We start from the raw sequence: 133,410 nt of genomic DNA, 5'->3' as shown, positions 1-133,410 counted from the left end.
TAACAATAATGGTATTTGTTGAGCGCTTCCTATGTGCCAAGCACTGTTCTAAGCGCTGGGATAGATACAAGGTAATCAGGCTTTCCCACGTGGTGCTCCCAGTCTTCATCCCCATTTTACAGATGAGGTAACTGAGGCCCAGAGAAGTGAAGTGACTTGCCCAAAGTCACACAGGTGATAAGTGGCAGAGCTGGGATTAGAACCCACGACCTTTGACTCCCAAGCCCGGGCTCTTTCCACTAAGCCACGCTACTTCTCTGAGCCAGGAGGTTGCTGGAGAAGAAGGTAGTCAGTCAATCATATTTACTGAGCACTTACTGTGTGCAGAGCACGGTACTAAGTGCTTGGGAGAGTACAGTCTATCAAAAAACAAGTCACATTCCCTGCCAACAATGAGCTTTTAGTCAACTGCCAGCTGACCAGCTGGGGGGCCCAGCCCTCCTCTCTAGAAGGTAAGTCTGCTTCCCGTGCAGCCCCCCTCCAGGGAGCGGGGCCATCCAAGCCAGAAATAGGGGTTCACCTCCCCCCACCCCAGGGCAAACCCGATTGGTTCCAGCACCGAAGATCCCAGGCTGTCTTGCCCCATCTCGGTCTCTCTGGGCCCTTCAGACCAGGGCGGAGCAGAGGTTTGGGGTGGGGAGGGGGCTCGGTGGGGCAAGAGGGGCTAAACTCCTAGAACCCTTGAGCAGCAGGGTGGCTTAGCGGAGGGAGCACGGACCTGGGAGTCAGAAAGACGTCGGTTCTAATTCCGGCTCTGCCGCACGTCTCCTTCGTGACCTTGGGCAAGTCACTGAGAAGGGCCTCGGTTACCTCATCCATAGAACGAGGATAAGCGTGTGAGCTTCATGTGGGACGGAGGCCGCGCCCAACCTGATTAACTTGTATCAACCCCAGTCCTCAGTTCAGTGCTTGGCACAGAGTAAGTGCTTAACGAACACTATAATTCTTCATTATTATTATTATTATTAGAGCCTAGAGGGTCTCTGGGAAGGGCAGATAGGGGCCGGGATCTTGTGGTTCCCTGCAGACACCCCTTCTTGCCCCAACCACCTCTCATTCCTCCCTCCATGGACCCCTTTCCTCCCCCACATCATTGAAGGGAAGGATATCTCTCTTTCCTTCTCTCTTATCTTCCCTCTTTCCCTATCCTGCTCCTGCCTCTCCCTCCGATAATAACTATGGCAGTCGTTAAGTGCTGACTCTGTGCCAAGCACTGCACTAAGTCTTAGGGTAGATGTACGATAATCAGGTAATCCCCCCTCCTCCCTTCTTCAGCCCTCTCTTCATCCCACTTCCATTTCTCTGTTCAGAGTCCTGAAGGCCACCCCCACCCTCCCCACCCTCAAGGGGTAGTTCCCGGATTAGGGGGAGACTGGAAGTGGGAGATGGAAGGCGGAGGAAGCAGGAGAGAGAAAGCCTACAAACAGAAGAGAACCGGGTTCAATGCCTGTTGTCCCTCTTACTTAGACTGCGAACCCCATGCGGGACAGGGACTGTGTCCGGCCTGACGACTCAGTGCTTAGAACAGCGCTCGACACATAAGTGCTTAACAAATACAATAATAACATTAACGATGGCGATGATGATGAGCTACGGTGAAGCAGAGGCAGAAAGGCAGAAGCAATAAGAGCTACGCGACGAAGAAACTCTCTGATCCTACAATAACACCTGCCCCTAAGCCCCAGAACTGTGGAGTGAAGTGGGTTAGTACAGTCACTACATTACCTAGAGCAGTCCATGGCAGGTAGTAAACGCTTAGCAAATATTATTATCATTATCGTTAATTTCCTGCCACCGTGGGGATCTATCTCCCAACGGGGCTGGTCGTCGTGTCTTCCGTTGCTTAGCCCTGGCTAAGGGGAAGGGTCCTCCGACCCCAGCAGCAGCAGAAAAGTGCTACAATACAAGATCCAGTGGCCTGATGGAAAGGGCACGGGCCTGGGTGTCAGAGGACCTGGGTTCTAATCCCAGCTCCACCATATACGTGCTGTGTGACCTCGGGTAAGTCCCTTCACTTCTCTGCGCCTCAGTTTCCTCATCTGCAAAATGGGGATTCGATACCTGTCGTCCCGTCTACTTAGGCTGTGAGCCCCACGTGGGTCCTGATGATCTTGTATCTACCCCAGAACTTAGTACAGTGTTTGACACAGTAAGCGTTTTACAAATACCACAGTTACTATTATTAAAAGGTGGGCTCAACCCTAGCCTCTCATAATTCTGCCCTCACTCCCTACCCACCTAAAACAGTAAAGTTTCCAAACTGCAGCGGTCGCTCCGAAAGAAGGTCCCTCCCTAATCTCCCCTCATCCGGTGGCTTCTCACTTTTCCTACCTGGGTCTCTTCTCTGTCCCCCACTTTCCAGATTCTCTCACCTGGAACGTCTCTCTCCTTAGGCAGCACCATCATCTCCCAGAGCCTGGTCCTGACTGTCTTTAGGGACAGAAAAATAGAGGGATGGAAGGGGAGAGAGAGACACACACACAGAGCAAGACAGATGGGGTGAGGAACCAGAGGGACAGAGACAGAGAGGGAGAACGCCAGAGATGCAGAGAGGAAGAGATGAAGAGAAAGACAGAGGGAGAGGGCAGGTGGTGAGAGAGACCTAGGGGTGCTGGAATGGGAACGGGTGAATGAAGGGGAGTCAGAGGAGAAGAGGAGGGAGGAGGGAGGAGGAGAGGCAGGATTCGGACGGTCAGTTGATAAAAGTGATGGAAGATTCGTGGGAGAAGGGGGGGAGGGTGCAGGAGTGCAGAGTGTGTGGGAGGGGGAGGGGGAGAGAGGAAGGAAAGAGGGTGGGAGAGGGGGAGAAAGGAGGGAAGGGAAGGAGAGTGGGGTTGGGGTCTGGACCTGATCTGGGCCGGTCCTTGCTGGGGGACACTGGTGGTTGGTGCCCCGGGTTGGCCTGGAGAGAGGGAGGGAAAGGCAGAGACGAACCAACACAGAGAGACGGGGAGACAAGGCGAGGAGCCGGAGAGAGAAAAAGATCATCTCCCTTCCCTTGGCGGGCGTCCCGGCGATGGCTCCCTCCATCTACGGTCCGAGTGGACGCGGGGCGGGAAAGGGCCGGGGGTTGGCGCGGGGAGCCGAAGGGAAGCAGACTGGTGAAGGAGGGGGGCTTCTCAGAGGGATTAACCCCTTCTCATCCTCGCCCCTTCCCGAAGGGACCGCACTGGCGGATGGAGCACCTCCCCCCCGCAATCACACACCACACACACATGCACACACACTCCAAATGCCCCTGACCATCCCCCTCCTTCCCGCCATAGAGCTGTAAGATCATTGTAACCTGGGAATGTGTCTGTTTACTGTCATATTGTACTCCCCCAAGTGTTTAGTACAGTACTCTGCCCCCAAGAAGTGCTCAATAAATACAATTGAATGATTACCAGGCCTAACCCGGCCTGACCCTGAAGGACCAGGCCCGACCAAGCGTTGGAAGGCCGTGGCCCAAGGAAGCAGTGACGCGCTTGGCTACCATCCAGCCCCCCACCCCCTCCCCATATCACAGAGGCCCAGGGGGTCCGGAAAAGGGGGTCAGCTGCCCCCCAAAGAGGACCCCAGAGGGGAATCCCGGGGGAGCAGGAGCCGTCTGTATGACAGCTCCCCAAACTCAGGGGGCTGTCCCTAGCCCCCCCCACCCCCAGGCCAAGCTGTAAGAAGAGGGAGGGGCGCGAGAGGAGGGGACGCCTGGCTTTGTTCCCTGGACACAATGTCCACTTAGTCACAACAGAGGCCGACACCTGCGTCCCCCCGGCGAGGCGCCACATTCCGCGGGGGGAGGCAAAATCTCCCATGCATTGGGATGGGGGTAGGGGACAGACCGAAGGGCCCCCCCCAGGGATGGAGCCCCCTCCCCCCTACCTCCGGACGCCACCCGCCCCAACCTCCCGGGAATGCAGAGAGCATGGTCTTACCCGGGTTGCTACGGGGTGCTAATCCTCAATCCCGCCGGGCCCTGCCGACACCTGCACCCGCCAGCTGGGAGCCGAGAGAGCACCCTCCCACCCCCATCTCCCACCCCCCCGATTCTCCCTCCCTCGCAAGAGAGGGGCCTTGTCTGAGCGTTTCGCGGCGTCCGGGCTTGTGTGTGCAAATCGCCGGGTGAACGAGCGTCTCCCTGTGGGAGTGAAACAGGGGGTGGGCCTGTGAGCCTGTGCAACACAGTGTGCGTGCGTGTGTGTATGTGTGAGGAACACCGGAACAGTGGGTGTACGTGTGGAGGTCTCCCTATGGGAGTGTGACTGTGAACGTGAGTGTGACTGTGTGAAACACCATATGTATGTGGGTCTCCCTACGGGAGTGAATTAAGGACATGCCTGTGAGTGGGTGTAGCAGCGTGTGTGTGCATGTGTGTGTGAACACTGGGGGTGTATGTGGGTCTCCCTATGGGAATGAATCAAGGGGTGTGCCTATGAATGTGCGCGTGAAACACTGGGTGTGTATATGGATATCCCCATAGGAGTGAATCGGGGGCGTGAATGTGAGCGTGTGTGTAACAATGTGTGAAACACTGTGTTTGTGTGTGTGTTTGTGTGTGTCTCCTTATTCATTCAATTGTATTTATTGAGCGCTTACCGTGTGCAGAGCACCGTATTAAGCGGTTGGAAAGTACAATTTGGCAACAGATGGAGACAATCCCTACTCAACAACGGGCTGGGAGTGAATCAGGCGGTCTCCGAGTGGGTGTAACACTGAACGTGTGTGTGAAAAGCTCGGGGGAGGGGGTTCGTCTTCCTATGGGAGTGAATCAATGGGTGCGCCTGTGAACATGGGTTTAACACGGTGTATATGTGTGTATGTGTGTTTGTCCGTGAAAAATTAAATGTGCATACGTGTCTCCCTATGGGAGGGGATCAGTTGGTGTACCCGGGAGCATGTGTAACCCAGGGCATGCGTGTGTGTAAGTGTGTGGGGGTGGTCTGTGTAAGACAGCGTGGGTGTGAAATTTTGTATGTATGTATGTGTATCTCTCCATGGGAATGAATCAGTGGGTGCACCTGTGAGTGTGTGTAGCACAGTGTGTATGTGTTGGATTGTCTGTGATAATCAATTTCAGGGGCAGGAGAGGGGAAGGGTATTGTCCTGTGGTATTTGATCCTCTCCCTGCCAACCCTAATTCTCTCAAGTCCAGAATGATGGGTCAGCGCTGACCCCAAAAGTCCCCCCTCTCAGCCCCACGGACGCCACCAGGGCTCCTCTGATGAAGGGTCCCCCTCCCTTCCCCCCAACCCCGAAGCCGCAGGCAGAAAGTTGCAGGTGATAGAGGATAGGGGAAACTGATGCACAGAAGAAAAACAGGGACCCCCCCCCCACAACAAAGGATCCTGACTGCAGTCCCCCATCCTATACCAAGAGAGAGATGGGGTCACTGGCTACCCTCACCCCGAGTCTGGGCAGGGTGGGGACAAAGCCAGAGCTGTGAAGGGAGGTCTGGGGAGCTTGGGAGTTTAGGGGGAAGGATTAGGGGAGACTGAGCCGCAGAAGAAGGCTACATCCTCTGATCGTGCTCCATTCAATCTTTGGGTTAAAAATAGCCGGGGGCAGGGGGGAAGGGGCAGCGGGCAGTTGTGGAGGGGTGGGTGTTGAGAGACGGCTGCTGTCTTCCACTATCACTTCATCGGCCCCTTGGAGGGGAGGAATGCACCCAAGGCCTAAAAAAAGGCTCCAGAGCCCAGGGGGCTGGGGCTGGGCACCTTTCATGGGCAAATCTGGGGCCCCCCACTCCTGCCATCACCTCGAGGGCCTGAAGGGAGAGAGGGAGGAGCCTGAAGGGGGGGAGCAGGGTCGGGGGGTGACGAGAAGGGAGCTGGGCTCCTAATTTGGACAGGGAGCAGCCGGGATATAAAGAGCCCCGGGGAACTTCCCAGGGAAGACTTGATCCGCTGCAGGCTCACCTCCCCAGAGCCTAGGTAAGGGGATGGAGGGTGGCACGGCGGGGAGGGCATCAGGGGGCACCAGCCAGATGCCAGCAGGCCACCTCGGTCCCGTGGAAGAGCTGGGTGTCTAGGAGGTAGGGGGTCAGGCTGGTCGGGGCAAGGGAGGGAGCTCTAGGGGTGGAGGTGATGGGGCTCATTGCCCCATATGTGGGAAGGGGGTCTCCCTGCCCCCCCCCATGGGTTCTAATCCCAGTTTCACCATTTAACTGCTGTGTGACCTTGGGCAAGTCACTTTGCTTCTCTGAGTCTCAGTTACCTCACGTGTGAAATGGGGGTTAAGACTGTGAGCCCCATGTGCAACCCAATTTGCTTGTATTCACCCCAGCGCTTAGCACATAATAAGTGCTTAACAAGTACCACAGTTATCCCCATAAAGGCTCCAGCCCTTCCCAGGACTCCTCCTGCTCTGCCCTCCAAGATCCACCAAAATCCTGAGGGTTGGCAGGGGGCCTAAGGTGATGAGGGTGTCTGATTTGGGGAGAAATGGTTAGAGAATCATGGAAATAAATTAATTTTCTCCTTTGATGTCTCTCCATTTGCCTCTCTCCATCCTTGTCTCTTCTTATCCTTCTGCTCTTCCTCCATCTCTCCATCACATTGCTCACTATCCCTTCTGTTGGGTTTTTTTTTATCTCTCACTCTCTCTGTCTCCTTGTCTCCTCTTCTCTCCGACCCTATCTCTGGCACCACTTTCCTGCCATTAATTTTTCTGTCTCCCTATCTCTCACTGCCTCTCTGACTCTGGAATTTCTGTTTCTCCTCTCTTTCCACCTCTCCATCTCTCTCTTGTCTCTGTCTTGGTTTCCTTGCTTCTTTTCTCTTCCTCTGCTTCTCTCCATCGATTTTCCTGCCTCTCCCCACTTGGTCTCCACATGTCTCTCTGGGGCTATTCTGTGGTGCTCTCTCTCTCTCTTTCTTTTCCTCCTGTTCTCGCCAGCACAGGACCCTTTCAGACTTGTGTGAAGAATCAACCAGGTAAAATCGCTCCCTCTTTTTTCCCCCTTCCCCTCCTCAATCCCCCCACCCCCTCCCATCAATCCCCTTTTTTTCCTGCCCACTCTGAGGCCCTGCAGCCTGGTCCCCGAGCCTCACCCTTGGCTCACCCCCAGAAAAAGAGGTGTTCAGGGATTGGTGGGGTGCCATGAGGGAAGGGGGACGGTCCTATCAACCAATCAATCGTATTTATTGAGCACATACAGCGTGCAGAGCACTGGTCTAGGCGCTTACAAAAGAATAATTTAACATTCCTGCCCACGGTGAGCTGACGGTCTAGAAGGGGAGGCAATGAGGCTTTGAAGTTGGGGAGAGTCATTGTCCCACAGGAAATAAAAAGGAAGGAGATTCAGGACAGAGGCAGGGTGCCCTTCAGAAGCAGCAAGACCTAGTGGAAAGATCCTGGACCTGGGAGTCAGAGATCTGGGGTTCTAATGCCGGCTCGACCATTTGCCTGCCGTGTGACCTTGGCCAAGTCACTTAACGTCTCTGGACCTCAGTTTCCTCATCTGGAAAAAGGGGGACTCAATCCAATTTTCCCTCCTCCTCAGACTGAGAACCCCACAGGGGACAAGAGCTGTGCCCTACCTGAATAACCTATATTTTATCCTAGGGGTTAGTACAGTGCTTGGCACATAGTAAGTGCTGAACAAATTTCCCAATTGCTACTATTATTATTTTATTACTATTTTCCTACGTGAAAGGCCAGTGGAAAGTGGGGTAACACCAGAGGGGAACAGGGGTTGGCATCAATGGCGAGGTTGGGGTCCCCCCTGAAGGGATCGCCCTCCCCGCCCCCCACCTCCCAGCCCCATCCGCGTCCATGCCTACCGACTCACCGGCCGCACGGGCCCTCGGAGGTCAAGGTGTCTGCTCTCCACTCTGCCAGCTCGCCGCGAGGATGGGCGATTCGGCAATGGCGGAGTTTGGGGCGGCCGCCCCCTTCCTGCGCAAGTCGGACAAGGAGCGTCTGGAGGCCCAGACCCGGGCCTTCGACATCCGCACCCAGGTCTTCGTGCCCGATGACAAGGAGGAGTTCGTCAAGGCCAAGATCGTGTCCCGGGACGGGGGCAAGGTCACCGCCGAGACGGAGAACGGCAAGGTGGGTGATGGGGCCGGGAGGGAGAGGGCGAATGGGAGGGGGCAGCGGAGGAGGGGACGAAGGTCTCTGGTGGAGCCTGGCCAGTGTAAAAATGAGCCACAAGCAAACGATATGCAAATTTCAGGTGAGTGCTCCCCTCAACCGAAGTAGCGAGGGCTAGTGGAAAGACCATGGACCTGGGAGTCAAAGGCCCTAGGTTTTAATCCTCGCTCCACTATGTACCTGCTGATCGACCTTGGGCAAGTCATTTCGGTCAATCAATCAGTCAGTCATATTTACTTGGGAGAGTACAATTTAACAACATGGTGTGTGTGTGTGTGTGTGATACATTCCCTGCCCAAAATGAGCTTACAGTCTAGAGGGGAAGACAGACATTAATATAAATAAATTACAGCTATGCACGTCACTCCTCTGTGCCTCAGATACCTCATCCATAAAATGGGATTAAGACTGTGAGCCTCATGTGGGACACGGACTCTGTCCAGCCCGGTTATCTTCTATCTACCCCAGTGCTTAGTACACTGAGTGGCATATAGAAAGCACTTAACAAATACTATTTTTTAAAAACAGAACGTACGGTCTCGAGGCCTACAACACAATATGCCCTACATATAGTAAGTGCTTAACCAATACCATAAATTTAAAAAGAAAATAGAAATCGATTATTCAGGGGCAGAATGCCGGCTGAGGGTCGAAGGTCAGGGCAATGAGGCTGCAAGGGCTTCAGGGTCCCTGGAGGTCAATGAACCAGCCTCTGAAGGGTCCTCTGAGGAGCCACCCTCAGGGTCACTGCAGGCATAGAGAGCCAGTATCTAATGGTATCTAATAATAATAATGATAATAATTGTGGTTTTTGTAAAGCGCTTACTACGTGCCAAGCACTGTACTACATCAGTTCCCCCATGGTGCTCAGTAGGAGGGAGAACAGGAATTGAATCCCCATTTTGCAGATGGGGGAGCTGAGGCACAGAGAAGTCAAGCCCAAGGTCACACAGCAGACGTGGCCAGGATTAGTCAGTCAGTCGACTGTATTTATTGAACGCTTACAGTGTGCAGAGCACTGTACCGAGCGCTTGGGACAGGCCAATACAACAATAAACAGGCACATTCCCTAGAACCCAGGTCCTCTGGCTCCCGGGCTGGGGCTCTTTCCACTGGGCACAGTGGTCTGCACCGGGTGGTGGTCAATCAATACTACTGGCTGCTGGGCTGAAAGATGGCTCTCCCTCTCTCCCTCCAGACCGTGACAGTCAAGGAAGCTGATGTGCACCAGCAGAACCCGCCCAAGTTCGACAAGATCGAGGACATGGCCATGCTGACCTTCTTGCACGAACCCGCTGTGCTTTACAACCTCAAGGAGCGCTACGCTGCCTGGATGATTTACGTGAGTAATTGGGGGACCCCTCGCCAACGCCCCCCGCCCCAGTTATGACCCCATGCAAGAACATTATAGCACCTCTTGACTGGGTGCCCTAGAGGTGGACACATCGGAAAGACCTGAAGGGTCTGAGGAATTGGGGGGGGGCTCCCTGTCACATAACCAACACGAAGGAAAGGTGGGGAAATCCGAAGAGGCGGAGTGGGGAGGATTAGCTTGGCTCCTACACAATAATAGAAGTAATAATAACTGTGATATTTGTTAAGTGCTTACTGTGTGCTGGGCACTGTTCAAAGCACTGGGGTAGATGCAAGGTCATCTGGTTGGACACAATCCCTCTCCCACATAGGGCTCACAGTCTCGATCCCCATTTTACAGATGAGGGAACTGAGGCGCAGAGAAATGAAGCGACTTGACGAAGGTCACCCAGCAGACAAGTGGTAGAACCGGAAGGAGGGACCCTAGGCCCCACGCCCAGCCTAAGAGGAGTCAGTGACAGTTCCCTGAAGGATCTCCCTAGTTCATTCTGGTTGTAGATCTGTGGACAATGACTCTCCCCACCTTCAAAACCTTACTGAAGGCCCACCTCCTCCAAGAGGCCTTCCCTGACTAAGCCCTCATTTCCTCTTCTCCCACTCCCTTCTGCTTCACCCTTGCACTTAGATTTGCTCTTTTTTCACCCTCAACCCCCACAGCACTTGTCCATGGAAAGCGGCATGGCTCAGTGGAAAGACCCCGGGCTTGGGAGCCAGAGGTCATGGGTTCAAATCAGCTGTGTGTCTGTGGGCAAGTCACTTCACTTTTCAATGCCTCAGTTGCCTCATCTGTAAAATGGGGATTAAGACTGTGAGCCTCACGTGGGTCAACCTGATGACCCTGTATCTACCCCAGCACTTAGAACAGTGCTCTGCGCATAGTAAGCGCTTAACAAATACCAACATTATTATTATTATTATATCCGTAATTCATTCATTTATATCCATGACTGTCTCCCCCTCTAGACTGTCAGCTCCTTGCGGGCGGGGACGGTGTCTACCAACCTCTGTTTTATTGTACTGTCCTGAGGGCTTAATACAGTGCTCTGCACACAGTAAGCAGTCGATAAATATAATTAATCGGTTGGCTGATTAAGTATGATAATGTCTGCCCCCTTCCCATTGGAGTGAAACCTCCTTGGAGGCAGGGATTAGTACAATCCAAGGCATCCAGTGGATGCTCCGAAGATACCAGCGCTATCACCATCAGCAGTTAGAACAGTGCTTGACACAGAGTAAATGCCTAACAGATACTGTAATTATTATAACTATTATTAGGGAGGCCAACAAACACAGGACGAGGCGCAGATGTGATCCTATCCTCCTCCCAGAGCTTAACCCGTCTCCTTGTCAATCTCTCCCCTCCTCTGGCCGCCCCCTCTTCCTCGTGATGCTCATGCCCTCTCTCTCCGTGTCTCTCGGCGTCTCTCCACCTGCCTACCCGTCTCTCCCCGTTCCCTGGTTCCAGACCTACTCGGGCCTGTTCTGCGTCACCGTCAATCCCTACAAATGGCTGCCAGTGTATAACACCGAGGTGGTGAATGCCTACAGGGGCAAGAAGAGGAGTGAGGCTCCGCCCCACATTTTCTCCATCTCGGACAACGCTTATCAGTACATGCTGACAGGTGAGAGTCTCCCCTTCCCCACCTCCGGCCTGGTACCTGTGCCAGAAAAAGAGACTTCATCTGCCCCAGAGTCACGGCGGGAGCAGGGGGCTCTTCGGTAATCTGTGCTCTCCTCCTCTCTTCCAGACCGAGAGAATCAGTCTGTCCTTATCACGTGAGTCTCTTTCCTCTCCCCAGTTCTCCCACGCTCCCCTCTTCTCCTCTACAGCTCCCCCTCAGCTCCTCTTCAGCTCTCCCACAGCCCCTCCTTAGCTTTCCCACAGCCCTCCCAGGTCCCTCCCAGCTTTCCCCATAACGCCTTCACATATCTCTCACAGCAACCCCTCTGCTCCTCTACAGCTCCCCTTCAGTTCCCCCATACCTCTCCCCCAGCCCTTCCCTCATTTTCTCACAGTTCCCCCTCAGTTCCCCCCCAGCTTCCCCCACAGTCCGCCCACAAACTCCCCTCAGCTCCCCCACAGCTCTCCCACAGCCCCTCCTTAGCTTTCTCACAGCCCCCTCATAGTTCACCCACAACTCACCCCCAGCTCCCCACCCCCAGCTCCCTCACAGCTCTCCCACAGCTCTAACTCGGCTCCCACTTCTAATCCGGTTGAGGGAGGGAAGTGGGCGATGGGCCTAGGGAGAATGGTGGTCCCTCTGGGGGGGTCTGTGAGCATCGAGAACTGATTGGAGGTGGTGGAGGGACAGTTGAGCTCTAACTGGACAGAGAATGGTGGGTGATGGGCTCTGATCGGGAGGAATCTATAGGTGCTGAGCGCTGACCGGGGAGGTGTGGGGGGGATGCCAAGTTCCGATTGGCCTCTGGATCCCCAGCGGAGAATCCGGAGCAGGGAAGACGGTGAACACGAAACGTGTCATCCAGTACTTCGCCAGCATCGCTGCCATCGGGGACCGTGGCAAGAAGGAGGGTGCCAACGCCAACAAGGTGCCCGCAGGAGCACGGGGCCGAACCTGGCCTACCTCCCCATCTCTCCAGGAGCCCCCCAGGACTCAGGCCCTGTGGCTGGGGGGAGGGATGATCCCTGCCAAGAAAACTGCCCTGCAGGGACAAGCTGCAAATGGACCAAGAGAGAACTCAGGAGCCCTGCCCCACCCCTGGGCCTGCCCCACGCCCAGGTCTCGTCTCATGAAGCCCCCGGCCGTCCTTGTGTCTGGGCTGTCCATTTATTCATTCATTCATTCAGTCGTATTTATTGAGCGCTTACTGTGGCCAGAGCACTGTACTAAGCGCTTGGGAGAGTCCACTCTAACCATAAGCAGTCATATTCCTTGGCCACCACGAGTTTACAGTCCAGAGGGAGAGACAGACATGAATAGAAATAAATTACAGCTATGTACACAAGTGCTGTGGAGCTGGGAGGGGGGGATGAATAAAAGGAGCAGGTCAGGGCTACGCAGGAGGGGGTGGGAGAAGAGGAAAGGAGGGCTTAGTCAGGGAAGGCCTCTTGGAGGAGATGGGCGCTCAGTAAGGTTTTAAAAGAGTAACTGTCCCTCACCGCCCCTTCCCGCGGGCCCCGCCAGCCCAGATCAGTGGGCTGAGCCCCTGAGTCTGATTCCTCTGCATGTGTGCGTGTGTGGTGTGTGTGTATGTGTGTTTATCCCCGCCCATCCACAGGGGACCCTGGAGGACCAGATCATCCAGGCCAACCCCGCCCTGGAGGCCTTCGGCAACGCCAAGACCGTGCGCAATGACAACTCCTCCCGCTTCGTGAGTTCCCTTCGGTTCCCTCAGTTCACCAGTCGATGGTATTTATTGAGTGCTTGCTGGGTGCAGAGCACTGTACTCAGCTCTTGAGAGAGTGCAATACGTTCCCCGCCCACAACCAGCTTACAGTCTAGAGCGGGAGACTGACGTTAATATAAATGAATAATTTACGTATGTGAACGTAAGTGCTGCGGGGCTGAGGGTGGGACGGATACCGGATGGCCAAAGGTCACAGATCCCGGCGCACAGACAACGCGGAAGGGAGAGGGAGCCGGGAAAAGAGGGCCGAATCGGGGAAGGCCTCTTGAAGGAGATGTCACTTTAATAAGGCTTTAAGGGGAGAGTGGTGGTCTGGCATATATTTGACTGGGGTGAACGTTCCAGACCAGAAGGAAGATGTGGGAAAGGGGTCGGTGGTGAGACAGATGAGATCGGGGCACAGTGAGCAAGCAGGCGCTACAAGAACCAAGTGTACGGGCTGGGCTATAGTTGATCGGGAGATAAAGTAGGAGGGGGTGAGATGATTGAATGGTAAAAGTAGCATGGCTAAGTGGAAAGAGCCCAGGCTTGGGAGTCAGAGGTCATGGGTTCGAATCCGGGATCTGCCACTTGTCAGCTGTGTGACTGTGGGGCAGTCACATAACTTCTCTGTGCTTCAATTCCCTCATCTGTAAACTGGGGATGAAGACACTGAGCCTCACGAGGGACGATTAGACTGTAAGCCCGTCAAACGGCAGGGACCGTCTCTATCTGTTGCTGACTTGTTCATTCCAAGCGCTTAGTACAGTGCTCTGCACATAGTAAGCGCTCAATAAATACTATTGAATGAATGAATGAACAACCCTGTATCTACCCCAGCGCTTAGAACAGTGCTCGGCGCATAGTAAGAGCTTAACAAATACCAACATTATTATTATTATTAAAGCCCTCATTCCCAAGTACCCCTGGGTGGGAGGCTGGAGGAGGGTGTTTGATCCTCATTTTATAGGTGGAGATACCCAGGCTCAGAGAAGTTCCCAGACTCCCCTGGAAGTCTTGGTCGGTTTGCTTGTCCTCCTCCCCAACCCTGGGAGCCGGGGTAAGCAGGGGCAAGGCCTTCTACTGCCCTGCTACACCTGGGGCTGTGCCAACCCCTGAAGTAAATAGCGATATACACCGTGGGCCTGACCTGCTAGCCCGACCATCCATCAATCCAGAGCCCTGACTGAGCGCCCGCTGTATTAAGCGCTTGGGAGCATACAATAGAGGGGAAAAGACACAGTGTCTGTCCTCAGGGAGTTTACGATATAGTGGGGGGAGACCGACATAAAATGATTTGCAGAGAGGGAAGGGGAAAGGGATTGGAAAGATGGTGTGAATGAGGGAGTAAATCATCATATACCAGAGTGGTCTAGCTGCGGGAGGGAGGACTAGAACACGATAGTCCCGAATCTGGGGATTTTCTGGGTGGGCTCCCCTCCTTCTATCTTAATTAACCTCCTTCCCTCCGTCTCCCAGGGGAAATTCATCCGCATCCACTTCGGAGCGACGGGGAAGCTGGCATCCGCCGACATTGAGACCTGTGAGTGACCCAGGTGTCCGGGCTCAGCCTGAGCTCCATCCCGCTTTCCCCCGTCCGCCCTCGGTCCCTCCCAACGGGGTCTCTCGCTGTCTTTGTCTCTCAGCTCTGTCTTTTTTTGGATCTCTCCCAGGCTCTGTCTCTCAGTGATCTTCATCTCTGTCTGGTTCTCTCAGTCAGTCGATCATATTTATAAAGCACTTACCGTGTGCAGAGTACTGTACACTTAGAGTACAATATACCAAAGTTGGTAGATATGGTCCCTGCCCACAAATTATTTGCAGCATAAAGAGGAGTTTACAGTCTCTCACTGTCTCTGTCTCTCAGCCTCTTTGTCTCTGGTTGTCTCCCTGTCTCCATCTCTCAGCCATCTTGATCTCTGTCTGGATCTCTCCTGGTCTCTCTCTCTCACTGTCTTTGCCTCTGTCTGCATCTCTCCCTGTTCCTGACTCTCAAGCATCTTTGTCTCTGTCTCAATCATTCCCTGTCTCCATTTCTCAACCATCTTTGTTTCTGCCTGGATCTCTCCCTGTCTCTTTCTCTCAACTGCCGTTGTTTCTGGACCACTCCCTGCCTCTCTCTCTCTCAACCATCTTTGTCTGTGTCTGGATCTCTCACTGTCTCTTTCTCTCTCAGCCGTCTTCCCTTCCATCTTCATCTCTGTCTCCGTCCTCACCTCTCCGATTCCACTTCTGCCTCTCGGTGTTTCTGTCTCTTTGTCACTGTCTCTCTTCTATGCCCACTCCGCTCGATCTCTGTGTCTCGGTCTCTCCCGACCTCCATGCCCTCTCCCCAGCTCTAACCCCTGACCCCCGTCAGATCTCCTGGAGAAGTCGCGCGTGATCTGCCAGCTGAAGTCGGAGAGGAACTATCACATCTTCTACCAGATCATATCCAACAAGAAGCCAGAGCTGCTGGGTGAGTCAGGGCCACCACTAGCCTTAGCATTTGTAAACGGAGACCCAATTCCTCCAGAAGCTACACTCCCCCCTCCTCACCACTACTCTGTCCTGTCCCCAAATCACTCACTAACTTTTCTTTACTCCTCTTTCCCTCCCCACACTTCCCTTCCCTTCCTTTCCCCTATTTCTCCTTCTTTCATCATCTCCCTCTACCTGTTGCTCTCCACTGATTATTTCTTTCTCTTCTCACACTGTTCCTTCTTTCCTTCTCTCTCCTCTATTTTTCTACTCCTTTTTTCTTAACCTGAACCTGTCCCTTACTCCTACTCTCTCCTTTCCTTTGTCTTTTCCGCTGGCGTCTCCTCCTTCTCACTCCTCGACCCGCTCTTTTCCTCCTTCATCTTCTCTTAACTCCCGCAAACTTCAATTCTAATCCTGCCCCCTCCATCCCCCATCCTGTTCCCCCATTTCCTTCCATGTCCCTCCTCCCTTCCCGCATCTCCCTCGTCTCTCTTCCTTTATCTGTCTTTCTTTTCCTCATTCCCCCCTTCTCTTCCCCCTTCCCACTTCTTCTCCACCTCTCTTCTCGTTCCCCGTCTCTCTCGTCTTCTCGCCCCGTTCCTCGGCCTCCCCGCCTTTCTGTCCCCGGCTCTTCCCCTCTCCCTTTCCTCCCTTCCCGGAACAGACATGCTGCTGATCACCAACAACCCCTACGACTACTCCTTCGTGTCCCAGGGGGAGGTGACCGTGGCCTCCATCGACGACTCCGAGGAGCTCTTGGCCACCGACGTGAGTGTGGGGAGGCCCACCCAGGGGTTGGGGGGAGGGATGGGGGCAGGGAGCAGGCCCGTGGGACCCTCTCCCAGCACCATGGGGGTCCAGACCTGAAGCATCCGCTGTCTATCTGCCTGTCCGTCTGTAGAGCGCTTTTGACGTGCTGGGCTTCACCCCGGAGGAGAAGGCCGGGGTCTACAAGCTGACGGGTGCCATCATGCATTACGGGAACATGAAGTTCAAGCAGAAGCAGCGAGAGGAGCAGGCCGAGCCCGACGGCACTGAAGGTAAGGGAGAAGCCGACGAGGTCTGCAGGCTGCTTACAGGGAAGCAGCATGGCCTAGTAGTGGAAAGAGCCTGGACCTGGGAGTCAGAGGACCTGAGTTTTAATCCCAGCTCCGCCACAAGGTCTGCTTTGTGACCTTGAGCAAGTCACTTCACTTCTCCGTACCTCAGTTATCTCATCTGTAAAATGTGGATTGAGACTGTGAGCCCCAGGTGGGACCTGAATTGTGTCCAGCTTGACTATCTTGTATCTACCCCAGCGATTAGTACAGTGTCCAGCACAAAGTAAGCGCTGAACAAATACCATAAAAAAACCAAGAGCCAGAGGGGATGGAAAGAAGAGATAGAGCACTCTCTTCTTCACCCCCTCCTCTCCTCCAGAGGCTGACAAATCGGCCTACCTCATGGGGCTGAACTCGGCCGACCTGCTGAAGGGGCTGTGCCACCCGCGGGTGAAGGTCGGCAACGAGTACGTCACCAAGGGGCAGAGCGTCCAGCAGGTGTATTACTCCATCGGGGCCCTGGCCAAGTCCGTGTACGAGAAGATGTTCAACTGGATGGTGACGCGCATCAACGCCTCCCTGGAGACCAAGCAGCCGCGGCAGTATTTCATCGGCGTCCTGGACATCGCCGGCTTCGAGATCTTCGACGTGAGTCGGGGAGGCCCGGGCGGCGGGAGTCGGGGGGAGTCGGCCACCGCGATCCCTCCCTGGGGTCGGACCCTGCCGCCGGGAGTCCCGGGACCCGCGCCGGGCCGTTCCCGGTGGTCCCGCCCTTGTCCGTGACGGCCTCCCCCGCTCCAGTTCAACAGCTTCGAGCAGCTGTGCATCAACTTCACCAACGAGAAGCTGCAGCAGTTCTTCAACCACCACATGTTCGTGCTGGAGCAGGAGGAGTACAAGAAGGAGGGCATCGAGTGGGAGTTCATCGACTTCGGCATGGACCTGCAGGCCTGCATCGACCTCATCGAGAAGGTGCCGCAGCCCCCTCTCATCCTAGTGAGGGCCCTTCTTTAAAAGGATAGGTAGAATCAGCCCTGGGAGAAGGAGGAAGACAAGGACCCCTCTCCCTGGACAGAAGTTCCCCGAGGTCAGGGGTCACGTCTATTAACTCTCTTGCTCTCCCTGTGCTTAGAACAGTTTTCTTCCCTCTAGGCTCTCAATAGTTGCTATTGATTAATCGACTGATCGGTCCCTGAAGCGTGTCTGGGGAGCAGAAAGGGATCTCCCCAGAAAACCTCAGAGAGGGGATCCGCTCACATTCACAAGAGGACAGCAACACTGCCCACGTTGCACTGATTGATTTCTCTATCAGTAGCACAGACGAGGGCCGGAGATAAGCAACTGAATTAACTGAAAAATCAGACCTCGGCGTAGTCGCGTTCGTATTTATGAACACCCACGCGGTGCCCTGCACTGTACTCAGAACTTGGGAAGTTTTGTACTAAGCGCTTGGGAAGTACAAAAAAAAGAAGTGACATGTCCCCTGCCCTCAAGGAGTTACCACTTTAGGAGGGAGGACAGGGTCGATAGGATTCAGCCTGGAAAGAAGGCCGAGGGGGAAGCTGATCGCTGCTTTCACTCCTCGGTAAGGTCACTCCCATAAGAAGTTTGGCCCGCTGGTCAATTCCGTCGTTTGGCGAGAGAGGCAGCGTGGCCTAGTGGAAACAGCTTGGGCCTGGGAGTCAGAGGACCTGGGTTCCAATCCTGATTCTGCTACTCGTCTGCTGTGTGACCTTGGGCACGTCACTTAACTTCTCTGTGCCTCAGCAACCTCATCTGTAAAACGGGGATTAAGACCGTGAGACGTGGACCGTGTCCAACCCGACTATCTCGTATCTACCCTAGTGCTTAGTAGAGTGCCTGGCACATAATAAATGCTCAACAGATGCCATAAAAAAAAATTCAATCAATGATATTTATTGAGCACCGACTGTGCGCAGAGCACTGCATTAAGCGCTTGGAAAAGTACGATACAACAGAGTTGGTAGATCTGATCCGTATCCACAAGGAGTTTACAGTCTAATGAGGAAACGAAACTGAGCCGGAGGCAGCTGGGGAGACAGACGTTAAAATAGAATAGGGATAAGGGAAATAGTAAAGGAATAATAATACTATCATTATTATTATTATTACTAATTACAATAATAATAGCAATAGTAGAGTAGTGGTGTCAGTAGGCCAGACTTTCTATCCTCTCAGGATTGTGATAGAACACTGAAAAGGCTATTCGGCAATGTACACCTATTTAGTGTCCCCGGAGGGCTCGGAAACCTGCCTGCGGTGGGTCCAAGGCTTGGAGGCAGGGGGATGGACAAGTCGACCTCCCCGCGATTCTCTGAGCCCTTTGGAGCATGCTCGGTGACGTCTCCCTCTGCCTTCCCCAGCCCATGGGCATCATGTCCATCCTGGAGGAGGAGTGTATGTTCCCCAAGGCCAGCGACACGACCTTCAAGGCCAAACTGTACGACAACCACCTGGGCAAGTCCAACAACTTCGGGAAGCCACGCAACATCAAGGGGAAGCCGGAGGCCCACTTCTCCCTGGTGCACTACGCGGGCACGGTGGACTACAACATCCTGGGCTGGCTGGAGAAGAACAAGGACCCGCTCAACGAGACCGTGGTGGGCCTCTATCAGAAGTCCTCCCTCAAGCTCATGGCCACGCTCTTCTCCACCTACGCTGCCGCCGATGCAGGTGAGGTTGGGGTGGGTGACTCGGGGACATCAGCGTGTGCCGTTGCGGGGGAGGAGCAGGAGCTGATCCTCGGGACCGGAGATGGGGAGGAAGAAAACTCCAGAGTCAGATCGGGAAGAGGAGAAAGATGAAGGACCGTGGATCGGAGGGGAGGCGGAGGGAGGAGATGGAGGGAGGGATGGAGGGCGGAGGGGGGAGGGTCCCATCAGAAGAGGGGGCTCCAGCTGCCTCCGGCTCAGTTCATTTCCTCATTTCTCTGCCCGACAGGAGATGGCGGCAAGGGCAAAGGAGGAAAGAAGAAAGGCTCTTCCTTCCAGACCGTGTCGGCCCTGCACCGGGTGAGAGAGGGCTAGGCTCCTGGTGGTCTCCCTGGATACCCCAACCCCGCTTTCTCCCAGCCTGGCCCAACCCGGTCTGACAACGCAGACCTGGCGGAGACTTGGAGAAGAAAGGCGGGGACTTGGAGCTTGGAGATGTGCAAATGATTTGCAGATTAGTGGCCGGGAATTAGATCCTTAGGTGTGGGGCTCAGACGTGTCAGTCAATTCTGTTATATTGTACTCTCCCACGTGGTCAGTACAGGACTCTGCAAGGACTAAGCACTCAGTACATACCACTGACTGACTGTTTGGAAGAGGGTTGGTCCCTGATTCCCAAGGAGCCACAGATTCATCCTTCTTCTTCTGATCTTTCACCCCACCCAGGAGAACCTCAATAAACTCATGGCCAACCTGAAGACAACCCACCCCCACTTTGTGCGCTGTATCATCCCCAACGAGCGGAAGGCCCCTGGTGAGTGAAGGGGAGGCCGTTAAGGGGAGGGAACGTGCCCAGAGCCTGGGTCTCACGCGGCCCCTGCCCTCTCCGGCCCGCAGGGGTGATGGACAACCCGCTGGTCATGCACCAGCTGCGCTGTAACGGGGTCCTGGAGGGCATCCGGATCTGCAGGAAGGGCTTCCCCAACCGCATCCTCTACGGGGACTTCCGCCAGAGGTGGGTTTGGGCCCCATGGGGGAGTTTCATGGGGGCGAGGGCCGGGAGGAGTCGGGGATCACAATCTCTACTGCCCGCAGGTACCGCATCCTGAACCCGGCGGCCATCCCCGAGGGCCAGTTCATCGACAGCAGGAAGGGGGCGGAGAAGCTGCTGGGTTCCCTGGACATCGACCACAACCAGTACAAGTTTGGCCACACCAAGGTGAGGGGCGGGGGAAGGGGCACAGAGAACACAGGGGGTTCCCTCCCCGGCCCCCTCTGGTCTCCCCAGGACCCTCTCTCAGTCCGCCCTGCCTCTGCTCAGGCGGTGGCCGCCCCACCGCCCCCCACCCATCTACAGGTCTGATTCGTCCCCCAGGGATAGCTCAACCCAGAGCTCCCATCTCACCCCCACTTGTCCGCTCTCTCCAGGTGTTCTTCAAGGCCGGGCTGCTGGGGCTGCTGGAGGAGATGAGGGACGAGAGGCTGTCCCGCATCATCACCCGGATCCAGGCTCAATGCCGGGGCCAGCTCATGCGCATCGAGTTCAAGAAGATCGTGGAGCGCAGGTGAATGGATGGGGAGAGATGGGGAAGACGGTGAGAGAGAGGGAGTGAGGGGAGGGACTGAAGACGAAATGAGAAGGGATGAAGGAACCGGCTGACACTAGACATTCAGGTGTTCAAATCGGTACCAATGGGAAAGCTATGGTCAGTGCTGGTGGTGAAATTTGTTAAGCATTTACTCTGTGCCAGGCACTGTACTAAGCGCTGGAGTAGATACAGGCAAATCGGGTTGGACCCAGTCCTTGTCCCACCCGGGGCTCACGGTCTTAACCCTCATTTTACAGATGAGGTAACTGAGGCCCAGAGAAGTGAAGTGACTTGTCCAAGGTCACAAAGCAGATGAGTGACAGAGCTGGGTTTAGAACCCAGGTCCTTCTGACTCCCAAGCACGTGCTGTACCCGCTAGACCACACTGGAGCCTGGAACCGTCATACATGTTGGGGCATTTAGCATCATTGGAGTAATCAGACTTGGGACAGTCCTACGCTTTGGGGCAATCAAGACTTTTTGAACAGTAGGTCACAGGAACAGTTAGAGACATTAGAGAAGTCATAAAAGGGTGGCACAATCATTGGCATTAGGAAAGTCTGGATGTTGATGAGGGTTTTTCTCACTCAGCCAGGGACAGTGCTCGAGTGACAGATTGGTCTCAGTGCCCCCCATTAAGGGATGACGGCTGTCAACAATTGGGGCTTATTTATGGAGGTTTAGTGGCACAGTAGCTTTAGGTCTTGAAGCTAAATATCACCGGATGGTGTTCCTGACTTCCCCAGAGTTTTCCAGAATTCTTCCCAGGTGCAGTCCTGATGGGGTTGAATCACGTTGGTGGGTGAGACGGGGTAGAGACTGTGAGCCCCACGTGGGACAACCTGATTCCCCTATGTCTACCCCAGCGCTTAGAACAGTGCTCGGCACATAGTAAGCGCTTAACAAATACCAACATTATTATTAGAGGGGAGAGAGATTTGGGGTGGTTGATGTCCCTGGGAGAGATGGCACTTGCTTATCTTTGCTGACGTCCCCGACTCAGAGACGCCCTCCTGGTGATTCAGTGGAACATCCGGGCCTTCATGGGGGTCAAGAATTGGCCCTGGATGAAGCTCTACTTCAAGATCAAGCCGCTGCTGAAGAGCGCGGAGACGGAGAAGGAGATGGCCACCATGAAGGAGGAGTTTGGCAGGATCAAAGATGCGCTGGAGAAGTCAGAGGCCCGTCGCAAGGAGCTGGAGGAGAAGATGGTGTCCCTCCTACAGGAGAAGAATGACCTGCAGCTGCAAGTCCAGGCGGTGAGACCACCACCCCGCCCCCAACCATCATCACCCCACCCTGAAGCACCCTACCTCTTCCCGGGCTCCCTCCCCATTGCTCTGGCCCTGTTACTCTATTGCTGGATCAAACCTCTTTCTCCCTCTCTCCCCACACTGTCCTCCTCTCTCTCTGCTTCAATTTCCTTCCTTCCCCTTCCTTCCTCCTCATCCAGGAGCAAGACAACCTGGCAGACGCGGAGGAGCGCTGCGACCAGCTGATCAAGAACAAGATCCAGCTGGAGGCCAAGGTGAAGGAGCAGACGGAGCGGCTGGAGGACGAGGAAGAGATGAACGCCGAGCTCACGGCCAAGAAGCGCAAGCTGGAGGACGAGTGCTCGGAGCTCAAGAAGGACATCGACGACCTGGAGCTGACGCTGGCCAAGGTGGAGAAGGAGAAACACGCTACGGAGAACAAGGTGAGCATGGGAACTCCTCCTCCTCCGGGCCCCTGGCTTTTCTCCCCGGCTCCTTCGGGCTCTGCCCCTCGGTCAGGCCCAAGCGACAGGATGGTGATGGTCCCGGTGGCCTCAGCCTGGGATCGGACTCCACCTGAATTTCCCATCGACCCTTCTATGGGGTAGGGGCCCGATGACCTCTGTCCCCATCGGGGTTGGGGCTCTCGTTCGGCAGGTGAAGAACCTGACGGAAGAGATGGCTGGGCTGGACGAGATCATCGCCAAGCTGACCAAGGAGAAGAAGGCCCTGCAGGAGGCCCACCAGCAGGCCCTGGACGACCTCCAGGCCGAGGAAGACAAGGTCAACAGTCTGTCCAAGTCTAAGATCAAGCTGGAGCAGCAAGTGGACGATGTGAGTGACCTTGGCTCCGACCCCACCTTGCCCTGTAATTATGATATTCACTGAGTGTCTATTGAGTAAGAGCCATTGAATTAAGTGTTTGGGAGAGTTCAAGGGAAGGAAAATATGCATTCCCTTTCCACAAGGAGTTTACGATCTAATTAAAATAAGGACATTTATCTGGAATTTACTACGTGCCAAGCTCTGGAGTGGATAGAAATAAGATAATCAGGTCAGACACTGCCCCTATCTTACGCAGGGCTCACAGTCTAAGGGTTTGGGAGGACAGATGAGGCCTAGAGAAATTTAGTGACTTTCCAAGGTCACACGGCAGGAATAACCTGGGGCTTCTCCCAATCCCATACTCTTTCCACTAGGCCACACTCCCTCCAGTCAATTATATCCAGAAAACAAGAGCAGGCAAAGACAGAACCAATCCTGGATTTCCAAATCCCTTGTTTTAGAAAGTTTTCTTAGGCAACTGGACCTCTGGTTTCTCTGGGCTTAAAAACTTCACGTTTTCAAGAGTTCAGCAGAGTTTTATGCCTAAATCTTGGGCGTCCTCATCATAACTACCCATACGTGTACCCCAGATATGTAGGTCGTGGGGGGAGCCTCAACAGAGTGAGCCCTCGGTGGAATCTGAGATCCAGCAGATAGTTAAGGTTCCCAGGCAAGGCTGTCGGGGAGAGGATCTCTGCCCCTCACCCAGCCTGACTCTCTCACTCTGTCACTCCCGGGCAGCTGGAGGGATCCCTGGAGCAGGAGAAGAAGATCCGGATGGACCTGGAGCGGGCCAAGAGGAAGCTGGAGGGAGACCTGAAGCTGACCCAGGAGAGCATCATGGACCTGGAGAACGACAAGCAGCAGCTGGAAGAAAAACTCAAGAAGTAGGAGCTGGTCGGGTGGGAGGGAAAAAGGGACTTAGTCTATTGAGGGTGCCATCTCCCCTCCCCATCCCCGGAAGTCTGACCCTTCATGGGGCCACTGCTCCATGATGTTGATTTATCAGTGACATTTACTGAGCGCTTACTCTGTGCAGAGCACTGTATTAAGCGCTTGGGAGAGTACAATACAACGGAGTTGGCAGACACATTCCCTGTCCATAACTTATGGAGCTTACGTTCTAGAGATCCAGAACCTTCCCTGGACCTGAGGGAGCGACCAAGGGGATGTGTCTTCTTTTCCAGGAAGGAGTTTGACGTAAACCAGCAGACCAGCAAGATTGAAGATGAGCAGGCTCTAGCCCTGCAGCTGCAGAAGAAGCTGAAGGAAAACCAGGTGCTCCTTTTTCCCACCCAGACCAGGAGGACAGGGAAGCCTAGGGGAGGGGAAAAGAGAAGGCTGTGGAGAGTCCCACAGTGGGATGCCAGCCACCGAACCGGGGGTCTTCGTGATTGTCCGTCTCTGCCCCGGCTACGTCTCAGTCATCCGGGTTGCATTTCATTTCATTTATCAGGGCCTCATCTGTCCTTCCAAACCCTTAGACTGGTGAGCCCTGTGTGAGATAGGACCAGTGTCTGATCTGATTATCTTATTTCTCCCCACCCCAGAGCTTGGTACATAGTAAATGCCAGATAAATGTCATCATTTTAATTAGATCACAAGCCCCTTGTGGACAGGGAATGCATGTTTTCCTTCCCTTGCACACTTCCAAGGACCACTGCATCCTCTTGGAGTGAGCCCGAGATCATTTTGGCTCCCAGGAGCGATGAAGAATGAACCCTAGTCCTTGGAGCTCTAGATGTTGATGTTCTAGATCTTTTCTCCTTGCCTCAGATTGAGAAGTTGGAGTTCTCTGTGTTCCACCGGTCTAGAACTCTGGGTTCTAGATCAGGGTACGAAGTCTAATGGCTCTGAGCCCCTGATGTCTGATGGCTAGGATCTCACAGTCCTGTATTTTTTTTACTATATTTGTTAGGCTCTTATTATGTGCCAGGCACTGTACTAAATACTGGGGCAGATAGAAGCTAATCGGGTCGGACACAATCCGTGTCCCACATGGGGCTCACAGTCTTAATCCCCATTTTACAGATGAGGTAACTGAAGCACAGAGATGTGAAGTGACTTGCCCAAGGTCACCCAGCAGACAAGTGGCAAAGCCGGAATTAGAAGCCAGGTCCTTGTGACTCCCAGGCCCGTGTTCTATCCACTAAGTTATGCTCCTTCTCCCCATTTTGACACGCTGGGTCTAATGACTCTAGGCCCCTGTATTCTAATGGTCTAAAAATCGCAGTTCTGGATCGAGGCACGATGTGTAAAGGTGCTGGATCCCTGCATCGAGAAGCAGCATGGTCGGGTGGATAAGTACGGGCGTGAGAGCCAGAAGGACCTGGGTTCTACTCTCAGCTCCGCCACTTGACAGCTCTGTGACCTTGGGGAAGTCACTTAACTTCTCTGGCCCTCGTTACCTCCACCTATAAAATAGGGATGAAGGCTGTGAGCCCCATGTGGGCAGGGACTGTGTTCTATCCGATAAGGTTGTATCTAGAGCCTGGCACATAGTAAACGTCTCAGAAATACCATGAAATAAAATGGTCTAGATGTCACGGTTCTGGATCGAAGCATGAGGTCTAACGGTTCCGGATCCCGGCACCTTCCCAGGCTCGCATAGAAGAGCTGGAGGAGGAGCTGGAGGCAGAGAGGACGGCGCGGGCCAAGGTGGAGAAGCTGCGCTCGGACCTGTCCCGGGAGCTGGAGGAGATCAGCGAGCGGCTGGAGGAGGCGGGCGGGGCCACCTCGGTGCAGATCGAGATGAACAAGAAGCGGGAGGCCGAGTTCCAGAAGATGCGGCGGGATCTGGAAGAGGCCACGCTGCAGCACGAGGCCACGGCCGCCGCCCTGCGCAAGAAGCACGCGGACAGCGTGGCCGAGCTGGGCGAGCAGATCGACAACCTGCAGAGGGTGAAGCAGAAGCTGGAGAAGGAGAAGAGCGAGTTCAAGCTGGAACTGGACGACGTCACCTCCAACATGGAGCAGATCATCAAGGCCAAGGTGGGATCACTCTCCCTCCTCTCACTTCCCCACCGTCACCCATCTCCCTCCTCCCTTCTTTCATTCATCCATTCTATCGTATTTAGTGAGCACTCCTTGCGGGCAGAGCACTGTTCTAAGGGCTTCGGAGAATACAATATAATAATAAACAGATACATTCCTTGCCCACATTCTTCTCTTCCTCCTCTCCTCCTTTCCCACTGCCATCTTCCATTTGCCTCTAGACTGTAAGCTTGTTGTGGGCAGGGAACATATCTTCTACTGTTATACTGTACTCTCCCAAGTGCTTAATACAGTGCTCTGCACACAGTGTGTGCTCAGTCAATGCAATTGAATGAATTAATCTGACTCTTCCTTCATTCCCTTCCTTCATCTCCCTTTCACTCTCTTTCCATCCATCTCTGCTATCTCCCTCCATCCATCTCTCAATCTATCAATCAGTGGTATTTATTAAGTACTTACTGTGTGCAGAGCACTGTACTAAATGCTTGGGAAAGTAGAATTATAAAAGAGTTGGTAGACAAGATCTCTTGCCACAAGAAGTTCACAGGCTGGAGGATTACACTTTTAAGTATTGTCCATCCAGCCCAGGATTTGGTCTCCATGGAAACAGGATCCTTGGGGAGTTCTAGCGATTCTGGCCTCCTCGACATCCTTCCTCATTTTTTTTGTTTTTATTTTTAATGGTACTTGTTATGTGCAGACACTGTACTAAGCACTGGGGTAGATAAAAGATAATCAGGTTGGACGCAGTCCACGTCCTACACAGGCTCACAGTCTTAATCTCCAATTTACAGATGAAGGAACCAAGGCACAGAGAAGTGAAGTGGCTTGCCCAAAGTCACACGGCAGAAATGGTTTTATATCCCAGTCCTCCGACTCCCGGGCACTTGCTCTATCCGCCAGGCCACGTTGTTTCTCTCCTCATGCTTCGGGATGAACCGTCTAACGCCCCTGACTTTCCCTCTAGCAACCCATCATGACGCTCTCATCTATGAATTCCTCCAAACTCTTCTGGAACCTCCCCACACTTTCAGCTGACATAACTTTCTGCGGCAGTGAGTGTGAAGAAGTTTGGTTTGAGCTTACCTCCTTCAAGCTTCCGGAGGTGCCCCATCATCCTGTGATATGAGATTTGTCAGTCAGTCAGAAAACAGTGAGTGTTTACTGCGTGCAGAGCACTGTACTGTAAGCACTTGGGAGAGTACAATACAACAATAAACAGACACATTCCATGCCCACGAGCTGAGAAGAATAATTCAATTTTCCCTCCAGCCATGCCCTCCTCAACTTTAAAACCTTGGATCATATCTCTTCTCAGTGAATTTCTTTCCCAACCTGTGTAATCTTCTTGGTGGAGCTACATAAAGTAGCTACCCCATCCCCCAATCACCTTGGTCGTTCATCTCCAGCACCATTCTGTGCTTCTTGAGATGTGACAGGCAAGCAGGAGCCTTCTTTTTACTCTCTCCTCCTCTACCCTCACCATCTTCCGTTTCTGCATCTCCTTTCTCTCTCCCCACCTCCAACTCTACAGTCCTTTGGTGGACCCCCTGGCTGTCCCTCACTCCGGCTGTCTCTCTGCCTCCAGGTCAACTTGGAGAAGATGTCTCGGACCCTGGAAGACCAGACCAATGAGTACCGGATAAAGCTGGAGGAGACCCAGCGCTCTCTCAATGACTTTACTACACAGAGGGCCAAGCTGCAGACTGAAAATGGTGCGGTTCCCCTTCCGAGACCCCCTGCCTTTTTTCTTAATGGTATTTTGTTAAGCGCTTACTCTGTGCCGGGCACTGTATTAAGCTTTGGGATAGACACAGTCCACGTCCCAAATGGGGCTCACAGTCTTCATCCCCATTTTACAGATGAGGTAACTGAGGCACAGAGGAGTTAAGTGCTGGCATGTGGTCACACAGCAGACAAATGGCAAAGCCGGGATTAGAAAAATCCCAGGTCCTCTGACTCCTAGGCCCGTGCTCTTTTTACTAAGCCTTTTGTCACAAGGCTTCCAGATCCCTCCCCCAGAACTGCTCCTGCCCTAAGGGGAGAGAACACGATGGGGTACCAGACATCTACTGGCCTGGAGCCAATTAGGGGGTGCTCCGATGTGGGATGACTGGTCAATCCCAAAGAGTCACCTCCAATCTCCCGCCTGCCGCAAGGGATCCAGACTTACCCAGTCGCGGGAGGCCAGGGGTGATGGATTGACCTGACTGGGGTTCCCTGGGCTGGGAGTAGCCTGAAGGGAATCCAATGGGCCTCCTGGTCCTCCCTGCTCTTATCCAGGTGAACTATCCCGCCAACTGGAGGAGAAGGAGGCCCTGATCTCCCAGCTGACCCGGGGCAAACTGTCCTACACTCAGCAGATGGAAGACCTCAAGAGGCAACTGGAGGAGGAAGCCAAGGTGAGGTTGAGGCCAGGGAGCCTCCTCAGCGGCTCAGAAGGGAACCCTGGAAAAGTGAAGGCGGCATCTGAGGAGATGTCACTGGAGCCTGGACAGGGGAGGCAGAACTTGGGGACTGTGGGTGGAGCCTGGAAAGCTGTAGGCGGAGACTGATGGGCTGCCGGTGGAGCCTGGAGAGCTGGAGGTGGAGGGAGAGGCTGAAGGTGGTACCTGAAGCGTTGTGGGAGGAGTCCGGAGGGTTGGAGGAGGGCCATGGGAGTGAAGCTCTCCATGGAGACTGAATCTGGTACCTCGCACTTTTTTCAACCCCATCCACCCGGCAGGCGAAGAACGCACTGGCCCACGCGCTGCAGTCCGCCCGGCACGACTGCGACCTGCTGCGGGAGCAGTACGAGGAGGAGACGGAGGCCAAGGCCGAGCTGCAGCGCGTCCTGTCCAAGGCCAACTCCGAGGTGGCCCAGTGGAGGACCAAGTACGAGACGGACGCCATCCAGAGGACCGAGGAGCTGGAGGAGGCCAAGTGAGTCCAGAGCACCTCCTTCTCTTCTCCCTCCTCCTCCTCCCTGATCAACTGGGGCCCCAGACCCGGGGCCCTGAACCCCCTGGGGAAGTGGAGAGAGTGGGGTCCGCTGAAGAGATGCTCTGTGGGGGAAGACCAGTTTACTCCAGCCTCAGAGTCGGCAAGAAGAAAGGGCTGGGGTCGCCCTGACATGGGACATCGGGACCCAGGATGGAGACCAGAGGGAGCAAGAGACCCTGGGAGCACCCCTACACTGTAACTGCATTACTTAGGACCCTGACCCCCAGTAATCCCTACCCCCGACCCGAGCTGGCCCTGGACCACTTCCTGTGACAGACAAGCTTTTGGCCCAGATTATACCTGACATTCCCGTATAAGACGAGCAAAAAGCTTGTTGGTCAGAGGAGCCACCATCGACCCAGGTAAGTGCCTTGGGGAGGGGTTGGGCCTAGAAACCATTTCTGGCGAGAGACAGTATTAGATGGTCCTGCTTCTGGATCCCTCCAAAGAGGACCTGGAGGATCTTCAGCCAGGAATCTGTCTGAACTGGGATTCTGGATCATTTGGGCTCTGGATTTCTCTACGGGTTTGGAGTGCCTGTCTTCCATCACACTACGAGGCATTCTGGATTGCTCTAGAAAAAGATCTAGGTCACTCTTCAGCTCCCCGAAGAGGCCTCGCACTGCCCTCTCAGTTCCACTTCTTCCCCCCCCCCCCCCCCCGGCCCGGGCAGGAAGAAGCTGGCACAGAGGCTGCAGGACGCGGAAGAGGCCGTGGAGGCCGTGAATGCCAAGTGCTCGTCGCTGGAGAAGACCAAACACCGGCTGCAGAACGAGATCGAGGACCTGATGGTGGACGTGGAGCGCTCCAACGCCGCGGCCGCCGCCCTCGACAAGAAACAGAGGAACTTCGACAAGGTACGGGGCACAGGGGCCAGGGGACCCGGGCCCAAGGGAGAGCAGGGGGAGGGCAGATCTGGAAAGGAGGGAAATCTGGAGAGGAGGAGATTCTGGAGATGGGGCAGGAGGGAAGACTGGGAGAGAATCCATGATGGATGAAGAAGAACCAAGGGAGAACGAAGGAATAGGAGAAAAATTCCACCAGAGAGGGGAGCCGGGGGAGGGGCAACTGGAGAAAGCCAAGGAGGGGAATGAAGGGGGAAAGGGGGAAAGGTTGGGAGGAGTGAGGCTAGGGAGGGAGTGGGACTGGGGCATGGAGGGGTCCCAGACAGATGCAGAGCCCACCTGCCCCTCCCCAGATCCTGGCCGAGTGGAAGCAGAAGTTTGAGGAGTCTCAGTCGGAGCTGGAGGCCTCCCAGAAGGAGGCGCGCTCCCTCAGCACGGAGCTCTTCAAGCTGAAGAACGCCTACGAGGAGTCGCTGGAGCACCTGGAGACCTTCAAGAGGGAGAACAAGAATCTCCAGGGTGAGCTGGGGGCTAGACTCGAGGAGGGACCCTCACTGGGGCAGAAATCTGGAGATCAGAAAACGGAGATTGGAGAAGGAGGAGGAGGAGGAGGGAAGCTGACCCATCTCTGATGCTCCCCCTCACCTTGCCCCCACACAGAGGAGATCTCGGACCTGACGGAGCAGCTGGGAGAGGGAGGCAAGAACGCCCACGAGCTGGAGAAAGTCCGCAAGCAGCTGGAGGTCGAGAAGATGGAGCTGCAGTCCGCTCTGGAGGAGGCCGAGGTGAGGGCAGAGCCTGCCACCTAAAGCCTCTGGCTCCAGCTCTGCCCACCCAGTCCATCAACGCTGACTCTGTCACTGACACCCCTGGGGCTGCGTGGGAAACTGTTTCCCGGCTGCTAAAGTACATCTTACCTTTGGAGTCCAGCTCTTTCCTCCCCTTGGGTCATGGCCAGCTGCAACCAGCAATGGGGAAGGATTCACAAAGACGATGAAGATCTTTTCCTTTTCTTTTCTTCCTTCCCCAAGTCTCCCTCGGTCTTCCATGTCTCCCTGGGTCCTCCACGTTCCCTGAGTCCTCTATGGTTCCCTGGGTCCTCCATGACTCACCTACATTTTCCTGGATCCTCCACGTTTTCCTTTTCCAATCCCCTCTCTCCTCCTTCCTGGTCTCCAGCCCGTATTTTTTACTTCTATCTCCTCTCCCCCGGAGGCCCCCGAGTCCCCCTTTTCCCCCCTCAAGCCCAACTGTGCCTCCCTGCCCCCCAGGCCTCCCTGGAGCACGAGGAAGGGAAGATCCTCAGGGCCCAGCTGGAGTTCAACCAGATCAAGGCGGAGATCGAGCGGAAGCTGGCGGAGAAGGACGAGGAGATGGAGCAGGCCAAGCGCAACCATCTGCGGGTGGTGGAGTCCCTGCAGACCTCCCTGGAGGCCGAGACCCGCAGCCGCAACGAGGCCCTGCGGGTGAAGAAGAAGATGGAGGGCGATCTCAACGAGATGGAGATCCAGCTGAGCCAGGCCAACAGGACGTCAGCTGAGGCCCAGAAGCACCTGAAGATTGCTCAGGCCCAGTTCAAGGTAGCAGATGCTAATCCAGGAGGAGGGAGGTCCTGGTCCACCCACCCACCCACCCATCCATTCACTCCCACACCCATCCCAGCACTTAGAACGCTGCCTAGCAGACACATAGTAAGTGCTTAACAAATACCATAATTATTATTATTATCCATCCACCCATTCATCCATCCGCCCACCCATCCACCCACCTATCCAACTCCCCATCTATCCATCCACCCGACCACCCACCCATCCATCAATCCATCCATCCATCCATCCCATCCATCTTTCAATCAGTCACACTTTTGAGCATTTACTGTGTATGGAGCCCTGCATTAAGTGCTTGGAAGAATGCAATAGTCAACATAGCCGGCCCCTGCCCTTAACGTATCTTACAATCTCATTCAGGAGGCCCTAGCCCCTGTTCTCTCCCAGCCCCTGCTAGAGCCAGAATGGGAAGCCCGGGCTCAGATCCAGGTCGGGGTTCAAGCCGTACCCCGGGACTGTCTCCCCTCCAGGACACGCAGATCCAGCTGGACGACGCGGTGCGTGCCAATGACGACCTGAAGGAGAACATCGCCATAGTGGAGCGACGCAACACCCTGCTGCAGGCAGAGCTGGAGGAGCTGCGGGCGGTGGTGGAGCAGACGGAGAGGGCCCGGAAGCTGGTGGAACAGGAGCTGATCGAGACCAGCGAACGCGTCCAACTGCTCCACTCCCAGGTGAGGACCGGACCCGGGACGTGGGCCCGAAGCCGTGCTTCAACGGCCCCTTCCGAGATTGGCACGGAGTCTGTGGCCAGCAGTGGGTCGGGGGGAGGCCCGGCAGAGACCTAACACCCACCTCCCTCCTGACGCCAGGACCACAGTCCAGGACATTCCATGGGTCAGCCACGGGAGACCCCCACACAACCCAACCATGGTATCTGGGTGTCCAACCTCTTTGGCTCAAGACAGGGAGGGTTCCCCAAGGCCTTTGAAAAATCAGTGATGGAGCTGACCTCTCAGTCTTGGGACCCAACTCTGGGCTAGTACGATTTTAGCCTGATGCTATCCAGGGTCAGGCCCACTCTCCAAAATTAGGATGGACATCAAATCCTGCTAAGCTAAAAAAACCACTGCATTTGCTATTTCTTAAACCATAGCCTAAAACAGTTCTAGAGAGGAGTTTCCCGTGACCCAAATGTCTAATGGAGTTCTAGAGCCTCATTTCCTGGAGACGAAAACCAGGGACCTCTGGACAATTTTTCTAGTTGGTCTAGAACACTTTTACCTCAGGGCCAATTGATTATAATATGAACATCATAATATGTTTTTTGTTAAGCGGTTACTGTGTACCAACCACTGTACTAAGCGCTGGGGTAGATACATGCTAATTAGATTGGATCCGGTCCATGTCCCAAATAGGGTCCGAAGTCTTAATCCCCATTTAAAGATGAGGTAACTGACGCACAGAGAAGTTAAGTGACTTGCTCGAGATCACACAGCAAAGTGGCAGATCCAGGATCAGAACCCAGGTTCTTCTGAGTCCCAGACCCGAACTCTATTCCCTAGGCCATGCTGCTTCTCATATTTCTCTGTGTGTGTGTTGTTATTGTTGTTGGCCTTCATACAACCCACTCCCCACTGATTTTTGTCTGTGGAAAATGTAAAACCTTTTTCCTGAGCCTGGAGGAATCCAGGTGGGTGACAAAATGGTTTGAATCCCTTCTTCAGAACTGAGCCATGGTTACATCGTGGCCTAGAACTTGGCCAAGTTCTAGGCGAAAAAGCTTCCAGAATGTCCTAGAGCTTAAGTTAGGGCAGGCTCACTTGTGCCAGTGAGAGGCCTGAAACCTGACTTAGAGGAGACTCGGTTCCCTCCCTCGCTCCCATCATCTCCAATCTAGAACACCAGCCTCATCAACCAGAAGAAGAAGATGGAGGCCGACCTGTCCCAGCTTCAGACCGAGGTGGAGGAGGCCGTGCAGGAGTGCCGGAACGCCGAGGAGAAGGCCAAGAAAGCCATCACCGACGTGAGTCCCGCCCAGGAGCTCTGCGGGTTCCGGGGAAGACCCGCTCTGCCCAGGGAGCGGAGGAGCTCAAGGGACAGGGGTTCGAGTTACAGGTGCCTCGTCCCCCCGGGCAGCCACCTCCAGCCCCCTCCCGACGCGGGGGGATGAGGGGAACTCTGGGCCCCCCGCCTGGAACCGGACCTGACTGTCCCAACCTCCCTCCCTGCCCTCTTCTCTCCCCTCCTTCCGGCAACAGGCGGCCATGATGGCCGAGGAGCTGAAGAAGGAGCAGGACACGAGCGCCCACCTGGAGCGCATGAAGAAGAACATGGAGCAGACCATCAAGGACCTGCAGCACCGGCTGGATGAGGCCGAGCAGATCGCCCTGAAGGGCGGCAAGAAGCAGCTGCAGAAGCTGGAGGCCCGGGTGAGGGAGCTGGAGAACGAGCTGGAGGCCGAGCAGAAGCGGAACGTCGAGTCCGTGAAGGGCATGAGGAAGTGCGAGCGACGCATCAAGGAGCTCACGTACCAGGTGAGGGGCTGATGTTCTCCCCCTTCACAGAGACTCTTTTTATCATTATCATCATCCTGGTGCAGCATGGCCTCGTGGATAGAGCGCGGGCTTGGGTTCTAATCCCGGCTCTTCCACTCGTCGACTCTGTGACCCTGGGAAAGTCACTTAATTTACCTGGGCCTCAGTTACCTCATCTGTAAAATGGGGGTCAAGACTGTGAGCCCCATGGGGGGCAGGGACTGTGTCGAACCTGATTACCTTATGTCTAGCCTAGCACTTACATCAGTGCTGCACATATAATAAGTGCTTAACAAATACCATCACTATTATTATTATTATTATTATTATTCAAGCGCTGTCCTAAGCTCTGGGTAGATCAAAGCTAATCAGATCAGACCCAGTCCCTGTCCCACACGAGGCTAACAGTCTAAGAGAAAGAAAAAACAGCTCTCATATCCTCATTTTACAGATGAGGAGGCTAAGGCACAGAGAGGTTAAGGGACTTGCCCAAGGTCACACAGAAGGCCAGGAGCAGAGCAGGGACTAGAATTCAGGCCCCAGGACTCTCAGCTCTGTGTTCTATCATCTAGGACTCAAAATGATGTCTTTCTCCCCGCTTTGGTTTATCAAATCCACCAGCCTGCCTTTCCAAATCCCCTCACTTTCCCCCGACCCACTTCAAAAGATAAGTTGACATCTATGACCCCTCCATTCTCAAGGTTCCTCTCGCGACCCCTCACCCCCTCTCCGGGGGCTGTTACCACTGAGCTGAGGGCTGAGCGTAGGAGCGGGCAGACGGGGGGGGCAGTTGGAGGGACAGGGAACTAGCGCTTGGACCCAGAGCGGTGCATAATTGTGGTATTTGTTAAGCGCTTACTATGTACTAAGCGCTGGGGTTGATTGGGGTGGACACATGTGGGGCTCACGGTCTTAATCCCCATTTTCCAGATGAGGTAACTGAGGCACAGAGAAGCGAAGTGCCTCGCTCGAATTCACACATAATGCCACTGTCGTCTGCTTCCACAAGCCCCGGCCCCGGGAGAGAACTGAGGCAAAGGCAGGGGGTCGGGGATCATGGGAGAGATGGTTTCACCCAGAAAACCCCGGCAGAGCAAGACCCAGGTTTTTAATTCTTAACTAAAAGCTTGTTGTGAGCAGGAAACCCATCTACCAGTTGTACTTTTCCAAGCGCTTAGTACAGCGCTCTGCACACGGTAAGCCCTCAGTAAATACCACTGAACATTCCAACCCAACGTGAGGCTTGTCCCCCGGACCAGGGTGTTCACAGCTTCAGTGGATCTAAGGGACCTTTGAGGAGGCTGGAGAAGCAGTGTTGCCTAGTGGATAGAGTGCAGGCCTGGGAGTCAGAGGTGCGGGGTTCTAATCCTGGCTCCACCACATACCTGTTGTATGGCCTTGGGAAAGTCACTTGGCTTCTCTGTGCCTCACTTCCTTCATCTGCAAAGTGAAGATACCTGTTCTCCCTCCTACTTAGCCTTGGAGTGCCATGTGGGATCTGATTAGCTTGTAACTATCCCAGCCACATAGTAAGCCCTTAACAAATACTCCAATTACTAGTAGTATTATTAGAGGACAGAGAAATCGTGATGGGGTGTACTGAGCGCAGGACTCTGTACTGAGCACCTCAGCGACACAAGAAGCAGAGAGATTAAGGGGTCTTTTCCACCTGGAGCCACCAGCCACGGCAGAGTTCCGGGACCTCTATGACTCGTCATCTTCTAGACCCCTGGGATCGATTCCTTCCGTTCAGAACCTGCCCAGGGGAAACTAGCCGGGCCCTGGGGTCCCCTCACCTTGATTCTCGTCCGCGGGGTCTGGGAAGCGGAGGGTGGGCCGATGGAGGAGGACTGGAGGGAGGAGGGAGGGAAAGGGGACACGGTTCCCCTCTTCGAGTGCGGACACCCACCCCCGCACACTCCCCGCCCCCGGCAGACGGAGGAGGACCGGAAGAACCTGCTGCGGCTGCAGGACCTGGTGGACAAGCTCCAGCTGAAGGTCAAGGCCTACAAGCGGCAGGCGGAGGAGGCGGTGAGTGGCGGCAAATCCCCGGCCGGGGGAGCCCCGGGAGATGGGCGAGGGGGGCCGGCACGCGGGGGGAGGGGCCGCCCCGGGGCAGGGAGCCGGGACCGAGTCTCCGGGCAGGCTGAGGTGCCCCCCCCCCCCCACTTGACCCCCGGGCTGCCCCCTTCCCCAGGAGGAGCAGGCCAACACCAACCTTTCCAAGTTCCGGAAGGTCCAGCACGAACTGGACGAGGCCGAGGAGCGGGCGGACATCGCCGAGTCGCAGGTCAACAAGCTGCGGGCCAAGAGCCGTGACATCGGTGCCAAGGTGAGGCCGGGCACCAGCACCCCCTCCCCTTGTCCTTTCTCCACCCCACTCCGCTCCACCAATTCGGGGCTCACCCCATCAACCAATCAATATCATTTACTGAGAGCTGACCGTGTGCAGAGCACTGTACAGAGTACTTTGGGAGAGTACAATAGAGCTAGTAGACATGATCCCTGCCCTCTGGGAGTTTACAATCCACAGGGGGAGACGCCTCCCTTGGGTTTAGACCCCCCAACCCACGGTGCACCCATCCCCATCTCAGGGGCACCCACTTCCATACCCCACCTCTCCAACCCCCACCCTAATCAGCACCTCTGAAGCCCCCCAAACCCCAGACTCTTGCTCCAGTTAGCCACAGCATCCCAAGCCCCTGGCCCCTCAGACCCCACCTGGGTCCAGGAATTGAAGTTGCTCTGACACCTTAAGCCTTCCGGGGAGGGAGGGCTCGTTCCAATTTCAACTACCCCAACTCTCCACCCCTGGGCTCACCCCCTTTCCCCTTCTTGTTCTCAAACAGAAGCTCCATGACGAAGAGTGAGGATCCCAGTGATCCCCCCCATGCCAGCGCCACCCCCTTCCCCTCGATGACCCCACGTCCCCCGGCCTCCCCAAACTCTGCAAAATAAACAGCTGCAACGGATAAAGCGTCCAAGCCGACTCCGTCTGTCCCCCAGCGCAGGATCGTCCCACAACATTTTCCCAAGAAGGAGCTTCCTGTCTGGGGGACCCCCGGGCCCGCCTCCCCTCAGAGTAGATGGAGGCAGAGCGGGGCCTGTGTCCCCAAGATGAGTCAGGAGGACACCCCCTGCTACGGCACCCAAACCCTGGAATCGGAGGGAGACCCCCCACTCAATCAATGCTATTTATTGTTTACCGTATGCAGAGCACTGTACTAAGCGCTTGGGAGAGTCCAATATAGCAGAGTTGGAAGACTCATTACCTGCCCACGATGAGCTCCAGAGGGGGAGGGGGCTCTGAGCTGAGCAGAACTGCAGAGGGAAAGGTCAAGTGGACAGTAGGGGGTCGGTCAACCCTCCTGGGGCCCCTGGAGAGGGAGTCGGAGTGGGAGTGTGACGGGAAGAGCCGTGCGCCCTCCAGGAGGGTCATTTCTAGGGGTCGGGGACCAGACTGGGATGAACTGGGGAGCGAGGCTGGGCCGAAACTGGGTTAACGCCAGGCTAATTAGCTCCTTCCCCGGGCCCCCCCCCCCAAAATCCTTGGGACCCTGGAACCATTCATTCATTCAGTGGTATTTATTGAGCACTTACAGCGTGCAGAGCACTGGACTCCTCTGAGCCTGCAGGGAGTGCTCACCTGTCTCTGTTTGCCCACGGAGCACCCGACCGCAACTAAAGAGCATTTTACACAAGCGCGGGCAGAAATACACCCTCAGACACAGGTATACATAAGGACACACATACATGCACACAGATCCCTACACCTTACATGGATCCACCTTCACCTGAACTCTCTTTGCTGCACGGCAGGGTAGCCCGACTACCAAGGGGAAAAAACGCACGGCTAGATTTTGATTCCTTTAATGGTTTGTGACTGTCCCCGGGACCCCTTGGATACCCCTCTCCCCCCGACCCTGCTCCCCTGGTCATCTCCTTCAGCCTGCGGAAACCGGGGTCCTGGAGCCAATATTCCCGGGGATGGGGGGGAGGGTCTGGAAAGTAGCTAGTTTGCTGTATTGTCCACCTCATCCTCTTGCAGGCCCTGGGTGGGACTGGTCGGGAGGGCAGGGCGCTGGAGCCAAGGAAGAAGGGTGCTAGAGCCGGGGGGGAAGGGTGCTGAGCTGCAAGGTGGGGTGCAGGAGCCAGGAGAGCAGAGTTCTGGAGCCAGAGGAGACAAGGGGACCGTCCTCCCCTCGCTCCCCCTCGGACCCTGCGGCCTGTACCTCCCTGGAACCGGGGGTGGGTGAGGATTCGGGGAGGCGGGGACGATGCCCAGGTTGGAGTCAATCCCCATTGGTCCCTGAAAAACAAACAAACCCAGGGGGAGGCCTCAAGGTGGGTCTTCCCTGACACCCAGGCCCCGGACCCCACATTCGGAAGGCTTGGGAGTCGGGGGGAGAGAAGCGGGGCAGAACACGAGGTACTTACCCCGGGCACAGCCTGAGCCATGCATGTAGGTGGGGTCAGGCACCATCTCCGCCCGGTAGATCTTGAAGGCGTCATAGGCCAAGACGGTGACCAGGAGAAGGCCGAAGACCTTGGGTCAGAGGGCAGAGGAGCTGGGGTTAAAGCAGGGCCAGGATGGAGATCGGGTGAGCAGAGGGCAGGGCGCCTTCCTCAGGCCCCTAGGGTCAGTCGGACAGTCAGTCAATGGTATTAATTGAGCGCTCACTTCAATGGTATTAATTGAGCGCTTCCTATGTGCAGAGCACTATAGTAAGCGCTGGGGAGAGTACAATACAACAATAAACAGACAAATTATCTGGCCACAATGAATTTACAGTCTAGAACTTACAGGTCAGTGTCCTGGCATTGACTGGACGGGGGGGGATACCCAGCTCCCAGACCCCTCCCTGGAGATCGGGGGGTGTGCAGAGAAGATGGGGCTGGGGGTGGGATGTAGGGCCAGTTGGGGGGTGGGGAGACTAAGGACGGGGCCATGGGAGGGGCTTACGAAGGCAGCAATAGCAGCTCCATCCCGGACCGTGATGGCCGCAAAGGAGATGACCAGGAAAATGACGATGGCGCTGACACAGCGGAGGAAGTCCTGGTCCAAAAGAGAAGGTTGGCGGGAGGGGCAAAATGGAAACCCCTGAGGTTCAAAACTGGCACAGTCAAGTGGAACTGGGAGGTGGGAGGAGGATGGGAAAGGGGCTTGTGCCAGTTCCCATCGCTTAGTACAGTGCCTGGCACATAATAAGTGCTTAACGAATACCGTGAGAAACAAAAACAAAAAACAGCTCCTTCCCAATCTATGCCGGAATCCCCAGCCCCCAACCTGGGGGAGAGGGGGTTGAGGGGAGCCGGAGTCTTTGGGAGGGGCGGGGTTGGGGGCAAAGATTTCTCACCAGGCAGGGCCAATTGAGGCGCTCGAAGCGCTGGTAGTATTGGGTGGCAAAGAGGAAGAGGAAGGCCAGGGTGATGAAGAACTCCAGCAGGGCGGCCACCATGTAGGCTGAGATGGACGCCGTGAACAGGATGAAGATGATGAAGGTCAGAGCCTACGGACAGAGCCATCCTGAGCCATCTGGGGAGGGGGTGTCAGTGAGCCCCTTCCCCCCACCCTGCCACACGGGGTTCCAGGCAGCCACTCTGCTCCACCAGAGAGACCCCACAATCACCCTGCTCCTCCAGGGGGTCCCTACAAGCCACTGTGCTCCACCAGGGAGTCCCCCAAATCCAAGCTGCTCTTCCGCGGGGTGCCCTCATAGTCCGTTCCTGAGGGAGAGAGCTTCATCTCAGTTGCCTCAGACAGTACCTCCCCTTTCCCTAGCCCTTCCCAAGACTCCCACCACGCAGGAGAAACAGCCAAGAAGCCCCAAACTCCAGATCTCCCGCCTCCACATCCCACGGGCCAGGGTCCGCCAAAGTCATCAAATCCATTCCCCTGCGGGACGAAGCTGAGGCCTTCAGAAGTGAAAGAGTTTCCACAAACTCCCGCCCCCTCCTCTTCTTGAATCTCACACTCTTCAACATCGGCATCCTGAGTCTAACCTCAGTCCCCGTCGCTGCAAGTGTAACTGTGGGGAGGTGGGAGAGGAAGGGAGGGGAGAGCAGGTGGGGGAGGGAGAGAGATAGAGCCAAGGGGATGCAGGTTAGGGATGGAGGGGCTGGAGAGGGGGTGGGAAGCGGGGAGGAGGAGAACTGAGGAGGAGAAGCGATAAAGGGGGAGGGAGACGGAGGAAAAGAAGGGGGGGCGGGAGGGATGGGGCGTTACCAGCTCAGCCTCCAGCAGGAGGCCTTTGAGGGAGGTGAAGAAGGTCTTGTCGACGGCGAAGCCCCGCAGCCCCTCGGGTTCCCCCTCCGCCGGAGGCTTGTCCCGGGAGCCGAACATCGCTGCCGAGCTGGGCCCAAGTGGGCCAGAACCGGGCCAGACCGGGCCAGGGGCCCAGAGGGGCAGCCCGGCCGAGGGGGTCTCCCGACTCCGGGAAGGGAAACGGAAATCTGGGCCCGGGAGAGAGGGAGAAGGGGGGAAAAGGGAAGGGAGGGAAAAAAAAGGAGGGAAAGCGAAGGGGAGAGACGAGGTCGGGGCCAGGAGGACTGGGCGGAGGGCCAGGAGGGGCCCAGGCCGGCCCGGGCAGCTCTGGATCCGGGCTACCGGGCACCGTCCGCCCCCAGGACTCTGCCTCCAAGATGCCCTTGGCCGTGCCCCCCTTGCCGGGCTCCGAGAGGCGGGGGCTGCTGGGGAGGAGTGGCGGGGGGCGACCCCTCCCTATGCTGGAGACCCGGAGACACCCCAGAGACAGCACAGAGACACCACAGCCACAGAGAGACTCGGGGTGGGGGGACCCCAGGAAAGTTCGGAGCCCTGAGGGGTTTGTGTCTGATCCCCGAGAATGATGAGGGGGTGGTCTGTGGGGGGGAGAGGGAGGTCTTCCAACCCCTCCCTCTCTTTTCAGCTCCAAGTTCCCCTGCGACTTCCCTCCCTGTCCTTGCTCCAGGCTCGGTGGCGGGGGGGGGGGGGGTCCCAGGCTCCCCCCAGAGCAAGCAAGAGGACAAAGAGGGATTGTTGGGGGGCTGGGGAAGGCAGCCCGGCCGAACAAGGAGCCAGCTGTGAGAGAGGCCTGCTGGCTCAATGAGCCTCTGTCTCTGCCCCTCGGCCCCGCGGTGGACAGATCTACCCCCGGAGGAGGGGGTGGGCGGACCCCCAAGCTGGAGGAAGGGGGAGGGGAGAATGGAGGAGGGCAGGAAGCGAAATGGGGCCGAGGGGGCCCAGGGGTGGGGAGGAGAATTAAAGTACACATCTGTAAATTATACATTAGAAACTCCTTATTTCTACTTAGTAATGCCCGTCTTCCCCTCCAGACTCCCTCCTCTGCTTGTTATAATGATAAATAATGATGTTTGTTAGGCACTTACCTCGTGCCAGGCACTGTACTAAGCTCTGGGGTGGGTACAAGCAAATCGAGTTGGACCCAGTCCCTGTCCCACGTGCGGCTCACGGTTTCGAGCCCCGTTTTACAGATGAGGGAACTGAGGCACAGAGAAGTGAAGTGACTTGCCCAGAGCCATACAGCAGACACGTGGCGGAGCCCGGATTACGGGCAGGGAATGTGTCTGTTAATTCTCTTGTCCTCCCCCAAGCGCTCAGTACAGTGCTCTGTATAGAGTAAGCGCTCAATAAATACAATTGATTGATTGAGAGACAGGAGCTGGGAGACCAGGGGGCGAGGACAAGACAAGAGGGATCGGAGAAGGAGGGAAGTGGATCCGTCGCTCCAGGGGAGAGGGGCTGGGGGCAGAGAGAGGAGGGGGCTGGGTTGGGAGTGGGGAAAAGGGGCACGAGGGTCATCCAAGCCACTTTCACAACGAAAATATTTATTCTGACCCTGACCCCACAGCAGTGTCTTCCACCTCATCAGCATGATAATAAAACAGCAATAAGAGGAGACTTGTCATTCATTTGGAAGACAGGCACTGCCTCTGAGGCCACTTCCCTGAGAGACAGATGCTCAGAATAATCCAGAAAAGACTGACACCTCAGACAGGGTGTTTTACATGCACAGAAGGTCCAGGAAGAGGGGATTTGGGAGGCGATAATAATATCAGTTTTGCACTTACTATGGGCCAAGCAAAGTACTGAGCGCTGGAGTAGATAATCAGATCGGACACAGTCCCTGTCCCATGGGGGGCTCACAGTCTAAGTGAGAGGGAGAATAGGTATTGCATCCCCATTCTACAGATGTGGAAACTGAGGCATAGAGACGTTAAGGGAGCTGCCCAAGGTCACACAGCAGGCAAGTGGCAGACGAGGATCAGTAACCAGGTCCTCTGAATCCCAGGTCCGTGCTCTTTTCCCCTCCTATTCTCCATCTTCACCCACTCGCTTGGAAAACTCATTCGCCCCCATGGCTTTAATTATCATCTCTACGAGGATAACTCCCAAATCTATATCTCCAGCCCTGACCTCTCTCCTTCTCTGTACTCTAGTATTTCTTCCTACCTTCAGGATATCACTACTTGAAACCCCAAACTTAACATGTCCAAAGCAGAACTCCTTATTTTCCCACCCAAACCCTGCCCTCCCCGTCTTTCCCATCCCTGCAGGCAACACTACGATCCTCCCGATCTCACAAGGTGGCAACCTTGGCATTCACCTTGACTCATCTAACCCACAAATTCCATCTGTCACCAAATCCTGTCCGTTCTACCTTCACGGTATCACTAAGACGCGCCTTCCTCGCCACACGAACTGACGCTGATCCAAACGCTTATCCTATTCCACTTTGATTACTGCATCAGTCTCCTTGCTGATCACCCTGACTCTTGTCTCTCCCCTCTCCAGTCCTTACTTCATCTGCTTCCTGAATCATTTTTCTGAAAGACAGTTCAGTCCATGACTTTCCACTTCTCAAGAACTTCCAGTGGTTCTCTGTCCACCAATACATCAAACAGAAATGCCTTACCGTCGGTTCTAAGACACTCAATCATCTATCTTACCCTACTTGATTTCCTATTACAACCCAGCCAGCAAACTTCATACTCCCTGACGCCAACCTCCTCTCTGTACCTCGCCAACCTACTCACCCTACCTCCATCTCTTTCATCTCGGTCCCCGACCCCTCAGCCACATCTTCTTTCTGGCCTGGAACTCCCTCCCTTGCATATTACATGACACATCACCACTCCCCCCACCTTGAAAATCTCATTAAAACCCCATTTTCTCCCGGAGGCCTTCCCTGACTAAGCTCTTTATTTCCCCTATTCCCTCTCCCTTCTTCATCACATATGCACTTGGAGCTGTCCCTTTGAAGCACTTGATATTCACCCCACCCTCGGTCCCAAAGCACTTATGTAGTATCTGTAATTTATCTTAATGTCTGTCTTCCCTTTTAGACTCTAAACTCCTGGTGGGCTAGGACCAGGTCTACCGATACAACAGAATTGGTAGTCATAATAATATTGTTGGTATTTGTTAAGCGCTTACTATGTGCAGAGCACTGTTCTAAGCGCTGGGGTAGACACAGGGTAATCAAGTTGTCCCACGCGAGGCTCACAGTCTTGATCCCCATTTTACAGATGAGGGAACTGAGGCACAGAGAAGTGAAGTGCCCACAGTCACACAGCTGACAAATGGCAGAGCCGGGGTTCGAACCCATGACCTCTGACTCCCAAGTCGGGACTCTTTGGCTCATAATCCCTGCCCATGAGGGATTTACAGTCCAGAAGGGGAAACAGACATTAAAATAGATTAGGGAGAGGGGAAATAGTAAAGTGCAACTGTGTAGAGCATGACTCTTGCCCAGAGGTAGGTTCAACAGCAGGAAGGACTGAGGTTAGACAACAGGAAGAACTTTTTGACGAGTGTGGGACACTGGAAGCTAAGAGAGCTTTGGGACAGACGTTGGAAAGGTGACCAGAGAGGAATTTGAACAGTCAGGGTCCTCTCCAGGGTCTGGGGTGCCCAAGGCAGTGGGGGCCAATTCTCCAGGACTCAGCTTCCTCCCCAGGCTCCCCAGGGTCCTGGGAGGTGACCGGGAGCCACAGTGCTTGCGAATTAGGCTGATCCGATCTGATCTGATTAAGCCTTCAGGGTTGCACTGCTTGATTTGCAGTGCTGGATTCCCTTGGAGCCTTTCTGCGATTTGGAAAACTTCTCGTTTGTCACTCAGCGATCCGGTAGTATTTATTGAGTGCCCACAGTGTGTAGAGCACTGTGCTTGGGAGGGTAAAACACACAAGTCCTGCCCTGAAAGAGCTTACAGTCTGATGGGGGAGGCAAATAAAAAATATTTATAAATAGCGGGAGCGGGAGAAAGAACAGGGTTATAAACACTGGCCGCAGGAGGATGGGAGGATAAATAGCTAAATAAGTAAGTGGAAATTAACTTAAAACGATATATGCATTCGGGCTAGAGGTAGGTGTAGAAATATAAGTGCTAACGGTGGGTCTTGCTTTGACATGTCCTGGGATGGCGGAGTTGAATCGAGGAAGGGCTTTCTGGAAGGGGGAGAGGGGGCTTTGAAGATGAAGAGAGTTGCTATCTGCCCCCTTAGGTCCTTCTTCTGGCTTCTAGGGCCACTGTGAGGCAGGAGGGCGATGGGGAAGGGGCACAGTGAGGAAGCGGGGAGGGCCAGGTTCGAAATGGGAGCAGCTGTCTAATGACCACTCCCTTCGGGGACCCCGCACCTGTCGGTCTGTCCCCTAGTCCCATCCTGACCTCCTCCATGACCCCTGACCTCTTCCTCCACAGCTGCTGGGGTCTAAAAATAAGCCCAGTGGGAGGGTGGGGAGGGGGGCTGGCACATTCTTCGAGGAGGGTGAGCTCGGTGGGAGAGAGGAGGCCCCCACCAGGCCCTACCCTGGACTGAGGGACCCCAAAGGCTGCCCTCCTGGCTCCCGCCCGCCACCAGCAGGGGAATGAGGTGGATGGACAGGAGGGAGCTTCAGGCCAAGCGGAGGACAAGTCAGCAGGATAGGGACGACGGCAGCAGGGAAACTGAGGCCCAGGGAGAGGAGGCGGTCATCCGTCAGGAGCCCGGGGCAGGGCGGGGCTACGCGGCGGCCACCAACACCCGGGGCCGGACGCAGACGCAGGCGAAGGAGACGGGGTAGAAGCTGTGCTCCAGGTAGTAGCGGCCCGTCGGGCCCGGGCCGCCGCGGCAGGGGCGTCGGTAGAAGACGGTCTGGTTGTGCCACAGCAGCTCCGAGTTGCCCAACATGTTCATGCCGCTGCCCGTGCGCAGGCTGACGCAGTGTGGGCACAGGCAGCGGGCCTGGTACAGGTCCTGTGGGAGCCTATTCTCGTCCCGGTCCAGCCTGCTAAGAGAAGGGATGGTCACAGCCAAGGGTCCGGCCAGAGGCGGGGTCGGACCCGGGGCAGGAGAGAGAGGGGATGGGGCAAAGGGATCGGGGTTAGCAGCATGGCCTGCTAGAAAGAGGCTTGGGAATTAGAGGACCTGGGTTCTAATCCCAGCTTTGCTACTTGTCTGCTGAGCGGCCTTGGGTAAGTCACTTCACTTCTCTGTGCCTCAATTACCTCATCTATAAAATGGGAATTAAGATTGTGAGTCCCATGCGGAACCGGGGCCAACTCATTTATCTCGTAACTACCCCGGTACTCGGTACAGCGCCTGGCACATAATAAGTGCTTAGCCAACACTATTATTATTATCATTATTATTATTAGGCCAGGCCTCAGTTTCTCCATCCAAGACTGGGAGCCCCCTGTGGGACAGGCACTGGATCTGATTTGATTATTCCATCTACCCCAGTGTTTGGCTCAGTTCTTGGCACAGAGTACACTCTCAACAAATACCACAACCATAATTAATAGTAAACAGCAACAGGAGCAGTAGTAAAGGCGAGAGCAGATAGAGAGTGTAATTGTGAGAAATCACAGTGAGAGAGGACAGAGAGAGACACGGGTAGACGCAAAGACAGAGAAGCCATCACAGTTGACGGTGGCTCTCGCTCTTCCACCGCGGCTCTGGCTCGGACCCACAGTTTGGACCAGAGAACCTATCAGTCCTGGGCTAAGAAAGTCCAGGATCAGGACAATTCAGCCCAAACTATTCTCCCCTCCCCTTCGAACCCTACCCAGAAGGAGTCTCAATAAATAGGATCGATCGATTGACTGAGCCTGAGCTTCAGGGTCGTCCCGGTCAGGGACGCCCCCTCCCGCAGGGACCCGGAGCAGACTCTGCCCCTTCGGATGCCCCTAGGGCTAGGGCAGATTCGCCTGGGAGGTGCCAAAATTGAATGGCTGTGGGAAAAGGGGGAAGAAATGGGCACCTCCCTGCTCTCCTCGTACCGGGGGAGAGAAGGGAGGATGGGAGAGAGGGAGTGGGTGGGAAAGACAAGGGGCGGGGGGCACAGGGAGCAAGTGGGGAAGAGAGAGAGGAGAGAGAGGTCCCTGGACTCACATATAGGTCCAGGGGGAGATGGCTCTACTGTTGATGGGCCCATCTTGGCTGGCCCGGCAGTGGTGGGTGTCGGGGTCGCTGGGGACGGCCAGGGAAGCGGGAGGCACGCTGTTCCACTTCAGCCACTCCTCTTCATAAGGACCCTGTCCCTTCTCCAAACAGCAGTGGTGAGGGTGGGTGCAGAGCCAGGGGTGGGCTCTCAGGGGGAGAGCCCCCGCAGCCATGACCAAGAACGTGGCGATCTGGGAAGACAGAGGAGTGAGCTCCCCCGGCTCTGTTCCGGGACCCCCCGGCCTCGCCCCCTCCCCACCTGCTGCTGTCTCCCGTCCTTCCCACCTCCTCGGCTGCCCCAGAGCCCGGACGCAGGGTGAGAGGGGTTGGGGGAAACACCCAGCTCTGCTCCCTACAGGCTCCATTTCCCAGAATCTACCTGAGGGCAGTGGGGCTGCCTCTCACTCACCACAATCATGCTGGCGGCCGCCGCTGCTGCTGCTGCTGCTATACAGGTGTGGCTTGGAGGAAGCAAGGCAGGTTGGAGCTGGGAGCCGGGAGTCCCTGGCTTTAAACTCTCCATGATTTGCCTAAATGCGCTATTTAAATACCAATCTGATTTTCCAAGAATAAAGCATCCACACCTAGGAAAAGAAATGAAGGCCAAGCAACACCCTGGATTATTCACTGAATGCCAAGCTTCCATGGTAGTCAGGGAGGAAATGAACTTGGGGCAGAAAGGTGATTTGCAGCATCCCCCCCGCCCCCGCCCCTGCCACCACCATAGAAGCCTGTCCCTGCCGTGGACTCTCGATGCCCCGATCCACGGGGGGGGGGGGGGTTCAGCACCTGGAAGTAGGGGGAAGAGAGGTCATGACCTTAAAATCAATCAATCAATCATTGGTATGTATTGATTGATCGATTCTAGACCGTAAGCCCCGTCGGCAGGGAATGTGACTGTTTATTGCTGTAATGTACCTCCCAAGTGCTTAGTACAGTGCTGTGCACACTGTAAGTTTTCAATAAATGTGATTGACTGACTGAACAGGTAAGGGACCCCCCACCTCCTCACCTCAAGCCCAGCCAGGTTCCTACCTCTCCCCTCAGCCTTCCCATCCAGGGATCCAGCTCTGGTGCCCGCCCCTGGGATACCTCCCTCCTGGGTATCCTTCTGGAGGGTGGAGTCATGGAAAAGGCATGTGGAAGGGAAACCCGAGGTCAGGGGAATCTCCTGAAATGCAAGGAAGAGCTGTTAACCTGGTTCTGTGATTAGCTGGTAATTAATTCCAAGGATTACATCCGAGCTCCTGATAAGGGAGGACTGGCCCAAAACAACAAACGTGGGCTAAGTAAGACAATAAAGCCGCAGGATGACCGAAACCTTCCCATGCTCGTTTTCCACGGGGAAAAATGAGGTATTGGGTGATGGAGCAGGGCCTGGTATCAAGGGCTGGGCTCCAGGGGGAACCGGCACTGAACCCAGGGGTCCGGATCCTAATAATGATACTGTGGTACTTGTAAAGCACTTACTGAGTGCCGAGCACTGTTCTAACCGCTGGGGTAGATGCGAGTTAATTGGCCTGGGCTCAGGGTCTTAATCCCCATTTTCCAGATGAGGTAATCTGAGGCCCCGAGAAATAAAGTGACTTATCCAAGGTCACACAGCAGACATGTGGCAGAACTGGGGTTAGAAACCAGTTCCCTAGACTGTTCGAATGAATGAATGGATACAAGCTAATCAGGTTGGACACAGTCTCCCATGGGGCTCACAGTCTGAATCCCCATTTTACAGATGGAAGTTTAACTGAGGTCCGGAAAAGTGAAGTGACTTGTCCGAGGTCACACAGCAGACGAGTGGCAGAGCAGGGACTAGAACTCAGGTCCTCTGACTCCAGCGCACATGGAGGCTCCAATTCCATCCACTGGTCCTGAGAAAAAGGGAGAGGGGTCAGTGGTACTGATGGGACAGCCCAAGGGGCCCAGGATCAAGGGGCTGTGTAGCCTAATGAAAAGAGCATGGGGATGGGAGTCTGGAGACCCCAGCTCCTGGCCCGCCATTGGCCTCCCCCCCAGGGACTTGGGGCAAGTCACATCACCATTCTGGGCCCCTGATTCCCCATCTGTAAAATGGGTCAAAGATAGATGGTAAATCCTGTATGGAACAGGGTTTGTGTCCGATCGCATAATAATAAAAACTGAAATATTTAAACCCATTTATTACGTGCCAAACACTGGGGTAGACGCAAGATGTTTGTCACCCTGTGCTTAGCATGTAGTAACTGCTTAATAGATCAGTCAATTAATCCTTATTTACTGAGCACTTACTCTGTGCAGAGCACCGTACAAAGTGCTTGGGAGAGGATAATATAACAGAGTTGGTAGACATGTTCCCTGCGCACAAGGAGGGACCTTCATTACCCTATTTATTTTGTTAATGAGATGTACATCACCTTGATTCTATTTATTTGGTACTGTCTTAATGAGATGTTCATCTCCTTGAGTCTATTTACTGCTACTGTTCTTGTCTGTCTGTCTCCCCTGATTAGACTGTAAGCCCGTCATAGGGCAGGGACTATCTCTATCTGTTACCGATTTGTTCACTCCAAGCGCTTAGTACAGTGCTCTGCACATAGTAAATGCTCAATAAATACTATTGAATGAATGAAGGAGTTTATGGCCTAGGGGAGTAGACAGACCTTATAATAAATTACTGGTTTATTCTATAGTCCTCTAGACTCCGTAAGATCACTATGGGCAGGGAATGTGTCTATCAACGCTGTTATATTGAACTTTCCCCAGGGCTTAGTAAAGTGCTCTGCACACAGTAAGCGCTCAATAAATATGATTGATTGATTGATTGATTGATTGATTACAGATATGTCCAAAATTGAGGTGGGGGTGGGGATGGGGAAAATATCAAGTGATTTAAAGAGTACAAATCCAAGCACAAGGATGATGGAGAAAGGAGAGACGCTAGGGGATCGATCTGTCACTCAATCAATTAATCAATGGTTTTTACTGAGCACTTACTGTGTGCAGAGCACTGTAGTAAACGCTTTGAAGACTACAATATAACAAAGTCGATAGTTTCCTGCCCACAGTGAGCTGACAGTCTAGTTTCCAAAATTATGTCGAAGAATGGGCCCAGCCCATCCCCTACTTAACCCAAGGGGTTTGATTGGAACTGGAGCAGCATCTGCGGGGAAGCAAGAGACTGTCGATCAGCTAATGATAATAATAACAATAATTATTGGGGTATTTGTTAAGCACTTAATATGTGTACAGCAGATTTAAGGCAATCAGATCCAACACAGTCCCTGTCCCATATGGGGCTCACAGTCTGAAGGGGAGGGAGAACGGGAATGGAATCCCCATTTTACAGAGGAGGAAACTGAGGCCCAGAGAAGTTAACTGACTTGCCCAAGATCACACAGCAAGTAAGTGGCAGAGCTGGGATTAGAATCCTCTTGCCACTGTTTCTCAACTAAACTATACCTGTGTATATATCTGTAACTTATCTGTGTACTTATCTATTTATTTATATTAATGTCTGTCTCCCCCTCTAAACTGTGAGCTCGTTGTGGGCAGGAACGTATCTGTCTGTACTCTCCCAAGCGCTTAGTACGGTGCTTTACACCCAGTAAGCGCCCAATTAATAAGATTGAATGAATTAATGAGACCCTTAAGGTCAATCTACCAACAGTATACCATACTGAGCGCCTGAGAGGAAGACAATAAGAGTTGGAAGACAGGAATCCTGCCTCAAGGAATGTACAGAAGAGAACCAAACAGTGGGCATGTAGTGGAGAGAGTGATGAAACTGTAAGGGTGTAAGTGGCCCGGGAGGAAGAGGCTTCTCTCCTGGAAAGTGGGATTGGGAGGGGGGCCCTGGAAGGTGGGATTGGGAGGAGGGCCCCGGGCCGATCACCAGGACGACGTTTGTTTCTTAGTAAAATCCTGGGCCCAACCTTGCCGGGGCCCGGATTTGCATGGGAGACACGTCTGTTCACTACGGTAAATAAATACTGTGGTCTGGGGAGCACCCCCCAGCCCCGTAAGGGAGGAGGGTTTCCCTCCCCAACCCCCCTCTCTTGGGGCGGCCGGGAATTCCTGACTCATCAGCAACCCTTCCGTCTTCCAGGGAATCCTTAGCAAAGGGCATCCCGGGAGAAGCCTGGCAGCCGGACAGACAGACACGGGACCGTCTTCCCTTTTTTTATTTTTATGGTATCTGTTGCGTGTTCATGATGTGTCAGGACTGTTCTAAGCGCGGGGGTAGATACAACGTAATCAGGTAGGACACAGTCCAAGTCCCACATGGGCTCTTAATCCCCATTTTACAGATGAAGTAACTGAGGCACGGAGAAGCAGCGTGGCTCAGTGGAAAGAGCACGGGCTTGGGAACCAGAGGTCATGGGTCGAATCCCAGCTCTGCCACCTGTCAGCTGTGTGACTGTGGGCAAGTCACTTTACTTCTCTGTGCCTCAGTTCCCTCATCTGTAAAATGGGGATGAAGACTGGGAGCCTCAAGTGGGACAACCTGATTGCCCTGTATCTATCCCAGCGCTTAGAACAGTGCTCTGCACATAGTAAGCGCTTAACAAATACCAACATTATTAAGTGATTTGCCCAAGGTCATAGAGCAAGTGGCGGAGCTAGGATTGGAACCCGGGTCCTTCTGACTGCCGGACCCGTGCTCTATCCAGGCCATGCTGCATCTTCTAGACTATAAAGTTCGATGTGAGCGGGGATCGTGTCTACCAACTCTGTTACAATGTACTCTCCCAAGGGCTTAGTACAGTGCTCTGCGCGCAGTAAGCGCTCAACAAATACCTCCGATTGATTAGTTGATTCAGGGCTCCCATCCCACCTAAGTCCGGGGCCCATTCTTGAGGAGGAGGGGGTCTCCTTTCTCAGGGGCGATACCAGCTTCCAGGAAGGGGCTCCTGCTCACCCCCTCTCCCAAAGCTCCCTGTCCTTCCCGGGAGACCCAGCACAAGACCCCCACTCCTAGGTCCCTCTTAATAACCGACAGACAATGACTCTCCCCTCCTTCAAAGCCTTATTGAAGGCACACCTCCTCCAAGAGGCCTTCCCCGACTAAGCCCACCTTTCCCCTTCTCCCCCTCCCTTCTGCGTCACCCTGACTCGCTCTCTTTATTCATCCCCCCTCCCAGCCCAAAGCATTTATGTCCAGATCTTTCATTTTATGAATTTATATTAATGTCAGCCTCCCCCCTAGACTGTAGGCTCGGTGTGGGCAGGGAACGTGTCTGTTCTATTGTACTCTCTCGAGTGCTTAGTACAGTGCTCTGCACACAGTAAGCGCTCGATAAATACGATTGACCGACTGCCGGGCCCAGCTGGCAGGGCCTCACCCTCTAACCCTGCCAATCAGGCTGGAAGCCTTTCCAGGAAGGTGGGCACCTTCCCCCGGTGCTATATTTGGCACTGAACCCACCCTGTGCCCACAGACCAGTCACTTGTGCCAGCTCCCGGCCTCTCCCTTGTTCCCTCCCCACATCCATAACTACTTGGTGGGCACCCACGGCCTGGGCCGTGTGAATCGCACCAGGAGGGAGAAAAGTGTCACGGAGGTGGTGGGGACCACTGGAATAAGGAAGCAGGGGAGCCTAATGGATAGAGCCCGAGGCTGGGAATCTAATCCCACCTCCGCCACTTGTTTGCTGTGTGATCTTGGGGAAGTCCCTTCACTTCTCTGGGCCTCAGTTCTCTCCTCTGTAAAACGGGGATTAAGACTGTGAGCCCCATGTGGGACAGGGACTCTGTCCAACCCGATTTACTTGTAGCCGCCCCAGCACTGGCACGAAGAAAGTGCTTAACAAATACAATCATTATTATTATTGATCACAGGCCTAGGAGTCAGAAGGACCTGGATTCTAGTCCCACTTCTGCCACGTGTCTGATGTGTGACCTTGGACAAGTCACTATTTTTTAAATGGTATTTGTTAAATCTGCATTTCGCCTAATCCTCAGCCCCCACGCTCCGTTCCAGCTACCTTCACAAACCCCTCCACCTCTTCTCTGCTCTGTGACATTCCAAGCGCTTAGTGTAGTGCTCTGCACATACACATAGTAAGCGCTCAATAAATACTATTGAATGAATGAATGACTCTGGGCAAGTCGCTTCACTTCTCTGGACCTCATTTTCCTCATCTGTAAAATGGAGATTGAGACTGTGAGCCCCACATGGGACAGGAACTGTCTCCAACCCGATTTGCTTGTATCCACCTCAGTGCTTCGTACAGTGCCTGACACACAGTAAGTGCTTGACAGATGCCACATTATTATTATTTGTTAAGGAGAGTCAAGGTTGGCACCTTCAGTCATTCATTCATTCAATCGTATTTATTGAGAGCTTGCTGTGTGCAGAGCACTGAACTAAATAATACAATACATCTTCCCCATCTACGGCTGCCCCATCTACGGTCAAACCCCCTCTCCTCATTTCAGCATTTGGCCTGGCTGGATTTGGGACCCTGTGAATCCTTCCAGCCGCAGGGCCCCGGGCCCGCCACCCTGGGCCAAACAAAGCGCGGAGAGATGACCCGAATCTGGTGTAAGCGGGCGAGTTGGGCCGGCCACGACCCCGCGGGCAGGACGGGGCATCCTGGGCGGCCGGCATTAGCCCGCGTTAGCCACAAGAGGGCCGTTGGCCTGCCCCGTCCAATTCGCCCGGGATGGAATTTGGACCTGGAGAATCCTCTTTGCGAGCCGGGGATTGGACACACACACACCCGTTAGGACTCTTCGTGGACCGAAGCGATATGCTCTATCTGCTTCGACCCCCCGAAATGCCCAGGTCCTGGGTGAGGAGTTTCCTTGACTTTCACAGAGGCTGGGCCTCAGTTTCCCCAGCTGTCCTGGTTGGAGAGACCCACCCCGAGGAGCTGTGGGGTCAGGCCGCGGCTTTCCTCAGTGGCCTCTCCCCCAGATAAAGCCCACAGTCCCAGCCTGGTGGGGAAGTGGTCCCAGGGCTAATCCAACGAAAAAGGAGCAGAGGGGAAAAGTTGGAGAGAAGCAGGGATCCGGTTTCCTCTGTGACTGGGGTAGAACTGGATCTAGTTTAACAGCCCTTGAAAAAAATCTCACCCCAGCTCCCCTCACCAGAGAGCCCAGCGTGGCTCAGTGGAAAGAGCCCGGGCTTGGGAGTCAGAGGTCGTGGGTTCGAATCCGTACTCTGCACATAGGAAGCGCTCAATAAATACTATTGAATGAATGAATGTGCCAGGCACACAGACACTTGTCAGCTGTGTGACTGTGGGCAAGTCATTTAACTTCTCTGTGCCTCAGTGACCTCATCTGTAAAATGGGGATGAAGATTGCGAGCCTCACGTGGGACAACCTCATTACCCTGTATCTACCCCAGCGCTTAGAACAGTGGTCTGCACATAGCAAGCGCTTCACAAATACCAACAGTATTATTATTATTATTATTATTATTCTTAGTGGCCTTGGGCAAACCAGCTGGCCTTGGACAAACCCAAAGCTGTGGAGAATTCCCTGGCCTCTCCCAGCTGGGGCTCATCGGTTCCCAAGACCCTCCCAGGCCTCTTCCTTGGGACGGTGGATGGGCTGTTGTAGTAGCCGGGGGAACCTTTCGGCTTCAGTGGGAGATAGACCCGCCGGCAGGGAAAAATTGCCGGGGGGAGGGGAGGGGGTGGTGAGAGGAAGGGATCATGGAAGTAGAGCCCCTTTTTCTGTCAGGGTTTGCAGTGGGGTGGGGGAACATCTGCTGGAACAGATGCCAACTTTATTTTTTTATGACACTTAAGTGCTTATTATGCGCCAGGCACTGTACTAAGATTTGGAATAGATACAAGATAATCCGGTTGGACACAGTCCCCTATTTTACAGATGAGGTAACTGAGGCACAGATAAACTAAGCGACTTGTCCAAGGTCACACAGCAGACAAATGGCAGAATTTGGATTAGAACCCAGGTCCTTCTGACTTACAGGGCCATGCTCTATCCATTAGGCCCGCTGCTTCTCGTCCTGGGGGGTAAATGGGGACAGGTGTTCTAGGGTTGTACTTTCCCAGGCTCTTAGTAGTCCAGTGCTCTGCAGACAAGTAAGCGCTCAACAAATACGATTGAATGAATGAATAAGGGAGGATGGGTGCTGGTGGGAAAGCCTTCAAAGACAGGCAGGAAGCTCATTTTGGGGTCTTTGCCAGTCTGCCTGGAAGCTCTCAGAATTTATCAGAGACTCATTCATCTAACCGGATTTATGGGATGCTTTCTGTGTGCAGGGCTCTGTACTAAGCGCTTGAGGTCTGGCGTGAGTGAGACTAGGACCTTGGGCTCCCTCATTCTCATCACCTCCAGGAATGTGGCACCTAGGAGTTAGACTCAGAGCCTCCACCGCCCACCCCCCCAGGTTCGCAGTCCAGCCCCCAAATGCCCAGCCCACAAATGCCACCCATCCGACCGGCAAGGAAGGTGCCCGCTCCAGGCCCGTAGAGGGCATTGGGTGAGGAGAGGCAAGGAGAGGTAGAGGACAGGCCGGGACCAGCCCAGGAATTTAAAAAGCTGCAAAACCAGCCCGCCTGCTACTTTGAGGCAGGAGGCTGACCGCTCATCAACTCGCTGCAGTTGGGTCTCTGACAGCTTTCCCCTCCGCCCCCTTCCCCACCACCTCAGAGAGGGTTGGCAAAAGCCACTAGCGAAGGATTCCTTCTCCCCCCTACTCCAGTGTCTAGTGCCCAAGGGCAACGAGGGGTCCCAGAATCGGGGTCTTTGTTTTCACCAAGCAGACCCCGGGGGCTGGGGGAAAGAGAGACGAGGTCCCGGCTTGAGAGGGACAGTGAAACAGATCTCCCAAGCGCTTTGCACACAGTAAGCACTAAATAAATACGAATGAATGAATGAATGAATGAATGAATGAATGAATGAGATGGGGGCGGAGGAGGGGAGATTGAATCAGTCAGTGACATTTGCCGACTCGCTGTGTGCAGAGCACTGTAGTAGGGGAGCAGCCTAGCCTAGTGGAAAAAGCATGGACCTGGAGGTCACGGGACCTGGGTTCTAATCCCCACTCTGGGTTCTAATCCCACCTGGTGGTCTGCTGGGTGAGCTTGGGCAAATCACTTAGTTTCTCTATGCCTCAGGTTCCTCAACTGTAAAATGGGCATTCAATACCTGTTTTCCCTTCTACTTACACTGTGAGTCCCACGTGTCTCATCAGATTGACTTGTATCTACCCCAGCGCTTAGAATAATCATAATTATTATTATGGTATTTATTAAGCGCTATATACCAGGCACTGTTCTAAGCGTTGGGTTAGATACACGATAATTGGGTGGGTCACGGTCTTAATCCCCAATTTACAGGTGAGGGAATGGAGACGTAGAGAAGTGAAGTGACTTGCCAAAGGTCCCACAGCAGACAAGTGGCGGAGTCCGGATTCGAACCTAGGTCCTTCTGCCTCCCAGGCCCGTGATCTATCCACTAGGCCAAGCTGCTTCTGATCGGTGCCTGACATATAGTAAGCACTTAATGGGCACCATCGTAAGAATAAAACATGATGATAAGTGCTAGATTCCTTCCCCATCGCTCCCCAGACCGGGCAATCCCCTGGACAGAGCAGTTGTCAGGGAGGGGAAGGGAAAACGTGTGTGTTGGGAACGTGGGGGCGGTGGGAAAGCAAATGAAGAGAGAGTCAGGGGAGGAGAGGAAAGAGAGAAGTCCTCTTTCAGGCTAGAAGACCCGAAGGCCCCGGGGCAAGGGAGGGGGGAGGGAAAGGAGGAAGGAGGGAGAAAGGAGGGAGAAAGGAGGGAGGAGGGGAAAAAGAGGGAGGAGGGAGGGGCTGGGCAACAGCAGCGGCCGGAGGGGATCCCAAGCTGTAACTCAACACCCGCCTTTGGAGAGATCCGTCCTTTCTCCTCCCTCCCAGACTTCGGGACTGAGCCCAGAACCGCCGAGGAGGAGGAGGGAGAGGAGGAGGAGGAGGAGAGTAACTGGGAAAGAAGCTGGAGGAAAGAAGCCAGCGAGACGGAGAGAAAAAGGAGGGACCGGACCGAGGGGGACAGGGGGATTTCGTTGGGGAGCAATCTGGGGCCTGCGGGGCGCCAAGCGGAGAGTGGAGGAGAAAGCCGGCTGCGAGGGGGTGCGTGCGTGTGACTGGGTTTGTGCAAATTGGTGATTGTGTGTGTTTGTTTGTGTGTGTGGTGGGGGAGGGAGGACTGCGAGAAGTAGCGAGCTTTGGGCCCTAAAGTGAACGGGAGGAGGTGAGCGGTGTATTGTTGCGCTAAGCGTGTGTGAGAGCCATGTGTTTTTGTGAAGGCGAAAGGGGGCCGTGTTAGAGGGAGCGTGTGTCGGGGGCGGGGGGGGGGGCCTGCGTGGTGTGTGTGAGTTAGTGTGTGGCCACTGCGTGTCCTGGGGGAGGCCTGCCGGACCTGTGGATTCAGGGGTCAGTTGTTGGCGCCTCGAGACCCTTGGCTCCAGCCCTTCGACGATTTCGCCAACTGGCCCAGAGGTGAAGAGGCCTGAGGATCGCAGGGCCCCTCTCCGAAGCTCCCCCGCCCCCGGATCCCTGCACCCGGTGCCGCCTTTCTCCTCCGCCTAACTTCGCCCGACGGCCTCCTCTGCCCCTCCACATGGGACCTCAGCACCAAACCGCTGGGCCGGAGAGCCAGGGCCCCGGGGGTCCCGCGGGAGCGGCCTGAGCCCCGTGGATGAAGACCCTCCCCCCAACACACACACATACACCTCCCCGGCTCCGTCTGCCCACCCCCGGGGGGCTTCTCGAGCGCTCCGCTTCCCCCAGCCCCCCTGGGGGAGACCCCTAGACGTGGTGCTGAAACTTCCGCGGACTCCGCAGCCGAGTGCCGAGGAGGAGGAGGAAGAGTGAGGGGGGCACAGCCCCAAGGACGGGAATATGGCCGTGTCGGTAAGACCCCCACCCTGGGGGGGGAGAAGGGAGCGGCTGGGGAGCCTGTCAGGGGTCCGGGAGTCTCCAAACCGGTCTGATGCCTTTCACTTTTTTCCTTCATTTCTTTTCACTTCTCCCTCTGTTTCTTTCTGTTTCCCCCCTTTCCTCCCTCCAGCTCTCTCTCTCTTTCTTTGACTTTTCTTCCCGCCCCGCTGCTGCTGGGCCTGGGAGAAAGCCAAGAGCAGACCGGTTTTTAAGGCCCGGATGAGATTGGGTCGGGGTCGGGCTCCGGGGGCGACCTGCCACTCGAGAGACCGACGAGGGGAAAGGGAGCTTGGGCGAGCTGAAGGGGGATAGGGGGGAGCCGGAGCCGGGACCCCCGCGGGGGGAGGGAAGGGGAGAAGGAGAGAGAAAAGGAATATGGAGAGCAAGAGATGATGTCAGCCGGGCGTTAGGCCTCTCTGCAGGGGCAGGAGGTGGGGACAAAGGGAGGAGGCAGCTGCCAGGTCTTGGGCGGGGAGGGGGTTTGTGGGGACGGCCACGTGTCGGAGTCCAGTCCCCCCTCCCCCCGGGCCACTTCAGGACACTTGGCCCAGTGGAGGGGGGAAAGCCGGGTGAGAGCCCCTCGGGGGTCCCAACCCGCTGTCCCTAGTTCTAAAAAAGGGGTGGAAGGCCTCCCCGTCTCCACCCTGACCCATTTTAATGGTATTTTTGAAGTGCTTACGACGTGCCAGGCCCCATACTAAGCACTGGAGTTTATACAAGATACAGGTTGGGCAGAGTCTCTGTCCCACATGGGGCTCACAGACTTAATCACCGTTTTACACAGGAGGTACGGTCCTCAGAGCGTACCCTCCCAAACTGATTCGGTGCTCAATAAATAGGACTGAGCGTGCTCTGGATACCCCAAGTGACTTGCCCCAGTGACAAGTGGCGGAGTTGGGATTAGAAACAGTCCTCTGACTCCCGGCCTTGCTCTTTCTAGGCCAAGCTGCTTCTCGAATTCTAATCTCCATTTCAAAACTCAGTGCCTCAGTTTCCCGCTCTGTATAGTGGGGAGAAGAACCCAGGGCCGTAGGGTCCTTCTACTGTGCCTGAGACTCTGGAGGCCAAACACCCTCTCTTCCCCAGGCCCAGCTGGCCCGGGCGCTGTATGACAACACTGCCGAGTCTCCAGAGGAACTGTCCTTCCGCCGGGGGGACGTGCTGCGGGTGCTCCAGGGAGAGGGCGCCGGCGGACTGCGAGGCTGGTGCCTCTGTTCCCTGCATGGCCAGCAGGGCATCGTGCCTGCCAACAGGGTGCGGCTTCTGCCCTCCAGCCCCACCCCGGATCCCGGCCTCTACCGGGTGCCTCCCGCCCGCCCCGAGCCCTCCAACCCGTGCCCGGGGGCTGGCGAAACTGAGCAAGAGGTGGGCGCCTACACGCACACACATCCCACCCCCACCCCACACCCCCCGACCATCCCTATTCATCTTCCTCCCCCCCCCCGCCATACAGCTGTAGGTTCATTGTGGGCAGGGAATGTGTCTGTTTATTGTCATATTGTACTCTCCCAAGTGCTTAGTCCAGTGCTCTGCACACATTAAGCACTCAGTAAATACAACTGACTGACTGACACCATCCCCTCCGCATCCTCCACACACCCTCAACTATCTCAGATCCATCCCCCTCCTCCCCGCCATACAGCCGTAAGCTCACTGTGGGCAGGGAATGTCTCTGTTTATTATCATATTGTCCTCTCCCAAGTGTACAGTTCAGTGCTCTGTACACAGTAAGCGCCCGATACATCCGACCGACTGACCGAGTCCTCCTCCCCGAGCTTCCCGCCTCTCCGGCCTCCACTTCTCTGACTTGTCTGTCTACTTGTCCACTTGTCTGTCTTGGTCCCCCCAGGTGTATGTCGTTCCCCCACCCGCCCGGCCCTGCTCCGCTTTGGGACCCCCGCCTGGACCCTGCCCACCCTCCCCCGAAACCATCTACAAGGTCCCCAGGGACCCGGCCGGAGACGCGACCCTAGAGGTGAGGGACGAGGAGGCAGCCTGACCCGTTGCCCTAAGGAAATTGGGCCTGGAGCGGGGAGGGACGGTCCCCCCCCCTCGGGCAGGGGGCAGGAGATGGGCCCGGACGACCCTGCTCCCCACCTCCTCCAGGTGTACGACATCCCTCCGTCGGCACTGCGGGGGCCCGCCAGCGGCCCCTACGACGCCCCCGCGCCCTTCTCCCGGCCCCTGGCCCGCGTGGCCCCCCAGACCCCTTCGGGGGAGGACGCCCCCTACGACGTGCCCCCTGCTCTGAAGCCACCTCCCGAGCCGGACCTGGAGCTGGAGGGAGGCCGGGAGCCAGGACCCCCCGTCTACGCCTCCCCCTCCAACCTGAAGCGGGCATCGGCCCTGCTCAACCTCTACGAGGCCCCCGAGGAGCTGCTGGGCGAGGCCACGGGCAGTGAGGACGGCATCTACGACGTGCCCGTGCTGGGCCCCGAGGAGCCCCCGGCCCCCGCTCTCCCTCCGCCCCCCTCCCCCAGTGACCTGGAGACTCTAACTCTACTCCTGGCCCGGAGTCCGCCCCCACCGCCCAGGCCCCGGCTGCCCTCCGCCGAGAGCCTGTCCCGGCGCCCGCTGCCCGCTCTACCGGTCTCTGAGCCCGCCGCCCCCTCCCCGGCTCCCTCGCCCGCCTCTGGCCGCAAGGGGAGCATCCAGGACCGGCCTCTCCCCCCGCCCCCGCCCCGCCTGCCCAGCTACGGGGGCCCCAAGGCGGATGGAGACGGGGAGAGGAGGGAGGGCGAGGGCGGGGCGGGAGCCGCCGCGTCCAACGAATACGAGGGCATCCAGCTGGGCGAGGAATACGACTATGTCCACCTCAAGGTGAGCTGCCCTGTGACCCCCGACCTGTGGCTCCACCCAGAGGAATCCAGACCCCCAGCCTTGCCCTTTTTCCCCAGGGAGCGACCCAAACTCCACTTCCCGGTCCCAGCCTGTGGACCCCAGCCTCTCTGCCCCTGACCCCCCAGGGAGTTTCCCTTGAACCTGGGAGCTTTTGGGAAAACCTGTGAGTCAGATGGTGGGGGGAATCCGGAGAGGGGCTTAACCGTTCTCCCCATCCCCCAGCCCCTCACAGGGGGCCCTGGTTCCTCTCCAGCAGGGAGTCAGTAAGGATCAAGGGCTTGCTGAGCTTGCGGAAGTTTCCCTCCCCGAGGAATCTGAACTGCTGCTGCCCGAGAGCCTGTTGCAGAAGGAGCAGGTAAATCCTGGGCCCCACTCGGTATTGGGGTCTCCCCGGGGGCATTGGAGGGAGAGATTACAATTCTTAGCCTGAGAGGTAAGAAATATTACGGAAGCAATGTGGCCTGATGGAAAGAGCATGGGTCTGGGAGTCGGAGGACCTAGGTTTTAATCCCAGCTCTGCCAGTTAATCAATCAGTGGTATTTATCTCCTCCACTTAACCGATGGTATTTTTCGAGCGCTGACTGTACACAACACTGTACTAAGCGCTTGGGAGAGTGCAATATAATACAGCAGTGCAATACAACAGAACTCGTGGACACCTTCCCTGCCCCAATTGAGTTGACGGTCTAGAGGGGACACTTGCCTGCTGCGTGACCTCGGGCAAATCACTCAACTTCTCTGTACCTCAGTTACCTTCTCCGTAAAATGGGGATTAAGACCGATTGGACATGGATCTGATTACCTTGTATGGTCCGCAGCGTTTAATCCAAGTGTCTGGCAGACAGTAAGCGCTTAACGGATACGATAAAAGAAAATTTAGGGGAAGGGATCAGCATTCTTGGGGGCAGGCTTAACCCCACCGCTGCCGGAGGGGGGCTTGCAGAGGGGTGGTGAACTCCCGTCCAGAGTGGTGGGAACGACTGCAGCCCCCTCCTCTGTCCCTGCTTTTCCCCCCTCTGCAGGAAGCATTCTCCCCCGGGGAGCCCCTGGCCCTGCCTGCGGGGGACCTCCAGCTGCTGCATTTCTACGCGGGGCAGTGCCGGGGCCACTACGCCGCGCTCCGGGCGGCCGTGGCGGCCCTGCTGGCCAGCGCCCACGCCAACCAGCCCCCGCGCCTCTTCGTGCCGCACGGCAAGCGGGTGGTGGTGGCCGCTCACCGCCTGGTGTTCGTGGGGGACACGCTGGGCCGACTGGCGGCCTCGGCCCTCTGCGGGCCCGGGTCGGGGCCGCGGGGGCGGCGCTGGGCCAGGCGCTGCGGGCCACCGTGCTGGCGGTCAAGGGGGCGGCCCTGGGCTACCCCTCCGGCCCCGCCGCCCGGGAGCTGGCCCAGTGCGTGGCCGAGCTGGCGGACCGGGCCCGGCACTTCACCGGCCTGCTCGGCGGCCTGGCCGGCTGAGGACTGACCCCGGCCTTCTGGACCACCACCGCTCCCTGCTCCTCAGGGGGCCTGGACCCCCGAGGGGCTCTCCCTCCCTGGGGTCTCCCTGATCTCTCTGCCCTGCAAGGAGGGGGAGGGGCCCTTCTCATTCCCTGTCAATCATCTCCTTATGGACTCTCCCCCTCCCCACCAGCAGCTTTTTGTACAAGCCGTTTTGTATAAATTATTTATATTTAATATTATTCCAGTTGTCCAGAGGAAGGCCCTGCGAGCCCTATTTTAGGAGGAAGAGTGACCTCCCCTCCCCATCCCCGAAACCCAGCCCCGTCCTGTGAGCTGTGGAATCAATGAGGGCCCTCTTCCCCCCCGGGGAAGTTTGGGGTCCCTTGGTCCACGGAGCCTCTGCGCACAGCGCCCCCCAAAGCGGAGGGGGGAGAACCAGAGAGGCTGAGGATGGATGGGGTTGGGTGGGGGGGGGGTCGAGGGAAGGGGTCTCCCGGCCCTCCAATAAAGCTGTTTTCTGGACTCTCTGTCTGAGTTTTGGAGAGGACACGTGGACCCATCCATCCCCCACCGGCTTCCACGTCGCTTGCCCCCACCGATCCCGCCAATTCCTGGCTTCCCCCCAGCCGGGGGTGGGATGGGGTGGGCCGGGGGTTACAAATCCAATCTCAAAATCTAAACCTCTCATCGAGGGGGCGGGAGAGTCTCGGGCTGGGAGAGCCGGCGGCGGGGGAGGGAGGAGAAGGGGGCGGCGGCCTGTTCTCCGGACTGTTCGTCCGGGGCTCTTGGGTCCTTTCTTTCCCGGGAGCTCCGGGCTCCGTCTGTCTCTGTCTCCCCGCCCTCCCGGGGGTGGGGGGAGCTCGCCGGGCCGGGAGAGGGAGAAGGGAAGGGGAGGAGAGACGAGAGGAAGGGGAGGAGAGACCCGGGGAACTGGAGGAGGAGGAGGGAGCGCGCTGCAGCCGGGGTCCAGAGGAGCCTCCCCGGGCATCCCCCGGGCATCCCCCGAGGTGAGTGGCCGCGCCCCCATCCCTTCCTCCGGGCTTGGATGGAGCCGGGGGAAGGGGAGGGCCCGGGGGGCAGCCTGGCACCGCCGCCCCCCCGCCGGCGCCCCCAATTTCGAGGCCCTGCTGGCGCAGGCGGGGGTCTCGGGGAAGGCCCAGTGGGGTCAGCTGGCGCTGAGCTGCCTGCCGGTCCTGCTGGTGGCCCTGGGGCTGGCGTCCGACCCGGTCCTCACCCTGGCCCCCCCGCTGCGCTGCCGCCCGGGCCCTCCCGCCCCCAACACCTCGAGCCCCTGGGACCCCCCCCAGCAACGCCAGCGCCGCCGCCTGCTCCTCGCCCCTGCTCAACGGGACCCGCTGCCCCCACGGCTGGGATTACGGCGGCCTCCCCGCCCTGGCCGGCAACCTGGTCACCGAGGTAGGGCCCTGGCGGGGCGCGGGGGGCCGGGGGGCGGGGGCGACCCCGACCGCCGTCCGACCCCCCCCCCCCCCCCGCCTTCCGCCCTCAGTGGGACCTGGTGTGCGAGCGGGCCTGGGAAGTGACCCTCGAGCAGACCCTCTTCCTGCTGGGCTTTGCGTGTGGCTACCTGGGCCTGGGCCAGGCCGCGGACAGGTGTGTGTCTGGGTGTGCGTTTGGGGGGAGGAGGGGGTGCCTGTGGCAAGGGAGTGGGCATGAGGCTAGCTCTCGATGGGCAGAGAAGGGTCGGCTCATTCTGCTGTAGTGTACTCTCCCGAGCGCTTAGTACAGTGCTCTGCACAGAGCTCAATAGATACTGATTGACAGCGGGCAGTGAGGAGGGAGGCGCTGGGAATTTGGGGAATTTTGCAGCCCCCGGGCCTCCCCCACCCGGACCCCAATGTCCCCCCTCTGCCCCCAAGGCCCACCTCCTCCAAGAAGCCTTCCCCGGCTAAGCCCTCCATTCCTCCTCTCCCACTCCCTTCTGCGTCACCCTCATTTGCTCCCTCTATTCGTCCCTCCCTCAGCCACACGGCGCTTAGATACCTATCCACAATATATCTCTAATAATAATTGCGGTGCTCGTTAAGCACCGTATTTATACTCGTGTGTGGCTCCCCCAAAGGGCCCCGAACTGAGACTCGGTCACTCACCCGGCGCGGCTAGAGGTGACGGTCTTCTCCTCTGCCCCTCTCCTCAGCGTAGGGCGGCGCGGAGTGGTGTTGCTGGCGCTGGGGTTGGCGGGGCCCTGTGGGGTTGCGGGGGCGGCGGCCGGCTCCCCCCCAGGCCTCACTGCCCTGCGCTTCCTCCTGGGCTTCCTGCTGGCCGGAGCCAATCTCGGGCTCTACCTCATCCGTGAGTACCTGAAGGCGGCTTCCAGACTCCTCTCCTCTGCTTTCCCAACTCTGCCCCGCTTTCCTGTACCCTTACCCCCCGGCTGACCGACCCACCCGTCCGTCCGGCCCCTCGTCTTACCCTTCCCCACTTCGAAGCCTAAACGAAGGCCCGCCTCCTCCGAGAAAGCTTCCTCTGCTGCCGTCCTTTCCCCTTCTCCCACTCCCTTCTGCGTCACCCTGAGTTGTTGCCTTTATTCACCCCTCCCCTCGGCCTCACAGCGGATGTAATATAACATAATATACAGTATAATATATTTATAGTCCTGTCTGTCTCCCCCATCCGCTCCACGTGTCTACCAACTGTGTTATATTGTACTCTCCCAAGCTTAGCACAGTGCTTTGCACACGGTAAGTGCTCAATAAATACTCCCCCACAACCTCTTGCGGGCAGCTTGACCAGACCCCCTGACCTTGCCCTTCCCAGTCCCCGCCCCCCAGTCACTTTCTCTTGGCCTCAGACCCGTCCTCGCCCTCCCTCACGGCTTTCTCCCCAGGCCTGGAGCTTTGTGAGCCCTCCCAGCGGCTGCGGGCGACCATGGCAGGGGAGCTGGTGGGCGTCGGGGGGCAGTTCCTGCTCTTGGGCCTGGCCCTGGCCTGTAAAGAATGGCGGCTGCTGCAGCGGCTCATCACCGCTCCCTGTGCCCTCTTCCTGCTGTACGGGTGAGGGCCGCCCCTCACCCCCACACCCGCTCTGCCGCGGCCCCCCCACGTGGGGATGGGGGTCCCCCGTCTCCGCCGTCGGCCCACGAGCCCCGAGGTGCCTACGGGGGGGGGGGGGGGGTCTGGGGTCCGCAGAGCTGGGGATGGGAGCCCGGTCCACCCCCCACAGCTGGCCGGATGCCTTCCTGGAGTCTGCGCGATGGCTGCTGGTGGCCCGCCGGCCCGCGGAGGCCCAGGCCGTGCTCAGGGTGCTGGCCCGGCGGAACCGGCCAAGGGCCGAGGCTTTGGGGGACGAGGCCGAGGAGGCCCTGAGGGGTAAGGGCCCGCGGGCCAGCGGCCACCGGCCAGGGAGCGGGGACTGCTGGCTTCTCCGAGGCTGGGGGGTGGGGGCGGCGGGAGGGCGATAGGACTGAGCTAACGGTCTCGTTGGGAATTTGGCCAGAGGAGCGTGGGAAGCAGCGTGCCTTAGTAGAAAGGGCCCGGGAGTCAGCGGACCTGGGGTTTTTTTGATTTTGTTGTAATGGTTAAGCGCTTACTATGTGCCGGGCACTATACTAAGCACTGGGGTAGATACGATCTTAATCCCCATTTTATAGATGGGGTAAGTGAGACACAGAGACGTTAAGTGGCGTTAGAGGTCACACACGGCGGACACACGGCAGAGTCGGGATTAGAACTGACGTTGAGAAGCAGTCTGGTCTAGTGGATAGAGCTCGGGCCTGGGAATCAGAAGGGCCTGGGTTCTAATTTCAGCTCCGTCAATTGTCTTCTGGGTGAATTTGAGGAAGTCGCTTCATTCCTCTATGCCTCAGTTACCTCGACTGTGAAATGGGGATTCAATCCCACTCCCTCCTACGGTGAGCCCCTTGTGGGGCGGGGTCTTCGTCCGACCCGATTAACTTGTATCTGCCCAGTATGAAGCAGCGTGGCTTAGTGGAAAGAGCCCGGGCTTGGGAGGCAGAGGTCGGGGGTTCTAATCCCCACTCTGCCACTTGTCTGCTGTGTGACCTTGGGCAAGCCACTTAACTTCTCTGTGCCTCAGTTCCCTCATCTGTAAAAATGGGGATTAAAAAACTGTGAGCCCTACGTGGGACAATCTGATTACCCTGTCTCTACCCCAAGCGCTTTAGAACGGTGCTCTGCATATAGTAAGCGCTTAACAAATACCAACATTATTATTATAAAGTGCCATTATAAAGGAGCCCTGCCACAGTGGGGGGAGCTGCCTCCCAGACCCCCCAAGAAGGGCGTCCTCTCCCACCCCCTTCTTTCCCCCAGACCTGGAAAATACGTGCCCCCTGCCCGCCGCGGCCCAGATCTCCCTCTCCGCGCTGCTCAGCTGCCGGAACACCTGGAAAAACCTGCTCATCTTGGGCTTCACCACGTGAGCACGTGGGGGGACGGGGGCTGGGGAGGGGTCCCTCCGCCCGGTCGTGCGGGGTCCAGTGGGCCCCCCCTCCCCTCCCCCAGCCTCTTCCTCCTCCTCTCCCCGCCAGGTTCATCGCCCACGGGCTCCGGCACTGCTACCAGCCGGCGGGGGCGGCCGGGCGAGGGGCCCAGGCGGACTTTTACCTGCGTTCCCTGCTCGGGGCCGGCACGGCGGCCCAGGCCTGCGTCTTCCTGGGGGTGACCGTTGACCGCTACGGCCGCCGCGGCGTCCTGCTGCTCACCATGACCCTCGCGGGCATCGCCTCCCTCGTCCTGTTGGGGCTGCGGGACTGTGAGCATCACCCCGCCCCCTCCCCTCTCACCCCCGGCGTGTGCGCATACACATAATAATAATGATGATGTTGATGGTATTTGTTAAGCGCTCGCTATGTGCCAAGCACTGTTCTAAGAGCTGGGGTAGATACAGGGTCATCGCGGTCTTCATTCCCCTTTCACAGATGAGGGAACTGAGGCCCAGTGAAGTGACTGGCCCAAAGTCACACAGCTGATAAGTGACAGAGCCGGAATTAGAACCCGCGACCTCTGACTCCCAAACCCGGGCTCTTTCCGCTACATCACGCTGCTTCCCATACGCATACATTCATTCGTTCAATAGTATTTATTGAGCACTCACTATGTGCAGAGCATTGGACTAAGCGGTTGGATTGGACAATTGGGCAACAGAGAGAGACAATTCCTGCCCAACGACGGGATCCCAGTCTAAACGGGGACAAACAAAACACGCCATCGCTGGCCTGGGACAGGCACCCGCACCCCCCCACCCCGGGACGCATCACAGAAACACACACATGGAGCCGGCACTGTCCTGGTCTGGGAAACTCCCCCCCTCCCCATGCAGGCGCGTACACCATACGAAAACACACATTGCTCTGGCCAAGGGACACACCCCTTCCCCCTGGACACTTGCATACACGCAAAAACAGCCATCCTCTGCCCTAGCCCAGGACATACACCCTTTCTCTCTCACACACAGCTCCCACCTCCCCCCGTCTCTTCGCAGCCCCGACTTGGAACACACTTTCTCTGCCATGGGGCCCCACACGCTGCAACACAACCCCTGAACCCCCGAACCCACCTCCCTCAAGAAGGCACCATCCTCTGTGCCCTCCCGCCTTCCTGTCCGGGTCAACCTCGGTCCCCCGGGGCACGGTGGGGATGGAGCCGGGCAACCGGCCACGCTTGGCCCCCCGCAGACCTGAACGACGCAGCCGTCACCGGCCTTCGCCGTCCTGCGGCCTCTTCTCCTCCTACGCGGCGCCGTCCTTAGCGTCCTCCTCGCTGCTGAGGTCATCCCGACCAGCGTCCGGTGAGTGCCGGGCCGAGGGCGGGCGAGGGTGGCGGGGGGTGCAAGGAAGAAGCAGGGGAGCCTAGTGGAGAGGACCCGGGGCCCGGGAGTCAGAGGACCTGGGTTTCTAATCCCCTCTCCGCCCGCTCATCTGCTGGGTGACCTCAGGCAAGTCACTTCGCTTCTCTGGGCCTCGGTTACCTCATCTGTAAAATGGGGATTAAGAGTGGGACAGGGACTGTGTCTACCATGATTCTACCCCAGCGCTCTGTGTCTGGCACAGAGTAAGCGCTTATCTGATACTTTTTTTTTTTTAAGGTGGGTGGGGATGTCAATCAGTGGGATTTATTGAGTGCCTGCTGTGGGCAAGTCACTCAGCTGCTCTGTGCCTCGGCTTACCCATCTGTCAAACGGGAACCGATGTCCCCACCTTGTGTCTACCCCAGGGCTCGGTCCAGGGCCGGGTCCACAGTCCACGCTTAAATACCTCAGTTGTTATCCCCTCCCGCGAGGAGCTTCTGGTCTAAAGAGACCTGAATGAGAGAGCGGAGGTCCTGAGGGCGGCCTTTCTCTCTCGCAGGGGGCGGGGGCTGGGGCTGATCGCGGCGCTGGGCGCTCTGGGCGGGCTGAGCGCACCCCTGCAGCGGCTGCACTCCGGCCACGGCGCCTTCCTGCAGCACGTGGTACTGGCGGCCTGTGCCCTCCTGTGCATCCTCAGCATCATGCTGCTGCCCGAGAGCAAGCGCAAGCCCCTGCCCGAGGCCCTGCGGGACGGGGAGCTGTGCCGCCGGCCCTCCCTGCTCAGGCCCCAGGCCCCCGGCCGCTGCGACCACGTCCCGCTGCTCGCCACCCCCACCCCCGCCCTCTGAGCGCCACGGAGGGCACCCGCGGGACGAGACGGAAGGGACCCCCCCCCGGCCCCAGGCTGGGCGGCGGAGGAGGCCGGGCCGGGCCCCCCCCGGGCCTACCGGGACCGGGCCGCCACGGACAGGAGAGATCGGAGCGGGCCCCGCTCCGAAGAGGGAAGAGGCGGGACCCACGGAGGCCCAGGGAGGCGTGTGGAGAAGACGCAGGGTGACGCCCCGGGGTCTCCGTGCTGTCGGTCAGCTTGGCTGCCTGGCGCCTGGGCGGGAGATCTGGCTTTCCCGGGCGGGGCCCTCCATTTTGGTGGTCTGGGGCCCAACAGCTGCCAGAGGGGCCACACCCTGGGGTGGGAGCCCCCCGGCCCCACTGACTTCTAATGCAATTAAAAATTACAAAATGACAAGAGCACGGAGGACTCGACTTGTCTCCTACCCCGGCGCTCCAGCGGATCCGAGGGAGGGTTCCCCGACACGACGCTGAGTTGGTCGGAGGTGTGGGGAGGGATCGAGGAGCCGGAACGTGTGGGAGCAGAACCCGGAAAGCCCCTTCCCTTCAACGCTTGGCTTAGACACACACAAGCCCTCAACAAACAAGCGAGCAGCAGCCTGGCCTAGTTGAAAAAGCCCGGGCCTGGCCGGGCCCAGAGAAGACCTGGGTTCTAATCCCAGCTCCTCCACCTGTATGCTTGTGTGACCTTGGACAAGTCACTTCACTTCTCTGTGCCTGTTACCTCCTCTATAAAATGGGGATTGAGATCGTGCGCCCCACGAGGGAGAAGGGACCGTGCCCCCATGTGTCTGTATCCGCCTCGGCGCTTATACGGTGCCTTGGCGTAAAATGGGGATTAAGACTGAGCCCCACGTGGGACGGCGTCCGACCCGATAACCTTGTCTCTCCCCCAGCACCCGGCACGTACTGAGCGCTTAACAAATACCATCATCAGTCAACAAATACCATCAACCTGGGGGCCAAGGACTGTTGTACTTTCCAGCTGGTCTGGCTCATCTCCAGAACCAACCTTGGCACGTCGGTTTAGCACCATCACAGGGCACAGAGGAGCAGGCCCGTTTCTGGGGCAACCAGAAAGCCCTCGCCCAGGTTGGGCCGGGACCACCCTGCAGATGAGGGGGCAGCTACCGGGCACAGGTCGTGTTACCAGGACGGTGTCCCTCACACGTGCACAGCGTGACGTAGTCGGCTCTTTTCCGGTCTTGCTTCCGTACAGCCCTATCCAATGCCCGGCCTGGCCCCATCCGACACCCCGCCTGCCACTCCACCTCTCCCCGCCCCGTCCCGTCCTCAAGTGACGGCTCCCGCGGTCCTACTTTCAAAAAACATTTTATTTATTCATAACATGTTTAAAAAAAAAAATCCTCCCTCCCCCTGGAAATACCTAAAAAAATAAACAAAATCCACACCCCCCACCCTGCCCCAGCCCCACCTCTCCCACCCTCTCCGAATCCAAAAGGAAAAAGGAAAAGAAATATTAAAAGAAAAAGAGGGGGAAAAAAATAATAATAACCCAAACCCCCCGAACAAGGCGGTGCACTCCCCCAGAGAGGGGGGGAGTTTACACTGGAGCCGCTGGGAGCGGAACGAGGACCTTCCGGCTACAGAAACCTGCAAAGAAAGACACTCGAAACAGAAACAGAAACACAAAACGGAAACAAAATCGATCACCAAGGAATCTTTGGGCGTGGGGCAGGGAGCCGCGGGTGGAACAGACGAGAGGGGGGCCTGGCCGGGGGTGGGGGGGAGGCAGGCAGGAGCAGGAGGAGGGAGGGGAAGGGGGCGGAGGGGAGAAGAAGGAAGAGATGGGGGGGGGGGGTAACAAGCAGAACAATTTGGTGTCCTTCCAGAGCCCTGGGCCACGGCCCCCTCCCCCTGGCCTCTGCCCTCACCACCCTGAGCAGCCCCCGCCGGGTCGGGGGTGGGGGGGAGGGAGGGATGGGGAGAGGGAGGCGGAGGGGGGCGGGAAGCGGCTTGCAGTCGAAACGCGTCCGTGGAGAAGCCCCAGAGAGGGAGCCGCCCCTGCCCCGCTCCCCGGGCACCCCCCGCTCCCCACCAGTAGCAGGTCCCTCCTCAGCAGAGTTAGTTATGGGATTTTCCCCCCTTCCACAGTATCGCTCTCTTTTTTCTTTTTTTTTTTTTTAAATATTTTTTTTCCATCAAGGTCATCTTCTTTTTTCCTCTTTTTTTTTTTTTAATTCTTTTTTTTACTTATTTATTTTTTTTTCCTCTCCTCCTAATACACACTTTTTTTTTTAGTAAGGGGAATACCATGACGTCGCTCTAGCCCGGCCCCTGGAAGAAAGAAGGAGAGTCATGTTTTAACCCAGCCACCCCGTCTCAGCGCTCCCGGGTCCCCGGCCGCCACCGCCGCCCGCACCCCCCCCCAGGCCCCGCCGACTCCTCCATCTCTGCCACGGCTTCCGTCGGCTTCCCAACCCGTGATCTGGAGAGGGGGGACGGGGACGGTCTTCAGACCCCTGAAACCTTCAAACCCAGTAGAGGTCCAGGCATGAGGGAAAGCAGAGGTGGTGGGAAAGGGAAGAGTTAAGTCACCCCCAGGACTCCCAAATGGGCGACAGCAAAGCGGGTTGCGGGAAAGCTGGAGGGGATGGGGTTCTCAGTAGAGAATGGGGGCAGGCACCAGCAGCCCAAATGGGGAGGGGGGGGAGGTCCATGGAGGGTCCGAGAAGGAAAAAGGGGGTGGGGGGCAGATGGAGAAGGAAAAGTGCCCTCCGGACACAAGCTGGAGCACGGCAACCCCCAATCCCACCCTCGCGGCGTTGGAGAATTCGCTTTCCGACAACCCCCAGGCCTAGCTACCGTGGTGGCCTTGTCGATCCCCGGTGGGCCGGGAGGGCTCCCACACCTTCCCCGTCACCTCAGCCTCCCAAGAAGCCCGGGACACAAAGTCCTCGGGGACCAGGTCGCCCCGGTGGGGACACCAGCGGAAATGGGCAATTGCACGGGGTGGGAGCCGGCCCCATCGACCAGGTCTGCCTGGTAACACTCCGCCCTAGCAGAGGGAGGGAGGGAGGGCAAGGAGGGTCCCAGGAGACTAACCTCAAAGAGAGGGCACAACCCCCTCCCTCCCAGCCCACCTCCCACAGCCGGGGCCGAACGTGGGGGAGAGAGGGGTGGACAGGCCCTCCCGGAGCGGAGGGGCAGGGCGGCGAGGGGGAGCGGGGCCCAGCCCACGCGCCGGGTGAGGCCCGAGGCGCGTGGAGGGGAGGAGCCCATCTATCCTGACCTGTAGACGCGACCCCGGGGCCTGCTGTTGAAGCCGCTGTAGAAGCGGGCGCGGGAGCTGCTGTAGTTGGTGGCTCGGGCCCGGAAGCGGGCACGGGGGAACCCCGGTCTGTAGTGCTGATCCCCGGCCGGTTGGTCCGTTTCGGTATCACCTGCGGACGGGGGGGGGGGGGGGCGGGAGGCGGGTCAGGAGGGGCGGGAGGGCGGCCTGCCTTCAGTGACCCGAGACAGCCGCCGAGGGCGCGGGGCTCACCTTGATCTGTCGTCCTCTGAAGAGAGACTCGTCTAAGGCCATGGACGTCCTCACTGATTCTTTGTCGGAAAATTCAATGTACGCGAACCTGGCCGGAGAGGACAGGATCACCCTGAGTTCATCCTCTCAGCATTAGACCTAAAACACGAGACTGCCAAAACTGACCCGCTTTTTGGTTGTCGGGTTTATTTTAAATGGTGTTTATGCACTCACTACGTAGCCAGCACTACACTAAGCGCTGGGGTAGGTACCCAAAAAATCAGTTTGGACACAGCAAGGTCCCACGTGGGGCTCGCAGTCTTCATCCCCATTTTACTCTGAGGTAACAGTTAAGTCATGCAGCAGACAAGTGGCGGAGCCAGAATTAGAACCCAGGTTCTCATATTCCCAGCCCCGTGCTCCTCCCGCTTCTTCTCCAACTCCTTCTAACTCCATTATCCTACTCCAACCACTCAGCCACGCTGCGCTGCAGAATAAGTGTCTCATAGACATTTGGACCGAAAGCTCACCGTGGGCTTACGACGTCCACCAGCTCTGTTGAACTCTACTCTCCCAAGCACTTAATACGGTGCTCTGTACGCAATAAGCGCTCAATAAATACGACCGATGATAAATACTGTTGACTACGAGTGCTGGGGAAAGGACAACGCACCCTGCCCGCAAGGAAATGGCGAAGACGGGCGCAGATATCTACAAACAAGGAGATGCATTTTGCCCAACTGTCCATTCCGAGCGCCGAGTCCAGTGCTCTGCACATGGTAAGCGCTCGATAAAGACTGCTGACGAGGGCGTGACCCAGTGGGAGGCTAGACCCCCCCCGCCCGCCCCCACGCTCACCCCTTGGGATGTCCGCTGAACTTGTCGCAGAGGATGGTGACCCGGTTGACCGAGCCGCAGCCGTGAAAATGGGCTTCCAGCTCCTCCGCGGTCGCGCCGTAGTCCACCTGGGCGGAGAGAGCGCGCATCATGGGGGCGTTGGGGCCGCCAGCGTACCTCAGTTCCCGGCCCCCACGGCCCGGAACCTGCCCCATCATACTGGGCGCATACTGGGCGGGCATGGGAACCATACTGGGAACCAGCATACTCACATTGCCCACGTAGATGGAGCGCGCATCTGCCTCCATCTTCTCCTCAATCGACATGATTACCGGGCCAGCTGAGGGTCAGAGCAAAAGAGTCAGAGAGGGGGATGTCGCCCTTCACTCCACGGCAGCCCCCCACCCAGCACCCAAGGGAACTGAAAAGGGGGCGGGGCGGGGGGGTCCCCCCCTGAAGCTGTAGATCATCTGTCACCGAGCAAGCGAGACCGGCAGTCAGTCGATCGTATTTATTGAGCGCTTACTGTACGCAGAGCCCTGTTCTAAGCCCGCTATAACAAGCGGCATAGGGGAAAGAGCACGACTGTAAGCCCATCAAGGGCAGGAACTTGTCTCCGTTACCGATCTGTCCATTCCAAGCGCCGAGTACAGTGCTCTGCACATAGTAAGCGCTCAATAAATACTAGTGAATGAATGGCAGAGGTCCTGGGTTCTAATCCCGGCCCCGCCACTGATCAGCTGTGTGACTTTGGGCAAGTCACTTCTCTGTGCCCTCATCCGCAAAATGGGGACGAAGACTGTGAGCCTCACGTGGGACAGCCTGATGATCCTGTATCAACCCCAGCGCTCAGAACGGCGCTCTGCACATAAGGAAGCGCTTAATCATTCCTATTATTACCTTCTCTGCCCACAACGAGCTTGCAGTCTAGAAAACGAGCTTATAGGGTAGCAAGACCTCCACTCGGAAGGCCCAGGCGTGGAATCGGTCTAGCAGGGCCGCTTTGGCAGGGGGAGGCGAGGCGGTGAAGGAAAAGTACGGGATGCCCCCTTTTCTCTGACCTCAAGGTAGGGTCCGGCTGGCCCACCCCAAGAGGGGTTCCGGGGCATCTCCGTCACCCGGCTCTCGCCCGCTCGGTCCCCATGTGTCGGGGGGGCATGTGGCGAGTCCGCCCGCCCGCCCCCAACCCCCCCCAGCTGCCGGCTCCCTCACCGTTGCCCGGGGGCGGACTCATGTTCATCTGTTTCTCCACTTCATTCTGCAGCTCCTTCAGCTTCTCGGCCTCCTCTTCCATCTCCCGCACTCGGGCCTTGATCGCCTCCAGCTCCTGCAGGGGATCGGAGGAGTGGGAGTTTAGAAAGGGCCGTGCCCTCCTCGGTGAGAGCCGGGAAGGGGCCGGTCCCTCGGAGGGGGAGGCCCGTGAGGGGGTTCGGGGTGCCGAGCGCCGTACTGAGCACTTGGGGAGAGTTCCAGACAGTTTGGGCTCATCTGTGAAATGGGGATGAAGACCGCGAGCCCCATGTGGGACAACCTGATGACCTCGTATCTACCCCAGCGCTTAGAGCGGTGCCTGGCTCAAAGGGAGCGCTTAACAAACACCGTTATTATCATTATTACGAGACTCCCGTACTGAGCGCTGGGGAGAGGAGACGCGAGACCCAACAGACACGTCTGGGGCCCACGAGGGTGTTTACAGGGTGCTCAGCGCTGTACTGAGCGCTTAGGGGGAGTATGAAACTGGAGACTCGGCCGGCACGGTCGGAGTCCACGGGGGGATTACATGGCCGAGTGCCGTACTGAACGCTGGGGAGCGTACGAGACGACAGGCCCAGCGGACGCGTTCAAAGCCCGCGAGGGGTCTACAGGGTGCCGAGCGCCGTACTGAGCGCCGGGAAAAGTATCGGACGAGAGGCCCAGCAGATGCGTTCAAGGCCCACGAGGGTACCGAGCGCTGTACTGAGCGCCGGGGAGTGTAGGAGGCGACAGGCTCGGCAGACACGTTCGGGGCCCAGGAGGGGATCGATTCCAGGGTGCCGAGCGCTGTGCTGAGCGCCGGGGAGTGTAGGAGACGACAGGCTCGGCAAACACGTTCGGGGCCCAGGAGGGGATCGATTCCAGGGTGCCGAGCGCTGTGCTGAGCGCTGGGGAGCGTAGGAGACGCCAGGCTCGGCAGACTCGCTCCAGGCCACGAGGGGCCTCCGGGGTGCGAGCGCTGTACTGAGCGCTGGGGAGCGTAGGAGACGCCAGGCTCGGCAGCCACGCTCCAGGCCACGAGGGGTCTACGGGGTGCTAGCCTTGTGCTGAGCGCTGGGGAGCGTAGGAGACGCCAGGCTCGGCAGCCGCGCTCCAGGCCACGAGGAGTCTCCGGGGTGCGAGCGCGGTACTGAGCGCCGCGGAGCCCCTGGGGCCGGGCGGGGCGTCCCTCACCGGGTCCTCGATGGCTCCGTCTCCCGGGTCCCCGTCGGCCAGGCCGGGCTCCTCGTCGTCGTCGTGGGCGGCGGGGGCGCCGGGGCCGAGGGCGCCGGGGCCGAGGGCGTTGGGCGCGGCGGCGGCAGCGGCGGCGGCGGCGGCGGCGGCGCCGGGCGCGGGCGGCGGCGGCCCGCGGCCCGGGGGTCGGGGTCGGGGTCGGGCTCGAGGAGCAGCTCCTCCGCCTCCAGCTCGTCCGCCTCCAGCCCGTTGCCGTAGTCGTCGGCGCCGCCCGGGGCCGAAGCCGCCGAAGCCGCCGCCGCCGAAGCCGCCGCCGCCGAAGCCGCCTCCCCCGCCACGGGCGGCGCCCCGCCGGACGCAAGATGGCGGCGGCGCCGGGCCGGGCCGGAGGCTCGGCCGCCCGCGGCCCCCGCGCCCGCCGCGCCCGCGCTCCCGCTCCCGCCCCGCCCGCCGCCATGGCCGCTGCGACTGCGCCCCCGCGCCCGCCCATTGGCCGCCGACGCCCGCCGGCGGCCGCGCCCGTTGGCCGCGCCCCGCGCCCGTCACGCCGCGCCGCCCGCCCATTGGCCCGCCCGCGCCGGGGCCCGCCCCCCGACGCGCCCGCGCGCCGCCGGGGAGCCCTCCCCGACGCGCGCCCGCCATTGGCCGCCCGGCGGCGGGGCCCCGCCCACCCGGGCCGAGGCGCCTGCCGATTGGCCGCGGCCGGGCGGGGGGCGGGGCGCGGGGACACGTGATCGGCCCGGCCCAACCGACGCCCCCGGGCCCCGCCGCGGAGGGGGCCGCGATCACGTGATCGGAGGCCGCGGGCGCCGCCATCTTGCCGGCCCCGACGGCCCACTTGGGGGACCTTGGCCCGGGAAGGGGGACCCTGTTGGTTAAGCCCTTACTGGGTGCGCAGCGCTGTTCTCAGCGCGGGGGGAGAGACAGGGTCCTCACGTGGTCCCCCGTGAGGCTCACAGGCTTCATCCCCATTTGACAGATGAGGTCACTGAGGCCCAGAGAAGTCAAGTGACTTGCCCACAGTCACACAGCCCGGTGGCAGAATAATAATAACCTTGGAATTTGTTAAGCGCTGACTACCTGCGGAGCCCTGTTCTAAGCGCTGGGGGAGAGACAGGGTCATCAGGTCGTCCCCCGTGAGGCTCACAGGCTTCATCCCCATTTGACAGATGAGGTCACTGAGGCCCAGAGAAGTCAAGTGACTTGCCCACAGTCACACAGTTGGAATTTGTTAAGCGCTGACTACCTGCGGAGCCCTGTTCTAAGCGCTGGGGGAGAGACAGGGTCCTCACGTGGTCCCCCGTGAGGCTCACAGGCTTCATCCCCATTTGACAGATGAGGGAACTGAGGCCCAGAGAAGCAAAGGGACTTGCCCACAGTCACACAGTTGGAATTTGTTAAGCGCTGACTACCTGCGGAGCCCTGTTCTAAGCGCTGGGGGAGAGACAGGGTCCTCACGTGGTCCCCCGTGAGGCTCACAGGCTTCATCCCCATTTGACAGATGAGGGAACTGAGGCCCAGAGAAGCAAAGGGACTTGCCCACAGTCACACAGTTGGAATTTGTTAAGCGCTGACTACCTGCGGAGCCCTGTTCTAAGCGCTGGGGGAGAGACAGGGTCATCAGGTCGTCCCCCGTGAGGCTCACAGGCTTCATCCCCATTTGACAGATGAGGGAACTGAGGCACAGAGAAGCAAAGGGACTTGCCCACAGTCACCCAGCTGACAAGTGGCATAACGATAATAATAATAATGTTGGTATTTGTTAAGCGCTTACCATGTGCAGAGCACTGTGCTAAGCGCTGGGGTAGAAACAGGGTCATCAGTTGGCCCCCCGTGAGGCTCCCCGTCTTCATCCCCGTTTTCCAGATGAGGGCACTGAGGCCCAGAAAAGTCAAGTGACTTGCCCACAGTCACCCAGCTGACAAGTGGCAGAGTGGGGATTCGAACCCATGACCTCTGGCTCCCACGCCCAGGCTCTTGCCACTGAGCCAAGCTGCTTCTCAATTATGGTATTTGTTAAGCGCTTACTCTGTACTGAGCACTGTTCTAAGCGCTGGGGTAGATACACGGTCATCAGATTGTCCCACGTGGGGGCTCACGTTTTTTAATCCCCCTTTTTCCACGCGAGGTCACTGAGGGCCAGAGAAGCAAAGTGACTTGCCCAAGGTCACAGCAGACAAGTGGGAGGTCGGGATTAGAACCCGCATCCTCTGGCTCCCAAGCCCAGGCTCTTGCCACTGAGCCACGCTACCGCATCCATCGCCACTGACTCTTAAATCGCTTACCTCTTCGCTCAGGCCGGCAGGATCGGTGTCCTCGACGGGAGCCATTGCTGAGAGGCAGAGGAAGAGAAAAGCTGGAACTAAATTCAATGCTCGTTGCCACAGGAACTTTTTATGGGCCCTTCGCGCTGGGTTAAAATGTGTGAAGACGTTTAATTGAGGCGAGTTATCGCCTCGCTGGCAACTCCACCCCAAGATTCAATTCCCCTTTCGACCCCCGTTCGTCAACCCGGAGCTTCTCAACTGCGTCCATGTTGATCCTCTCCGTGCTTCCCTCTTTCAGAGCTCACTCTCTAAATAATGATAATTAGGATATTTGTTAAGCGCTTACTCTGTGCCGAGCACTGTTCTAAGCGCTGGGGGAGGTACGGGGTCAACAGGTGGTCCCACGTGGGGCTCACGTTTTTAAGCAAAGGACGGGTGGCTGGGGTCACGGATAGCTGTTGCAGCGATTTTTAAGGAGCTTTCTGGTGCTCAAGAAGGTACGATAGCAACGGCAGCAAAATACAAGCGGCTGACCAGTGGAAAGAGCCCGGGCTTGGGAGTCAGAGGTCCCGGGTTTGAATCCCGGCTCTGCCACTCGTCCGCTAGTCGCTTCACTTCTCTGGGCCTCAGTTCTCTCATCTGTCAAATGGGGATGAAGACTGTGAGCCTCACGTGGGACGACCTGATGACCCTGGATCTCCCCCAGCGCTTAGAACAGTGCTCTGCACCCAGTAAGCGCTTAACAAATACCAACATTATTGTTATTAAAATCTGGCAAAAGTTCGAAGGAGGCCAAGAGGCTGGCGGCCCGGTACTTGTCCAGCTCGACCGCTAATGGTGGAGAGATGAAAAACTGAAACAGTTTACAGCAGGGGGTTGTAGAACTTTTCCCAGCGGCCGATAAGGCTCAAAGATAGTTTTGGGACAACCGTGTCTGATTGTTGTATTTCTTTATTGTTATAGTATACGTTTATTGTTATATTGTGCCCTCCCAATTGCTTAGTGCAGTGCTCTGCGCACAGTAAGCGCTCAATAGATACAACCGACTGACCTCTCCCCAGCCCTTCGCCTGCTGGATTTAGATGGGCGATAAACCCCTGACGTGCCCAGGGATTTCTGCTAAGCCACGTTGATACGGCGGAGAGTTGTCTGACACGAAGCCGAGATCAAGGCCCATCTAGATCGCAAATTCGCCCCTAGACCGTAAGGTCGTCGAGGGCAGGGAGCGCGGCGGTTATATTGCACTCTCCCCCGCGCTCAGTACAACGCTCAGCGCCCAATAAATGACCGACTGACCCGGAAGTAGCACCCCTAAGGCTTCTCCAGGGTGGCTTTAACTTCAGTCCTTTGACTGCTGGATTTAGATGGGCCATAAACTCCTGACGCATACACAGGAATTTCTGCTAAACAATAAGCCGCATGGATACGGCGGACGGACGTGTGTCCGACAGAAAGCCGAGATCAAGGCCCCTCTAGACTGTAAATTTGTCGGAGGCAGAGCTATTCTCCCGAGCGCTTAGCACGGAGCTCTGAGCAAGGTAAGCGCTCAATAAAGACATTAAATGGAGCCCGGATCTTCCCACCGCCTGCTAGGAAGCGGAGCTGCTGCTGGCTAAAGTCTCCGGGTGGAAGGATTGCCCTTCTGGCTCCAACGGGAGAGCCAAATTAAAACACGACCGCCGCCATACTCGGTCGGAACAATGCCAACGTAGCCCCGTGTCCTGTTCCCGCCAGCGAGCCCTTCTGCCGGTCTGGTGGACAAGGCCCCGCGCTGGGAGCTGGAAGACCGGGGTTCTAGTCCCAGTCCTACCAAAAATGAAAAAACAGGGGTTCGGGCCGCCCGAGTGCCTTGTGACCTCGCGTTCCTGCCTGTCGTCGAACCCGTCGCGGCCGGGATGGAGCTAGAGTGAAAATGAGAGGTGTAAAGCGATGCTTCCCGTTCCAGACACCGTAATCCACAGAAGCAGCGTGGCCGAGTGGAAAGAGCATGGGTCTGGGAGTCAGCGGACCTGGGTTCTAATCTGCCACGCGTCCGCTGTGTGACCTTAGGTAAGTCACTTCCCTTCCTCTGTGCCTCGGTTACCTCAACTGTAAAATGGGGATCAAGACCGGGAGCCCCATGTGGGACACGGGGCTGCGTCCAACCTGATCATCACATACCTACCCAGCGCTTAGAAGAGTCCTTGGCACATAGTAAGCGCTTAACAAATACCACACATTATGATAATCCGTTCCCGTGCCCAGGTCCTCGCTCCTGAAATCTCAGGACGGAGGCTCACGGCCCATCCCTTTTCCATCGCCGTCCCGACAGTGGCGACGGCGGGGGGCAAAAGTTGGAGGAGCTGCTTGATGGTTCCTCCGGGACATCCGACCTGTTGGTGCCAATCCATCTTAAAGCAGCGGGGTGGTCTAGTATCTAGAACCCGGGCCTGGGAGTCGGAGGGAGCCGGGTTCTAATCCTGGCTCTGCCGCTCGTCTGCGGGCAAGCCACCTGGCTTCTCTGGGCCTCGGTTCCCTCATCTGTAAAATGGGGATCTGGAGCCTTTACGTGGGACGGGGGGGGCTCTGTCCAACCCGACCGTCTACCCCAGCGCTTAGTACGGCACCCGGGCCATAGTAAGCGCTTAATAGATACCACAATTATTATTATCTCAAAATTCCTCTGCCCTCCGGGGATGGACAGGGACCCATCCCTCCACCCTGGGTTTGGAGGCCACAGACCTGCTCAGTTGGTCTCATTAAACTGGTAGGTTTTATTCTTTTACATTTTTAATACAGCCAGTACATATTACACAAAAATAAAAGTCAAATGAACCCGGTATTTATAAATTATTAAATAAAAATACAGGAATATATTTATATTTATATAACTTTTTCTTTTAAACTAGCCAAGTCCATTCTCGCGCCGCTTTTTACTTGGAAAAAGAAGAAAACAATGAGTGTGTCCTGTGTGGGGGCGAGGGTCGGAAGCGGGGCGAAGGGGAGAGAGAGCGGGCGCTCCCTGAGCCGAGCCGCCCCCCGTCACCGTCACCCCGCCTCACCCGTGGCCCGAGCAAAGCCCCGTGAGCTCTAGGTAGCGGGAAGCGGGAAACGGACGCCCCGGCCTCTCTGGCTGTTTCATCTTTTGACCCGAAAAAATAAAATAAAATAAAAATAAATGGCACCTGGAGGTTGTAGGTCCTTTTCCCCTTTTTACAAAACGGATTAAAAACTTGGGAGCCGCGTCCGGCCCGCGTTACCTGGGAGTCGGTGGTCGAGTTGAAGGGAACAGGCCGGAAGGCCCTGGGGTTTCTTGGTCTTTGAACTGCCAGATTTTCCCTGGCGGGAGCCCACCACCCTGGAGGGTTTCCCCTGCCTCTGCATTTGGGAAGGGGAAATGGGTACAAACCCGCCCCGGGGGGCGGTGGCGGTGGGGTGGGGGGGTGGGGAGGGAGAGTCCCCACCGGGAGCTGAGCCTCGGCTCCTCTGAAAGGCAACCTCTGGAGCCCGCCTCCCGGTGCGGGAGAAGTTTGGCAGCTTCGTTTTTTTTCCCATTACCTCTGGTCCCTGGGAGCCGGGGAGGGTGGAGGAGCTCTGGGCTGCGTCGATGTGGGGGGGTGGGAGGGGTGGTGGAGGAGAGAGGTCTGGGTCGGGGAGGAGAGGAGCACAAGACTCTAGTTGATCTCGGTCTCTCCATCGGCAGCCCCCTCTCCGACAGGATGGCGAACCCACAGAAGGCTCTGGGGCGGGGGGTCGGCCAGCCTGCCCCCGTGGCTCGGCAAGGAGGCTCCCCTCCCCTCCGGCAGGCCTCAAAAGCAAAAGTTTGGATTAAACACCTGAGGCCAAGGTTGGTCCCAACAAATGCCACATTCTGGAACCAAGTACAGTCTCCGTCCAGAAGAGACGACTGTGTGTGTTTTTGTTGTTTTTTTTGTGTGTTTTTTTTTTGTGGACGAGCGGTCGGCGCTCTAGATCACAGGCCGGGCTCTGGAGTACATAGGGTGGTCTGGAGTCGGCGTTTGAGCAGCAATTTTAGCACCTTGGGAAGTGCAGCAGCAAGGTCTAGCTTGGGGGAAGTAGCCGAAGTGAAAAGTTACTTCTCCCAAAGAGAGAGTTGGGTTCTGGATCCGTTGCAGGTATTTTCTGGATTTCTTTTTTTTTTTGGTGGGGGGAGGGGGAGGGGGAGAGGGGTTCTACTCCACCCTCTGGGGTACAGTCGAGTGAGACCCACCTACCCGCCCGGCTTCGCCTCCACGTTTTCCGATCTCGCCGCGCACTCTAGAACCCGCCCGCCGGGCCCTTAATCCAGCAGCGGCCTCGCCCGCTGCTCGGAATGGGCTGGATTCTACCGCCCGCCTCCCCCTCCCTCGGAGTTGGGAACGCCGACTCAATCCCACGGAGCCCCGGGGTCCGGAATCCGGGTCCGGGAACCCCGGTCCGCGTTAGTGTTCTCGACCCCCGCTCCAGGAGGGACCGCTTCTGCCCTCGGGTAGTGCGTCGGCATTGGCGGGGGCGTTCCGGGGTGAGGAGGGTTTTTGGGGGGTGGCCCTGCCGGCCTCCGCAGCCGCGCCGTCCAGTCAAAGCCCCCCACGGGGCAGCAGCAAGGACGGCAGGCAAGGATGGGGGGAGGAGGGCTCGGCTAGAGCCCGGCCCCCCCACCCCGCCGGACCCGCTCCCCCACGCTGTTCCCAGCTGGGCGGGCCCCTTACCTACACACTCACTCTCACACCCTGACACCCATCCCTAACCAGAGCCGTGTACACCACCCCCTCCCCGTCCCGACAGACATTTCTTTTCCTGGTCTCCTACCCTGGTCTTCCCAGCCTTGGTGCCGTTGGCTGTGACTCCGGCCCGCCCCGTTCCGTCCCCCCGCACCCACGCCTTAGAGCGTCTCATCCGGCCGGGTCCCCCGCGGGAAACCGGAGTCACGCCCGGGGGAGGACCGGACCGTAGGCCCAGGCTCGAGGACCAATCGGGTCAAACGGGCAGGGCCGGGCCGCCCCTCGGGTCCCCGGGCCTGCCTCCCCGCCTGCCCTCCCCTGTCCGTTTAGAGCCGGGACCCGGCCGGGAAAGCCGTGGAGAGAGGACCTCGGGTACCCGGGTCCCCGCGGCACATCCCCTCCCGGAAATGGGCCCGGAACCCCGGACCTGGGTCCGACCCAGCGAGCGGAGGCCCGGGGCTGTGCCGGGCGGACGGGGAAATTTTTTTGGGCCCGGGCAGGGCTCTCTGACCTGAATCTTCTGCTCTGACCCCCTCCCGTAACGCCCCCCGCCCCCGGCCCCGACCTACCGGTGCGTCCCTCCCGTCTCTCCGGCTCTACCTCCTCTCTCCCCCGGGCTCCCTCACGTCTCCCGCTCCTCACTTTCCCTATCCCACCCCCCCATCACCCCACCCCCACTCTTTCTCTCCCAAGTCCACCCCATCCCCCCGTCACTGGCCTAGCTCTCCGGGGGCTCTCCCCACCCCCCCCTGCTCTCCTTGCCCAGAGGCCGCTCCGGACTCCTCGTCCGGGCCGGGCGCTCACTTGCTCGCGAAGAAGGCCCCGACGGTCACCAGGGCTCCCAGCGCCACGGCCCCCGTCAGCACGGTCCGGACGGAGGCCCAGTTGCCCTCCCGCAGGCGCCGGGCGTCCTCCAGGGCCCCGTCCCCGTACAGGGCCGTGAACTCCGCCTGTGGGAGAAGCGGGGAGAAGGGAGGAGGGATGGGGGCAGGAAGAGGAGGAGGAAGAGGAAGAGATCCAGTTCTGTCCTCTCCCCAGCTTGTCTGTCTTCCCCTCTAGACAGTAAGCTCACTGTGGGCAGGAAATGTGTCTGTTGTATTTCACCGTGGGCAGGGAATATGTCTGTTATATTGCTGTCTCCCAAGTGCTTAGTACAATGCTCTGCACACAGAAGGCATTCAATGAATGACTGACCGACTGACCCCTGGCTCTGCCCCACAGCTCATCTCCACCCACCGCCAGAGACCCCAACTCTTCATTTTGCTCCTCTAGACTCTAAGCTCGTTATGGGCGGGGAATGCGTCTCCCAACTCCGTCATTTATATTACACTCTCCCAAATGCTCAGTACGGAGCTCTGCCCTCGGTAAGCGCCCAATAAATACGATGGACTGATTTTGACTGCGGGGCCAAGACCTTTCTGGAGGGGGAAATTGGGCGGGGCTTGGGAGCAGTAGGCCGACTCCAAAAAGTCAGCGAGACCAGGTTCTCCTCAGAAGCTGGCATGGAAATGGAAATCGTCACCGTAATAATAATACCAAAGATAATGACCACGGGGGCATTTTTGTTAAGCGCTTCCCACGTGCCAAGCACTGGAGCAGATACGAGAGACACAACGCGGGGCTTTGACTTCAGAGCCAAGAGAGCTGGGCCGGGTGAGGTGAGGAGACCCCATCTGGGGCTGTGTCCCAACGGGTTTGCTTGGATCCACCCCAGCGGTCGGTACAGGGTCCGGAACATGGTAAGCGCTTAACAAATACCTTTATTGGCCTCCCTCTAGACTGTGGGCGGGATATGTGTCCGTTGATTGCTTCGTACAGTGCTCTGCACGCAGCAAGTGCAAACTGAATGAATGAGACCGGCTCAAAGGTGAGCGGAGGGGGGTTCCGGCTGGAAGCCGAAAGGGCGGGAAGACGGGGCTTTCCCCTAAATGCTAATATTACGAGGAGGCGATGACCCCACCGTCCCCCCCCCCCGCAAACCCAGAGTCCAACCGGGCCCTCCCCCACGGCCCCCGGGGAGGCGAGGGTGGCCCTTACCCAGCCCCCGCTGCTGCGGATCCAGTCGGCCAGCTGGGTGTCCAGGTAGGCCACCATCCAGTCCTGCACCTGCCCCACCAGGGGCTCCATCTCCTTGTTGACGCTCTCGGCGCAGAGCGCGGCCCCGAACACGAAGAAGGCCACCAGCCGGCCCCAGTTGGGCCCCCCCTGGAAGAGCTCGTCCGACACCTGGGTGAAGCGCTGCTGGGCCGAGCCGGGCGTCACGTGCAGCTGGGACGCCAAGTCCGAGAAGGCCCGCCGGAAGCGTGACTCGAACTCGTCCCCGGCGGCCCGCATGGCCCGGTGCAGGGGCTGGGCCGGGGGGCCCTCCCCGGGCCCGGCCCCGCAGGCGAAGCCCTTCTGCCGCAGCTTGTAGCCCACAAAGTCCGCCACCAGGGCCCGGGTGTCTGAGACCGAGGCCGGGGCCGGGGTCGCCATCCGGGGGGCTGCAGGACAGCGGGGTGGGGGAGGCCGTGGAGGGGCGTCAGGAGGGCTGCCGGGGGGCCTGGAGGGGCAGGGGGCAAGACAGCAGGGCTGAGGGGGCCGACTGGCGGGGGAGGGGAGAATTCCGGGCACTTGGCATGAGACCCAAACCAGGCCGAAGAGGTAAATCGGCTTTTTCCGTGGAGCCAACGGCGTGGGCACTTTTTGGAACGAGGATGGCAGTCCGCCCCGCCTGGACCGGAAGGCTGAGCCGAGCAGGAGAGAGGGAGTTGAGGGGGGGAGGAAGAGGATGGAGCTGCAGACATGGGGGGGGGGGGGGTAGGGGGCTGGGACCCTGCCCCCACCCCCAGGATCTCGGAGGGGAGAGTTCCGGGGGAGAGTGGGACGGGGCAGCAGCCCGAGGGGTGGGGGTGGGCACTCACCTCTTCGGGGGCGCTCCTAGGACACAGCCTGGCAGCTGCAGCCCGCCCCGGGGCCTTTCATCCTCAATCCGGGGCTGCACCCTGGAGAGGGGGTGGGAGAGAAGAGATATTTGAGGGGGGCCCGGGGAGCCATTTGGGGTGCCCAGGCCTACCCCCCCACCACCGCCCCCTTGCCAGCTGTCTAATAGCTGCTCTCCCCCGGCGGGCAAGCCTGGGGGTGGGGAGGCCGCGCCCCACAAACCCTCCTCCCCTTTTCCCTCTCCCCAAGTCCTCCTCCTCCTCCTCCCTCTGCCTTTCCCCCCCCCCCCTCCCCTCGGTCCGCCGGGTGACGGCTCTCACGGGTCAGGCCGCTCCCAGGGCTAGATCTAGGCAGCTTCCTGGTGCAGGAGCAGCAGCGGAGAGGGGAGGGAGGAGGAGGAGGAGGAGGAGGACAGGGAGGGGGAGAGGGAGGAGGAGGGGAGAAGGGAAGGGAGGAGAGGGCCCGGCGCCTGGTGATGATGGGGCAGAGGGATGCGTCCAGAGCTGAGGGGCGGAGGACAAGGGGAGGGAGCAGGGAGGAGGAAAAGGAGGAGCAGGGAGAGGGAGGAGACAGGAAGGAGCTGGAAGAGGGACTGGGCTCAACTTGGAGCCAGCTGGAGGGGGACGGATGCGCCGGAGGGGAGGGACTGGACACAGGGGACGGCGAGGAGCCAAGATGGCCAGAGCTTTCCTCCCGCTGCAGCCGGCCTAGCTTCGGCTGGGGAATGCCTTCATTCAATAGTATTGCTTGGGCGCTTACGGTGTGCAGAGCGCTGTGCTAAGCGCTTGGAATGGACATTCGGCGGGTGGGGGTGAGAAGGGGCCAGAGGAAAAGCGGGCCGGCCGAGCCCCAGCGTTTGAAGCCTTCCAGTCCCTTTTATCCCGCAATTCCCAAACGGTTTCCCAGGAAAGGGCCTGCCGGGCGATGCCCCGGAAGCGATTTCGGAGGCCGCTCCAGGGACCCCGGAAAATCCGTTTTTTAAGGGCATTGGTTATGCGCTTACTATGTGCCAGGCACTCTGTTAAGCACCGGGGTGGATACAAGCTCATCAGGTTAGAGGCAGTGTGGCCTAGTGGAAAGCGCCCTCCACCCATCTGCTGTGAAACCTTGGCCGAGTGACTCCACTTCTCTGGGCCTCAGTTCCTTCATCTGTAAAATGAGGATTAAGACCGCGAGCCCCATGTGGGACAGGGAATGTGTCCAACCTGATTAGTTTGCAAGAGCTTAGTACAGTGTCCTGCACACAGCAAGTGTTCAATAAATACAACTGATCGGCAGATCTGAATCGACCCTAGTACTGTACCTGGCGCATAGTAAGCACCTGAATACCGACATTACGATTATTAGTCTGGACAAGGCCCCCGTCCCACACGAGGCTCACGGTCTTAACCCCTATTTTACAGTTGAAATAACTGGGACGCACCAAAGTGAAGCGACTTGGCCAAGGTCACACGGCAGGCAAGTGGCAGGCCGAGAATTAGAACCCGGGTCCTTCTCATTCCCAGGCCCCGAGAAATCAGGATGGTGCCGAGGTTGCGACTTGTTGGATGAATGACGGTATGTGGGGGAATTTTGAGTTGGGAGGAGACTGGGGAAGGTCACTCCTGGAGGGGTAGAGGGAGGATGCCGGATGGAGGGGACTCGCTCAAACTGGGGTGCATAATAATAATCGTGTTACTTCGTTAAACGCTGTACCGTTTGCCAGGGACCGTACTACGCCCGGGGGGTGGATACAAGCAAATGATGTTTGGACGCCGCGGTCCCTGTCGCACGGAGGCTCACGGTCTCAATCTCCCTTTTACAGATGAGGTCCACTGAAACCCAGAGGAAGCGAAGTGACTCATCAAGGTCACACAGCAGACAAGTGGGGGGGGGGCTGGGATTAGAACCCATGACCTTTTGACTCCACGGCTCTAGTGCCGCCGGGTCCCTGGCAGTTGTCGGCCTTTCTCAGCTCTGCCCCTCTTGTCCCCCAGCCCCATGAGCTCCCCGACAATCCTTCGTGCCCCAAGGAGCTCCTCCTTGGTTTCCTGGGCTGCTGGAGGGAGGGAGCGGATTCCCCCTGCACCCGCCGGTCCTTCCCGGGGAAGCGGCGTGGCTTAGTGGAAGGAGCCCGGGCTTGGGATCAGAGACTGTGGGTTCTAATCTAGCCTCCGCCGACCCGTCAGCTGTGTGACCTTGGGCAAGTCACTTAGGTTCTCTGCGCCTCAGTGACCTCATCTGGAAAATGGGGATGAAAGACTGGGGACTCCCAGGTGGGACACACCTGATGACCTTGTATCTACCCCAGGAATAGTGCTTGGCACATAGTAAGCGCTTACTTAATATACAGAGGAGAGACAGTCAGAGGTCGCGGGTTCTAATCCCCACGCTACCACTTCTCAGCTGGTTGACCTTGGGCAAACCACTTCTCTGGGCCTCAGTTCCCTCATCTGTAAAAGGGGGATGAAGACCGGGAGCCCCACGGGGGATGGCCTGATAACCTTGCGTCAACGCCAGCGCCTTAGAAAGAGTGCTTGGCACATAGTAAGCGCTTTACCAAATACCCTTTGATGATTATCGATTAACCCTCGCCGGGCCGGGGGAAGGGGGAGGGGGATGCCCGTCTCCCCCCCGATTTGCTGCATTGCCCTTTCCTGACATCCAGTGCAGCGACCTGCACACGGTGAGCGCTCAGTACCTACGATCGAATGAAATGAATGAGTTTGCGTGAGTGAGTCCCCGCCCCCACCCCCGGTGCGGCATCGGCAGAGCGCGCCGGGAGGCTGCGAGCCGGAGCCCGGGCCCCCCCCCCCCCCCCCCCAGTGCAAGCCTGGAGGGCGGCGTGATGGAGGGCGTCCGGGGCTGACGGCGGGAGGGCCGTCCCTGGTGGAGGTGAACCCCGAGCGAGGGGATGTCGCGCACCGACATCCCCGCAAACCTCAGCTTCATCGCCGCGCTGTCGGAGCGCGTCTACTACAGTGGCGAGGAGGAAGGAGGAGAGGGGCGGGGGGCGGGCCCGAGCTCCGGGCGTGGGCTCCGCCGGGTCGCCGGGCCCGTTTCCGCCCCGGCCGGGCAGGGCGTCCGCGCCCCGCCGCCCCGCAGCCCCGACAGCCGAAAGCGGGTGCGCTTCGCCGACGCCCTGGGGCTTGGACCTGGTGGCCGGCGCCGCTTTCGCCCGGGGGAGATGCCCCGCGTGGCCCCGACCGCGTGCCACGCCCAGCTGCAGCCAAGACGCCCTCCGACACTTCGGGCCCTGCCCGCCCGCTGCCAGCAGGTAGGGCCTGGGCTGGGCTGGACGCCCCCGCCGGGCTGGACTGGACGCCCCCCGCGGGGCGCTACCCGCGCCGGCCGCTGGGGGGCGGGAGCCACTCCGACCGGAGGTGCCGGGCCCGAGGCTCGGCTCCCGCGCACGTCGCGCATGGGGGGCGCGCGCGCGTTGAAGCGCGGGCGCGCGCACGCCGGCCCCGCGGCGCTCCGATTGGTCGGCTCCGCCGCCCGCCCCCTCCCCTCCCCACACCTGTCCTTCTCTTCCCCTCCTGCAGGAGGCGCGCGCCGCCCTGGAGCCCGCCCGCGACCCCGCCTTCGCCGCCCGCCTGCAGACGCAGCGCGTGTGCCTGGAGCGCGCCGAGGCGGGCGCCCTGGGCGTGTCCGGCTGCGCGCGCGTGCTCGACCTGGCCTACGAGAAGCGCGTGAGCGTGCGCTGGAGCGCCGACGGTTGGCGCAGCCAGCGCGAGGTCCCCGCCGCCTACGTCGGGCCGGCGCCGCCCCCGCCCCCGCGCGGCGACCGCTTCGCCTTCCGCCTGCCCGCCCCGCCCCCCGGGGGCGCCCTCCTCTTTGCCCTGCGCTACCGCGTCGCCGACCGCGAGTACTGGGACAACAACGGCGGCCGCGACTACGCCCTGGCGGGGCCCGACGCCCCGGGAGGAGCCCACGCGGAGCCCCAGGGCTGGATCCATTTCGTCTGAGGGGGGGGGGGAGAAACCACCCGACCCGCGCGGGGGGGAAGAGAAAGAATCAGAGGGAGAAACCACGCACCCCGTGAGGGGGGGAGAGAAAGAATCAGAGAAAGAAACCACCCGACCCGCGCGGGGGGGAGAGAGGACTCAGAGGGAGAAACCACCCGACCCGCGCGGGGGGGAGAAAAAGAATCAGAGGGAGAAACCACCCGACCCGCGCGGGGGGAGAGGGAATCGGAGGAAGAAACCAACGAACGCGCGCGGCGGGGGGGAAGAGTGAGAGGAAGAACCAACGAACGGGGGGGACCTAAGGGAAGAAACCAAAGAAGCACTTCCGGGGGGGGCCGCGGGTGACACCAAAGAAGCTGGGGTGGAAGAAACCAAAATGACAGAAACCGGAAGTCCACTTGTGAACCCCAGCCGGGCCAGCGTGGTGGTGATCATTCATTCGTGTGTAGTGAGCGCTTACTGTGTGCAGAGCGCTGTACTAAGCGCATGGAAAGTACAACAGTCGTTATGGGGTTTCTTGGGCAAGTCCACTTCTCTGGGCCTCAGTTCCCTCATCTGCACAATGGGGATGAAGACGGTGAGCCCCCACGTGGGACAACCTGATGACCTTATATCTAGCCCAGCGCTTAGAACAGGGCTGGGCACAGAGTAATGATAATGTTGGTGTTTGTTAAGCGCTTACTATGTGCAGAGCACTGTTCTAAGCGCTGGGGGGAGATACAGGGTCAGCAGGTGGTCCCACGTGAGGCTCACAGTTAATCCCCATTTTACAGATGAGGTCACTGAGGCACAGAGAAGTGAAGTGACTTGCCCACACTCACACAGCTGACAAGTGGCAGAGTGGATTCGAACCCGTGACCTCCAACTCCCAAGCCTGGACTCGTTCCACTGAAGTGACTTGTCCAAAGTCACACAAACTGGCAAGTGACGGAACAGGGATTAGAACCCAGGTTCGGCAGAGTCTCCCGGGGCTTGTGTTTTTTCTACAGGGCCATGCTGCTTCTCTGAGGCTGTAAGACGATGGTCTCAACGCTCCAGCCTAGGCACACCTGTGGGTTTAGATTTCAGCGCTTAGAACAGTGTTCTGCACATAGTAAGCGCTTAACAAATACCAACATTATTATTTAGTCGTTTAATTCCCACCCAGATTTCCTTTTTTTTTTGAGTTGCCGTGGAGTCGGGTCCAATCCATGGTGACTTTGTGGTCTTTCCATAGAGTTTTCCTGGTGAAAATACAGAAGTGGTTTACCATTTCCTTCTTCTGCACAATAAAACTTTAAGTCTCTGAGATTGTCTTTGATCAACTAGATCAAATCAGGTTTCTATCAGCTGCTAAAAAGGGGCGAAAGGCCTATAGCTCTACCAGGTTAAGGCCTCCTTTAAGTGGAGGTGCTAATGAGCGGTGAATTGGCTCAAAACATGTGAGCCTAAGGGAGGGGAAGGAGAAACCTTGAGTCTGAATCTAGATAATCCACAAACCCAATCCGTCCTGAAATAAAGGAGTGTATTCAGGTTTCTTTTTTTCTAGTGGTATTTCTTAAGCGCTTACTATGTGCCAAGCACTTAGTACAGTGCTCTGCACATAGGAAGCGCTCAGTAAATACTATTGAATGAATGTGCCAGGCACACAGTCACTTGTCAGCTGTGTGACTGCGGGCAAGTCACTTCACTTCTCTGTGCCTCAGTGATCTCATCTGTAAAATGGGGATGAAGACTGTGAGCCTCACGTGGGACGACCTGATCATCCTGTATACACCCCAGCGCTTAGAACAGTGCTCTGCACATAGTAAGTGCTTAACAAATACCAACATTATTATTAGTATTGCCCTAAACGCTGGGGTGGTTCCAAAGCAATCAGGTCGGACACGGTGGGACTCACAGTCTTAATCCCTATTTTACAGATGAGGCCCAGAGAAGTGAAGTGACTTACCCAAAGTCACACAGCAGACCAGTGGCAGAGCAGGGATTAGAACCCAGGTCCTTCTGATTCCCAGGCCTGTGCTCTAGCCATCAGGCCAGGCTGCTTCCCTGTTCCAGGGCGACCCCCGCTTTTTGCCCTCCCCTCCACATTCACGCCTTTCTGGCTCTGCCACTTGTCTGCTGTGTGGCCTTGGGCAAATGACCTTCTCTGTGCCTCAGTTACCTCATTTGTAAACTGGGGATTGAGACTGTGAGCCCCATGTGAATCAGGGACTGTGTCCAACCTGATTTGCTTGTATCCACCGCAGCGTTTAGGACAGTGCTTTGGCACTAGCCTTCTCACTGTGCCTCTTTCTCGCCTGTCCCGCCGTCGACCCCTGGCTCACGTCCTACCTCTGGCCTGGAACGCCCTCCCTCCTCACGTCCGCCAAACTAACTCTCTTCCCCCCTTCAAAGCCCTCCTGAGAGCTCACCTCCTCCAGGAGGCCTTCCCAGACTAAACCCCCCTTTTCCTCTGCTCCCCCTCCATTCCCCATCGCCGCAACTCGCTCCCTTCGCTCTACCACCCTCCCTGCCCCCCAGCACTTGTGTATATATGTACATAGTAATAATTCTATTTATTTATATTAATGATGTGTATATATATATATAATTCTTATTTATAACGATGCTACTGATGCCTGTTTACTTGTTTTGATGTCTGTCTCCCCCTTTTCTACTGTGAGCCCGTTGTGGGCATGGATTGTCTCTATTTGTGGCCGAATCGTACTCCCCGAGAGCTTAGTACAGCGCTCTGCACACGGTAAGCGCTCAATAAATACGACTGACTGAATGAAAGTGCTTAACAAACTCCACAGTTATTATTTCCACACCCTCTCCTGGGGAATCGCCCCGCCCCCCCACCTTGAGGCCCTGTTCTTCCCATGCCCCCCAAGCCCTTTCTGTGAAAACAACTGGAAAAGAGAATGAGTCCCTGCATCCCCCAGGTAGAAAGGAACAGGAAGTCCCTTCAACTCAGACAGGGCGGAGCTGGGACACTTTAATCACCATTGTGTTGTTTGTGTTACATCCCTTTCCCAGGGGCCCGGCCCAAACCTAGGAGGGGGAGCGGGAAGGGGGAGAAGGGTCGCAGGGGTTTCCCAAAATACTCTGGCCAACTAAAGTCTGGAAAATCCCACAGTGGGTGGCTGGGCGCCCTTCCCTATTTCCCAAAGAGCCCTGGAGAAGGGAGGGGGTGAAAAGTGGTCCCTGTGGAACGGAAAGGGAAGGGAAAGGAGCCTTTGCCCAACAAAGCCTCTGCCACTTAATAATAATAATAATGTTGGTATTTGTTAAGCGCTTTCTATGTTAGAGCACTGCTCTAAGCGCTGGGATAGCGTGGCTCAGTGGGAAGAACATGGGCTTGGGAGTCAGAGGTCATGAGTTCGAATCCCAACTCTGCCGCTTGTCAGCTGTGTGACTGTGGGCGAGTCACTTAACTTCTCTGTGCCTCAGTTCCCTCATCTGGAAAATGGGGATTAAGACTGAGCCTAAACGCTTAGTACAGTGCTCTGCACATAGTAAGCGCTCAATAAATACTATTGAATGAATGAATGAACCTCATTACCCTGTATCTATCCCAGCGCTTAGAACAGTGCTCTGCACATAGTAAGCACTTTACAAATACCAACATTATTATTATTACAGGGTAATCAGGTTGTCCCACGTGGGGCTCACAGTCTTAATCCCCATTTTACAGATGAGGTCACTGAGGCCCAGAGAAGTGACTCGCCCACAGTCACACAGCTAAGTGGCAGAGCTGGGATTCGAACCCGTGACCTGACTCCCAAGCCCGGGCTCTTTCCGCTGAGCCACGCTACTTCTTGTCAGCTGGGTGAGTCACTTCACTTCTCTGTGCCTCAGTGACCTCATCTGTAAAATGGGGGTTAACTGTGAGCCTCATGTGGGACAACCTGATTACCCTGTAGCTACCCCAGCTCTTAGAACGGTGCTCTGCACATAGTAAGCACTTAACACATACCAACATCATTATTATTAGAGCACAGGCCTGGGAGGCAGAAGGCCATGGGTTCTTATTCCAGCTCTGCCACTTGTCTGCTGCATGGCCTTGGGCAAGTCATTTCACTTCTCTGTGCCTCTGTTCTCTCATCTGTCAAATGGGGATTAAGACTGTGAGCCCCAAGCGGGACAACCTGATGACCTTGTATCTCCCCCAGCGCTTAGAACAGTGCTTGGCACACAGTAAGCGCTTAACAAATACCATTATTATTATGTGGGACAGGGACTGTGTCCAACCCGATTTCCTTGAATCCACCCCAAGTGTCTGGCACATATCGCTTACCAAATACCAGAATTATTATTATTATTACTATTAACACAGAAAGACACGGAAGGGGGTGGGTGTTAAATAGACTGTGAGCCCGTTGTTGGGAAAGGATTGTCTCTGTTGCCGAATTGTACTTTCCAAGCGTTTAGTACAGTGCTCTGCACACAGTAAGCGCTCAATAAATACGAGTAAATGAATGAAATAATCAAGGGTCAACCCTTAGAGAAGCAGTGTGGCTCAGTGGAAAGAGCACGGGCTTTGGAGTCAGAGGTCATGGGTTCAAATCCCAGCTCTGCCACTTGTCAGCTGTGTGACTGTGGGCAAGTCACTTAACTTCTCTGGGCCTCAGTTACCTCATCTGTAAAATGGGGATTAAGACTGTGAGCCCCATGTGGGACAACCTGATTCCCCTGTGTCTACCCCAGCGCTTAGAACAGTGCTCTGCACATAGTAAGCGCTTAACAAATACCAACATTATTATTATAACCCTCCAACCAAGGCCCTCCTCCTACTTTTCCTCCCCTAGTGGTGCAGTCCGACGGTCCAAGTTCAAACGGGGCTCAAGGCCAGCAGGGGTGGGGGTGGAGGCGTCCAAAAAGGGGCAGGTCCTTTCGGTGACATCATAGTGGACGACCTGTGCTGTCAGCGGGAAGCCCCTCCCATCACAGGAACGCAAAGAATTTGAAATCGGAAGAATGAGCTCTGGACGAGGAGTAAGAAGCCAGTGAAAGGTGAGGCCGTGCATCCTTTTTTTTTTTTAAACGACATATTAAGCGGTTATTGTGGACCGGGCCCTGTACTAAGCGCTGGGGGCAGATGCAAGATAATCAGGTTGGACACAGTCCCTGTCCCTCATTGGGCTCACGGTCTTAATCCCCATTTTACAGAAGGACTGGAGGCACAGAGAAGTGAAGTGACCGGCCCTGGGACACACAGCAGGCAAGGAGCAGAAGGGGATTAGAACCCAGGCCTTTGGGCTTTCCCCCAGGCCACGCTGCAGCTGCATTGATCATTCATTCAATCGTATTTATTGAGCGCTTTCTGTGCGCAGAGCACTGTACTAAGCGCTTGGGAACATAAAATACTCGTACTAAGCTTCTCCCTTCGACCGCTACACTCTAGTTCTCCTAGCTTCGAGTTGTCCGGCAGTCCTCGAATTCAGTTCTTCCCAGAGATCAATCAGTCAGTGGTATTTATTGAGCGCAATGGGCAGGGCACTGTACTGAGCGCTGGGGAGTGTGCAATTCCTAGAGATGGGGAGAAGTGGGGCCTGTCCTCTGCTGGGGCTCCCACCAGGCCAGGGAGGGAGGGACCAATGCCAAAGGGGAAAAGGAGCGGGGTGAAGGATCGTCCCTTTGGGGACCAGACGAAGAGGGGGTGGGGGACTTTTTGTCTTGCAAACGAAGCCCCCCCCCCTATTCCCAACTGGCTGCATCCCCTCCCCCAAGGGCAGCAAAGCAGAGCCAGAGGACTGGACCCAGGATTTGGAGGAAGGTGGCCCTTTTCAGCTCCATATTTTCCCCCCACCTCTCCCGGTGTCTCCACCCCTCCGATGGCATCTGGCTCTCCCAAGCCCCTTCCACATCCCCACCCCAATTAGCTGCGAAGGATTTGCTCCTATCCATCCCAGCGCTTAGTACGGTGCCTGGCACCCAGTAAGCGCTTAACCAGTGCCACTATTATTATTATTACAAAGCGCCTGACCTGATTCCTTTTCTCCCTTGCGCCTTGGGTTCAAGGCGCAGCTCCCACGGCCCGGTCATCTGTGTGAGAGCAACCGGCCGGGGGCTGGGGAGACTTGTAAGCCCCCTCCTCCCTGACAAAGCTGAGGATGGATTTGCAAAACCCCAGCCCTCTGTCTCTTGAAAGAGCCCTCCCCTCCCCTCCTCTCCCCTCCCCTTGGTTTTTTTAAATCACATGTGCTCGGCCCGCTCCCTTTCTCAAGCCCAGACCTAGCAGTTGGATTCACAAGAGGCAGAGGACTGAGTAAGTTACCCCCCTACGCCCCCAAAAAACCACCCCCAACCCCTGGGCCTTCCTATGGTTCAGGTCTGGATCCCCCAACTCCAGGCAGACCACTGGGCGATGAATTAAGGCCCCGGATGAAGGCAGGAGAGGGGCTGAAGGTGGATGGGGGAACGGGAGGTTGGAAGTTTCAAGGAAATTAAGTCAAGACCTGGTGCAGGGGGATGAAAAGAGTTGGGGGGGGGGGTGCTACCCCGAAACTCAGAGGCCCAAGAACGGGCAGGAGGATGCCCAGGCTCCCAGAGGGCATCAAATGGGCTACAGGAGGGCTGGGTCCCTGACACCGAGACCCCTCCTCCTTCCACCCGGTGCCCCCCACCTCCTCTAAGAGGCTCTTCCTCCTTCCTAATTTGGTGGGTGGGGGGTCTTGAGCCATCCCCTCATCAAAGGGGGCTGTCGGGGCTGATCTCCCCCCCCCCCCCAACAAGGAGGACATACCAGGTGGAGGCGTGTACATGCTTGGGCAGCACGGCCTAGTGGATAGAAGAGAGGCCTAGGAGTCAGAAAGATGTGGGTTCTAATACCGCCTCCACCACTTGCATTCTTTCCATCGTATTCATTGAGCGCTTACCGGGTGCAGAGCACTGTATTAAGCGCTTAGAGTGTACAATTCAGCAACAGATAGAGACAACCTCTGCCCAACAAGAAGCTCCCAGTCTAAAAGCACACTTGGCTGTGTGACCGTAGGCAAGTCGTTTATCTTCTCTGGGCCTCAGTTCCCTCATCTGTAAAATGGGGATGAAGGCCGTGAGTCCCATGTGGGAGGTGGACCCAGTCCAACCTGATTAGCTTGGGTCTACCCCAGCGCTTAGTACAGCGCCTGGCACATAGTAAGCTTTGAACTGCACATTCCAAGTGCTTAGTACAGTGCTCTGCACATAGTAAGCGCTCAATAAATACTATTGAATGAACAGATTTATTTATTTTTTTAAGTGGGGGAAGGGGCGAGGAAGTGATGCCCTATGGTGGGGGAGGTGTTAAGTGATGGTTGGGGGGTGGGAGGGGTGGGAAGGAGAGAGAGGGAAAGAGACAGAGAGAGATAGAGAGAGATGGGGGGAGAGACAGAGGACGAGGGGGGAGAAAGAGAAGAGGAGAAGCAGTGTGGTGTGGTGGAAAGAGCCCAGGCTTGGAAGTCAGAGGTTATGGGTTCTAATCCCCACTCTGCTGCTTGTCAGCTGTGTGACCATGGGCAAGTCCCTTCACTTCTCTGTGCCTCAGTTCCCTCATCTGTAAAAGGGGGATGAAGACTGTGAGACCTAATTGGGACAACCTGAGGACCTTGCATCTACTCCAGTGCTTAGAACAGTGCTTGGCACATAGTAAGTGCTTAACAAATACCAACATTATTATTATTATTGGTGGGGGGAGAGACAGAGGAGGGAGGGGGAAGAGAGATGGGGGGGAGAGATAAAGGGAAGGGGGAGGAGGATAATTATTCATTACCCTATCTACTTTGTTAATAAGGTGTATGTCTCCTTGATTCTATTTATCTTGATGATGTTGTCTTGTTTTGTTTTGTTCTGTTTTGCTTTGCCGCCTCTCTCCCCCGTTTAGACTGTGAGCCCGTCATTGGGCAGGGATGGGCTCTCTCTGTTGCCCAGTTGTGCATTCCAAGCGCTTAGTCCAGTGCTCTGCACATAGTAAGCGCTCAATACTATTGAATGAATGAATGAATGAAAGGGAGAGGGGGGAAGAGAGAGAGAAGGGGGGAGAAAGGAGAGGAGGGGAAAGAGAGGGGAAGGGGGGAGAGGGAGAGAGAAAAAGGAGAGGAGGGGAAGGGGGGAGGGAGAGAAGGAGAGAGAGAAAGGAGGGGGGAGGAGAGGGAGAGAAGGAGAGAGAGAAAGGAGGGGGAGGAGGGGGGGAGAGGGGAAAGAGGGGAGGGGGGAGGCAGAGGAGGGGAGGGGGGAGGTAGAGGAGGGGAGAGAGGGAGAAGGGGGGGAGAGGGAGGAGAGGGGAGAGAGAGGAGGGGGGAAAGGGGGGGAGAGAGAGAGAAGGGGGGGAGAGAGGGAGGAGGGAGGAGGACAGAGAGAGAGAGAAAAGGGGGGAGGGGAGGGGGGGAGGGAGGGGGGGAGGGAGAGAGAGAGAGAGAGAGAGAGAGAGAGAGAGAGAGAGAGGGGGGGGGGGGAGGAGAAGGGGAGAGAGAAAGAGAGAGGGGGAAGTGGGGGGGAGGAGGGAGAGAGAGAAAGAGAGAGAGCGCGCCTGCGCGCGCGCGCAATAGGTCGGCGCTGTCCCCGCCCCCCTCCCCCCCCCGCCTGTGTCTCTCCCCGGGGTCAACGGCCCCGCCCCCGCCCCCGCGCAGCCAATGGCTGAGCCGCCCCCACCGCCGGAGCACCAATCGCAGCGGGGCCCCGCCCCCGCCCCGGCCCCGCCCCCTCTCCCTCCCCCTGCCCTCCCCTCCCCTCCCCTCCCCCAGGTGGAGCCCGGCTGGTCGGGGGCAGAGGGCGGGCCGGGGGCCGGGGGCGGTGGGGCCCGGACCAGCTGCCCGCCGCGCCGCGTCGCGCCTCCTCCTCTCGCTGCGCCTCCCCGCGCCTCCCCGCCCCCGCCGTCCGGGCCGCCGCGCCCAGGTGAGTGACCCTTGACCCCGAGCTCCCCCCCCCCCCCAGCCACGGCGGGCCTTGGGAGGCGCCTACTACGGGCCGGGCCTCGGCCTCGGCGCCGGGCGCCTCCCGGCCCACGCACAAACTTCTCTCCGGCCCGGCCCGGCCCCCGCTCCAGCCTCCCCCCCCCCGTCTCCCCCTCCCGGGCCGGGGCTTCTCCCGGGGAGCGGGGACGGCGGCGAAGTTGGGAGAACTTTGTCCCGTCCCCTCCTCCTCTCTGACCCCGGGCGGGGGTGGAAACTGAGGCCGGGGCCCCCGGAAGGGTGAAGGTCCGAATCCCGGGAAGGACGGGGTGGGGCGGCTTCTCCGATCCTGGAGCGGGGAGGGTTGGGAATTTCGGGGAACCTTATCCTGTTCCCGCCTCTCCCACCCCGGGTGGGGGTGGAAACTGAGTCCGGGATCTCCTGGGAAGGTGAAGGTCCTAGTGCAGGGAAGGACGGGGGGACGGACTGCTTCTCCAATCCTGGAAGGCAGGGGCTTAAACCGCTTTCCAGGCCCCACGCTTCCTCGTATCCTTCCCCGCTTCCCACATATCCCGTGGAGTAAAAACTTGAGGATCGGGACCCAGCCCCACCTAAGCCCAGCTCTTATAATAATGTTGGTATTTGTTAAGCGCTTACTCTGGGCAGAGCACTGTCCTAAGCGCTGGGGGGAGATACAGGGTCATCAGGTGGTCCCACGGGAGGCTCACAGTTCATCCCCATTTTCCAGATGGGGTCACTGAGGCACAGAGAAGTGAAGTGACTCGCCCACAGTCACACAGCTGACGAGTGGCGGAGCCGGGAGCCGAACCCGTGACCTCCGACTCCGAAGCCCAGGCTCTTTCCACTGAGCCACGCTGCTTCCCTCTTATGTTACCTTCCACCTCACCCCAAAACGGGACAGTCAGTTAACTGGGCCAGAGTTACCCCACGAGGGATGTGACCAACCAAATTATCTTGTAGTATTATTATTATGGCATTTCTTAAGCACTTACTATGTGCCAAGCTCCTTTCTACGGTCATCGGGATGTCCCTCGTGGGGCTCACAGTCTTAATTCCCATTTTACAGATGAGGGAACAGAGGCCCAGAGAAGTGAAGTGTCTTGCCCAAGGTCGCACAGCAGACAGGTGGTGCAGGCCGGATTAATACCCTCGTCCTCTGACTCCCGAGCCCGGGCTCTTTCCACCAAGTCACGCTGCGCCAGAGCTTAACAAATACTCTTATGTGACTTGCCCACCGGATCCGGCTGCGTTCCCCAATTTCTCCAGGTGCCAACAGAACCTCCCCTTAGTCCCCTTCTCCCTGGAAGGTGGGGAGACAGGAAGGTGGAAGGGGGGCTGGGGGAACTTTGCCCGGCTTAGTTTCCGAAAACTACCTTCTCGACTCTCTTTCCCTCTCTCTGACCAAGATTCAATCCCGAAATGGAGGCTCGGGGTCCCCTTCCTTGCTCTAGTTGAGAGGAACGTGGGACCAGCTCATCAGAGAAGTTGCTCTTAGGGGGTGGGAGGCTGAGGCTATCTAGCCATCTTCCCCGCTGGGTTTTGGGGAGAGGCAAATCCAATCCAAATCCTCAATAAACTGACACCTTTGCTTATGGAAATAGCTGAGCTGGAAAATAAAGAAAAAAAATGATGGTATTTAAGCACTTACTGTCGTGTTCTAAGCGCTAGAGTAGATACAAGCTGATCAGGTGGGTCGCAGTCCCTGTCCCACACGGGGCTCCCAATCCTAATCCCCATTTTACAGATGAGGTAACTGAGGCCCAGAGAAGTGAAGTGACTTGCCCAAGGTCACACACAGCAGACCCATGGCAGAGCCGGGATTAGAACACAGATCCTCCCGACTCCCAGGCCCCGGGCTCTATCCACTAGGCAATGCTGCTTCCCATCCCTGCTCCGCCACTTGTCTGCTGTGACCTGGGCAAGCCACATAACATCTTTGTGCCTCAGTTACCTCATCTGTAAAAAGGGGATTAGGACTGTGAACCCCACGGGGGACAACTTGATTACTTGGTGTCTACCCCGGCGCTTAGAACAGTGCTGGGCACATAGTAAGCGCTTAACAAAGACCATCATCATTATTACTTGGTGAAGCTGCCCGTTTCTTATTCCTCGTCCGCTTTGATCCCGTGGCTTCCTTGCCTCACCGCCCCCTTGTTCTTGCTTCTGTTCCCCCCACCTCCGTGCCCCTACCAACTTTTCTGCCGTTCGCCCAAAATAGTGCCGATGGCGTGCCCCGGTGCCAGCCCCCTGCTTCGTTCACTGATAGGGCCTGCCCTAAGTGTTGGTGGTGTGTTTTTCGTGAATCAGCCCCTGGATGTGGTCTGTGGTTTCCTCCCCTCTCCAAACCAAATTCCTCTAGCTTGCCTGAAGTGTTTCCCAGCCTGGAGTCCGGGGAGGGTCCCACAATCTGGGTGGAAAGGTTCCAGGGTCTGGGGTGGGAGTGTGTCGGGGGGAAACGCCGTAGATCATGGCCATGTCATGGAAATGTAAAGGCCCAGAGAGAGAACGGAATGGAAAAAAAATCCACAATTTTTTCTAGGTTTTTCTAGCCCTCGCCCCCCCCCTTTCCAAAATAAATGAATAATAGTGAGGTTTAAGCACTTATCGTGTGCCAAACACTGAACCAGATCCCGGGCTCGATGCGAGATAATCAAGTCGGACACAGTCCCTGCCCCACTTGGGGTTCACAGAGGGAGAGCAGGTATTTAATCCCCATTTTACAGATGAGGAAACTGAGGCACAGAGATGTTCAGCGACTTACCTAAGATCACCGGGAGTCAAGAGGACCTAGGTTCTGATCTCAGCTCTGCCATTTGTCTCCTACGTGACTTTGGCAAGTCACTTCTCTGTGCCCGTCACCTCATCTGCAGAGTGGGAGCCCCGTGTGGGACAGGGGCTGCGTCCAACGTGGTTAACTGGTATCTACCCCAGCGCTTAGAACAGTGTTTGGCACGTACTACAAGCTCTAACAAGTACCGTCGTCGTCATCATCATCATCATCATCTTCTTCATCCAGTCGGCAGGTCAGGATCAGAACCCAGGGCCTCTGATTCCCAACCCCGGGCTCTTTCCATTAGACCACACTGGATCTCATCTAAGCTCTGTGGAAGGGGGCAGCTTATTTGGATTATTTAAATTCCGGACCTCCACATCTTTTCTCTTTTCTTCCTCCCTCTCCGGCCGAAGGACCGGATGGGCGGGTGAAGAGGTGCTGAGGGGAGAAGGGACCCTAATCGTGGATCAATCCTGACTGTAGGAAGAAGCCCGACTGAGAGAAGGAATCCGGGCCTTCTCACCCTAGCCCGAGCTTTCACCGCTTTAACCTCCTCGTGCCTAACAGGGACCTCATAATAATAATAATAATAATGATGATATTTCTTTAGCACTTACTGTGTGTCAAGCGTAATTCTAAGCACTGGGTAGATACAAGGCAGTCCCTGTCCCATGTGGGGCTCACAGTCTCAATCCTCATTTTATAGATGGAGCCCAGTGGAGTGAAGTGACTTGCCCAAGGTCACACAGCGGACAGGTGGCAGAGCCAGGATTAGAACCCAGGTCCTTCTGACTCCCAGGCCCGTGCTCTATCCACTAGGCCACGCTGCTTCTCTGCTTCTTATCCTTCCTAAATCTTCATGGAAAAGGGGTGTGGGTTAAGACCCCTTCCCTTTGTATCCCAGCCTCCTTTCCCCTCCCCAGGTTTCCAGCCTGCATTGCTCCCGGACCGACTCATCTGTTATTTCTTACCTTATTTGGCCCAAGTAGTACTGGGGGTTTGGGGTTCACCGATCAATCAATCTGGATTTAAGCCCATCAGTGGGCAGGGATTGTCTCTATCTGTTGCCGAATTGTACATTCCAAGCGCTTAGTACAGTGCTCTGCACATAGTGAGCGCTCAATAAATACTATTGAATGAATGATTATTCCAGAATCCAAAAGTCCATCCTCTCTTCTTCTCACCTCATGGATTCAACAGGAGTCAGGATTCTCCTCTCCTCAACCATCCCCTAATTATTTGGATTTTTACACATGCCTCTCCCAAGACAACTGCCTTTCCAGGCTCTGCGCAGACCAAGAGCTTTGGCTAATCCTCAGGCTGGCCCAGTTGTGTTTTTCGGAGAAGCAGCCCGGCCTAATTCATTCAATAGTATTTATTTATTGAGCACTTACTATGTGCAGAGCACTGTACTAAGCGCTTGGAATATACAATTCGGCAACAGATAGAGACAGTCCCTGCCCATTGACGGGCTCACAGTCTAATCGGGGGAGACAGACGGACAAAAACAAGACAACATAATCACGATAAATAGAATCAAGGGGATGGAAAGACCGCGGGCCTGGGAGTCAGAGGTCATGGGTTCTAATCCTGGCTCCGCCACATATCTGCTGTGTGACCTTGGACAAGTCACTTAACTTCCCTGTGCCTCAGTTGCCTCATCTATAAAATGGGGATCAAGATTGTGAGCCCCTTGAGGGACATGGACTGTGTCCAACCTGATTACCTTGTATCTATCCTAGCGCTTAGAACAAAGCTTATCACATAGCACTTAAAAAATACCACAATTGTTATTAGTATTAGTATTATTCTTGAGAGGTTATCCTGGCCTCAAGGGGCTGCCCAACCTTACCTTTTTTTTTTTTTTAGGTACTACTTAAGCACTTACTCCGTGCCAAGCACTGTACTAAGCCCTGGGGGAGATACAAGTTAATCAGGTTGGACACAATCCCCATCCCACCTGGAGCTCACAATCTTAGTAGAGGGAATAAGGTTTAATCTCCATTATTAGAAGAGGTAACTGAGGCATAGAGGAAGTGAAGTGACTTGCCAAGGGTCACCCGGCGGACAGAGAAGCAGCGTGGCTCAGTGGAAGGAGCACGGGCTTGGGAGTCAGAGGTCATGGGTTCTAATCCAGTTCCGCCACTTGTCAGCTGTGTGACTTTGGGCAAGTCACTTCACTTCTCTGAGCCTCAGTGACATCTCTAAAATGGGGATGAAGACTGTGAGCTCCACATGGGCCAACCCGATCACCTTGTATCCCCCCAGCGCCTAGAACAGTGCTTTGCACATAGTAAGCGCTTAACAAATGCCGTCATTATTATTAAGTGGCGGCCTCGGGATTAGAACCCATCTCTTGAGTGGAAGGGAGCACTTGCACTGGCAGTTTAGTGGAACCACAGTTGCCTTGGGGTATTTGTTAAGCACTTACTATGTGCCGAGCACTGGGGTAAGATAAAATCAGATGAAACAGTCTCTGCCCCCCAAGCGGCTCACAGTCAGAGAGAGAGCAGGGAGCGAAGCACTGAGAAACAAAGGGACTTGCCCAAGATCACACAGCAGGCAAGTGGCGGAGCCGGAATTAGAACCCAGGCCTGCTGCGTTCTCTCTCCCCCAGCCACTGAGGAGCAGGGGAGGGGAGCGCAGATCAGGCTCTGACTTGGGGGACAGGGATCCCGCAGTGCTGGGTTCCAATTCTGTCCATGGGAGTTTGGACGGGCTCAGAAAGCAGGTGAACACTGCTGACCAAATTCATTCAGTGGTATTTATTGAGCGCTTACTGTGTGCAGAGCACTGTACTGAGCCTTTGGAATGGCCAATTAGGCAACAGATAGAGACAATCCCTGCCCAATGTTGGGCTCACAGTCTAATCGGGGGAGACAAGCAGACAAAAACAAGACAACATCATCACGATAAATACATTCAAGGGGATCCCTTGGGGTAAAAAGGTTGGAAGGGAAAACTTAGGAGAAGAAACATGTCCGGGAAGCCCAAGAGCTAAAAATGAGACTCAGCCTGCAGGAACCGGGGCTCGAGATCTGCACCGACTAGGGAGGAAATCCACCGCCTGCCCTTTTAATGCCCGTGTTTTAATTTTTTTGTGGAGGGGAGGGAGATTGTTTACAGGGAAGTGCTTAAGGTCTGGGAGGTGTCACCGGCGCTGCTGAGAAACTTGGGGCTTGCCCACAGGAAGTGGAAAGAGTTCCTAGCCCAAATGCGGCCCGGGTGAGCCCCCGGGGGCTCCCTAGAGATCCGCTGGAGCAGCCGGAGGAGACAAAGGCTGAAGAGGGGGAGGGGTTAACCTTTGTTCCTCCTGACATTGTGGAAGAACCCTCCCTCTCCCCCGCACCCCCAACACACGTGACCTTCGTATGTGTGCCTGAGCCGGAGGAGTGGGGAAATGCAACCCTGCCTGACCGGCCACTTGTCTCCCATCAGGTGTTGGATCCCGAGCGGACACGCGGCGGGAGAGCCTTTGGTCCTGGCCGGAAACAGGTATCCGCCGTCTGCTGCCCTTCCCCTCCTCCCTTCCCCGCCTCGGGGACGGAGACTTGCCATTTCAGAAGGGACGGGTGGGAACCCCGAGCCCCTTCAGAGGAGGGAGGAAGGAAGCGGGGGAACCGGGGGCTTTTCGGAGCACCGCGTCGGCTTCCCCAGTCAGTTATATTTATTGAGCGCTCGCTGTGTGCGGAGCACCGCACCGAGCGCTTGGAATATACAGTTCGACCACAGATAGAGACAATCCCTGCCCGGTGACGGGCTCACGGTCTTGAGCGCTCACTGTGTGCGGAGCTCTGTACTAAGCGCTTGAGGGAGAGTGCAGTAGAACAGACACTCCCTGCCCGCGACAAGCGTAGAGTCTAGAGGACGGTGTCCCGCACCCCCGTCCGGAGCGGGACAACCCTAAAGGATTTTCGAAAGTCAAGTACGCTTAACAAGTACTACTATTATTATTATTATTGCTAATGAGAGTAATAATGTCACAACCTGGGTTGAAGGCAGTTGGACGTTATCAGGACATCCAGCTTGACTGTCTGGTAGCCACACCAGTGCGCTTAACACATATCGCAATTATTACTGTGACGCGCAGAACTTCCCGCCTCTCTTGTCCCAGCCACCATCCTTCTAGACTGTAAGTTCATTGTGGGTAGGGAGCGTGTCTACCAACTCTTACGTTGTACTCTCCCAAGCGCTTAGTACACAGTACTACGGTGAAGGTGTTGTGGACATGGTCAGCGCTCAGTAAGTACGATTGATGATTCTTCATCTGTAGGAAGATGGGGGTGGGAAGAGGTGTGAATGTGGGGAAGGGGGTCGAGAAGTAAGGAGAGGGGAGTGTGGTTGGGCCAGGCGGGTGGGTCCGGAGTGTCCCACCACATTTAAGCGTTCTGCCTCCTTTCCAGTCCCCTCTCCTGCCTGTCACAGACCCTGGAGCGTCTCGGCCGCTAAGCCGCCCATCACCCAGTGACCTTTGGCTTTTGGGCCCAGAGGGGTCCCTCCTGGCTCGAGGCAAAGGAGGAAATGCCAGCCTGTTTATTGTTGTGCTCTCCCAACACAGAGTAGGCACTCAATAAATACGATTGAATGAACAAAAGTAGCCGGGGGCCCGGTGAGGGACAGAGACCGTGTCCGACGTGGTCGTCCCGTGTCCGGACCCCGGCGCTCGGTACAGAGTTGGCGCTTAACGCATCGTCACCGTCTCTTGACGTCCTCAGCCTCGAGGCTCCAGGCTGGACCTCTCCCCTTCCCGGCCCGGGTCAGGCGACGGCTTATCGTGGCGGTCAGGGGGCGCGAGAAGCCGGGCGGGCGGCCTAAACGTTTGACCGTTTCCCCCGTCTCGGTTGCAGGCGTCCCAGAGGGACTCGGGCCCGGAGAGCCATGCCCCCCAACAAAGAAGCCAATGGCTTCGCCAGCCCCCTGGCCGGACTCATCTGCCTCCCGCCGATCTCGGAGGAGCTGCAGCTGGTGTGGACCCAGGCGGCCCAGACCAGCGAGCTGGACGGCAACGAGCACCTGCTCCGCACGTTCAGCTTCTTCCCCTACCCGAGCCTGGCCGACATCGCCCTGCTCTGCCTGCGCTACGGGCTGCAGATGGAGAAGGTCAAGACGTGGTTCATGGCCCAGCGGCTCCGCTGCGGGATCAGCTGGTCGTCCGAGGAGATCGAGGAGACGCGGGCCCGGGTCGTCTACCGCCGGGACCAGCTCCACTTCAAGTCGCTCCTCTCGTTCACCCCCCACACTTGGCGGTCCCCCGGGGGCGACGCCCCGGCCCCCGGGCCCCCCGAGGAGCCTCCCGGATCCCGGGCCGGGCCCCCGCCCGCCCCCCTCGCCCCCCGGGAGCTCCCTCGGGTGAAGAGGCCGAAGATGGACGCGGAGGATCCCCGCGGGACCTCGGCCCCGAGCCACCAGAAGGCCAAGGAGCACCCAGGGGCCCCCGAAAGCGGGGCCTCGCACTCCCCTCTCCAGCCTGACCTCTGGCAGGAGCGACCCGGGGACCTCTCCGAGGAACTGAAGGGCGGAGGGTCCGACTGCCAGGAGCACGACCCCGGCGCTGCCGCCTGGGCCCACTCCGCGGCCTACGGCCTGCCCCATCCGCCCGTCTCGCTGCCGGCCGGTGGAGGCAAGCGGGAGCCCCTGCCGCTCACCCCTCCGTCATCTTCGTCCTCCTCCTCTTCGTCCTCCTCGTCCTCGTCCTCCTCGTCCTCCTCCTCCTCTTCTTCCTCTCAGGTATCGACAGACGGAGCGACCTTCTGCAGACCCCCGGAGCCGCCGCCGTCCCCCCCGGAACAGGGGCTACCCCCTCACCTGGAGCCGGCGTGGCCCCAGGGGCCGCTGCCCCCGCCGAGGCCGGCCCGGCCCGGCCCCGCCGAGGACTTCTTCCCCTACTCCCAGCCCCAGCGCAAGGTGAGGCGGAAGACCAAAGAGCAGCTGGCCGTCCTCAAGTCCTTCTTCCTGCGATGCCAGTGGGCGCGGCGCGAGGACTACTGCCAGCTGGAGGCGATGACCGGCCTGCCGCGGGCCGAGATCATCCAGTGGTTCGGCGACACCCGCTACGCCCTGAAGCACGGGCAGCTCAAGTGGTTCCGGGACAACGCGGTACCCGGCCCGCCCCCCGGCCTCCTGGACCCCGGCCCGCCCCCGCCGGCCCACCCCGCGCCCGAGCGGGCCAGGACCCCGGACACGCGCCCCCTGGAACGGTACTGGGCGGCCCACCAGCAGCTGAGGGAGGATGACCTCCCGCGCCTCAGCCAGGAATCGGGGCTGCCTCCCCAGAGGGTGCTGGACTGGTTTTACTCCCGCTCGCCCGAGCCGGCGGAGGTCGTGGTCTGTCTGGATGAAGAGGAGGAAGAAGAGGAGGAGCTGTCCCTGGGCCTTGAGGAGCTAGCGGCGGAGGAGGAGGAGGAGGAAGACGAGGAAGACGAGGAGGAAGAGGACGATCTGATCGTACAGGATTGAGTGGCGGGGAGGAGGGCTGGAGGATTTGTCAGTAGAAGGCCGGCAAACGGCGACTACAAAGACCCGCCATTTTTCTACCACGTCGACAGAGGACCGAAGGGCCGTGAGTGCCGGGGAGCCTCGGGGAAGAGCGCGGGGGTCCCCCTTAATCCCTCGCCGATGAGTTCGGATCGTCGCCAGCTCTCCTCGGAGCTACCTTGTGAACTTGGGACACGACTGCTCCCTCCCCTTTCCCTCAGCTCCTTTTTTTTTTTTTTTAATTTCCCCCCACTTCAGAAAGGGGTCCCACCTCTCCCAATAGTGGGCGGGAATCACGGAATCCCCCGAGTCTTCTCGACGGAGCACAGAGGACGGGGACGGCGGCTCGGGGCCCTGCCGGCCTCCAGGATTTCCCACCGAGCTTGGGTCGGTCAAAGCCGTCTCGGCTTCCTCTTCCTCCGAGCGCGGACACAGGCGACGCTCACCACGTAGACTAGAACCCCCCACCCCCACCCAAATCCTCTTCTCAGGGCAAAACTGACCGCGTCTACGTCCCTCCAGAAGACACCCTCTCTTATTCTCCCCGCGAAGGTGAACCTCAGGCATTCTCCCTGCACCCTGGTGTCTTACGAGCCCCAGGAAGGGACTCCCACCCCCGCGAACCTCAGGTCCCCTTTATTGCCACAAGCTTTAATTCAACCTTGCCTCTCCCACGGTTCTTTCTGCTGGGATCCAGTGCTGGCTGCGCTGCCTACTTCAGTTACAGGGTTTTCTTCCCTGAGACCCCCCCCAAGGATCTGCCGCAGCGGGGGGCTGGAGCCATACCTGGGGAGGAGTGGGTAGATAGGAGGAGGGGAAGAGGGTCTCCCAGTCGGGAGACACATTTCAGGTTTGGTTTTACAAACCAGCCCTCACCCCCTAGCCCAGAGCCACACGCTGGTTCCCCGGGGCCGCCTTCTCACGTCATTTCGGGATCGGTTTTTATGACTGGGTGGGGGTTGTGTGAGTGTGAGTGTGTGTGTGAGTGTGTGTGTGGGGGGGGGAGTGTCTTTATTTTTTAATTTATAGTGAACGGGACAGGAGAATGTAGTTACTCCCCTGCAGCGATCCACGTTCGGGAAAGGTTTCCACCAGTTTCGGGCAGATGGAAAGCAAGCTCACCTCAGTGGAGGGTTTTCCTAATCTGACGGGGTGGGGGCAAGGCGTGAGGGAACCCCGAGAATGATGGAAATAATAAAAAGGCTTTCCTTTGAAAGCACCCAGGGAAGTGTCCGTCTCCCGTTCTCTCCCCTCTGCCATCCCCGTGGGCTGGGCTTCCGGCTCCAAAGCCTTGGGAAACGGGATGGGGAAGACGCCCTTAGCGTTTCAGTTCTGTTCTTCAAAACCCTGGAGGGGCTGGGAGAGCGGGAAGGAGGAAAGGGTGAGTATGTTTAGTCGGCAAGTAAACCTGTACCATCACACTAACTAGAAACCGAAATCAAAATCAGTTTCTTCTAGCCACCCGGACTGCAGGAAGTGAGAGGAGAGTGAGGTCAGTGGGGACGACCACAGAAACGAGTAATTCAGGGGTGTCTGTAATGTCTCTAACAGGAAGGGGGGATAGTATGGATATTTCTAATAATTAATTTGCATTTACCCTAGCCCTTAGAACAAGGCCCTGCACTCAGTAGTTGAACAAACATCATCTCTCTCCTACTATTACTACTTGACCCCTTTGCGGGAGAAGCCGTCTCCAAATCTCTTAACATTTAATTAATTAGCTCCCGGGAGGTCAATTGCCGGGCCGTGGAGATCGGGTCTGGTCCGAACCCAGGTCTCACGATTCTGGGGTGCTGCTGTGCTTTCACAGCCATCCCCGTGAGCCGCTTCTGTCCCGGATGGGCTCGGGCAAAAGTTCATGTTCTGTGGAATCCCGAATCTCTTCGGCCCAAAATAGGCCCCCAAAAGGTGGTGCGGGGGAGGGAGAGTTCCGACCCCATCAGATTCAGGGGAGCCTGTGAGGCTGGCCTTTATGGGCTGATCTGAGCCCAGCTTGGGCAGGTCTCTGGCCTCAACGTCCCAAAAGGCTCTACTAGGGCCAAGACCTAACGGCACCTGGAGCATAAGGGAGATCGCGATATCCGCCCTGTCCAGAACAAGCTTCGCGGCTGGACCCAGAAGAGAGGTTTCTAGGAAGGGCTGTCATAGACTTTCAGGACCAAAATCCAGGTCACTAGTGACAGGACAATGACCATTAATTCAATCGTGTTTATTGGGTGTTTACTGTGTGCAGAGCACTGTACTAAGTGCTTGGGGGAGTACATAATGACAATAAGCAGTCACATTCCCTGCCCACAGTGAGCTCTAACCTGTCCTGCTCCTCAGCCGTATGTCCATACGCCCCTCTGCGTCCCCCACTTTCACAGAACGGAGGGAAAACAAGCAGGAGTCATGAGGGAAATCAGCCTTTTAATGATGCCTGCGTCCAGGTCCGGGAGGCTGCAGGTTAAGCAACGTATTGGTTATTTATTTTCATACAGTACACAGATGGTGAAAATTAGAGTTCTATTTAAGTGCTTACTGTGTGCCAAGCACTGACCTAAGCAATGAAGCTAAAAAGCAATTCTGGGGGGAAGGAGAGGCATGCCAAGTGGGAAACGGGGGGAGCTTTCTACATCCTAGCGGAAGGGAGGGTTGGGGCCCGGTGAACTAAGGCCTTGAGCAGGTGATTCTTCCTCATTAAACGCAAATGTTTGAAGAAGGGGCTGGGTGTGCTACTTCAGTATGTGGTCTCACTGGAACCAATAAGAAAGTCTGCGAACAGCAGAGTGGAGTTGAGAATTAGGAGAGAGGAACTAGGTCCGGGACCCCAACCTTAGGGCCCAAGTCTCAGGATGCAATAGGAGTTGAGTCCAGTCGAGCTTGTCCTTTCCTTGCTAGCCACCGTGGAGAGTGGGAGGGACTCCAGACTTCTTTCCTTTTGGCCAGCCCCACCTGCAGCTGCTGCTGTTGGGAGGTCAGCCTGCGGTGGAGAAAAGAGCAGAGCCGTATAAAAATAATAACTGGGATATTAAGTACTCACTCTGTGCCAAAGCACTCTTCTAAGCGCTGGGGTAGGCAGAAGGTAATCAGGCCTGGGGGTCAGGAGGACCTGGGTTCTATGCATCTGTGACCTTGGGCAAGTCAGCCAAGGAGCTGTGTGGTAGACAGAGGGTTTGGGGGGAGTGTGATCTCGCTGTTATAGTACAGCTGACTTTAGGAAGCAACCTGCTCAATGGCACCACTCGGGTGCAGATTCTTCTTTAGTTGCTTCGTACTCAGGGAGGTCTGGTGCTGGCTCTCACTTCTGTTCCTTGGCAGATCACTTACCTAGTCAGGTGAATCAGAGCTGCCTGAGATGTGGCTTTTAAGCTGGGAAAAAGAGAAAATATTAATAATAAATAATGTTGGTATTTGTTAAGCGCTTACTATGTGCAGAGCACTGTTCTAAGCGCTGGGGTACATACAGGGGAATCAGGTTGTCCCACATGAGGCTCACAGTTAATCCCCATTTTACAGATGAGGTAACTGAGGCACCGAGACTTGCCCACAGTCACACAGCTGACAAGTGGAGGAGCCGGAATTCAAACCCATGACCTCTGACTCCAAAGCCCGGGCTCTTTCCACTAAGCCACGCTGCTTCTAGGCGTCGGGCCGAAGAGGAAATGAATCCCGTTACTGGGCTTTATATCAATTGATGGTAATTCCTGAGGGCTAACTGCGTACTAAACGTCCTCTGGACTGTAAACTCAATGTGGGCGGGGAATGTGTCCCATATTGTTATACAGTGCTCTGCACACAGTAAGTGCTCAAAAAATACGACTGATTCAGAGTACAGTATATCAGAGTTGGTAGTCACATTCCCTGCCCAGAAGGAGCTTATCGTCTAAAGAGAACTCCCAGTCTCCCAGTCTAACTTAATATGAAGCATATCAGCAATTTAAAGGCTAGTGTTTGAAGGTGGCCTTCTCATCTGCTGCAGAAGATTTAACCTGAAGTCCAAATATTCCCATATAAAGCTTAAACGAACTGCCTCACCCCAGATCTTCCCAGCCCTCATAAATCCAGTCTGAGGCCAGGCAACACCTGGTTTTTCCCACATGCTTTGTCAAGAGAATGAATTTGTATTTAAGTGCTATGAGCCAAACACTGTACTAAGTGCCAGGGTGGGTAAAAGCTAATCAGGTTGGGCACAGTCCAACAGAAGCAGCATGGCGTAGTGGATAGAGCCTAGGCCTGGGACTCGGACATGGTTCCACCACATGTCTACTGTGTGACCTTGGGCAAGTCGCTTCACTTCTCTGTGCCTCAGTTACCTCATTTGTAAAATGGGAATTGAGACTGAACCCGACGTGGAACAGGGACTGTTTCCAACCCGATTTGGTTCTATCCACCCCAGTGCTAAGTACGGTGCCTGGCGCATAGTGAACACTTAACAAATATCAATTATTAGTAGTATTTTTACAGGGTCTGTCACTAGGCTTTCTGAAGAGCCGCTTCCATTCTAAAGGGATAAAGTAGAGGAAGGAAGAGTCACCTTTTGGGAGACTCCCCGAGTGGAGGTGGCAGTTCGTGCGTTAGGTAACTGTGGCAGAAAAAGAAAGACGGCACAAGACCAAACGCTTGGAGCCGGTGACTGACTTTTTAATGTGTTTTTCAGCCCCTGATCACACTCGTTTTGGAGCTAGTTTGGACATGGTTCTCTTGAGGCAACAGGCTCATTATCCTATTTCCCCATCTTTGGGTTGAACTGTAGGCAGTTCTTCGCCGCCTTGGCCACTTCCCCCACTCACCGAAAACCCTTTCTCCTTTTCCCGTTCTTCTATTCACCAAAAAACCCACTTTCTCCCATATTTGATTTTTGCGAGATGCGGGTTGAACTATTAACTCCCAGCTCCTTCAGGAATTTAAATTACACTCACTGGAAAATATCCTCATAGAATAGTTAGGGGTGACTCTGGTGGGGCCGGATGGCCTGGAAGAGATCACCCCCAAACCCAAGGAGGCAGAAGGAGCCCTAGGGAGAAGGGAAAAGAACACAGAAGAGTTAGCAGAGGTCATTAACCGGTAAAAGGTGCGTAGAGAGGCAATATTTGCACTGAACAGAATTACAACCATCTAGCTACTTCTGGCAAAAAGCCCTCTGCTCACCTGAGTTGTCTCTGGAATTCAGGAAATAAAACAAACATGTATTGGCTTAAATCTGGATATTATGGTGGTGCAGAACCTGGGGGCCTATGGAACTAAAGAACTCTCAGTCAGTGAATCGTATTAAGAGCATTGTGTGCAGATGACTGTACTAAGAGCTTGGGAGAGGACAATATAACAGACAAATTTCCTGCCCACAATGATCCTACAATCTCCTTTAGGGATTTAGCTCCCTTGCCAAGGCGAGGCCCTCCCCCCGCCTGCCCCACTTTGGCTCCAAATGTGGAGGTACTAGAATCACTAGAAGGGTGTGTGAGTAAGGGAGAGGGATGTCCCGCGTTACGCACCTATAGGACAGCTGGCTATGAGAAGTCCCTGATGAGGGAGTTGCTGAAAAACATAAAAATGGGTCATTTGAGAAGACACTGAACTGGAGAAGACACAGACGGGACGCGGTGGCGACGGAGGCAACTTGATCCGAAGAAGTGAATGTGTCGGGTCTGAGGCTAAAAGATGAAGAAGGGAGCAGGAGTGTAGCTTGGTACATAATAATTATGGTATTTATTAAGTGCTAACTGTGCCTGGCACTGTTCTAAGCGCTGGGCTAGATACAAGATAATTGGGTTGGACACAGTCCTTGTCCCATATAGGGCTCACAGTCTTAATCCCATTAATAATGTTGGTATTTGTTAAGTGCTTACTATGTGCAGAGCACTGTTCTAAGCGCTGGGATAGACACAAGGGAATCAGGTTGTCCCACGTGGGGTGCACAGTCTTAATCCCCATTTTGCAGATGAGGGAACTGAGGGCTGGAGAGGTTAAGTGACTTCCCCAAGGTAACACAGGAGAAAAGTGGTGGAGCTGGGATAAAGCCCATCCCAGGGTTGGGTACTTTCACTTCTGTGGTGAAACCTCAAGGGAATGAAAATGGTTCACATTAGACTGTACGCTCACTGTGGCCAGGGGATGTGTCTGTGTGACTCAGTGGAAAGAGCCTGGGCTTGGGAGTCAGAGGTCGTGGGTTCTAATCCCGGCTCCGCCCCCGTCTGCTGTGTGACCTTGGGCAAGTCACTTCCCTTCTCTGTGCCTCAGTTACCTCTGTAAAAATGGGGATTAAGAAATGTGAGCCCCACGTGGGACAATCTGATTACCCTCTATCTACCCCAGCGCTTAGTGCTCAGCACATAGTAAGCGCTTAATACTAACATTATTATTATTATTATTAACTCTGTAACACTGTACTCTCCCAAGCACTTAGTTCTGGGCTCTGCACCCAGTAAACGTTCAACGAACACAACTGACTCCAAATGTGCCCCTTTCACTCCCGTTGCTGGACCCACTTCCAACAAGACTACAGAATCAAAGTTCAACAGGAAAATACGATGGATTCATTCATTCGATCAATCGATCGTGTTTATCGAGCCTTACTGTGGTGCAGAGGACCGTACTACGCACTCGGGAGAGTATAAGACACTAAACCGACATTCCCTGCCCACAACAAGCTTACAGTTGGTGGGGGGGGGGATCCCCAGGGTGTCTCTCTGGGGCTGGAAGAAAAATGGGATAACTGGACAATCTCTGCCCTGGTGATCCTATGCGTGAGGGGCCAGAGACTCGAAAGTAGCCAGACATCAGACGTCAGTCTTCCTCTCATTTTCTAGACTTTGTTGCCACCTTGTGTCTACTGTTTGAAGTCCTGAACTGGTCGCCTACAGTAGGGAATCGGTCAATTCCCTCCACTGGACAGAGACCAGTCGCCTTGTTTTTCCCGAGCTCGCCAAGTTCTCTCCTCTCTGCCCGAGAACGGGAATCATCGCACTGGAAAATGCGGGGAGGGAGGAAAATCGGGAAGACGGTGATCCCTGGCCAAAAGAGCTCGAGGGAGAATGGATGATAGGGTCACATAAGGGCGGTAAGGAGAAGGGTGGGCAGAACGGTACCAGCTGGTATTTGCGGAAAGTGTGGAGGTCTCCGATGCCTCCTTTTCTCACCAGTGAAAGAGTCCCTGGGAGTGCTTCTTCCCTGCAAGCCTCGGCTTCCCTGCTGGACAAATCACAAACACGAACAGCTGAGCAAACACCACGCTGACCCTTAGGCGGTGTGACTGAACAAACACCGCCACTGAGTAGTGTGGCTTTAACGGAGGGACCGCTGGTTTGGGGATTAGATCTGGGTTCTAGTCCCAGGCCTGTGTGATCTCTTGCAAGTCGCTGAACCTCTCGGGGCCACCGGAGGGTTGATGCAAAAGCGCTTTGGAAAAAGGAAGGTATTTTATCAATTCCAGCTACTGTTATCATTCGGCTTAGGCTTTCGAATCCCTCTCTGCCTCTGAAAATCTAGAGCTGTGCAGGCACGCGTTTTAACCTACTCCGTTCCTGGAGTTGGATGAAATCTCTAGTCAATACTTGGATTAAACACTTCCCCCCCCCCCCCTTCCCACAAATCTACCTAGTGCCAAATTTCTTTGGTCAAAGCCAAATACTTGGCTCCACCTCAATCTTCTTTGGTTTGACAGAGAAGACCTGGCCTAGAGGAAAGCATTCATTCGTTCAGTCGTATTTACTGAGGGCTTACTGTGTGCAGAGCACTGTATGAAGCCCTTGGGAGAGTACGATATAACAATGAACAGACATATTTCCTGCCCACAGTGAGCTTACAGTTTAGAGAGGGGTAAAGACACTAACATAAATAAATGAAAAATAAAGAAATAAAGCACGTACTTGCCAGCTGCCCAGAGTCGCCATTCTATAGGGGGTGGACTCCCGGGAGGAGGATCGACTGTGCCCCAAAGGAGAAAACAAAAAATTAATTTCAAACGCCCCCGGAATCTGAGCTCAGTTTCTTCCATACCACGTATAGGTAAATTTTCATTCTTTGCCCAATCTATCAAAGCTTTAATCTGCCTCCCACCTGGAGTTGCCCTAGTAGTCATCATCATTATTAGTCACCTGACCATGTGGCTGCTGTGCTGGGAGCTGGGGCGAGGAGTGGCTGGAAGAGAAGTGAGATATCGTCAAGGTACCAAAATGATGAGGATAACTGTGGTATTTGTTAAGTGCCTCGTTATGTGTCAAGTATTAAGCTCTGGGGTAGATACAGGATAATCAGATCAGACACAGTCCCTGGCCCTTACAGGCCTCACAGCACGAACAAGTATTTAATCCCCCTTGTACAGATGAGGAAACCAAAGCACAGAGAGGTTGTGACTTGCCCAAGGTCACACAGCGGGCAAATGGCAGAGCCAGGATTTGAACCCTGGTCCCCTGACTCTGCAACAGGCATTCTTTCCACTGGGGCCCTGCTCCTTCTGCGGGATTGGCCATTCTCATTATCTCTGGTTAGCTACTGCCTCTTCCTAAATCTAAAACGAGTTCCACCCTTCCCAATTGTTTGCATACGTGTATGTTTGCCTGGTTGGCAGGGTGTCTTTCTTTTTCACTTCCACATAAGATTAAACGGATGGGTAGGTGGCTCTCTAAGAGGAAGTGGTTCTTCCCTGAAAGAAGCCCAGCCAGGGAGTTCAAACACAGGTGTCAGGGGGTTTATTCATTTCCCCTCAGTTGTTTGGGCACATGAGATTGGGAAACTTACCTAATTGTGTGGGGGAGGTAATGCCCACTGGCCGGGGTGTAGAAGTCCTGCAGGGAAAAAAAAAAGCTTTTATTTTAGTAAGCAAATATAGGTTAGGAAAGTGGCCATCCGGGCAAGCAGCTAAAACAGAGAAGCTCCCTCCCTGGCCACCAGTTCACTGACGCTAACTCTCACCGACTATCTCTGATGTGTTTCAAGAGTAAACTCGCCAAGAACGAGGAGCACACACACGCACTCTGTCTCTTTCTTGGGCGCTTACTGTGTGCAGTGCACTGTACTAAGCATTTGGGAGAGTAGAATATAACAGAGTTGGTTGACACGTTCCCCGCCCACAGTGAGCTTCCAACCTAGAGTGTCTACAAACCAAGCAGTCTAGTCTTCTTGATGGGGGGGCTCGGCTTTTGACGTACTGTGTATAAATCCATCATCCACCCTCTCCCATTCCCGTTACGTCTTTCGGTCTTTCCAGGACCCACTGACTTGGGATGGGGAGCTACAGAACCTTCAGAGGAAGAGCAGCTGGGAGGGAATTCTGGAACTGACCTGCTGCCTTGGCATCGGTTGGGACATTCCTGCAAGGGGAAGAAAGCCTGGAGTTGAGGAGGCTATCATCGCCCCATGAGGGAGGGAAAGATGAGGACAAGAGGGTGGGCGAGAGGATACTAGGGAAGTAGAGGAGAGGAGGAGATGAAAGCTGACAGGAGGACCACAGCCTGGATGGAAAACCCAGAGACACCAAGTACTAACAGGGAAATGAGGCAGGATAGAAATGGAATAATTAAGGGATGGAAAAAAGTTAAGGTTTGGGAGATGACGATGACATTTTTTAAGTGCTTACTGTGTTTCAGGCATTGTTCTAAGCACTGGAGTAAATATAAGATAATAAGGTTGGACACAATTCCTGTCCCACGTGGGGCTCACAGTCTTAATCCCCATTTTACAGATGAGGTAACTGAGGCACAAAGAAGTGATCTGCCCATGGTCACACAGCAGACAAGTAGCAGAGCTGGGATTAGAACCCAGGTCCTGCTGACTCCCAGGCCCGTGCTCTATCACTAGGCCAAGCTGTTGGCAGGGAGTGACAGATTTTAAATGGTTCTGGGGGATTATGGAAGGAGACTTTGCTCATTCAGGGAACTAAGGGAGGATAGTTAATGGGAGAATGGGTGGTTTTTTTTCTCACCTTCAGAATGGACAGAAACTTCTTCAGTTCACCATTCTCCTTCTTCAGGACTGCCAACTCCCTAAGAGGAAAATCAGAACTTTCGATTTCGGTGTTTTTTCCTCAGTCATCCCACCCTCCTCCTGATGATCATTCTCATCATCCACGAAGAATTATTGAACGGCTCGGGATGTATCACACTGCTCAAGGTGCAGTCCCAGTGCTTACTGATTAAGGCAGGGGTGACTGAATGAATGCATGACTTCTCTAAGAAGAAACTCTCCACTGTGTGGAAAGAGCACAGGCCTAGAAATCCGAATGTCCTGGTTTCTAATCCCACTTGTCTGGCTGTGTGACCTCGGGAGAGTCACTTAACTTCTCTGGACCTCAGTTCCCTCATCTGTAAAATGAGGATTAAGACTGTGAGCCCCATGTGGGACAGGGGTTGTGTCCAACTGAGTACCTGTATATACCCCAGCACTTAGTACAGGGCCTGGCACATAGGAAGTGCTTAATAAATATCACTGGGGAATAAAAAGGGCTGGTCCCTTTACTCACTTTTCCTGGTTAGCCACTCTCTGCTGAGTCTCCTGCACGGTTAGTTCTAATTTGGAGAGCCTGTCTTTGTAAAAGGCAATAAGGAGATCCATCTGCTTCTTCTGGAAGGTCCATACCTGCTGAGAGAAAAGATTACTCACCCCCAGACTCCCCCCATCTTTCTTCTCACCTCCTTCTCGTGAAAAGGAAACCTGCCTTGCTAGGTATTCTCTTCCTTAAGTCATTTTTCTCCAGACTGTGAGCTCACTGTGGGCCAGGAATGTGTCTACCAACTCTGTTACGTTGTACTCTCCCAAGAGCTCAGTACGGTCCTCTGTCCACAGTAAGCACTCAACAAATACGATTGATTGATTTCCTCCTTCAGGCCAACTAGAATCTAGCCCGGGGTCAAGGGAATTGAAACTTTTAGGACAGCTGGAGAGAAAATTGGTCTTTAGCCTTCAAACCCTCAGGGCCAGCATTTGTTCAGGATCTTGGGAAGGTGTGATGCAGCCCAGTGGCCTTATGCAAGAGTTCCTTTTAAGACGTGGCTGAAATATCCGATCATTCCCAAGCGGCACCAGTCAAGCCCTGACGGTGGAAGAAGGGTTTGGAGGAGCTCACGCCAGTTCTGTAGGAGTCCTGGGTTGGTACACCCAGAAGGGTTCAGGGCCCCTGTCAACTGAGCAAAGATGGAGGTGGCCTGGAACGGCTTTAGTAGGGAGCTAGCTCGTGGCAGGGATGAGGGAGCGGTGTGGGACCCAGGCTCCGCCACCTGTCTGCTGTGTGACCTTGGGCAAATCACTTCACTTCTCTGGGCCTCAGTTACTCATCTGTAAAATGGGGATTAAAAATGTGAGCCCCATGTGGGATAGGGACTGTGTCCAACTTGATTAACTCGTATCTGCCCCAGCAGCTTAGACCAGTGCTTGGCACATAGTAAGTGCTTAACAAGTACCATAATGATTATCCCGGCTCTGCCGCTTGTCAGCTGTGTCTGTGGGCAAGTCACTTAACTTCTGTGCCTCAGTTACCTCATCTGTAAAATGGGGATTAACTGTGAGCCCCACGTGGGACCACCTGATTACCCTGTATCTACCCCAGCGCTTAGAACAGTGCTCTGCACGTAGTAAGTGCTTAACAAGTACCATAACGATTATTATTTTTATTATGGTGTAGCTTGGGTCAGCCAAACCAGGGCCAGAGCCTGGCATGTCAACTCCTAATGAGAGTGCTGAGGGCAGCTAACACCTAATATAGTCTGACTTCTGCCTTCATCATCGCTGAGGGAGGAGAGACCGGAACTCCCACGGGAGTGGGAGAGGAGCCACTTTCGACTTTTTTGGGGAACTGAAAGTTGCTTTTTTTAAAAATAGGTTTTCCTTGCCAAAGAGCTACCTTGGGAAAACTTGGCAGGAAAAGTTCCTAAGAAACAATTTTCATTTTCTAAATAAAAAAATAAATAAATGATCAACTTCCCTTCCACCTTGACCCCATGGGAAAATGTTGCAGGGAAAGTTCCTGAGAAGTAATTTTATATTAAAAAAAAAAAAGTCACTTCCCTTCCTCCTGCTCTTGCCCACCCAGTTCACCACCATTTAGGGCTGACGGAATCATAGAGGCTGCTGCTCCATGATTGATGTTTTGTTAGGGCCTAATGGATAAATCATGGGCCTGGGAGTCAGAAGGTCATGGGTTCTAATCCCGGCTCTGCCACTGTCTGCTGGGTGACATCGGGCAAGTCGCCTCTCTTCTCTGTGCCTCAGTTACCTCATCTGTAAAATGGGGATTAAGACTGTGAGCCCCACATGGGACAGGGACTGTGTCCAACCCGATTTGCTTGTATCCAAACAGTGCCTGGCATATAGTAAGCTCTTAAATATCATTACTATTATCATTATTATTAAATCCCTGATAAATAAGAATCTTTGTCTCAGTATCAGTAACTGTAACCTCTACCTCTTGACCTGAGCTTCTGTAGATGAGTGGCCGAGGAATGGGGCGAAAATGGCAACCTTAGAGGTAGCAGGTAAGGAAGGAATTTCACAGTCCATTACAAAATGCAGGTTCTCTGCTTTGCTGCCCTGTGATCCTGGAGCCAGAAGGGGTTCAGAAAATAAGCCACTACTGTCTGACTCTCAGACAAATAAACAGGTGGAAAGGGAATTTTGAATAGACACACTAATCAGCAATGAAAAAGAGGGTATCAAGCTGGACGGGTCAGAGGGTGTTCTGGGGCAGAAGGAGAAGGGAGACAAGACTTAATGAATCACGGACTAACACAGCATAGTAATCACTATAGCCTTCTGACCAGCAATCCAACCTAAGGGATCACAAAAACACATTTTCAGACTTTGCTGACTTCACTGAACTATCCCGTGATGATTAACTAACCCTTTTCATTTATCTTCTTATCTTGATTATTTAACCATGATTAATTGGTTCCATGATTGGGCAAGTTAGGAGTCCTATTATATATATTTTCTCTACTGATCATTAACTAGTCTTGGGTTTGGTTATTAACCAAAGTCCCACTCTCTTTCTCTTGTTCATTTGACCTTGTTTACATTTTGCCCTAAGTCCCAGCTGGATTTTATCTCCTGATACTGTTCATGGTCGCCCAGATATGATGCCTACCTATGTGGCTGAATGAATGTAGTTAAAGCCTCCTACCCTCCTCACTGGGACACTGACAAGAGCTGTGGAGATGGAATCTCAGGGACTAATCTTATCCTGTTTCCCTACACATCATTTTCCAAAGATGCAATCACTTAATGCCAAGAAAAGGGGTTACGGTGCCTTCCCTTGACCTATACTCTTTCCAGGTCCTTTGCATATAGAAGAGAGCTGGGGTGATGGTTTGGCACACAAGAGGCAGGGTGGCCTAGTGGAAAAAGCATGGGCCTAGGAGTCAGGTGATCTGAGTTCTAATCCCGGCTCCACCACTTGTCCGCTGTGTGACGCTGGGCAAGTCACTTCACTTCTCCGTGCCTCAGTGACCTCACCGGTAAAATGGGGATTAAGATTGTGAGCACTGTGTGGGACAGGGACTGTGTCCAACCTGATTAGTTTGTATCTACCCTAGCACTTAGTAGAGTGCCTAGCACCTAGTAAGTGCTTAACAAATACCACTGACAAATAAAAAAAGTTTCCTAATGATACTGATAGCCCAGTTTCCTACTATTTGTTTCACCAGATAGGGATAACGATCAAGTTAGGGATCTACTTTTCACCACGGCCCATGCTTCTGGGGAAGATGAAATTTTTCCCAGCATAGTGCCTGCCAATTGTGCAGAGCAGAATGAGGGGCTAAGTGTGGCCTAGTGGAAAGAGCACAAGTCTGAGAGACAGAGGAGCTGGGTTCTAATCCTGGCTCTGCCAGTTGTTTGCTCTGTGACCTAAGGCAAGTCACTTAACTTCTCTGTGTCTCAGTTTCACCTGTAAAATAGGGATTAAATACCTGGTTTCCCTCCTACTTAGACTGTGAGCCCCATGTGGCCCAGGGGTGTTCAATTTGATTATTTTGTATCTATCTCAGTATTTAGAAAAGTGCCTGACCTATACCACAAAAAAAAAATAAAATAAAAAAAAGAAGATCCAGATTTAAGTACCTGCTCTGCCATAGGCCTATTGGAGATAAGATCAATTGAGAGCCCATGAGGGATTGTGTTCAATCTCATAAGCTTGTATCAACAGATATGTATATTTGTTTATAATGTCTGTTTCCCCCTCTAGAATGTAAGCTCATTGTGGGCAGGGAATGTGTCTTCTTCCCGTTTTACTCTACTCTCCCAAGAGCTTAGTAGAGTGCTTTGCACCCAGTAAGCACTCAATAAATATGATTGACTGAATGAATCTATTCCAGCACTTAGTACATAGGAAACATTCAATGCAACAGTTATTAATTATCATTATATGTGTTGGGAAGGGGCAGATGGACAGGAAATTTCTTCCTGAACTCTAAATTTGTGTGTGTAAGCACAAAATTAAATGCTCATGACCTTGAAGGTTGTTTCTAGCACCTCCAGCAGTCCACATGTTAGTGGCCACATTTAGCCACAGCACTGCTGCCGTAAAACTAGAAAGTTCGAGGGTAGGCTGGAGACGGTGAGTAAATATCTTGTGTCCAAAATAGAAGGGAAGAAGGGGGCGATTTTTTGTCCAGGAAAGAGACATCAAACAGTAGGCAATTTATCTACATTATGATCACCTGCAATTTAACATGGGACTGTCTTAAAGATGAGAAAGTTTTATAGCTGATATATGATTAGAGAAATAGTTCAGGATGGGTCCTTTTACCTGGGAGACGTGACTTAAATATCGCAATGCTGTCTCCTTAGGACTTTTGAAGAACATCTTCACCTGGGGTTTAAGCTATTTGGAAAGGAGAATCTGAACGTCAGAAAAATAAACAACATGCCTTCAAGTATTCAGAATGCAATAAATGTGGCAGAGGAAATATACCTCCTTACCAAATGCTTCCTGTTTCCCTCTATGGCCCTGGGTAAGGCAAAGGCTTCAGCCTAATGAAACTTAGAAATAGATTTCACTCTCCTGAGGGATTGTAAACTCCTCACAGGCAGGGGCCATATCCTTAGCACTTAGTACAGTGCTTGGCACATAGTAAGCACTTTAATGCCACAAATTATGATGATGATGCCTACTAACTTTATCGGACTCTCCCAAGAGCTTAGTACAATGCTCTGTACATAGTAGGTGCTTAGTAAAGACGGACAGACTCATCTCTTTGCCTCTCTTGTGCCTCAACATGCTAGGAAGCAGCATGGCCTAGTGGAAAGAGTGCAGACCTGGGAGACAGGGTGCCTGGGTTCTAATCCTGGCTCTGCCACTTGTTTCTTATGTGATCTCGGGCAACTCTCACTTAGCTTTTCTGTGCCTCAGTTACCTCATCTGTAAAATGGAGATTAAATTCTGCTCTCTCCTTGGACTGTGAGCCCCACATGGGGCAGGGACTATATCCAACCTGATTATCTTGTATCTAACCCAACCCTTGTACAGTGCGTGGTTCATAGTAAACACTTGACAAATACCATTATTATTGTTATTATTACTAACTCCCACATCTTTTCACCTCAGATCCACATAAGTAATCTCTCCACCTGACTCACACAATTGCTGTTTATGAGGTTTTGTTTTTTCCCTAGACTCTCCTCTCCTAAGTTTCAGGCACATTTCAGGGTTTGAAGGAGTAAGAGACACTGTGCATGTTTTGGATACACTCACATTCTCAGAAAGCACCAGATGCTTACAGGCAGTCCCACAGATAGCACATTTTTCTGACCGGGGATAAAAGAAAGAGAGAGTTAATGACTTTCACATGCATAAGGTCAAAGAGTTCACTCGGAACAAGTGAAAAGCAGCTGAATGGGGCAGGGGCCCAGAGATGGTGGAATGGGCTTGAGAAAGCAATGAGATGTAAAGGGGAGAGAAATCTTAAATTCAGTCGAGTTTCCCAAAGTTGATGGTTACTCTATTCAAACGTGCAGCTTCTCTTTACTATTCCAGCCCTAAATCATGCCCATCTCATTTTATATTGCCCTCTGATGTGAATCTCCTATTTCATGAATGTCCCTTGCAGCTTCCCCCAGCTTTTCCCAATCCAAAACACAGAAACGGAAATTTCTTAAAGAGAGACCTGCTTTCTGTGCTGGTGACTGGCTAAGATAAACGATCTGTCAGATGCAAACACTGTAGGTGAATCGCAGTGACATTCGCACAGATGACTAATTCCTAAGTGAGCTGCTGTTGTCTTAGTACACAGTTTTGCTACACCAGCAGATAACCCCCTGGTCAGAAGATGCAGATATGAAAACCCTTATGAAGTTCCACTTCGTTTCTAGACTGTGAGAACAGAATGTCTCTATCTGTTGCCGAACTCTACTTTCCAAGTGCTTAGTACAGTGCTCTGCACACAGTAAGTGCTCAATAAATGCGACTGAATGAACGCGGGGGCCCTGTCCTTAACGACTGCACTGTTCACTAAGTCTGCTCTCCCTGGTCTCGGTTTGTCCCTAGACTAAAAGGCCAGCCAAGCAGTCAGTTCCTCATCATAATGGGAATATTTCTTGAGGTTCAGCTAGTCTTTTTCCTTTTTCCCATGCTTCTTAATTTTTCCCCTTCTTTCACTCCTTTGATTAACCCTTGGGGGTTTCCTAATGTAAAAAGACAACCCGTGGGATGGTTACAAATTTTTTAATTCTTGGAAAATCTCCCACAGGACTATTAAAGTCCTGCTTGTGACTAGAAGAGGACTGAAGTTACAGTGGCCAGCGGTGAAGTATCGGAAGAAGGCAAAAACTTTTTTTTAATTCCTCCTTGGCAGCTACTACCACTTGGCTGTTTTCTTTTCCTTTCTGACTTTTTCCCGTCTCTGCCTCCTTCCCTCTGCCTTTTTCTCTCTCTCTCTGCCTCCCTGTCTATCTTTGTCTTTTTGACCTTTCAACCCTCCTTCCCCAACCTAATGAATCCACCCTCATAGGCCCCGCTTTTCAAAATAGAAAAGCAGTGTGGTTCAGTGGAAAGAGCACGGGCTGGGGAGTCACAGGTCATGGGTTCAAATCCCGGCTCCGCCGCTTGCCAGCTGTGTGACTTTGGGCAAGTCACTTAACTTCTCTGTGCCTCAGTTACCCCATCTGTAAAATGGGGATGAAGACTGTGAGTCCCACGTGGGACAACCTGATCACCTTGTATCCTCTCCAGTCCTTAGAACAGTGCTTTGAACATAGTAGGCACTTAACAAATGCCATAATTATTATTAAAATAAGGTCGCCTTACATTTTCTCTACCCAACAGCCTTGGATACGTTCCCTATCCAGTAGGAATAGGTTGGCTCCAGTTGATGACCCATCTCATAAAAAATACATTCCTGCTGCTCCTATAATCACAGGGTCTGCACACTCACTACATTTTCCATTTGAACAGTCCTGCACCCTGTGCAAAGTCAGGGAAAAGATCTGCCCCTTTTCTACTCCTCGGTCTAATACTCTTCGCTAGAGAAGCAGTGTGGTCAAGTGGCGAGAGTATGGGCCTGGGAGTCAGAAAGACCTGGGTTCTAATCCCGGTTCTGCCACTTGTCTGCTGTGTGACCTTGGGCAAATCACTTCACTTTTCTGTGCCTCATCTGGAAAATGGGGATTAAGACGGTGAACCCGATTTGGGACCGGGTCTGTGTCCAACCCAATTACCTTGTATCTAACCCAGCGCTTAGCACAATGCCTGGCATATAATCAGCACTTAACACAATTATTCTTATTCTCTCTGCTGCACTCAAATGAAGGTACTACCGGCTGAATGCAAAACAAATTACTCACCTTCAAGTACACACTTTCTACAGAAAATATGGCCACAGTTGGTGACAAAGAAGGGGGCCGCATCTTTGCAGAAGCACTGATTGCAGTGAAACCAATCCATCCTGGAGCATGGGGGAGGAAGAGAGAACATTTCAGGAGGCCATATTCCTGTACATGTTGACACAAATCTGTCAACACTACGACAACCCCAAAGTGAATAATGACTTGTCAAAAGTACAAAGAATTGGAACACTGACTAAGTTTTGTACATATTTTAACACAAAGATTGGATGAGAATTTAATTTTCTCTCAGTGGCTACTTAACTTCCCCACTCCTTAAGGATAGGAATCATATTAAACTCTATTATACTCTCCCAAGAGCTTAGTACAGTGTTCTGCACACAGTAGACTGAAACTCTTTGAGGGCAAGGATTTATGTTCATCTACTTTAATGTACTCTCCCAAGTGCTTAGTAAAATGCTCTGAACACAGTAAGGGCTCAGTAAATACCACTGGTTGATTGATTAACTCAAATAATAAATCTCCAAAGCAGGATAGTTTTGGAATTTGATTGGTTAAAGCTTTAAATGAAAATATGTCCACCCAACCAAAAATTAATGTAATAATTCATATATATATATTTTTTTAAAAAAGAACATAGGGTTGTATTGCTAATTTATATCAATCAACCAATCATTGGTATTTATTGAGGGCTTATTTTTGTGCAGAACACTATACTAAGCACTTGGGAAACTCAACAGAATTAGTAAACCTGATCCTTGCCCACAAGGGATTTAGAGTCTAGACAGACATTAAAATACATTAGATAACAGGGAGAATATCAAACCTTAAAAGTTAATATTAGAGGATGTCAGTCTTAGCCAGTTAAGGGCAGGGAGTATGTCCACTACTGTTGTATTATGCTCTCCCAAGTGCTTAGAACAGTGTTCTGCACAGAGAAGCAGTATGGCATAATGGATAGCGAACGGGCCTGGGAGTCAGAAGGACCTGGGTTCTAATCCCACTTTGCCACCTGTTTGCTGTGTGAGCTTGGGCAAGTCATTTTACTTCTCTGTGCCTCAGTCACCTCATCCAGCGCTTAGTACAGTGCTTGGAATATAGTGACCGCTTAACAAAAGCCATAATTATTATCTGTAAAATGGGGATTGAGGCTGGAAGCCCCAGGCGAGACAGGGACTGTGTCCAACTTGATTTGCTTACATTCTCCCCAGCGTTTAGAACAGTGCTTGGCACGTAGCAAGCGCTTAACAAATTCCACAGTTATTATTATTCTCTGTGCCTCAGTTACCTCATCTGTCAAATGGGGATTGAGACTGGAAGCTCCATGTGGGCCAAGGATTGTGCCCAACCCGATTTGCTTGTATCCTCCCCAGCTGCTTAGTACAGTGTCCAGCACACAGTAAATGCTTAACAAATACCACAATTATTATTAGTAGTAGTAAGAGCTCAATAAATACCACTGATTGATTGATTTCTCATTTAATGACTCCTCGTTCAATGAAAAGAATGAAATGAAGCCGAATTGTACTTTCCAAGCGCTTAGTAGAGTGCTCTGCACATAGTAAGTGCTCAATAAATACGATTGAATGAATGAACAGTAGGCATGCAATAAATAGGACTGAATGAATGAACAGTAGGCACTCATAAATAGGATCGAATGAATGAACAGTAGGCACTCAATAAACAGGATTGAAGGAATGAATGAACAGTAGGGACTCAATAAACAGGATCGAATGAATGAATGAACAGGAGGCCCTGAAAAAACAGGATTGAATGAATGAATGAATAGTAGGGACTCAATAAATAGGATTGGATGAATGAATGAACAGTAGGGACTAAAAAAACAGGATTGAATGAATGAATGAACAGTAGGGACTCAATAAATAGGACTGGATGAATGAATGAACAGTAGGCACTCAAAAAACAGGATTGAATGAATGAATGAGCAGTAGGGACTCATTAAATAGGATTGGATGAATGAATGAACAGTAGGCACTCATAAATAGGAATGAATGAATGAACGAACAGAAGGCACTCAATAAACAGGATTGAATGAATGAAAAGAAGGCTGAATTTTCACAGGTTGGGTAGCAAGGGTGCTGAACCCCAATCCGGGCCATTGGGAGAATGTAATGGAGATTGTCTACCTGCTCTCAGGAAGTTTACAATCTAAAGGGGAGTGACCCAAGCCATTCTCAAAACTGGCAGGCTTGGAAGTACATCCCAATCCTAAATTCTGTCCGCAAACGTGGCCGGGAGGGGCGGCCACCCTATCATTTTTTCAATCATTCGACGCCTCCCAGGGCCACCATCTTCTGTGAAGAAAACTCCAACCTGAGGGGAAAAAAAGGCGGGAAAGGGAAAGTCCCCGGATGGTCACCAGGCACGGCCGCTGGGGGGGGGGCGGGGGAGGGTCCGAGGCGCGTGCGCGGAGCCGACGGGGGAAGCGCGCGCGCGAAGAGGAGCGCGAGGCCAACGGGGCTGCGGAGAGGGGCGCGCGGGCGGTCACGTGTGGGCGGTGGGGCAGCGGAGAGGGGCGAGCGCGCGGGCGGTCACGTGGGGTTGAGGGAGGCAGGAGGGAACGTCGGAGGGGAGGGCGACGGTCCTGGGAGACAGCGTGTTTCTATTACGCCTCACGTTTCTCCCCCTCTTCTCGGCCTGGCTAGAGATCGGCCTCTCTAGTCTCAACGGAATGTTTTTACCTTCCATCCCGGGGCGGGTGATGGCGTCCCCCTCCCTCTTCGTGTGGATAAGGGAGGTCAGCCAGGCGTGGTGGTTGGCTTTGCGCCCCCAGGCAAAATGGACGCCTTGGAGAGGGTCTGAGAAATGCCTTGCTGACAGGAAACCTGCAGAAGGAGCAAAGTGTTTGCCACAGGGGCCCTGGAGGCTGTGGGAGGGCGGGCCTGTCCTTCGGGCCAGGGAGCTTTGGACCCCCTGAGGGCAGCAAAGCATTCTGCGACGAAGCACCAAAGCCAAAGAGACAATTCTTCATTCATTCATTCATTCATTCATAGCTTACTGTGTGCAAAGCACTGTACCAAGCACTTGGCAGACTACAGCATAACCGACCCATTCCCCGCCTGCAACCAGCTTACAGTCTAGAAGGAAGACAAGAATGGAAAGCAATAAATGACAGATATGGACAGAAGTGCAGTTGGAGGGGGAGATGAATAAAGGGAGCCAGTCAGGGTGATGTAAGAGAGGAGGGGGAGAAGAGGAAAGGAGGGCTCAGGGAAGGCCTCTTGGAGGAGAGGTGCTTTCAGTAAGGCTTTGAAGTTGGGAGAGTCATTGTCTGGGGCCTCTGAGGAGGGAGGGGGTTCCAGGCCAGAGGGAGGACTTGGGCGAGAGGTCGGAGGTGAGAAAAGCAAGCAACAGTCGAAGGGTGGGATGCAAGTAGTGCAGAAGAAGGGTGAGCGGGTTGGGAATAAAGATGACTGATTATCTGATCATTTATATAGGTGATAAAGTCTGGACTGAGTCCCACTCCCCTATCTTATCCCATTTCCATTGTATTTTAAGCTCCAAAGTTACTTCCTTTGTAACAACAGTACAGGGGGCTTAATAAATGATTGACTTTTTACAAAACAGGCAAGTACTCTCCCCCACTTCCAACCCTTATTGAAGGCCCATCTCCTCCAAGAGGCCTTCCCTGATTAAGCCCTCCTTCCCCATCTCCCACTCCCTTCTGCATAGCCCTAACTTGCTTCCTTTATTCATCCGCCCCTCCCAGCCCCACGGCGCTTATGTACATATCTATAATTTGTTTATATTAATTATAATAATAATGTTGGCATTTGTTAAGCACTTACTATGTGCACTGTTCTAAGTGCTGGGGACGATACAAGGTGATCAGGTTGTCCCACGTGGGGCTCACAGTCTTAATCCCCATTTTACAGATGAGGTAACTGAGGCACAGAGAAGTGAAGTGACTTGCCCACAGTCACACAGCTGATAAGCGGCAGAGCCAGGATTAATATTAATGTCCATCTCCCCTCTAGATTGTAACCTCGTTGTGGGCAGGGAGTGTATCTTTATTGTGGTACTCTCCTAAGCGCTTAGTACAGTGCTCTGCACACAGTAAGTGCTCAATAAATATGACTGACTGTCAAAACCTATTTAGTGACATGTATGAGGGGAAAATATGTTGCATTAACTGTCGTACTTATTCTCATGGTTTAAACCTAAAAGCTGGGTGTGTCCTCTGCCATAAAGGAAGCTAGAAACTTCTGGGGACTTGAAAGGATAAAACACTTTTTAGGTGCAAATTTAGAAGTTATATATTATAAATTATTTATATCAATGTCTGCCTCCCTTCGACTGTAAGCTCACTGTGGGCAGGGAACAGGTCTACCAACTCTGTCGTACTCTTCCAAGCACCTAGTACAGTACTCTGCACATAGTAAGCTCTCAAACAGTACCATTGATGATAAGGTATATATGGTTGTGGTGTGAGCACCTTTGCACATGTTTGTGTGTCATATGGAATGACCTGTAGGTCTGAATCTATAATGGAAAAACCGAGCCCACTGTATCTGCGGTCATTTTTACGTGTTTGAGCTTTGTGTCTCTTTTTGCCTGATATCGTTTAAATGCTGTGAAATCTGACAGAGACTGTCATTCTGTAACAATGTAACAGTGTTATAAAGTTGACAGCTGCTTAATTTAAATGAAAACAGTCCACGCTTTGCAGTAGCTGGACGTTTAAAATACAGTTTCTATAAATAGAAACTTCCACTCCCTCAGTTTTCCCCCAACCCGTGCTCTGCCACTCGTTGCTTCCTTCAGAGGACGTGAATCCACCTCTTCTACCGACTGAAGAATAAATAACTGCATTACGTTGAGTTGATTCATTTTTAAACGACTGTAACTAGAGTCTGTAAAGCATTTAGGAAAAGGGGATGGGGTGGGGTTGAAAACGACCCAATGAAATGGTGAAAAGAATGATATAAAGTATAGTTTGCCTTGGGCTTTGACAGTCATCTAACTTCTCTCCCACCCACTATTTTCCCAGCTTATTTTCCCCTGCAGCTATTAGCTGAGCTAGCATATAGAACAAAGCTTAAGGGCAGTAGACAGAAGAACAATTTGCTGAAACTTTTGTCTTTAGGGTCAGAGGAAGAATTTAGCAACATCTGCAGTGGAATGTGAATTATCATAACAAAACAGTGCCTGGTCATGCCAGCCTTGATACCAAGCCCCAGGATTATTTTAACTCCTTGTGGAATTCCTTGTGAATTTGTGAATCAGTTCAAAGGGCAACTGCAATTCGGCTTTTTCCTGTCCTTTCACCCCCATCCCTCTCTTTATGTGTCATTCTGCCTCTTCTACAATTTCTTTTGTGTCTAAAGAGTAACCAAGAAATATAGACCTCTAGGAAATTAACCCAGAGGCTGAGTCCATTTTCCAATGGTCAAGAATGCCATGGAAGAAATGGGCAATCCTAAATCCAGATCATTTTTTTAGTTGTGGTTAGACAGTATGGTTAGACAGGATTAGGGACCACAGAAGCAGTGTAGCCTAGTGGAAAGAGCTAGTGGTCTGGGAGTAGAGGAACTGGGTTCTAATCCCAGCTCTGCCAATTGCCTGCTGTGTGACCTTGGGCAAGTCACTTAACTTGGCTGTGCTTGAGTTTCCTCAACTGTAAAATGGGGATTCAATTCCAATTCTCCCTCCTTCTTAAGGCCATGAGCCCCACGTCGGACAGGGACTGTGTCCGCCCTGACTTCTACGTACCCCAGAGCTTAGAACAGTGTTAACATGTGCCATAAAACAAACCAACCGTCATCATCATTGTGGTACGAAACGTTCATTTTGTGCCAAGCACACAGCTAAATTCTGGGATAGTTACAAGATAAACAGATTGGACAGAGGTCCTTGTCCCTCAACAGGCTCACTGTATAAGAGGGAGGGAGAGTTATTATCTCCATTTTATGAATCTTCCAACTGAGGCCAGTTTGAAGAGGTTCACTGAAGTAATATTACAGGAAGTTACCCAGTAGGACACCTGGGAAGATGTGGGCTAAGAACCCTTTCCTGTTTTTTTTTTCAGTCCCTTGCTCTGTCTACCGTCAGTCCCCTGGGCTCAAGCGCTTAGTACAGTGCTCTGCCAAAGTAAGTGCTCAGTAAATACGATTGAGTGAATTTCAGCTTCTTCAGTGAAACATACGTGAATGTGTACATAAGGGAAAAATCACATCTCTGTGCATCTGCCCCAGTCATGTTTACCTCCAGCTGACACGGGTTGTAATTCTAGTACCCGATTAGGCTCATCTTTCTTTCTTAATAATAATGTTGGTATTTGTTAAGCGCTTACTATGTGCAGAGCACTGTTCTAAGCGCTGGGGTAAACACAGGGGAATCAGGTTGTCCCACGTGGGGCTCACAGTCTTAATCCCCATTTTACAGATGAGGGAACTGAGGCACAGAGAAGTTAAGTGAAAGTCACACAGCAGGCAAGTGGCAGAGCCGGGATTAGAACCCAGGTCCTTTGGACTCCCAGGCCCATGCTCTATAATAATAATAATGATAATAATGATGGTATTTGTTAAGCGCTTACTATGTGCCGAGCACTGTTCTAAGTGCTGGGGTAGATATCAGGTAAGCAGGTTGTCCCACATGGAGCTGAGTCTTAATCCCCATTTTACAGATGAGGGAACTGAGGCACAGGGAAGCTAAGTGACTTGCCCAGAGTCACACAGCTGACAAGTGGTGGAGTTGGGATTGGAACCCACGACCTCTGACTCCCAAGCCCGTGCTCTTTCCACTAACCCACGCTGCTTCTCAATATAATAATAATAATGGTATTTGTAAAGAGCTTACTATGTACCAGGCACTGTACTAAGCGCTGGATCCACTAGTCAGTGATGCTTCTCTTACCAGTGGCACCATCTGTCATCACAGGTCCCAGCCTCCGGTTATCAGCCACAGTGGCCTTGCTGTCCGTAGCCACGGTCCAGATTTCTGTTGATGATGATGGTATTTGTTAAGTGCAGGCAATGTACTAAGCGCTGGCACTGTTCTTAGCTGCTCTTGCCACCACTGCCCTACTTCAGACTGAGAGTGTTGGCATGTGAGAGTAAGTGTCCCTTTATAATAGACGGTGCTTTTTGTTAAGCGCTTACTATGTGCAAAGCACTGTTCTAAGCTCTGGGGGATACAAGGTGATCAGGTTGTCCCACGTGGGGCTCACAGTTTTAATCCTCATTTTACAGATGAAGTAACTGAGGCACAGAGATGTTAAGTGTCTTGCCCAAAGTCACATAATAATTGAGGTGTTTTTCGAGCGCTTATTATGGACCAAGCACCATACGAAGCGCTGGGGTAGATAGATACAAGATAATCGGGTCCCACATGGGGCTCACAGTCTAAGTAGGAGGGAGAACAGGTTTTGAACCCCATTTTTCAGATGAGGGAGCCGAGGCAGAGAAAAGTGAAGTGACTTGCCTAAGGTGACACAAAAGACAAGAGAAGCAACTGTTGTCTAGTGGAGACAGCATGGGTCTGGGAGTCAGGAGGACCTGGGTTCTAATCCTGGCTCTACCACATGTCTGCTGTGGGACCTTGGGCAAGTCACTTCATTTCTCCATAACAATACAGAGATTTTTATGGATTAAAATAGCCATCTGTAAAATGTGGATTAAGACTGTGAGCCCCATGCGGGACAGCGACTGTGTCCAATCTGATTCGCTAGTATCTACCTCAGCATTTAGAACAGTGCTTGACACAAAGGAAGCGCTTAACGAATATCCTTATCGTTATTATTATTAATAAGTGGAGGACTGGTGGTCTGTACCCATACAATACAATAGTATTTATTGAGCGCTTACTATGTGCAGAGCACTGTACTAAGCACTTGGAATGAACAAGTTGGCAACAGATAGAGACAGTCCCTGCCGTTTGACGGGCTTACAGTCTAATGTCCTCCGACTCGCAGGTCTGGGGCTCTGACTAGGCCACGCTGTATCTCTTTATCCTCCCGGGCCTGCTTCTGTCCCCCTTGTCCCAACTCCGGGCCAAGATGGGTGATTACATTAGTAGAAGAGGCCCAGGCAGACCTGCAGTGCCCACCTACCCCAGATAAGTATATACCGAATAAGGATGAAAAGAATATAGGAGAACGATAATGATTGAGGTATTCGTTAAGCACTTACCTCACCGCAAAACCTGTACTAAGCGCTGGGGTAGGTATGAGAAAAAGTGTGATTGAGACTCCATTTTTAAATTCCAGGACTTTTCCCCCAAGTTTTAAAATATGAACTATTTATTCGGCACTACTAAAGCAGTATGTCTTCCATGCTCTGGCTATTTTTGTTCAGTAGGTGTCACCCATGCCTAGCCTGAGCTGCCATTGCTAAAAGGAGTACGCTTCCTTTCCCCCCACCATTTCTCAAATCTTTTCCTGGGGAGCAGTCCGGTTTCATTGTAAACAACCACTTGGACACTGGAACCTGTGCATACTATAGGTGCTATAAATTCCGAGGTCCGAGTTCCACTGATATATCAGTAGAAAAAGGAAGGTAGTGTGGCCTAGTGGAAAGAGTGTGGGTCTGGGACTCAGGTGACTCTGGGCAAGTCACTTCTCCGTGCCTCAGTTTCTTCACCTATGAAATAAGAATAAAATACCTGTTCTTCCTATCAGATTGTGAGCTCAGTGTGGGACAGGGACTTCATCATCATTATCAATGGTATTTATTGAGTGCTTACTGTGTGTGGAGCACTGTATTAAGCACTTGGGAGCGTACAACTTGTATCTATCCCAGTGCCTAACAAAATTCGTGGCACAGAGTAGGGAACTGGTAAATACCATCACTTCGGTAAGAGTTCAGATGTAAGAGAAAACAAGACATCAGTAGTGGAACAGATAAATGCGAGTACAAAATGGAATTTGCCTCAGTTAAGTGCTCTTGAGATTTTTCTCTTTTCTCTTCCCTCTTTCCACTGCATCGTGCTTCTTTCCTAGAATTCCTTTCCTTCTCTTTGTGGACAGAATTTTGTTGCATTCACGGATCGATTTGTGAAAGGGCCTTATAATTCCTGTGTAATTTACTTACATTGGAGTAGCTGTATCCAGGGGACAACTGTACCTTAAATTTGACATGGGAGAAGGGAATGAAAGATGACTAGAAATTACTTCTCACATGCTAAGTGCTAAGAAAATAGAAGTAACGATCAGTGGCAAATTTTGCCTGCCAATTCTCTTTCCTAGACAGCACCCTGTGCCAAAAAGACCATTTT

The 133,410-nt window shown here is 55.2% G+C and overlaps 9 protein-coding genes, 1 long non-coding RNA gene and 1 other non-coding gene across 15 annotated transcripts; 6 read left to right on the top strand and 5 right to left on the bottom strand.

The window, feature by feature from the left end:
- Positions 1–7,818: 7,818 nt before the first annotated feature.
- MYH6 (myosin heavy chain 6) lies at positions 7,819–36,518 on the top strand. The gene is made up of 37 exons (XM_029077790.1): positions 7,819–8,031; positions 9,272–9,415; positions 10,913–11,069; positions 11,196–11,223; positions 11,886–11,997; positions 12,688–12,780; positions 14,275–14,338; positions 15,155–15,253; positions 15,923–16,026; positions 16,160–16,298; positions 16,678–16,946; positions 17,100–17,270; positions 18,683–18,992; positions 19,260–19,330; positions 19,697–19,784; positions 19,868–19,985; positions 20,066–20,189; positions 20,399–20,535; positions 21,563–21,818; positions 22,013–22,255; positions 22,470–22,646; positions 23,379–23,524; positions 23,825–23,915; positions 25,239–25,628; positions 27,220–27,346; positions 27,915–28,033; positions 28,357–28,553; positions 29,287–29,470; positions 29,812–29,977; positions 30,119–30,243; positions 30,730–31,038; positions 31,536–31,739; positions 32,906–33,031; positions 33,267–33,542; positions 35,478–35,573; positions 35,740–35,874; positions 36,392–36,518. Exons 1-37 carry the CDS (start codon positions 7,831–7,833, stop codon positions 36,410–36,412), a joined length of 5,817 nt encoding a protein of 1,938 aa, XP_028933623.1. The 5' UTR covers positions 7,819–7,830; the 3' UTR covers positions 36,413–36,518.
- MIR208 (microRNA mir-208) lies at positions 28,859–28,969 on the top strand. Its single transcript, NR_034693.1, has one exon. It is a non-coding gene; the product is annotated as a microRNA mir-208 (primary transcript).
- An 878-nt stretch (positions 36,519–37,396) lies between the features above and the next one.
- CMTM5 (CKLF like MARVEL transmembrane domain containing 5) lies at positions 37,397–40,488 on the bottom strand. The gene is made up of 5 exons (XM_029077791.2): positions 39,769–40,488; positions 38,900–39,052; positions 38,506–38,598; positions 37,980–38,088; positions 37,397–37,851 (listed from the first exon to the last, which is right to left on the bottom strand). The coding sequence occupies exons 1-5, from the start codon at positions 39,883–39,885 to the stop codon at positions 37,835–37,837; spliced, it is 489 nt and encodes a 162-aa protein (XP_028933624.1). The 5' UTR covers positions 39,886–40,488; the 3' UTR covers positions 37,397–37,834.
- A 2,734-nt stretch (positions 40,489–43,222) lies between these two features.
- On the bottom strand, positions 43,223–47,453 carry IL25 (interleukin 25). Its single transcript, XM_029078192.2, has 4 exons — positions 47,004–47,453; positions 46,378–46,552; positions 45,918–46,159; positions 43,223–44,811 (listed from the first exon to the last, which is right to left on the bottom strand). Exons 2-4 carry the CDS (start codon positions 46,489–46,491, stop codon positions 44,547–44,549), a joined length of 621 nt encoding a protein of 206 aa, XP_028934025.1. The 5' UTR covers positions 46,492–46,552; positions 47,004–47,453; the 3' UTR covers positions 43,223–44,546.
- Positions 47,454–55,712: 8,259 nt separating this feature from the next.
- On the top strand, positions 55,713–61,584 carry EFS (embryonal Fyn-associated substrate). The gene is given in 7 exon segments (XM_029078279.2): positions 55,713–56,820; positions 57,934–58,212; positions 58,697–58,822; positions 58,954–59,667; positions 59,942–60,043; positions 60,712–60,949; positions 60,952–61,584. Coding segments are annotated over 7 exon segments (1,665 nt in total). The 5' UTR covers positions 55,713–56,808; the 3' UTR covers positions 61,146–61,584.
- Positions 61,585–68,147, top strand: SLC22A17 (solute carrier family 22 member 17). The gene is given in 11 exon segments (XM_029077390.1): positions 61,585–61,594; positions 62,311–62,546; positions 62,638–62,741; positions 63,286–63,440; positions 63,976–64,141; positions 64,311–64,456; positions 65,420–65,525; positions 65,638–65,861; positions 66,784–66,806; positions 66,808–66,896; positions 67,456–68,147. Coding segments are annotated over 11 exon segments (1,548 nt in total). The 3' UTR covers positions 67,745–68,147.
- Positions 68,148–69,377: 1,230 nt separating this feature from the next.
- Positions 69,378–84,798, bottom strand: LOC100091694 (polyadenylate-binding protein 2). The gene is given in 10 exon segments (XM_029077797.2): positions 69,378–70,043; positions 70,999–71,104; positions 71,107–71,149; positions 71,251–71,338; positions 72,088–72,194; positions 72,339–72,406; positions 73,279–73,393; positions 83,498–83,943; positions 84,364–84,444; positions 84,703–84,798. Coding segments are annotated over 8 exon segments (1,005 nt in total). The 5' UTR covers positions 83,936–83,943; positions 84,364–84,444; positions 84,703–84,798; the 3' UTR covers positions 69,378–70,003.
- Positions 84,799–87,207: 2,409 nt separating this feature from the next.
- PPP1R3E (protein phosphatase 1 regulatory subunit 3E) lies at positions 87,208–88,849 on the top strand. Its single transcript, XM_029078016.1, is given in 3 exon segments — positions 87,208–87,590; positions 87,592–87,638; positions 87,900–88,849. Coding segments are annotated over 3 exon segments (792 nt in total). The 5' UTR covers positions 87,208–87,275; the 3' UTR covers positions 88,330–88,849.
- A 597-nt stretch (positions 88,850–89,446) lies between these two features.
- Positions 89,447–93,181, bottom strand: LOC114816177. The gene is made up of 2 exons (XR_003763948.2): positions 93,088–93,181; positions 89,447–89,552 (listed from the first exon to the last, which is right to left on the bottom strand). It is a non-coding gene; the product is annotated as an uncharacterized LOC114816177 (long non-coding RNA).
- On the top strand, positions 93,152–107,656 carry HOMEZ (homeobox and leucine zipper encoding). Of its 2 annotated transcripts, none has more exons than XM_029078147.2 (3): positions 93,152–93,306; positions 103,393–103,449; positions 104,802–107,656. In XM_029078147.2, the coding sequence occupies exon 3, from the start codon at positions 104,833–104,835 to the stop codon at positions 106,408–106,410; it is 1,578 nt and encodes a 525-aa protein (XP_028933980.1). In that variant the 5' UTR covers positions 93,152–93,306; positions 103,393–103,449; positions 104,802–104,832; the 3' UTR covers positions 106,411–107,656. The 2 variants fall into 2 exon arrangements, with proteins under 2 accessions (XP_028933980.1, XP_028933981.1); XM_029078148.2 differs by lacking the exon at positions 93,152–93,306 and adding an exon at positions 97,131–97,164.
- Positions 107,657–108,817: 1,161 nt separating this feature from the next.
- RNF212B (ring finger protein 212B) lies at positions 108,818–131,136 on the bottom strand. 4 transcript variants are annotated; one of them, XM_039913934.1, is made up of 17 exons: positions 131,053–131,135; positions 126,879–127,022; positions 126,324–126,510; positions 124,177–124,277; positions 122,090–122,142; positions 121,145–121,219; positions 116,867–116,982; positions 116,330–116,390; positions 115,690–115,718; positions 115,147–115,193; positions 114,504–114,546; positions 114,276–114,333; positions 113,547–113,598; positions 111,903–111,945; positions 111,330–111,424; positions 109,738–109,779; positions 108,818–109,390 (listed from the first exon to the last, which is right to left on the bottom strand). In XM_039913934.1, exons 4-16 carry the CDS (start codon positions 124,274–124,276, stop codon positions 109,775–109,777), a joined length of 777 nt encoding a protein of 258 aa, XP_039769868.1. In that variant the 5' UTR covers position 124,277; positions 126,324–126,510; positions 126,879–127,022; positions 131,053–131,135; the 3' UTR covers positions 108,818–109,390; positions 109,738–109,774. The 4 variants fall into 4 exon arrangements, with proteins under 4 accessions (XP_039769868.1, XP_039769871.1, XP_039769869.1 ...); XM_039913937.1 differs by having other exon boundaries at positions 113,547–113,595; XM_039913935.1 differs by lacking the exon at positions 126,324–126,510.
- Between the last annotated feature and the right edge of the window lie 2,274 nt (positions 131,137–133,410).

This window comes from Ornithorhynchus anatinus, chromosome 13 (genome assembly GCF_004115215.2).
Source record: "Ornithorhynchus anatinus isolate Pmale09 chromosome 13, mOrnAna1.pri.v4, whole genome shotgun sequence".
Classification (NCBI taxonomy): domain Eukaryota; kingdom Metazoa; phylum Chordata; class Mammalia; order Monotremata; family Ornithorhynchidae; genus Ornithorhynchus; species Ornithorhynchus anatinus.
The sequence above is the reverse complement of the archived record's forward strand: the minus strand, read 5'-3'. Positions and strand labels throughout refer to the sequence as shown.

Excerpts from the sequence above, each read along its gene's own strand:
- MYH6 (XM_029077790.1), top strand. The coding sequence starts at position 7,831 with ATGGGCGATTCGGCAATGGCGGAGTTTGGGGCGGCCGCCCCCTTCCTG. Across the intron at positions 16,299-16,677 it reads CGAGCCCGACGGCACTGAAG|AGGCTGACAAATCGGCCTAC; the intron begins GTAAGGGAGAAG and ends CCTCTCCTCCAG. Across the intron at positions 20,190-20,398 it reads ACAAGTTTGGCCACACCAAG|GTGTTCTTCAAGGCCGGGCT; the intron begins GTGAGGGGCGGG and ends CGCTCTCTCCAG.
- CMTM5 (XM_029077791.2), bottom strand. The coding sequence starts at position 39,885 with ATGTTCGGCTCCCGGGACAAGCCTCCGGCGGAGGGGGAACCCGAGGGG. Across the intron at positions 39,053-39,768 it reads TCCTGCTGGAGGCTGAGCTG|GCTCTGACCTTCATCATCTT; the intron begins GTAACGCCCCAT and ends CTCTGTCCGTAG. Across the intron at positions 38,599-38,899 it reads GCCTCAATTGGCCCTGCCTG|GACTTCCTCCGCTGTGTCAG; the intron begins GTGAGAAATCTT and ends CTTTTGGACCAG.
- IL25 (XM_029078192.2), bottom strand. The coding sequence starts at position 46,491 with ATGGAGAGTTTAAAGCCAGGGACTCCCGGCTCCCAGCTCCAACCTGCC. Across the intron at positions 46,160-46,377 it reads CGGCCGCCAGCATGATTGTG|ATCGCCACGTTCTTGGTCAT; the intron begins GTGAGTGAGAGG and ends CTGTCTTCCCAG. Across the intron at positions 44,812-45,917 it reads ATCTCCCCCTGGACCTATAT|GCTGGACCGGGACGAGAATA; the intron begins GTGAGTCCAGGG and ends TTCTCTTAGCAG.
- HOMEZ (XM_029078147.2), top strand. The coding sequence starts at position 104,833 with ATGCCCCCCAACAAAGAAGCCAATGGCTTCGCCAGCCCCCTGGCCGGA.
- RNF212B (XM_039913936.1), bottom strand. The coding sequence starts at position 124,276 with ATGGATTGGTTTCACTGCAATCAGTGCTTCTGCAAAGATGCGGCCCCC. Across the intron at positions 121,220-122,089 it reads ATCTGGTGCTTTCTGAGAAT|CTTAAACCCCAGGTGAAGAT; the intron begins GTGAGTGTATCC and ends CTTTCCAAATAG. Across the intron at positions 115,719-116,329 it reads AGTTTCTGTCCATTCTGAAG|GAATGTCCCAACCGATGCCA; the intron begins GTGAGAAAAAAA and ends TTCCCCTTGCAG.